The sequence below is a fragment of the Ictidomys tridecemlineatus genome, chromosome 5 (assembly GCF_052094955.1).
Source record: "Ictidomys tridecemlineatus isolate mIctTri1 chromosome 5, mIctTri1.hap1, whole genome shotgun sequence".
In the NCBI taxonomy this organism is placed as follows: Eukaryota; Metazoa; Chordata; class Mammalia; order Rodentia; family Sciuridae; genus Ictidomys; species Ictidomys tridecemlineatus.
In genome coordinates this window covers 112,143,664-112,287,842 of record NC_135481.1, presented here as the reverse complement: position 1 = coordinate 112,287,842, position 144,179 = coordinate 112,143,664, and the positions used below count along the sequence as shown (strand labels likewise).

The 144,179-nt window shown below is 42.5% G+C and overlaps 2 protein-coding genes and 1 pseudogene across 6 annotated transcripts in view; 2 read left to right on the top strand and 1 right to left on the bottom strand.

The window, feature by feature from the left end:
* The window catches only part of Trip11 (thyroid hormone receptor interactor 11), a 68,738-nt gene extending 19,674 nt beyond the window's left edge, over window positions 1-49,064 (top strand). For 2 of the 3 annotated variants that reach the window (XM_040275279.2, XM_013364688.4), the window contains exons 10-21: window positions 2,633-2,845; window positions 3,424-6,375; window positions 9,342-9,482; window positions 10,010-10,191; window positions 13,348-13,511; window positions 14,652-14,755; window positions 18,855-18,954; window positions 34,041-34,122; window positions 40,885-40,999; window positions 41,393-41,509; window positions 42,912-43,056; window positions 45,416-49,064. In XM_040275279.2, coding sequence (XP_040131213.2) covers window positions 2,633-2,845; window positions 3,424-6,375; window positions 9,342-9,482; window positions 10,010-10,191; window positions 13,348-13,511; window positions 14,652-14,755; window positions 18,855-18,954; window positions 34,041-34,122; window positions 40,885-40,999; window positions 41,393-41,509; window positions 42,912-43,056; window positions 45,416-45,636 — 4,536 coding nt within the window. In that variant the 3' untranslated portion in view covers window positions 45,637-49,064. The remainder of the gene's footprint in view (window positions 1-2,632; window positions 2,846-3,423; window positions 6,376-9,341; window positions 9,483-10,009; window positions 10,192-13,347; window positions 13,512-14,651; window positions 14,756-18,854; window positions 18,955-34,040; window positions 34,123-40,884; window positions 41,000-41,392; window positions 41,510-42,911; window positions 43,057-45,415) is intronic. The other variant, XM_040275280.2, reaches the window with a different exon arrangement.
* LOC101964155 (COMM domain-containing protein 8 pseudogene) lies at window positions 35,165-35,865 on the bottom strand (annotated as a pseudogene).
* A 21,000-nt stretch (window positions 49,065-70,064) lies between the features above and the next one.
* Window positions 70,065-143,752, top strand: Fbln5 (fibulin 5). 3 transcript variants are annotated; one of them, XM_078050729.1, is made up of 11 exons: window positions 70,065-70,691; window positions 74,645-74,702; window positions 77,188-77,239; window positions 80,077-80,331; window positions 121,116-121,238; window positions 124,250-124,366; window positions 127,507-127,626; window positions 131,514-131,636; window positions 132,701-132,820; window positions 135,734-135,929; window positions 142,762-143,752. In XM_078050729.1, exons 1-11 carry the CDS (start codon window positions 70,675-70,677, stop codon window positions 142,790-142,792), a joined length of 1,212 nt encoding a protein of 403 aa, XP_077906855.1. In that variant the 5' UTR covers window positions 70,065-70,674; the 3' UTR covers window positions 142,793-143,752. The 3 variants fall into 3 exon arrangements, with proteins under 3 accessions (XP_077906855.1, XP_077906854.1, XP_077906853.1); XM_078050728.1 differs by having other exon boundaries at window positions 70,080-70,691; window positions 132,701-132,827; XM_078050727.1 differs by lacking the exon at window positions 70,065-70,691 and adding an exon at window positions 71,065-71,217 and having other exon boundaries at window positions 132,701-132,827.
* Window positions 143,753-144,179: the final 427 nt, after the last annotated feature.

Sequence of the window (144,179 nt, the reverse complement as noted above, 5' to 3'; positions counted from 1 at the left end):
TGGAAAAGATAGGCCCTGTTTTACTATCAGATGGAGTTCTGACTGCAGCAGCATACATATGTGAGTTGGAAGATCTGGAGTGTATATCGTGAATGGATCCATCATGGGGGACAGGAATTTCATTTTGAAGAGGGATAAAGAGGGACAGTTTCAGTGGTAGAAATGGCATCTTTTTTGTATATGTTGATAGCAAGGATGGAAAAGGATTCTGTAATACAGTATTGGTTATGGAAGAGGTATTTTTTGGGTTTGGACCACTTAGGAAAAATTCCTTATCTATGGCAGGTCCTTACATAAAGGGTCATTTGAAAACTGGTATTAAGTTAAAGACCAGTGTTTCAATTCAATTTAATTCTTAATTTTTAAAAAGTAATACATGTTTACTGATATATATGTTTAGTACTACTGAAAATTTTCAGATAGTACATGTAGAGTAGTAATCTTTTGCGTCTTCCTTCATTGCTTGGCTTCTTTCCCACAAGCAGTTCTTGTTACCAATTTCTAGTACATCTTTTCAAACATACTAAGGCATATTTGATTATACATAGAAATTGCTTTAAAAATACAAATATCTGGGTTGGGATTGTGGCTCAGTGGTAGAGCGCTTGCCTAGCACGTGTGAGGCCCTGGGTTCTATTCTCAGCACAGCATATAGATAAATAAAATAAAGGTCTGTTGACAACTAAAAAAATATTTTAAAAAATACAGATGTCACTTTACTTAACATGCTGTTCTTATAGAAACTAACGTTTTCAGAACCTTCACACATTAGGTATATAGGCAGTATTTCTTTTTTTTTTTTTTGAGAGTGTGTGTGTGTGTGTGTGTGTGTGTGAGAGAGAGAGAGAGAGAGAGAGAGAGAGAGAGAGAGAGAATTTTAATATTTATTTTTTAGTTTTTAGCGGACACAACATCTTTGTATGTATGTGGTGCTGAGGATCGAACCCGGGCCGCAGGCATGCCAGACGAGCGCGCTACCGCTTGAGCCACATCCCCAGCCCGGCAGTATTTCTTAAATACTTAGTTGTTTGCACTGTTCTATACTTTATGGGATCTTTGCCACCACCCTTTCTAACCACTAAATGCCAATAATATCTCCCAATCTTTTTTTTTATTATCATACTATATATATTCTGTTTCTACTCTGATTGTATTCTGCTCTTTAATTGACCTATGTATACTTTGTAGTTTGAAGACTTCTCTACACATATTTGGGGACCTGCAACCTTTTATGAAACTTTTGGATTCTGTAGCTAGTCTTCATAGCTTTTTTCCATTCTTTTGATGTTTATAGTAGTCCATTGTAACTCTTCCTTATGTCTGTCATGGGTCTGCTTACTGGTTAAGAATGCTATAAGTATGTGGGCCCTTAAGATCCAACTGAAAAAAAAAAATGTTTGTGGTTTTCCTAAATGAAGAGGCAACTTTAGAAGACTTAGGGAGGATACTTTTCTATTTTTCTATTCTTTCAGAATAAATTTTTGAATTGGAAGGAAATGAGAGTTGTTATGCAGATGTTCTTTTGTAGCTTTTCTTGCATGCACGCTCTCTCTCTCTTTCTCTGTCTCTCTCTCTCTTTAATACCCAGGAGTGTGTAACCACATTCCAGACTTTTTTATTTTTTATTTCAAGATGAGATCAAGCTAAGTTGCTTAGGGCCTTGCTAAGTTGCTGAGGCTGGCTTGAACTTTCAATCCCCCAGTCTCCCGACTGGGATTACAGATATGCACCATTGTACACAGCTCTAGGTCTCTTTAATAAGGTATTATTAGGCTTTTTATTTGGAGGAATTTGAGATTTTTATTTACTTTAGATTCCTTAGAAATTTAATCTTTAAAAATCTATATAATTGAAGGAAGGCTTTACACTGATACATATTCACAAACATCATAATCACATTATCAAAATAAGGTTGAAGCAAAGAGAACTGTCCCTCCTCTGGGATTTTGGAGAAAACATTAAGTATCTAGTAATAGACTATAAAATGTATGTAGAGATCCATGTATAGGAATGTCAGCTTTGAGAGAAGGAAACCTAGTCCATGCTTTGTTAGAAGGTAAAGGAAGAAAGGCAGGTGTTTTCTTGAGTCAAGAAAAGTTTCCCTGTTCTGACAGAAGCAAGGAATGAGATGAATTCTAGGGGGAAAGAAGAAAACTTTTCAGAAAGGGAGAACTTTAGAGTGAATGAGTATTAATTTGTTATTTTCATTTAGTCTGTGACTAAATGACTGAGTGTTAAGAAGTGAAAGTAGAGAGAGCCAGGAGACTTGAGGAGTTTTGTTAAGTCTGTGTATGGTGGGGAAGGGGTTAAGGGAAGCAGCTGTGGGAGTGGATAGGAAAGGCTTTCTACTGGGAAAGGACTTGTGTGAAGGAGTTAGAGCTAGAAGGTAAACATAAAGTTATCATATCTTGTTAGGGTTATAGAATTTTGCTTGAAGCTAGAAGTAAAATTGCATATGAATAAAGACTGGCTTATTGAGTTTTATTTATCATTATTGAGGTATTGTTTAGTGTTTATAATGCATAGCATTTAAAATAGGTCTCCAAATTCCATTCGTTTGTGTATATAATATTTTGATGTCTTTCCTTCAATTGACCATGTGTTGCCACCTCCCACCCTTTTATTATTTAAGGAGGAACTTCAGATATCACTGTCAAAATTGAGCTGTGAATATGAAGTAATTAAAAATACAGCTTCAACAGACATGAATTTGAATGTACAATTACATGACTTAAAACTTAACTTGAAGGCAAAGGAGGAAGAACTGAATCAGAGTATCAATGAAAAGAAAATGCTGATAGCTGAGTTAGAAGAATTGGACAATCAAAACCAGGAAGCTACAAAGGTAACGCTACATGATAGATAGTAAGGGCTGAGGAAGCACATTCCACTCAGTAGACTGAACACTGGGTGAACATGCAAAAAATAATAGGCATAATTTAATTTTATAATTTGAGTAATGTTTTAGTTTATTGATATTCTAGTCATAGAGACTACGACAGTTTTTCTGTAGAGTGCCACTTAATAAGATAATTTTGGCTTTGCAAACCATGTCATCTCAGTTGCCCACTACTCAGCTCTGCAATTGTGATGTATAAACAAATGAGCATGGCATGTGAATTTTATATACAAAACAGGCCTGTGGTCTGTAGTTTGTTGACTCTGTTATTTAATTTGAAAATATACAACTTATATCATTTACCTTCTTTTGTTTTAAATTCTTATCCCTAAAGTGATAAAATGGACCTACTCTAAGATATTGTAAATTTTGTAGGGGATATTGGGATAGAAAGAAAGTTGTTTTTAAGAAAGATTAAAAATGACTAAGAATTTTCTTTATTAAATGTACAAAATTTTGCAAGAATTTCATGAGGCACTAAAATGAGAAAATGTTGTAAAGTTACCATACAACTTTTCTTTCAGCACATGATTTTGATAAAAGATGAGCTATCAAAACAACAAAATGAAGGAGACCTTGTAATCAAGAAATTGAAACAAGATCTAGATGATGAAAAAAATAGAGTTCATCAACTTGAGGATGATAAAATGAACATATCCAAAGAGTTGGAAGTGCAGAACGAAAAGTTAACTCGGAGTGAACAGAGCCTCAGTGATTTGAACTTAACCAAACAGAAGCTTGAAGATAAAGTAGAAGATTTAGTAGATCAGCTAAAAAAATCACAAAAAAATAGTTTAAACATCCAGCAAGAAAACCTTGAGCTTAAGGAACACATTAGACAAATTGAAGACGAGCTGTCTAAGTTCAGAATTTCTCTGAATGAAGACTCTAATTTTAAGGATGACTTGCTTAAAGAACGGGAAGCTGAAGTTAGCAACTTAAGGCATAATCTTTCAGAAGTAGAACAGCTCAATGAAAATTTAAAGAAAGTTGCTTTTGATCTCAAAACGGAAAATGAAAAGTTGATCTTAGCATGTGAAGATATAAGACATAAGTTGGAAGAATCTATTGCTGGTAACAATCAAATTTCTCAAGAAAAAGACACTATTATGGAGACTCTAAAAAGAGACAAAGAACAGATAGAAGCCCAATTGCACCAGGCAGAAAAAAGACTGTTGGAAGAAGAAAACAATTACAGGCAGACTATTCAGGAACTCTCAAATGCACGTAATTTGAATACCTCTGCCTTACAGCTGGAACATGAACGTGTAGTTCAACTCAATCAAGAGAAGGACTTTGAAATAGCAGGACTCAAAAAGAATATTGAGCAAATGACTGCTGATCAAAAAGAAACTAAGGAAATTTTGGCATCTCATTTAGAAGAACAGAAGCAATTGATACAACTTATAAATGAGAAAGAAGTTTTTATTGAAAAACTTAAAGAAAAAAGTTCAGAACTACAAAAGGATTTAGATGAGTGTTCTCAGGCCTTAAGAGAAAATGAAACTTTAAGGCAAACCATAGAAGAAAAGGACAGAATTCTTGGATCCATGAAAGAAGAGAACAATCATTTGCAAGAAGAATTGGAAAGACTTAGGGAACAGCAGAATCGAGCTGTACCTGTGGCTGAGCCTAAAACCCTTGATGGTATCACAGAACTAGAATCGGAGGTATCTCAACTGAATGTAATAAAAAATCATCTGGAAGATGAAATTAAACACCATCAAAAGATAATTGAAGATCAAAACAAGAGTAAAATGCAACTACTTCAGTCTATACAGGAGCAGAAGAAGGAAATGGATGAAATCAGACACCAATATGAGCAGATGAATGCTGCACATACCCAGTTATTTTTAGAAAAGGATGAGGAAATTAAGAATTTGCAGAAAACTATTGAACAAATAAAAGCCCAGTTGCCTGGAGAAAGATGCGATACTCAAACAGAGAATTCTGATATTTTTCAAGAAACAAAAGTTAAAAGCCTTAATTTAGAAAATGAAAGTGAAAAACATGACCTATCGAAATCTGAAACTGAAAAGTTAGTGAAAGGAATCAAAGAACGAGAACTTGAGATTAAACTTCTAAATGAAAAGAATATATCTTTAACTAAACAGATTGATCAGCTGTCCAAAGATGAAGTTGGTAAACTCACTCAAATTATCCAGCAGAAAGATGTGGAGATACAAGCTCTTCAGGCTAAAATTTCTTCAGTTTCATGCTCCCAGGATGTTGTTTACCTTCAGCAGCAACTGCAGACCTTCACTATGGAAAGAGAACAAGTATTTGCTGTTTTGAATGAGAAGACAAAAGAAAATAGTCAGTTGAAAACAGAAAATCACAAAATGATGGATATAGTAGCTGCCAAAGAAGCAGCCCTCATCCAACTTCAAGAAGAAAATAAAAAATTGTCCACCAAATTTGAAAGTAGCGGTCAAGATATGTTTAGAGAAACTCTGCAGAATTTATCTCGTATCATTAGAGAAAAAGACATTGAAATAGATGCATTAAGTCAGAAATGTCAGACTTTATTGGAAGTTTTACAAACTTCGGGCACTGATAATGAAGTTGGAGGTGTTAATAGTAATCAGTTTGAGGAGCTCCTACAGGAACGCAATACATTAAAACAGCAAGTTAAAAAAATGGAAGAATGGAAACAACAGGTAATGACAACAGTCCAAAATATGCATCATGAGTCAGCCCAACTTCAAGAGGAACTTCTACAACTTCAAGCCCAAGTTTTGGTTGACAGTGATAATAGTTCTAAATTAGAAGTAGACTACACTGGTCTCATCCAAAGTTATGAGCTGAATGAAACCAAACTCAAAAATTTTGGGCAGGAATTAGCCCAAGTTCAACATTGCATAGGGCAGCTTTGTAATACCAAAGACCTTCTTTTAGGAAAACTTGATATTATTTCACCCCAGCTCTTGTCTGCTTCATCACTTACCTCCCAATCAGCAGAGGTAGAAGAACTGAGAAAATCACTGCAAGAAAAAGACGCCACAATCAAGACACTAAAGGAAAACAACCACAGGTTGTCTGATTCAATTGCTGCTTCTTCAGGGATTGAAAAGAAAGAACATGAACAAACAGATTCAGAAATTAAACAGCTAAAAGAAAAGCAAGACATTTTGCAAAATTTACTTAAAGAAAAAGACCTCTTAATCAAAGCCAAAAGTGATCAGTTACTTTCTTCAAATGAAGATTTTACTAACAAAGTGAATGAAAACGAATTATTGAGGCAAGCCGTAACAAACCTAAAGGAGAGAATGTTAATTTTAGAAATGGACATTTCTAAACTAAAAGGGGAAAATGAAAAAATAATAGAAACATCCAAAGAAAAGGAAACGGAGTATCAAGCATTACAAGAGACAAACTTGAAGTTCTCTGTGATGCTGCGAGAAAAAGAGTTTGAATGTCAGTCAATGAAGGAGAAAGCTCTTGCCTTTGAGCAATTGTTACAAGAAAAAGAACAGGTATGTTCTGGATGGAGCATTATAGGAGGAGGAGGTTGAGGGTGAAGTAGACTTTTTAAAGTACTGGTTACTCTATCAATGCAGTCTTCAGTACTATAAATATGTTTGTTTAGAAATATGTATTTCAAGATACTGTGTGATTTATCTAAATAAACTTTCCTTAGGTATCTGGAAGTTTCTTCTTCCAATTACTAATTTTTAATAGATTAATTTTACAGCCTTCAAAATAAAAAAAGGATGTAATAACAATATCTTTCTTTAGAAAATATTGTATCAGAGGGAATCACTTTAATTAAATTTTAGATATGTTTCAGTAATTGCCAGTAATAGCTAACTTTTTAGATTCTTAAATGAAAGGGAAGCTCTATGAATATAAACCGTCTACATCTTTGACTGTGATCTGCAATAAGAAATACTTTTACGCTGTGACACAGTAGATACATGTGTGTTTGTGTGTGCGTATGTGTGAAACTGAAAAAAGTGTAAGGAACCAGAAATCACCCTTACTACATATGATACTCTGTTAAAAAAAAAATGCTGGATGATCCATAAATTGACTTTAGTGAATCGAATTTGTCACAAACCTGGAATTTGAAAAGTATTAGGCATAAGTGGTACTTTAAACATAGTAGGCTCTCTAAGTACTCTAATCCCAGCTCTGGTTTGTTTGTTCAGCTGTAAAATGGAGGATAATAGTAGTTAAAATACAAAGTGTTGGTAGCTTTTGTTATATTCAAAGTTCTACATTCTCATCTGATAAGCATGTTTTTTTATTTTAAATATTTACTTTTTTAGTTGTAGTTGGACACAATGCCTTTATTTTATTTATTTATTTTTATGTGGTGCTGAGGATTGAACCCAGGCCCTCGCACGTGCTAGATGAGTGCTCTATCGCTGAGCCACAACCCTATTCCCTGATAAGCATATTTTTCATGGTCATTTTAAGAATTATTGGCGATCTGTTGCATTTAACTCTGAGAACTGCTATGTAAATCTTGGTAGTGGTGCCTTTTTAGTGTGATTTTTATAAACTTATGGTAGTAGAAATTTGGAAAAGAGATAATAGAACAGTAGAATATTCAGCAGATGCTGCATTAACATTTGTATACTGCCCAGGCATAAGATGCAAACTCATTTAACTTCTTTTGCCAGTTAAATTCTCAGACTCTTGGATTATCTGATTAAGTAGCTACACCATTGTCAGTGTTTAGGTGTTTGGTCTTTCAGAGATAGCTTTTTAGTTTAGATGACACCTATCTATAATTGGTGTAAAAGACTTTCTTAGAGAGTAGAGCTTCCCATTGTTCACTGATATTGGGTGTACGTTTGGATGGTTTTGAGAGAGTCTATCAGAAGAGTGCAAAACAGTGAAATTTTCTGTTGTACTATTTTTATTTTTCCTTTTGCAGTTTTAGCATTTGATACCATTTAGTTGACATTTACATATCTAAGTGTGCAGATTTTTTTAAGGCTCTCTTGTCTTTTAGGAAGCTTCCCTAAGTTAAGTAGTTCTTAAATATTATATTGAAGAAATTACCATGAACTAAACAATTTCTTCAATCTTCTGAATATATTTTGAGGGCATCTTTAGATTACACAGGTTAAACATCCCTAATCTGAAATCAACAGATACTCAGTCTGTTTAGAGGAAAAGGTATGTTTCTCCACAGGAGATCTTCAAGCCTATTTAATTTTGTAAGCATTTCTTCTTTCTTTGTAATATGAAGAACAAACTTAACTGAAAAACTATTTGGAAAAGATTAGCCTCCCTATCCAGGGATGGGTATTGGTTTTATGATTCATTTTCAGTGATTTTATCCTGCCATTTTTATGTTCTTTTTCTTTTTAAAATTTCCTTGTTTGTTAAGAGAGAATGGGGTCACACTGTGTTGCCCTAGCTGGGCCTACAATCCTGGGCTCACCTGATTTTTCTGCCTCAGCTTCCAAAGTAGTGGGACTCTAGGGGCATGGTGCATGCCACTATTCCTGGCTTATATATTCTCAAAGAAATGAAAAGTTTACATGGACACTTAAAATAATACTGTATACTCATTTGATATGCGTATCTAAAACATTAAAGGATTAACTGTAAATGGCCTTGACATTTTTGTGTGCTTTTTAGAATTCCAACTATTGGCTAAAATTCATGGCCCTACTTTTGCAGTGAAGGGTTATCTTTTATCTGCTGCCATTAATATGTTGTACTTGTCCGGAATGCATTCAAAAATAAATTTTCATTTACTGTCTAGCAAGATTTCATTTGATAGTTGCTTTTGTTAAATTGTTGCCAAAAATATTCTTTTAAAATAGGCTGCACATAATATGAAAGACTTACCTTTCTCTCTTTTGCCAGACACTTGACATCATTATTTCTCTTTAACAATCATGGATGCCTGATGAATGAATGCACGTGCACGCGTACACACACACACACACAGGAAGAATCACATTTCTTTTGTGATTTGGAGGCTTCTGGACATTGTAAAATGTAAATAGTATAAATTTGGAGAGATTTTTTTTTTTTTTTTTGCCTTGTGGGTTCCTTTTAAAATATGTCTAGTGAACTTTTTCAGTTAGACTAATTATAGATTTACAGAAGAGTTGCAAAGATAATGAAGAGTGTTCTCATATATTAATACTCAGTTTCCCTTATTATTAACGTCTTACATCTCTGGTACATTTATCTCAGTTAATGAAACAGTGTTGAGGCATTATTATTAACTAAAGTTCATATATTTGAATTCTTTAATTTTAACCAAATGTCCTTTTCCTGTTTGAGGATGCCATCTGGGATTCCACATTATATTTAGAGGTCCTATATCCTTAGGCTCCTCTAGATACAGTTTCTCAGACTTCCTTGTTTTATTGACTTTGACCTAGTTAACTATACTTTCAAATTATTTAATGAAGAAATGTCTTTTTAAAAGTGTATTTTGTTCAAAGCTAAAGTTATTTTTTTCTAAAAGGGAAAAGCTGGGGAGTTAAATCAGCTTTTAAATGCAGTTGAATCAATGCAGGAGAAGACAATTATGTTTCAGCAAGAACGAGACCAAGTCATCGTAGCCTTAAAGCAGAAACAGATGGAAAACAGTACCCTACAGCACGAGGTATACTTTCATTTTAAAGGGACAGTGAATCAAACAATAAATTTAATAATTATTAAGATAACTGGAAGGACTACTAAGTAAAATGAACTTATCTCTTTGTTGATTTTTTTTTCTTAGACTCCTCTGATTTGCTATAGTAGGATTTTGATCTCCTAGAGTACTTTATATTTCAGTTTTCAAAAGTGAAAACCAAGGCATATCTTGGATATAAGAAAAATTTCTTATAAAGTAATGAAATAAAGTGAGATTTACTGAAAAAGTATTCTGTCACAAAGAGGCCATTGCTTTTGTATAATTCCATCTTCCATTATAGCCACAGCAAATGAGATCTTACTAAAGCTTTGGAATGAATATGCAACGTGATACCAGGTGAAATTTTCCTAGCATAAATACATCTTATTCTATAAGATGTTAGTATACAGATAATAAACTTAAGTAATGGGAAGAGATTGATAGCAAAGTGGTTTGTGAGGGGGTGGGGAGGAAGGATTATATAGAAGAAAAGTAAAGAAATGTCCTCTACCTAGGTTCAACACTTACGTGACAAAGAACTACGCTTAAACCAGGAGCTAGAAAGGCTACGCAGCCATCTTTTAGAATCAGAAGATTCTTACACCCGGGAAATTTTGGCTGCAGAAAACAAAGAGATTCAACTGAGAAAGAAAGTCACACTATTGGAAGAAAAGCTAGTTTCATCTTCTAACGCAAGGTAATTTTTTCATTTGTTTGCATTAATTTCAACTAACTGAACGTTGCTTGAGTGTCAGACTCAGTACTTTTCATGTTAGCTCATTTTCATGAAATTCATTATCTCCATTGTACAGATGAAGAAACTAAAGGTAAAGAGATTTAAAAATCTTCCCAATATCAGGCACAATGTGTATGTGTGTGTGTGTGTGTGTGAGATTTCCTAGATTTTTTACTTGTCATTATAGGAGAATATTGTGAAATTCTGACTGATGTAATTAGCTCTGAAGCTCCCAGAAAACTAATTTTTTTCATCAAATGATCTAAGCTTGAACCTAGGGATGGGTATTAGAAGGAAAGAGAATAAAGAAAGAACCAAAGTGAAGGTCTAGTTCACCATGAAGGATGAACTTTTGGTTTATTATTACTTTTGAGTGACCAGGTCTTTGCTTATATATTTAAAAATTTTATTTCTATCAATAGTTTTGTTAAATTCTTTATTATAAAATCATTGATAGTTTTGTTAAATTCTTTATTATAAAATCATTGTGTTTTTCACATTAGAAAAATCATATAAACCAAAAGAACAGAGCACCATTCACCCAAGATAATCTTTTTGTTGTTGTTGTTGTTGTTGTTTGGTACCTTTTGTTTGTTTGTTTGTATTTATATTTGTGTGTATATAATATATTTTTTAAAAAGCAAAAATGAGATCATTAGTGCTGTTATTTGTAACCTTTTTCTGTCACCTAATATGAGCATCAGAATACAGTAAGCCATGTATTTCTGTACTAATATTTTATGGCTGCATATAGTATATGGATTTGTTATAATTTCTTTAACCCAATCATTTATTATTGAACATTTATAGTGTTTCAGCCTTTCAAAATCATGGAGAGTGCTGTCATGATATCTCAAGACTTTTTTTTTATGGTGAGGACAGATTATTTCCTGTGTAAAATTTGAGAATTTTCAAATCAAGGGGCATTTAAAAATTTTTGAGATTGAATCATCAAATTATCTGCTAGAAAAATTATGTCTATATTTATTTCCATTAGTGATATTTGCATCTTTTATTTTCCTTTTGCTATGTATGACATAGATGAAGATACAAGGAGGTAGTAGATGTTATCTCTTTGAAAAGAGTTTAAAAGTCAGTAGAGACAAATTTCTAGTGAGTTCCTCCGTCTGCTTTGAAAAGTATATTATTATATCCTTTGACTCACAAGGAAATTTTGTTTAATATAGGGATTAAATCAGTGATCATTGGTACATGCATTACTTTGGCAGAAATGCCCAAACATCCTTAGGCTGTGGCATACTTATAATCCATCTTTGCAGTTTTTAGGCCCTTGTTTTCCTTAATTAAAATAGTTTCTAGTCTGTGTCTCTGTCTTTTACTCTTCCTAATAACTTCCAGGATAAACTTCCCTAAGATGAGCTTTGAACTCCCTTTTTTTGAAACAAATGTCTCGACTTCTGTGATTGATCCCAGGTTACTTTCCACCTTAGCCTTCTTTTATACTGTCATCCACATCCAGCCAAACTATTATTCAGCTCCTCAGAGTATGATTTCCTTTCTTTCTACTTTTCCTTTTCATAGTAATCCTTCTACCTGAAGTGTGGTCCTATCCCTACCAGTTTTTCTGTGAGTCCCACCTATTCTCCAAATTCTGTTTTCTTCATGAAGGGTGCCTTATTTAGTACCCCTCACCTTTTTATCAAAAAATAGTTCATGTTGTGAACTTGCATAATACTTGAGTCTTTGGTAGGGCAGATATATTTTACTTGAGGGTACAGGTAGTTCTTTACCTATGTTACACTTTCTCCCATGCTATACAGTGTAAGTTCATTGAGGTGAAGTGATGAGCTATTCATAATGTACCCTTCCCACCGTATATGTTATATGCATAGTTTAGAGATATTCAGCAATATTTGTTTTATGAAAAACTCATATCTTTAAACCAATTTATGGTGTTTTGAGCCCTTAATAGTAATACTTGGTATTTATTAACTTTTTTGAGGGCAGTCATAGCACATCTTATCATTACAATCAATAGTTTGATTTGGGAAATGGAGTTCAGGTGGTCTTATCAATTTACAGTTCTTTCCACAAGAGGGTGCTATTTGGTAAAGTGTCTCCAAAGTGAATTGTTTAATGCTTTTCAGTATGAATTTAACTGGAGGTTAAATACTCATGAAGACCATAGCAGTATTTTTGATATAATCATAATACAATAAAGAAGTACACCAATGACATAAGCCTGCATGCAAAGGTGTTATATAAATAGATCTCTTAGGAATCTCTGTGTTATTATTTGGAACAGGGGTAGGGTTTATTGTATTATATTTAATAAAGGCATTAAAAAAGATGATAATGAAATATAACTAATCATAGCAGTTCATCAGTGGGGACAGCCTTTAGAAAGTTATACATACATCATGATTGCAAGTGATAAAAACAAGGGAACATCATAGAACGGACATCCATTTCTCCTTAGCTTGGACAAAATGCCTTAGGCTGACACAGTGACTTTGAAAGGCCCCTTACAGTTCAGCATTTTATGATAAATTATATGTTAGTTTTAGTTTGGAAATGTGAAAGTTGCAGGCTCTTTATAAGTTTTTCTTTCGTCAGCATTTCTTTTTAGTCTAATTGTCAGTCTTTAAGAGGCCTGCTGTTTGGTGAAAATCACCTTCACAGGAAGGATAATTGAATTAACAGAAACAACAAAGATCAGAAAAATTCTCCCAGTTCTTGAACTTGAATTTAATGCGGTAAAATGTAAGGAGACTCAAATTTCTAAAGACAGAAAGTAGATGGTGGATGCCAGGGGAAGGGGGGGAGTTGTTATGTAATAGGAATGGAGTTTCAGTTTGGGAAGTAGAAAAGCTCTAGAGATGGATGAATGGTGTGATGATTGTACAACAATGTGACTATACTTAGTGACTCTGAACCATATACTTGAAAAGATGGTTAAATGGTGAATTTTAAGTTATATTTTGTCACAATTTTAAAAATGTAGGAAAGATATTTCATCTTGTTTAAGTATCTAAAAAATTACTTTGAAAGCTACCTTGTATGTAACGCAGTAAGATTTATGTTGGGAAAATGTTTCTTCTTGCTGAAGTGTCTAAATAGGTAGAAGCAGTTTGACTTTGATTCTTTTGTTTGAAGTCATCAAGCCAGTGTGCAGATAGAGTCGCTGCAGGAGCAGTTGAGTATGGTCTCTAAGCAGAGGGATGAGAACGCACTGCAGTTTTCGCTCTCCCAGGAACAAGTAAAACAGTATGCCCTGTCATTAACTAACCTGCAAATGGTTCTAGAGCATTTCCAACAAGGTAAGTTGTGTGGTTGATCTTGCAGTGAAGAGAAATTGTAGTTGTTAGTAATTTTGCCTTATGTTAATACTTCTTTAGGTTAGACATGGGGAAATCTTTGAAAATTTTCTTGCTTGTTAAGGGGGAAAGACATCAAAAAACCATCAAAAAGTTAATTTAGACTTCTTTTACAATTAAAACTAAAGAACATGAACTGTATTTAGTAATTATTGAAAGTTTTGTTTAGTATGTTATTACTAGTTAAAATCAAAGTTGGAATTATAAGGGTAACATGAAGAAGGATGATCCAATGATAAAGGGGAACAAAAAGAAGAACATAGAAACAAGGCGGTTAGGTTTTTGAGATGTTGATTGGAGGTTAAATCCTCTTCAGAGTGTTAATTACCAGTAATTACTGTCCTTTGAAGTATTTATTTATTAACTCCTTACTCTGGTCATCTGGACTTTGAGATAATTACATTTTCTGGTCCAAGTAAATTTTTTTTTTTTTTTTTGAGTCATACCAACAGTGATCAAAGCTTTTTTACCCTGAGAACCAAATATGCTTTACATGCTTTCCCACACTTGACCTTCCATCCTTAGATTTATCCAGTTGACATATTCACTTATGTAGCCACCTATATGTTTATTCATACATTCAGTAGGTACTGACTGAATTAATTGCTAAGTAACTGACTGGGAGCAGGCAGGAGGATTAGGGGATATAAGGATACTGAAGTAACCAACAAGAGTTTATAGTTTTTTATCTACACAAAACTTTAAATTTGTACCTCTGTATTGTTTCAGAGTTACTCACATGGTTGAAATTTTATACTTTAAATTGTAAGAGTTCTCAGGTCTACTTTACAATATAATGTGATTGAGTATACAGCATATAGACTAGTGTGGCACTGAGGCTGTAGAGAAGGCTTTGCCGAAAAGGAAGTATTAGATGGAGTTATGAAAGGAGAGAAGAATATCCAAGATCAGGCTTTAGGCAGAGGGAAATACTAATTTATTTAGTTCCACTTGATCATTAAGATATATAAATTTCTTGTTGAGGTGTTTGAACTGTTGTCAAATTATTAAAGTACAGGTGGTTTAAAATTCCAGTTTTATCACGATTGCAAAATATTAATATAACTTCTTTTTCTCTTTTAGAAGAAAAAGCTATGTATTCTGCCGAATTAGAAAAAGCAAAACAGTCTATAGCTGAATGGAAGGAAAAGGCAGAAAAATTAGAAGGAGAAGTATTGTCATTACAGGTAGACCAAAAGAGTTTTCTCTTGTAAATCTTATTATTCATGGTATCATTTCTTGTAGATTCTTGTCTTGGAAATTCTCTTCTCTTCCATTCATAAAGTAAATGTTATTTGAGCGGCTGCTGTGTATCCAGCACAGTTTGGGGTCATAACAGTGAATAAAGTAGTCAGGATTTCCAGAGAATATAGATGAAGGCACATTTAATTTTTTAGCACATATAGGTATTTTAGCTATTTCTAAAGAAAATTTAATCTGCATTTTTAACTTTATAATTTTCTCTTTTAAGCAAAATAATATTGGGTACTACATTTCACATGGATTCAAATAACATATATTACCCCATTAGATCTCTTTCTTTTGTAAGTATCAGCCTTTAAAAAGATTTTTCTCTTTATTATTATGCCATATTTCATATACACAAAATTATATATAAGGCATATATATATATAACCTTTATACATAAACTGTTGTTATAATTTACTTACCCATTTTACTGACAAAAGGACATTTTCTGTACAAACTGTGTGGTTACGTACTTCCTTGTTGTTTATATCTCCTGGCACTCACACACATGAATTTCTTTCAGGTATACATTTTGGTTGAAATTGCTAAGTCATAGATGTTTATGGCGAATTGCAGATGGCAGATTTTGTTCTTTTGTGTTTATATACTCCTACCAGGAATGCACAGGAGTTCTTGTTCTGCATTCTTGTCAGCACTTCACATTATTGGGCTTTTTAGGTTTTTATCAAACTGGTGATTGGGAATTTGAGTCTGTTTTGTACTGCTATTATAAAATACCACATACTGGATAGTTTGCAGTGAAAAGAAATTTTATGGGCTAATGGTTCTGGGGGCTGAGAAGTCCAAGACTAGTGTCTGATGAGGTCCTTCTTGCTGTGTCCAACCCCTGGCAGAAGGGCAAAGAGAGGGCCAGAGAGAAAGCAAGAGGGGGCTGAATTTGTCCTTTATAAAGAGCCCAGGCCTGAAATAATGACATTAGGGTGGTGTGCCCATGACCTAACACCTCCCAATAGACCTGCCTCCCAATACTATCATACTGGGCCTCAGATTCTAACATGAACTTAGGGAGCCACATTCAAACCATATCAGAAGGACTCTCTTATAGTTTTTTTTTTTTTAATATTTATTTATTTATTAGTTAGTGGCGGACACAACATCTTTGTTTGTATGTGGTGCTGGAGGATCGAACCCGGGCCGCATGCATGCCAGGCGAGTGTGCTACCGCTTGAGCCACATCCCCAGCCCCCTCTTATAGTTTTTGTATGCATCTCCTTGACTACTAATGAGGTCACACATCATTTAGTGTAGCTGTTGACCATTTGTGCTTTCTTGTAGGTTCATGGATAGGTTTTACAGGCTACATTTTCTCCAGTACTTTTAGTTATATCCAGTGGTTCTGAAGTATCCCATCTGTCCAACTGCTTGCATGGAAGTCCAGGTCCCTTTTTTAAACTAGTGTTATGTGTATGTGTGTGTGTGTGTGTGTGTGTGTGTGTGTGTGTGTTTGTTTTAATTTTAAAATGTAATAAACATTTAAAAAAGAACAAAATAAACCAGAAGAAATGATGAGGGAATTAATGAAGATAGAATCTGAAACTACTGAAATAAAAACCCAGTGGTAGAAAGAATAACAGCATAAATTCTGATGTTTGAAAATACTTGAGTGTAGTTTTAAGCTTTTATAATTTCATGAATGTAAACACAAGGTTTAAAAATGTCATTTGAAAGTTTATTAAATTTCCTTTATATTAAATGAGTTTAGTTTCTTGGAATATTATTATTATTATTTTTTTTTTGGCAGTACTGGGGATTGAACTCAAGGCCTTGCTGGACAGGTGTTCTACTACTAAACTATATCCTCAGCCCTGAATAAAACATTTTGATCTAAAATTTAGTTTCAGTTGCTCTGTGTATCAGAGTTCAACCCTTAGTAGCAGAACTAGTGGGGTGTATGTGTGTACATGTATGTGCATATATAAGTTTATATGTGTATTATATAGGATTTACACATGATTTATTATAAGGAGTTGACTACATAATTGTAGAGGCTGGCTAAGCAAGTCTGAACATTGCCGTGATGATGGTCAAGATGGGAAGACCACATCAAAGGCAAGCAGAAGTCGTAGGCACAGGCCATAGATGCTGTCCACAGGCAGTCAGGAAGGTCATAAGCAGGACAGATCTCCATGAGCACAAAAGAAGCTGCTGTCCACAGAAGGAGTTTTTTGGTCTTTTTTGGGGAAGCCTAAATCCATGCTTTTTAAGAACTTCAGTCAGGCTCACCCAGAATTCTCCGGGATAATGTGCTTTCCTTAAATTCAACTGATTAAGGGATTTGAGTGCATTTACAAAATACCTCTCCAGCAACATCTAGATTATATTTGATTGAATAGCTAGAGACTGTAGCTGATCCAAGATAATACAGCAAGAAAGCTATCACTCAGATTGAAAACTTGGCTTGAAATTTAGATGGGTAAATTCTCCAGAATAGCCAAGAAAATTATGAAAAAGAATAACAATGAGGAGAGACTTGCCGATTAGATATCAAAATAGAGCCACAAACCATTACAATGTTGACTAGATTAGTGGAACCAAAGAATTCAGAGAAAGAGCCCAGGATGTACTTGAAAATTAAAACTAACCCCTGAGAAAAGGGGATTGAAAGTTTATTTAAATTATCTAAATAATAACATTGGAAACTATCCATAAGGAAGAAAATAAAATCAGACTTCATCTTAACATCAGATACAAAAATAAATTCCAGTTTATATTAAAGCAAGAAGTCTCAACTGGAAGTGGTGTTAGATATCTGGGAATATATATAGATTGATTTAGGGGCACTCCATCACTGAGCCACATCCCTAGCCCTATTTTGTATTTTATTTAGAGTCAGGGTCTCACAGCGTTGCTTGGTGCCTGGCTGTTGCTGAAACTGGTTTTGTACTTGCTGTCCTCCTGCTTCAGCCTCCCGAGCTACTGGGATTACAGGTGTGTACCATGGGGATATTTTTAATTGTTACAGTGACTAAATGGTTCTTCTGACATTCAGTGAGCTAGGAATTATCAAAAATATTCCACTGGAAAAAAATTATTCCACTGTATTAATGATTTAAATATTAAAAAAAAAAATAGCTAGGCATGGGGCACATCCCTGTAATCTCAGCAGCTCAGGAGGCTGAGGCAGAGAATCACAAGTTCTAAGGCCAGTCTCAGCAATTTAGTGAGACCCTAAGCAACTTTGCAAGACCCTGTCTCAAAATAAAAAGGGCTGGGGCTATGGCTCAGTGATTAAGGTACCCCTAGATTAAATCCCTGGTTAATTCCCCCCGCCCCCCAAAAAATTATCTTGCAGTAGAATCTAGAATACTACACGTATAATCTAGGGACAAGGAGGATTCCAATAGTCTAAATTTCAGCTGTGAAAGCAAAGTAGTAGGACATGTTTGACTATATACATTATAAAAATATTTAAATGACAAATGGTAATATAGTCGATAGACAAGTGGCAAATCTTGTAAATTTGTGTAGTACAGATGACAGAGGGTTCATATCTATAAAGTACTCTTACAAGTTAACAAAGAAAACAGCACAGCAGGCGCACACAGGCAAAGAGGTTTTTCATAAAAGAGCAAATTCAACTGTCCTGTAAACAGGATAGAAATATTCAAATGCAATAGTAATTAAGTAAATGATTTAAAGTAATGAAATCATAATGAAACAATCATTTTATGTGTGTTATACTTGCAAAAATTTTAAAAAGTGAGAACATTTGTTGTTGTGTTTCTTGACTTTGTATCTTTGTAATTTTATTTTTCCTATTGTTAACTTATTTTACTTCTGTCACCATGTGGTCTTTTTTGTAGCATCTTCTTTTTTATTTAGTTTCTTTCATAAAGGCAGTATTGTATGTGAAAGACTGCAGGTTCTGTCTTTGATACTTACTAGTTGCATCAACTTGCCCGAGGTCATAGAGGTGCAGCTTCATCAGCCAGGGTGTAAAGGATTGATTCTATCCCAGACTGATAGTTTGTAGAACCATTTTTGGATACTGCTTTTTAATAAACTTTCCTCCCTCAGGAACGTTTGGATGAAGCAAATGCTATGTTGGATTCTGCTTCCAGACTTACGGAACAGTTAGATCTAAAGGAAGAACAGATTGAAGAACTTAAAAAACAAAGTAGGTTTTTTTTTTTTCTTTTCCTTTGTTCTTCCCAACAGTACTTGTGTTGAATCAAATGTAGTCTTCCACTATGCATTTGCACAGTTGAATGAGACCAATAGTTTATTTGATGTGTGAATTCCATCTCCATCTCCTATGACTGTTTTGCTTCTATTTGAGTCTGATCCTAAAGAATTGCTTCTATTTGAGTCTGATCCTAAAGAAACCAGATTTATTAAGAAGGATCTGGATGTCCAGTTAACTCTCCTGAATGTTGAAACAATGCTGTTTTGTGGGTTGTCATCCTTTTGTCATCCAAGGGGTTGATTTGACTGATTCAACTTTTTAAAAAATTATTAATATATTTTTTAGTTGTAGATGGACACACAATATCTTTATTTTTTTGTGGTGCTGAGGATCGAACCTAGTGCCTCACACATGCAAGGCAAGCACTTTATCACTGAGCTACAGCCCCAGCCCCCTAATTCAATTTTTTATGGTTATGACTTCTCCCTGATAGGTTCATGTGCATCCAACTGAAGGCATCTTAGGAATCCAGATACTAAGGGGGCAAGCAGTTGGAAAGGACAGTATTCTCAAGTCAAAGAGTAACTTTTTATGAATTGAATGTCTGGATATAATTAGATTTTTATGACAGTAGTTGGACTTAACACACAGGCAGACACTTACCATGTTTTTTTCCTTCCTCCCTTTTCCCTCCCTCCCTTCCTCCTTCCTTCCTTTTTTTTCCCATGCTTGTTAAGGTATCATAAGTCCTATCTGTTCCCTAAGGTGAGCTCTGTGTTTAGGATAATCAGTTGGGGCTCAGGTTATCAAGTGGCTCATAATGCTTTGTTGATTCTAACAGCTGACAATGATGACATGTCCTCATTTAATCTCTGATTTTGAGGTAACCAGGAAGTTGAGGCTATTCTAAGACTATGTGTAGTGGGTAATGATTCAAGGTGATAGGAGAGGTCATGGTGGAGCCTAGAAATCCCTAATCCTTGGGTGTCTTTGTTGGCATAGTGGTAACAAGGCATGCAATGAAGGAATTAAGAAAAACATATACCATCTGACTCAAAAGAGAAATAGAGAAGATAATGTTAAGTGGAGTTAGCCAATCTCAACCAAATGCTGAATGTTTTCTCTGATATAGAGAGGCCAATTCATAGTGGGGTAGGGAGGGGGGAGCATGGGGGGGAATAGACGAACTCTAGATAGGGAAGAGGGGTGGGAGGGGAAGGGGCATGGGGTTAGAAATTATGGTGGAATGAGATGTTCATTATTACCCAACGTACATCTATGAAGACACAAATTGGTGTGAATAAACTTTGTGTACAATCAGAGATATGAAAAATTGTACTCTGTATGTGTCATAAGAAATCTAATGCATTCCGCTGTCATATAGAAAAAGATTAATTAGAATAAAAAAAATAGAAACAGGCAAAATAGAAGGAGGTAGAAAAGCAGAGGTACAGTCAAAACAGAAGAGTGACTTGGACATTAAGGAGGCAAGCAGGCAAAAACCATTGAAATATGGATACCAAAGGAGAACCTAAGTAAGTTGGCCTAAATCCAGCAGAAGAAAGGAAATATGGGATTTTTATAAATAAAAACACCCAGTAAGTTATGAGGTAATTTTCCTCAGAATAACTTGATTTGAGGCAGATTACCACCAACTAAAAGCCCTCTACTTTGTAAGAATTGACTAGCTTAGAAACCAAGTCTAGTGGATATGCCTGGAAATAAGCAGCAAGGAAACCAAACGTTCTAAAGCTCTATTGCAGGCATTTGACAGCAGAGCCTGTGTTAGCCAATCCTTTCTTATTATATTTGCCATTTATAACAATTCTAAAGTAAGTGGGTATTAGTTCCATTTTATAAGGTAAAGAAACTGAGATTTGAACTCTGATCTCTTTACTCATGCCCAAAGTTATTGATCTTTATACATTATTACATTCTTGTCAGGAAAATGGTTGTATATAGTCTGACTTTATCTTTTGTTCTGGATACCTTCACCTTCCTGGAAGATATGGTAGTATCATCTATTTTGTTCCCTCACAGTTGAAATGACTGCTTTACTAAGAGATATGTTATTTTTTGGGAAAAATTCACTTAGATGGAAGGCCATTTACAGTTTAGCATCATTTGGAACACATATGGCAGTCCAGAAGGGGGACACTGATCATGTAATGGATTAGCTAAGGAATTCATCTCTGGGGCTGGGGATGTGGCTCAAGCGGTAGCGCACTCCCCTGGCATGCGTGCGGCCCGGGTTCATTCCTCAGCACCACATACAAACAAAGATGTTGTGTCCGCCGAAAAACTAAAAAAATAAATATTAAAAAAAAAATTCATCTCTTAGGGCTAGGCTCAAACTCATGGAGTTAAAAAGGTGAGTTCTGAACCAACTCATTATCTGTGCCATGCTCCCATGTTATCTAAGGCCATGCCTTCTTCCCTTTTAGACAGCCACCTGAGTAATTTGCAAAAGATTATAAGATTTTTTTAAAAATCTGTGATTTGTTGTAGTTGGTAAGGATGCCAGAGTCCTTGCAGTATTTAGTACTTGTTCGATTCCCATTTAAACTCCCAGTGGTAGAATCTTTTCAGATTTTCTTGATCATGTCTGATTGGACTTAGGTGGACTAGTTTCCTATTCATGTAAAAAAATTACAATTCACTGGTGCTGTGGCCTACACCTACAATCCCAGCTACTAGGAGGCTGAGGCAGAAGGATTGCAAATTTGAGGCAAGGCTTGGCAATTTAGCAAGACCCTCTCTCAAAATCAGCTAAGAAATTTAGACAGGGCCAGGGATGTAGCTTAATGATAGAGTAATTTGCAGTAGATTATTAAAAAAACCCTTGGGTTTTATCCCCAGTATTTCAAAAAGATTACAATTTTTACTCATCATCACAGTATAAGAACTTTGGACTTAATTTGTGGAATCAGTATTAGCCACAAGGGAAAAAAAAAAAAAAAAAACTGTGCCATGAGGCTTGTACACATAGTATTTGAAAAGCAGGCAAGGGGCCAGAGTCACACAGACAAGAAGGGAAGTAAAGCTGCAGTGGGTTCTGTCTTTTAAGTTTTTTCCTCTCTTCCCCTAGCAATGGGGATTGAACTCTGGCATGCTAGGCAAGTGGCTCAACTGCTGAGCTATATCCCTAGCCCTTTAAATTATTCTTGCCTTTTATAGCCTCCTGTAAGTCTGTTTTCTTATATTACCTAAGTGTTTAATACCACTTTTATATCTCTAAACACACAAATGTGATTTTCTCAAAACTGTACTATTGATCTGATAATATAAATAAACCTTTGATTGGCTTACTTATTTCAAAAAGCATTATTGTATACTTCTTGCATAAATCATTAAGTACTTTAAATGTTGATTGATGTTGTAATACTGTACTTTATTTTTAACACTAAACTTGGCCAGACAGCAGAAATTTTTGCCAGGAGAAACAATTTTGAAAAAGACAGATTGGGTTTTGTTGCAATGAAGTACATAGAGATTTCAATGTAGAGGCAAAGTATTGTTTTACTTCTAAGCATTTGTACACTAATGATTAGTGGATAGGCAGTTTCAACATTTAAACAATATTAGGAAACTTGTTTTAAAAAGTGGTATTTTATTCACAATGGTTGATTTTTATCACTGCTATCAGAGATGAGATGTTTTAGTCTAGTCAAACAAAAGAGAATGGTTGCATATGACACCAGTATCAAAACACCAATAATCATGCTCATGATTTCAGCCCTTCTTAGAGTGCATAATTATTATGCCCTGAACATTCAGCTGGGATCATGAGTTGAGGGTATTTATAGGCCTTGTATGAAAAATGTAAGGGTAGATGCTTTATTGGGCATTAGCTACTTAATGAGAACCAATCACTTGACTTTGCGTTAGGTGCTGTGTAGCATATTAGAGAGATCCCTTTTTATAAGGAACAAAGGAAACTATATATAGCACAGATACACCATGAGTTAAGACAGTGGCACACAATAGTGATCATATGAAAGTGTGCATTTAGTTTCTCTAGAACCTATTAAGGGTCAGGCAGCATAATGTGGAGGAAAGGAACTTGAGGGAGAGCCTTACACCACTAGTAGGTGGTTCTTCTTTTTTTTTTTAAATTTGTTTTAATTAGTTATACATGACAGTACAATGACCTTGACATACCATACATTTGAATCAGATGGGATATAATTTCTCATTTTTCTGAGTGTACAGGTTGCAGAATCACATTGGTCATGCAGTCACATATATACACACAGTAATAATAATGTCTGTTTTATTCTACTATCCTTCCTATCTCCCCAACCCCTCTCCTCCCCTCCCCTCACTTCTCTGTAGGTTCTTATTCTTACAAAGAATAAGAACTATTTAAAACTGTGAGAACTGTTGAAAACTGACTTACATATTCCCCGCTATACCTCTCGAGTAACAATAAAAGGAAACCCTAAGGTCCTATGAGTACTATATTTTAATACATAGTGTTGACTGGTAGAAGGGTTACTATTATTCTTTATTTTTGGAATTATTTCACCTGAAGGCATGCTTTTTCATTTGTAATTTGAAAAAGTTTCAGAAGACTTATTTCACATACCACATTATATTTGTTTTTTCAAACTCAGATAGGACTGTGTCTTTATTGAGTATATTTAGATCCAGAATTTTCATAAAATTGTTATTGATGAGATATACACATCAGTGTAAACCTAGACTGTAGCTGAACCATTAAAAGATGTGTTATCTCGCTGTCATCCTTTTTTCACTTCTACCATCATCCTTGAGATAAATTCCTGCTTAAATGAAAATGATTGGATAAATAATTAGCAAATGATAGGTCTTGTTTCAGTAACTTTTACTTAAAAGAGTGGTGAATTTTATGATATGCAAAGAAAAACAAATTTTCATATGCAGTACAAATTTAGTTCTAAGTTGGGAAAATGTTTTTGGTCTATCTGCCAGTTTATACCTCTATTTTAAAAGGTTCCAAACTACTGTGTCCTGCCCCCCCCACACTTTAAAAGAAAGCTTAGAAACTTCTTTTTTTAAAAAAAGTCTTCTTCAGAGTTGAGAATGGAAAATTTCCTTAGAATATTTTTTAACAAGAAAATCTGAAAGAATGTATAAAATGAGTTCCAGTAAAACTTACTATAATATGAAGCTTAAAACCATTTTAAAACTACAAATATAAAAGAAGCTTAAAATGTTTTTCATGGAACTACCTTTGTGGAACTTTATGATAGAGTTTTTGTTTTAAATAAAGACATTCCGTTTTCTAGGACATGATTTATACAAGAAAACATATAATGACTTGTTGACCATAGGCCAAATACATTCCCAGACGCTTTGTTACCCAAACCTTTGAGGGATTTCTTTATAGATGTTTTTGGCAGAAGTGGTGATTTTAGAGGAAACATATAAGAAGTACCAGATGCAGTGTTCTGAATTGCCATAAATGGTTAAAAAGTTATTTGTGATGATATAAACATATGGGTATACTAGAAAATGCTAAATTTGAATTAAGAAAAATATATATATATATATATAATTTAGGGAAATAATTAAACTCTTTTCAACTTAATATTTCCTCTTTTTTTTTTTTTTAATCAGAGTTTGAACCCATGGATATTTAACCACTGAGCCATATCCCTAGCTTTTTTATTTATTTTGAGACCAGTCTCACTAAGTTGCTTAGGTCCTCACTAAATTACTGAGGCTGGCTTTAAACTCGGAATCCTCCTGCTTCAGCCTCCAGAGCCACTGTAATTACAGGTGTGCACCACCTTGTCTGACCTTAATGGTTACTTTTTTTTGGTGGGGGGTGCTGTTTACTGGGGATTAAACCCAAGGACAGTTAACCACTGAGCCACATTCCCAGCCTTTTTTATTTTTTGAGACAATGTCTCACTAAGTTGTTTAAGGCCTTGCTAAGTAGCTGAGGCTGGCTTTGAACTTGTGATCCTCTTGCTTCTGCCTCCTGAGTTGCTAGGATTACAGGCATATGCCACTGCATCCAGCCTTAATGAGTACATTTTTAAGTATGTTTGCCTAGTTTTAGTATCTTAAATGAACTATGTTTTAGAAATTTTAGTATTTCAAAAACAATTAGTATAAAGAAAAAAGTAAATTATGTACTAGTGAGAATGTTTTGAGTTAACATTTTTTATGCTTTCTCTTTCTATAGATATGAATAATTCAGAATATGAATAATTTATTATTTTCTTTTTCCCAGATATTCTCCCTTTTTAGAGAAAATCATTCTTTTTTAAAAATATTTTTTGTTTTAGGTGGATGGACACAATATCTTTATTTTATTTATTTATTTTTATGTGGTGCTGAGGATTGAAATCAGTGCCTCAAATGTGCAAGGCAAGCGGTTTTCCACTGAGCTACAACCCCAGCCCCAGAAAAATCATTCTGTATTTATCAAATATTCATTTTTTTATCTTCTGTATACCAAACACTGCAGTAGGCATTGGAGTTAACAAAGACAGGGACAAAGGTCTACTTCAAGAGATTGACAGGCAGAAAAGGGAAGACAACATGTGTCAAGTAGGTGCAACCCTTTCTCTTTAGTTTTTCACGAGAGTGAAAACTAGGTACAATTAAGTAATAAGAAGTTGCTGAAAAGCATTCCAGACAGGAGGAAAAACTCACATGAGTTAGTATAATCCAATAACTGGCCAAAGACATGTTTGCCTAATAATAACCAAGTGCAGTGTACATGTGAATGCACGTGTGTGGGGAGGCAGGATGTAGTTTGATGTGGGGGCTGGGAAGGTGGAGTTATTATTAGAAATGGGTTGTGGCATGGAGAAATGAAACTCTTAAGCATGGATCACAAACACAAGTTGTCAACTGGGCCAGAATGATAATATGAGAGCAAAGGAAGAGGATAGAGACTGATGAGTTGAAGTTTTTCTTATGGGGACAGCAGATTTTTAGCTCTGCACAAGCATATGGTCCCATTGTTGATAAATCTCTAATCTTTCAAGAGATATTGGAAATCTGGATGTTCATTTGAAATATCCCCATTTGTTAATGTGACAACTAATTTGCATTTTCATAAAAACCCTGTGTGGGCTGACCAGAACACTTCTTTGAGCTGGATATAGTCCATCCAGCTGATTTGAAATAGGGAAATACTACAGTAATATTGCTTTTCTCTGACAAAATTGCAGTCCTTTCTTTTGGGATTTGGCTAGTCTGTGTAACCTTTTTAAATCAAATACTACGTAACTTGACTCATTCACTCTTAAACAGCTTTTCAGTTTCAGTATGGAAAACATAGTACAAATTATGCTCTACTAGGGTGAGCACTTGCCTAGCATGTATGAGGCATTGGGTTCCATTCTCAGCCCTGCATATGAATAACTGAATAAAATAAAGGTCCATCAACAATTAAAAAATATTTTTAAAAAAATATAGTACAAATTATCTGCATTCATAATAAAGGGTGAGGGAGGAAAATGGAGAGGGAGAACAGATTTGATCATATTAAAAATTTTATGTAAAATCTTTCATCAGGGTACAGTGGTGCATGCCTATTATCCCAATGACCCAGGAGGCTGAGACAGGAGGATTACAAGTTTGAGGCCACAAATTAGTGAGGCCATAAGGAATTTATTAGTGAGATTCTATCTCAAAATAAGAAGGGCTGGGGATGTAGGGTTATCGGTAAAATACCCTGGGTTCAATCCACAGTATCCAAAACAAACCAAAAAAAAAAAAACCACCTCTTTCAAGTATATACACTAATAATAGAGTAATTCCAAATAACCAAATAAATAATTCAACAGACCTTGTTATATTATTTTGTTTTAATCACAGATTATAATCCAGTGGAATTCAAATTAGTGAGGTTATAATGTATTTATAAAATTTCTTCAAGTTCATTTTTAGGAAGTTAACTTTTTACTCTGCAATCAATAATTATGATTATGGGACAAAAAAGAAGTAACCATGTACTCTAGACCTTAAAATTACATGTCTAAGAGGGTTGATAAGAATTGAGTTAAAAGGCAAAGCAGATGCTAATGTATCTCAACTTCAAATTATAAATAGGATATTTGTAAAAAAAAAATATTATTTGGTGTTGAAGTATAGTGGTCTTGTATACATTGAAATTCTATAATAAAAAGACTACCTAATTTTCCTTTGGTTATATTTAATGAATAAGTGAAATTTCTTTATATTAGATTTAATATTTTATTAGGTTTAAATTTATTTTCAAGATTGCCATTGAAAATAGGACACCAGACCAAATTTGTTTACTGACATTTAAATATATAAATGAAATTATCTTTATAATATTTTTTTCTTCCTTCTATTGACTTCTTTGTTGTAGTTCTTAAAGATGAAAAATATGGGGGCTGAGGTTGTGGCTCAGCGGTAGAGCACTCACCTAGTACGTGTGAGGTATTGTGTCCCACTACAACCAAAAATTATTTTTTTTAAATATGAAAACTATGCAAAATGGAGGGAAAAATCACAAAATATTAGCATTAACTAAAATGTAACGTATGTTTGATATTGATTAGGGCTGCTGAAAGATGAACTCCTCATTACTTATTTTAAGAAATCAGGTGAATGAGTACTGATGTTTTATGTAGGACTCTACTGTTTAGAAAATCCACATTTGATTATTCAATTAATTCTCTCAAAATCCTTTGAGATAAACATGTTCATTTTTCAAAAAAGCAACAACATCTGATCCTAATGATAGGACCATGGTTTATATTCAGGTCTTGGACTCAAGTTCTGGGCTTTGTGTATTGTTTTCAGTCAAGTGACTGTTCAGTAGAGCTGACGTGGGTCTTGTCCATAGGATGAGATTAGACATGAGATATCCAAATGGCTTTGTAAGGAGTGTGATTAATTTTAAGATTTTGTCTGAAGACAGTATTATAGTGCACTGTCACTGATCACAAAATGTGAAGTTATGATATGCTGACTTACTGTAATTACACTTTGTGTTTGATTTTAATTTTAAATCAAGTGATGAAGACTGTGGCTCTGACTATAGAGTTTTGAAAACCCCACTGTGGAAGTTTAGTGTGTCCTGTGCTCAGAGTCACACTCTTCCCAGACTAGTCAATCTTTCGTATTGCTTAACTTGAACACACCCCTTCCCCACTCTAACTTCTTTTTTTTTAAACAAAAAATACTTTTACTGAAAAATACAAATCATATTTTTACATTAAATATTATAAATCCATTAATTGTTCATAAATAAAATGGTGTTTATGTCATTATTCTGCATCCCCAAAGGCCTGCTGCATGGCATCCAACGTTATCAATCCACACTCTTAAGTTCCCTAATTCAGCCCAACTTTTTAACTTCTGGACAGTATCTGCCCATTCCATTTTAGACTCATGGCTGTTTATCACATTTCTCTGATAAATATTTTAAAAGGCTAATTTAATATAAACATTAAATTATATAGACATAAACTCAACTATAGGTTAAAATCTTGCTAATTCTACACTAAAACCACCATCCACCCTTGCAGAGACTCTTCATTAACATTTAGCAGTTTGGTATTATTCTTTCAGACTTTTCTTTGAATATACCAATATATAGTTATCTATTGTGTGCTCTTATTTCTCTGTATATTTACACAAACATACACCGATACACAATTGAAAACGTACATATTTATATGCTGTGTGTATATGGGTATAGACTTTAAGTAATATTTTAAATGCTATATTTATTTCTGCTATTTATTTCACAACAACTTATGAATATAGTACACATATAACTATATATAGGTTTATTTCACTTTTTTAAATTGATTTTATTTTTTTAAGTACATGATAGCTAAATTCATTACAATTCTTATTACACATATAGAGCACAGTTTTTCATATCTTTGTATGTTCACACCAATTTATGTCTTTATACATGTACTTTTTTTTGCATTACAATTCTTATTACACATATATACCACAATTTTTCATATCTCTGTATATAAATATGTTGACACCCAATTTTGTGTCTACATACATGTACTTTGGATAATGATGTCCATCACATTCCACCATCCTTGCTAATCCTCTGCCCCCTCCCTTTCCCTCCCACCCCTCTTCCCTATCTAGAATTCATCTATTCCTCCCATGCTCCCCCTTCCTACCCCACTATAAGTCAGCCTCCTTATATCGGAGAAAACAGTTGGCATTAGTTTTTTTGGGATTGGCTAACTTCACTTAGCATCAACGCTACCCATTTACCTGCAAATGCCATGATTTTATTCTCTCTTATTGCTGAGTAATATTCCATTGTGTATATATGCCACATTTTTCTTAATCCATTCATCTACTGAAGGGTATTTAGGTTGGTTCCACAGTTCAGCTATTGTGAATTGTGCTGCTATAAACTTTGATGTGGCTGTGTCCCTGTAGTATGCTGTTTTTAAGTCCTTTGGGTATAGAATGAGGAGAGGGATAGCTGGGTCAAATGGTGGTTGCATTCTCAGATTTCCAAGGAATCTCCATACTGCTTTCCATATTGGCTGCAACATTTACAGTCCCACCAGCAGTGTATGAGTGTGCCTTTTTCCCCGAATCCTTGCCAACACTTTTGGTTGTTTGTCTTCATAATAACTGCCATTCTGACTGGAGTGAGATGGTATCTTAGAGTAGTTTTGATTTGCATCTCTAATTGCTAGAGATGATAGACATTTTTTCATATATTTGTTGATTGATTGAATAACCTCTTCTGAGAAGTGTCTGTTCATGTCTTTGGCCATTTATTGATTTGGGTTTTTTTGGTGTTTAGCTTTTTGAGTTCTTTATATACCCTAGAGATAAGTGCCCTGTCTGATGTGTGAGGGGTAAAGATTTGCTTTTACTCCCAAGAATGTAGTCTCTTTATTCACCTCACAGATTGTTTCTTTTGCTGAAAAGACACTTTTTATTTGGGTCCATCCCATTTATTGATTCTTGGTTTTAATTCTTGCGCTCTAGGAGTCTTATTAAGGAAGTTGGGACCTAATACTACATGATGGAGATTAGGGCCTACTTTTTCTTCTATTAGACGCAGGGTCTCTGGCTGTATTCCTAAGTCCTTGATCCATTTCCCACTCTAACTTCTAAAGAATCCTTTTGGCGTGTGAGGTTATTTCACAGGAATATTGTATTTGGCTTAAAGTCATTTCTAAATGGTGCTATTTGCCTACCCATGTAAATGCAGTTCAAATTGTGGTTTGAGTTAGTCTTCAGTTTTTAAAGAGAAAATTCAGAATCTCTGATGGGAGGAGAGTAAATGTTCCTGGAGAAAAAGAGGTGCCTCTGGAGACCTTGGAAGTGGGTGGTTGCCTTTTTCTAGCCTCTCAGTTAACACATTTCTTTCAACCCTTTTCCCTAAATTCTGACTTTGTTCTTTTTCTGGACACAAATATCAAAATACATTTAAACTATTCCTTGAATTTGAAAAGCCTTTTGCATTCTGTGTCACATTAGCTTAGGAACTAATCACATATTTTAATAATGGTTTAAGAAATTTTATTCTTGAGATTTTGGCCTTAAATTACATTTTGATTTTCTAACTATTTTGCTAAAATTGTGTACATCAGAATCTATTCAGAATCTGATACTTTGTATCAGAATCTGTTCCATGAATTTTACTCTGAAAATGTCTGTCATTCATTTTTGTTTGTTTACTTGAGATGGGTCTCTCCATCTCCTTGTTGTTCAGGCTGGCTTCCAAATCCTGGGTTCAAGGGATCCTCCTGTCTCAGCCTTCTAAGTAACTGGCACTGTGAGCATGCACCACCATACCCAGTTCATTTTTTTTTTCTCTTAAAAAAGAGACAGAATAGTGTAGTTTTATATTCAGGTTATGATCTAATAAACTACATAATTTTTAAGTCTTTAGTGACTACATTAAATCAATAAAAATATACAGATTTAAATAATTTTGATAAATATGACCCAGTATACCCAAATTATTATCATTCTGACAAATAATTGGCATAAAATTATTAGTTATAGAGAAAGTTAGCTAGGAGAAGGGAAATTTCAGAGAAGAACAGGGCAATGAAGTTTGACCTCTGTTTCTCTGCTCCCTCTCTTTACCGGTGGGGAGGAGCAGAGGAGAACAGATGAGAAGACCCTGCCCATCTTCACTCAGGCTCCTTCTGCAGCTTGTGGGTGGGATGGTTAAGTCAGAACAGTAATGAGGTTAACTTACTTATTTGCTCTTCTTCCTCTGAAGAGTCAAAAGTTCTCTTCCCATTCAGAATGTAGTGTTAGAGCCAAGCACAATGGCACACGCCTGTAATCCCAGCACCACAGGAAGGAGAGGCAGGAGGATCACAAATTCAAGCCAGCCTGGGCAACTTAGTGAGAACCTGTCTCAAAATAAAAAGGGCTGGGGAACGCACCTCAGTGGTAAAGTAACTCTGGGCTTAAGCTCCAGTATCAGAAATAACAATGAGAATAATAATAATAAAAAAAAAGTAGTGCAAGAAAAGGCCCCAAAAGCAATCACATGCTCATAGAATTCATACACAGATAAAGGATCTAAAATAAAATGTTGCCCAGATTGGCAATTTATACTTTAATAAGGAGTACTTTCTTCCCTTTCTCCTTTCCCCCTTTTAAATCCAAGTTTAAATTCCTTGGAAAGATAGGAAAGGAGAAGTTTATAGTAGATTTTCCAAACACAAACCTTGCTTTTATAACATGGTCATGGCAACCGCCTCCACTTTGATAAAGTTAGCCTATTTACATGAATGGTATTTTGCAATTTGGAAAAACCACAAACTGTTGCAAACAGTTAAACTGGTATTTTATATTTGTATTTAGTATTGTTAAATGAGAATTTTAGGCTTTGTATAGTACAGAATGAAGGCATAACACAGCCAGACCTAATCTGTAAGGCCAGAGAAAGCTTCTTGAGGAAGTGAGTTGCGAACTGCAATATGAAGGGTAAGCAGGAGTTAATAGGCAATACTGATGGAAAAGAGCTTTCCAGGCAGAAGAAAAAATGTGTAGAAATGAGCCAGGAATATACCATACATTTATGGTCAGTTGATTTTTGAGAGCGTGTTTGGAGGTTCTAGCAGGGGAGCTCAGCTACTCTGTACCCTTGACCAAAGAATGGTCCTCTTCAACTGAACACACAGCTTCAGGAGGGATGCATGGGGAGTAGTGAGGGGGGAAGGGACAACTGCCTAGCCAGCCAGATCAGCCCTGGTGGTCAATGCGGGTGATAGATATTGTGGCCAGATTGCCCTCACATCCAAGGTAAGTTGATTTTTGAAAAGGGTGCCAAAAAGGATAGCGTTTTTTTTTTTTTTTTTTTTTTCACCATGTGGTCTTGGATCAATTGGATATTCCTGAAGAAAACAACGAAGTTAGACCTTGACCTCCTGCTGCCGGGTTTCTGTTCTCGCCACTAAAAGGCTCAGGGGTCACTCCAGGAAAACTGGGCTAACTGGGCTGTCCCTGTGATGGCTCCTCTGACCTTAAGGGTCCGCAGGAAGAGAGAGAGAGAGAGAAAGCACGTGAAGACCCCTTTTATTGAGGAGAAGCTATTCAAATGAGGCAAGGGGCCAGGTTTCAGGGGGCTGAGTCTATCTTCATGATGTCCACTATCAACAGGTTGACTGACACCTGGGTGGGCCACACCCAAGGGCACAGTAAGAGAAGGGGACACACACAAGGCACTTCCATGGAAGATTCTACCCTAAACAGGGCAGGGGTTATATTACAAAGGAACAGGTGAGCATAGCTTCACCCATGGGGCTGTAGCAAGACACACTCATGCATGAGACACCGACCCTGGAACCCAAGAAGGGTAGGGAAAGCTCTGCCACATTTTTGTGGCTGAGCGCCTCAGCACCCAGCTGGGAAGTGTGACTCAGTAAGGTTCTCCCACACCTGCCTCTTTACAAAAATGAATTTGAATATGGATCAAGACCTAAATTTTAAAATCAAACTGTAAAACAAAGTCTTTAAGACAGAAGTAAGTCTTCATGGTCTGGGTAAGGAATACTATCTTAGCACGAGCAACAAAATAAATAAATTGGACTTCATCAAAATTAAAACCTTTGGTGTTCAAAGGATACCATTAACAAAGAGAAGTAACCCATACATGAGGAAAAAAATTTTTGCAAGTCATGTATCTGATAAGGGAACTTATATATAGCTGCTGCTGGGAAAATGCATAAGTCGATAGAGTAGGTTTGTGAAAAGAGGTCAGAGACTAGTGATTGGATGTGTTTCCTGATTTGCAAAGTAGAGCTCTGTTACAAAGTGGTCTCCTCTTCATTTCTTTCAAAATGAAAACATGTAATCTTCCTTTCAATTAGTAAGCATCTCTTTCAGCTCACACTATCCACTTTCGAAGTAACAGGTATAAACTCCATGTTCAACTGCGAATTTCTTAGTCCAGGAATCCTTGGCCCTGTGTTATGATTAGCATGTGCCTCACGTGTGGTAGGCAGGCACTCTACCACTGAGTTACAACCCCAGCCCAGATTTTGCTTACTTTTTAAATAAGGATTTAAAAATAGTCCAAGCATCCTTCTAAATCAGTCATAAACTGTTATAATAGTCTGAATTGTATTTTATGATTTCCTTACCCTTGAATACTTTGCCCTGTTCTATCAACTGTGTCTTGAGCCAAAGACTTAGTTGTGCAGAACTCCTACTCAACTCACCAAAACCAGAATCCAGCCAGGAAAATAGAAAAATGAAAATATGAAATTGATCTGTTTCCTCCTATTAAATAAGAGTTGCTTTGGAAATGTTTCGTGCAAGGAAATAGTGATGAAAATTTCTTTGATATTAAGTTTCTAGAGGATGGAAATCTTTTGTGAGTTTTAAAATTTTTTTTAAGGAATCAGATATTTAATTGGGGGAAACCATATGGAATAATGCATTCCCAGGCTTCTTGCTTATTTCCTAGAGAGCCTGGATTCCTGAACCACAGATGAGATGGAGGTAATTGAATATTCCCAATTAGAATAGGGTGTATTTTCAAAGTTCATAATAAAGACCTTATAAGTATCATTATGTGTCTGCCCAAACTATTTTAATCAGTTAATAGCTATCTTTATTCACATATTTTAAACCAGATGAGCTCCGAAAAGAAATGTTGGACGATGCCCAAAAGAAATTGACGAATTTGGTAAACAGCACAGAAGGAAAAGTGGACAAGTAAGCTTTTGCCTTTTAACGTTTGTATATTTTATAGAGATTGCTTTTATGGTAAAAACAACTTATAAATGTAGATCTTTATAATATGACTAGATTTTAAGAAGTCTTTTCTTTTTCTCATATGATGAGATGAATGAGGTACTTTGTTTTTTGTTTTTTTTGAAACATGACACTTTTTATTTGTTCAGAACACTTATTTTTAAAGTTAGCTGAGGTTAAAAATTTTCTGGTTTCCAGTGTAATTTGTAACATCCAAAGTGATAAGTTCGTTATTAAGAATTTATAACGGGCTGGGGATGTGGCTCAAGCGATAGCGTGTTCACCTGGCATGTGTGCGGCCCGGGTTGGATCCTCAGCACCACATACAAACAAAGATGTTGTGTCCACTGAAAACTAAAAAATAAATATTAAAAATTAAAAAAAAGAGAATTTATAACAAAACGGACCTGTAGATAGTCAGTCTTACCTGATACCCCAATAACAATATATACACTGTACAATGACATCTAATCAGAACACAGTCTCCCAACCAGACATGGAAATGCAGAAATAGCAATGTTATTTTCATTTCTGTGTGTTCCAGATTTTAGATCATAGAATCTAAAAATTCACATAAATTTTGAATTGTTTTTTCACGTCTGATAAAGACTTTTCTCTAAGAAATTTTTTAATCTTATAAAAAATTTTATGATCTTTTCCTTGAAATATGAGAAAGATATGAAATCTCCTGAGTTATAAGTGCAGTTTATACATTCTTTTAAAAAATTATTCTTAAATATCACAAATTAATTATATATCCATAATACATGTCTTTTCTAGTCACATAATTTTTAAACAATATTCAAGTATGTTGTGCTTCTACATGTTTACATTACTTTATAAGCTACTTTTACCTTTCAATAAAATTTTATCTACACAGATTTCTCAAATATTTAATAAATGAGACAAAATAATCATTATGAAAATATAAACTGCAACTACATATTTTTCATCTTTCATTTTGTCTTTTTCTTATCTATCAAGTAATTTCCTGTTCCTTAGGGAGGCTGGTAGACTTTTATCTTTCAAATCTCAGCTCTGCTGCCCTCTCAGCCTGGTGTAGAGTCAATACATCTCAGCGGTCTTGAACACACAGCATTCACTCTGCCATATCAAGTGTTGCAGTGCCATCTGATAGCATTGGTAGCCATTATTTCTTGTTATTTCAACTGCCGAACCACCTTATTAGCTGCTTCCAAGGAATTTATTAGATTCTGCAGCTCTTCTTTACTCATTTCAACCAAATATGGTTTTACTTCACCATTTTCTTTTACATCTAGATGAAGGTTTAAGAGTGGCATTTGTAAAGTAGCAATCTTGTCACTAGAAAGTGCAAGCTTTAACTGCCAATCAAAATCCTGTAACTGTGCAGAAGAAATATCAACTATTTCCTTTAAAAGAACTTGCTTGATTTCATCTTTCCTACTTTTCAAGCATTTCATGATAGCTTCTTGATGAGATGAATTCAAATGATTCAATTGCTGAAGTGTCTCTTCATCGAATAAATTTTTACCAACTAGAGCTTTAAAAATTTTGGTAACATTTTCTAAAACATTCATCCATTCTGTGGTAATCCTGGTAGAGAGGATAAGCTGGACCACAGAAGCCATCAATTATTTTGTGAAGTAGCTGCACGCCCAGCTGGAGGGAGGGGGGGTGCAGCTTCTGCAGCCCCCACAAAGACGTCCCCTCTTCCGGCTCCATCCCTGGGCAAAGAGTAAGGTAGTTTTAATGAGGGTCAATAGAATAACTTGCCTTCTTTTTTTTTTTAAAGTATATTTTCCCCAACACGTTCTTTTTCTTTTTTTTTCTTCTATTTTTTAATTGGTTATTCAAAACATTACAAAGATTGCAGAATCACATCGGTTACACATCCACATTTTTACATAATGCCATAATAGTAAATGTTGTATTCTGCTACCTTTCCTATCCTCTATTATCCCCCCATCTTCTCTCTCTACCCCATCTACTGTAATTCATTTCTCTCTTTATTTTTTTTCCCATTCCCCTCACAACCTCTTATGTGTAATTTTGTATAACAATGAGGGTCTCCTTCCATTTCCATGCAGTTTCCCTTTTCTCTCCCTTTCCCTCCCACCTCATGACTCTATTTAATGTTAATCATTTCCTCCTGCTCTTCCTCCCTGCTCTGTTCTTGGTTGCTCTCATTATATCAAAGAAGACATTTGGCATTTGTTTTTTAGGGATTGGCTAGCTTCACTAAGCATAATCTGCTCTAATGCCATCCATTTCCCTGCAAATTCCATGATTTTTGTCATTTTTTAGTGCTACGTAGTACTCCAGTGTGTATAAATGCCACATTTTTTTTATCCATTCATCTATTGAGGGGCATTGGGGTTGGTTCCACAATCTAGCTATTGTGAATTGTGCTGCTATGAACATTGATGTGGCAGTATCCCTGTAGTATGCTCTTTTAAGGTCTTCAGGGAATAGTCCGAGAAGGGCAATAGCTGGGTCAGATGGTGGTTCCTTTCCCAGCTGTCCCAGGAATTTTCATACTGCTTTCCATATTGGCCGCACCAATTGGCAGTCACACCAGCAATGTACAAGAGTACCCTTTTCCCCACATCCTCGCCAGCACTTGTTGTTGTTTGACTTCATAATGGCTGCCAATCTTACTGGAGTGAGATGGTATCTTAGGGTGGTTTGATTTGCATTTCTCTGACTGCTAGAGATGGTGAACATTTTTTCATGTACTTGTTGATTGATTGTATGTCCTCCTCTGAGAAGTGTCTGTTCATGTCCTTGGCCCATTTGTTGATTGGGTTATTTTTTTTTTTATTTAATTTTTTTGAGTTCTTTGTATACTCTGGATATTAGGGCTCTATCTGAAGTGTGAGGAGTAAACATTTGCTCCCATGATGTAGGCTCTCTGTTTACCTCTCTTATTGTTTCTCTTGCTGAGAAAAAACTTTTTAGATTGAGTATGTCCCATTTGTTGATTCTAGTTATTAACTCTTGTGCTATGGCTGTCCTATTAAGGAATTTGGAGCCTGACCCCACAATATGTAGATCGGAGCCAACCTTTTCTTCTATCAGATGCATAGTCTCTGATTTGATATTAAGGTCCTTGATCCATTTTGAGTTAACTTTTGTGCATGGCGAGAGAAGGGGATTCAGTTTCATTTTGTTGCATATGGATTTCCAGTTTTCCCAGCACCATTTGTTGAAGATGCTATCCTTCCTCCATTGCATGTTTTTAGCCCCTTTATCGAAAATAAGATAGTTGTAATTTTGTGGATTGGACTCTGTGTCCTCTATTCTATACCATTGGTCCACCCGCCTGTTTTGGTACTAGTACCATGCTGTTTTTGTTACTATTGCTCTGTAGTACAGTTTGAAATCTGGTATCGCTACACCTCCTGATTCACACTTCCTACTTAGAATTGCTTTTGCTATTCTGGGTCTTTTATTTTTCCATATGAATTTCATGATTGCTTTATCTATTTCTACAAGAAATGCCGTTGGGATTTTTTTTTTTTTAAAGAGAGAGTGAGAGAGGAGAGAGAGAGAGAGAATTTTTAATATTTATTTTTTAGTTCTTGGTGGACACAACATCTTTGTTGGTATGTGGTGCTGAGGATCGAACCCGGGCCGCACACATGCCAGGCGAGTGCGCTACCTCTTGAGCCACATCCCCAGCCCCGCCGTTGGGATTTTGATTGGCATTGCATTGAACCTATAGAGAACTTTTGGTAATATCGCCATTTTGATGATATTAGTTCTGCCTATCCATGAACAGGGTATATTTTTCCATCTTCTAAGATCTTCTTCTACTTCTCTCTTTAGGGTTCTGTAGTTTTCATTGTATAGATCTTTCACCCCTTTTGTTAGGTTGATTCCTAAGTATTTTATTTTTTTTTGAGGATATTGTGAATGGGGTGTTTTTCCTCATTTCCATTTCAGAAGATTTGTTGCTGATATACAGGAATGCCTTTGATTTATGCATGTTGATTTTATATCCTGCCACTTTGCTGAATTCATTTATTAGCTCTAGTAGTTTCTTTGTAGACCCTTTTGGGTCTTCTAGGTATAAAATCATATCATCCGCAAATAGTGATAATTTAAGTTCTTCTTTTCCTATCTTAATGCCTTTAATTTCTTTTGTCTGTCTAATTGCTCTGGCCAGTATTTTGAGAACTATATTGAATAGAAGTGGTGATAGAGGGCATCCCTGTCTTGTTCCAGATTTTAGAGGGAATGCCTTCAGTTTTTTTTCCATTTAGAATGATACTGGCCTGAGGCTTAGCATATATAGCTTTTACAATGTTGAGGTAAGTTCCTGTTATCCCTAGTTTTTCTAATGTTTTGAACATAAAGGGATGCTGTACTTTGTCGAATGCTTTTTCTGCGTCTATAGAGATGATCATATGGTTCTTATCTTTAAGTCTATTGATGTGGTGAATAACGTTTATTGATTTCCGTATATTGAACCAGCCTTGCATCCCAGGGATGAATCCTACTTGATCATGGTGCACGATCTTTCTGATATGTTTTTGTATACGATTTGCCAGAATGTTATTGAGGATTTTTGCATCTAAATTCATTAGGGATATTGGTCTGTAGTTTTCTTTCTTTGAGGTATCTTTATCTGGTTTGGGAATCAGGGTGATATTGGCCTCATAGAATGAATTTGGAAGTTCTCCCTCTTTTTCTATCTCCTGAAATAGATTGTGGAGTATTGGTATTAGTTCTTCTTTAAAGTTCTTGTAAAACTCTGCTGTATATCCATCCAGTCCTGGACTTTTCTTGGTTGGTAGTCTTTTGATGGCTTCTTCTATTTCCTCACTTGATATTGGTCTGTTTAGGTTGTTTATATCTTCCTGACTCAATCTGGGTAGTTCATATGTCTTAAGGAATTTATCGGTGCCTTCACTATCTTCTATTTTATTAGAGAATAGGGTTTCAAAATAATTTCTAATTATCTTCTGTATTTCTGAATTGTCTGTTGTGATGTTGCCTTTTTCATCCCGTAAGCTAGTAATTTGGGTTCTCTCTCTTCTTCTCTTTGTTAGCGTGGCTAGTGGTCTATCAATCTTATTTATTTTTTCAAAGAACCAACTTTTAGTTTTGTCAATTTTTTCGATTGTTTCTTTTGTTTCGATTTCATTGATTTCAGCTCTAATTTTAATTATTTCTTGCCTTCTACTGTATTTGCTGCTGATTTGTTCTTCTTTTTCTAAGGCTTCGAGGTGTAGTGTGAGGTCATTTATTTGTTGGCTTTTCTTTCTTTTAAGGAATGAACTCCATGAAATGAATTTTCTTCTTAGTACTGCTTTCATAGTGTCCCAGAGATTTCGATAGGTTGTGTCTGAGTTTTCGTTTACCTCTAAGAATTTTTAAATTTCCTCTTTGATGTCTTCTGTAACCCTTTGTTCATTCAGTAGCATATTGTTTAATCTCCATGTGATGTAGGATTTTTCCTTTCTCATTTTATTATTGATTTCCAATTTCATTCCATTATGATCAGATAAAATGCATGGTAATATCTCAACTCCTTTGTAATTGCTAAGATTTGCCCTGTGACATAATATGTGGTCTATTTTTGAGAAGGATCCATGTGCTGCTGAGAAGAAAGTGTATCCGCTTGATGTTGGGTGGTATATTCTGTATATATCAATTAAGTCTAAGTTATTAATTGTATTATTGAGCTCCATGATTTCTTTATTCAACTTTTGTTTTGGAAGATCTGTCCATTGGTGAGAGAGGTGTGTTAAAATCTCCCATGATTATTGTGTTGTGGTCTATTAGACTCTTGAACTTGAAAAGAGTTTGTTTGATGAACGTAGCTGCACCATTGTTTGGGGCATATATATTAATGATCGTCAAGTCTTGTTGGTGTATGGTTCCCTTGAGCAGTATGTAGTGTCCTTGTTTATCCCTTTTGATTAACTTTGGCTTGAAGTCGATTTTATTTGATACAAGTATGGACACCCCTGCTTGCTTCCGGGATCTGTATGAGTGATATGATTTTTCCCAACCTTTCACCTTCAGTCTGTGTGTTTTCCTATCAGATGAGTCTCCTGTAGGCAGCATATTGTTGGATCTTTTTTAATCCATTCTACTAGCCTATGTCTTTTGATTGGTGTCTTTAAATGTCAGTTCCCTTGTATATGATACTGAAATTTTAAAAACTAACAATCCCCAAACTTATGTGTGCTTGGCATGACTTTTTATTGTATTTCTAATCTCTATCAATATTAGAAAACATTTACAAGAACCAGACTTAAAAAGTATGATTTATTGAACATATCTTGCTCAAACATATTAAGTCTAGGTATATATGCAATAATATTTAATATTCTTAATATTATTATTAGCAATGTTTTGATAAATGTGAATGGAGAAATATACTAGATAAACACAAGAACAGTTGTTGCCACTTAACTTGTCTACTTCAGGTGAGCGCCAGTCCAGTCAGGCACTGAGCGTCACTAATGAGGCACCTCCTCGGGTGGTCATTGGGTTAAAGAAAATGGGCGACTCATAAATGATGTTTTAAAAGGCATGCATTTTGGATTGTTAGAAATATTCTGAATTAAACTTGTCAAATTTTTAAAAAAGCTAATTTAATGTATTTTATTGTTCAGTCTTTTGTTATTAAATATAATTATTTAAGTGTAATTAAATGTTTATCTGTCTAGTATTTGGGTACACTCCATGTGGAGATGGCTTGAGCTGTTTCTGCCTTTATTTTCATAGAGTCCTCATGAGAAACCTTTTTATTGGTCATTTCCATACCCCAAAGAGTAAACGTCATGAAGTGTTACAGTTAATGGGAAGCATCCTGGACATTCAAAAGGAGGAAATGGAGCAGGTAACTGGATAGTAAAAGCTATTCTGAATGCATTTATAACTAAAAGAATACCATTGTAGAAAATTGTTTCCTTTTATTATATTTAACTTAAACTAATTTTCTCAGTTATGTGGAAATGGAATAATTTTATCCTACACTGTATTAGTTTATACATTTTCTAACTTATAAGTCAACTTTTTTATTACTGTACTAAAATTTTAAGATCTAACAATCCCCCAAACCTTTATGGGTGCTTGGCATGACATTTTATTGTACTTGTAGCCTCTGTCAGTATTAGGAAATAGTTACTAGGAACCAAACTCAGAAAGCATGATTTGTTGAAATCATGTGAAAGCAATTCATATTTTTCTTTACTTGTATTGATAATATTTTTGTTTTAAAATAATCTTGCAGTTGTTGAATGAAGATTATGGTGGTGTTACAAAGTGGATGACTAGTTGGCTTGGAGGAGGATCGAAAAGTGTCCCCAACACACCTCTGAGACCAAATCAACAATCTGTGCTTAATAGTGTAAGAATCAGATTTATTCTTTGGAATATGAATGGTGAAATGATTGTATATCACACTCATTTGCAAACAATCAGATTTATTCTTTGGGTTGTTTCATACAACTCTTTTATTTTGGCATTGTGGAAACTGAGATCCAGTGAGGTTTGGTTTAAGGATGATAGGCCAGTTTGAACTACTTTATTTTGCATATAGGTTTCATTTTAACTTTCTATTCAGTTCTTTTATTTTTCAAAGTATTAAAGCATTCTTTGTGTATTTTTGTGGTTGGGGGATCAAATCCAGGACCTTGATCATGCTAGGCAAGCGCTCTCGATGAGCCACATCCTCAGCCGTTATTTCTTTGTTTGATTATGCTGCCGCCATGAAATAACAACATTCTTAAATGCCGAATCTTTATTATATTCACATTTGTGTGTTTCAAGATCTTGAGCCAGTGATATTTACTGAGCACCTGTAAATATCATATATTTGTTGTATACCAAACTTGTAAGCTTTGGGGATACATCTGCAAAGCTGATAGACTAGGTATCTGCCCTGAACAAACTAACATTCTGGTAGGAGCAGGCAGTTAACAAAAATGAAAAGATTTAGTGCCTGGTATACAGTAGACTTTAGGTGGATGTTAATTGAATTAAGTAGCACTATAGAATATAGGGCTTTTTCTTTTATTTTTGTAATAAAAGGGACACAAAAGATAGGAAGACCCTGTTTTATTTGGATGACATAGAATTTAATCTAAAAGAAAGATATATCCTACAATATTATTTTAACTTGATCATGTTACTAATCTTTTGCTATTATTCATTGATTGCATTTTTTTTTTTTTTTTTTTGGTGCTGGGAATTGAACACTCAGGGCCTTGTTGCATGCAAGGCAAGCAAACTATCATTGATTGGATCTTAATTTAGGAAATCATGTTTAAGGACTGGGGGTTCTGGTAGAGCACTTGCCCAGCATGCATGAGGCTCTGGGTTCAGTCCCCAGTACTGCTGGAAAAAGGGGACTTATTTTTAATGAATGTTTTCCATTGATAAAATTTTATGTCTTTCCAGGCATTGCTGTTATACATCTATAATCCCAGTGACTTGGGAGACTGAGGCAGGAGAATGGCAAGTTCAAGGCTAGCTTCAGCAAGGCCCTATCTCAAAATTTAAAAAAAATTAAAGGGGGTTAAAGCACACTTGGATTCAATCCCCACTACCACAGGGGAAAAAAAAATAAGAAAAGAAAAAAGACTGACGTCTAAGTGTCATTAATGGCACTTAGTTAGCTAAATCTGACAGTAAGGTGTTTGAAACAGGTGTTGTCACAAAGATTATTTACTGAATTATAAAAAATTCTGTAAAAACAAAATATCTAAAGTGCTGCATTTTCATTTGTAACCAAAAGATTTTTTTCTTAGTCTTTTTCAGAACTTTTTGTTAAATTTCTGGAAACGGAATCTCATCCGTCTGTTCCACCACCAAAACTTTCTGCTCATGCCATGAAATGTCTAGACTCACCAGGAAGGAGAGAGCAAGGTGCAAATGTACCAGGAAGTTTTAAAGGTAAATGCAAATACTTATTTTTTTCTCAAAGTGAAAAATAGAATGTCTAATTGATGATTTTGCTTTTAGTGATATTAACTAAAGTTTTAGTGCTTTTAAAAACATTAATACTGCTTTCAAAATTCCAATAAGGCTTTATATATTGTAGCAGTCTGATATTTAATTGGCTTAGATTAATTTAAATAGTATGAAATATTTTCCCTTTGTATTTCAGAATAATTCTCTCTTTACATAAGCCTCTTTGAATTATTCTTCTGGGAATGATGGTGAACTGGTTAAAACTTTTGCCTGTTAAACTGTTTGCCTTTCTCACTAATGGTGCTTATTACTAATCAGAGTCAGATGTGTAGCTTTTTTTTCCCTTTGAAAATTGAAGTGTCACTTGGCATATGTATAAGATCAGGTCAGAAAACTGACTCATTAAACTATTTTTTATTGGAAGATCTTTCTGAAGTTTTTATATTTTAATATAGATGTGCATTTTAGTGTAGATTAAAGATGTATGTTATTATATACTCTTTAGTTTGTATCACATACCATATACTTAAATTTGGATAAAATTATTTATAGAATTTTAAAAGCTTAATATGAACAAATATCTCTTACTTTTTGAACTTTTTTCTTCTCATTTTTTTTAAACTTTTATAGAAAGATAAATAAAATTTATATAAAATTTTTCCATTGATAAAAGTTATTTTTTGTTTAGGTTTGACTACCAAATTCAGTGAAAAGTCATTACTTTTTCCAAGAGGTATAGACAATACTGAAAACTTTTTTTTTTTTTTTTTGTGGTTACACTAGACTATAGCATTTTTTTTTTTAAAGAGAGAGAGAGAGAGAGAGAGAATTTTTAATATTTATTTTTTAGTTCTTGGCGGACACAACATCTTTGTTGGTATGTGGTGCTGAGGATCGAACCCGGGCTGCACGCATGCCAGGCGAGCGCGCTATCGCTTGAGCCACATCCCCAGCCCCTAGACTATAGCATCTTGAAGGAGATTCTCAATTCCTTATGGCAAGGTCTTCCCCTCCCTCTCTCTACTTTGCTCTTCTTCCCTCTCCCTTCCCCCTTGTCATACCCTTTCTCTTTCTTTTATCACTTTGGAACCAGCTTGCTTGGTGTTGATCCAGGGACACAAGCCAATGATGAACTGATAATAGTATTTGCATGAATTAAAGCAAATTTAAGAAATATGTCAGAGCTTAGTAAATAATATCAGAAGCCTTCCAGTTTAGGAAGTTGTCATTCACAGGAAAATCTAGCTCGGGGATCCAGGAGTACTTGATAACAACTAGATTTAATGAATTTGTCTTAGTACTTTCTTTGTGTTAGGAGGCCTGATGTATTTGAGTTTTCCATTGCTGAAGTGGCAACTACAAGCTGTGAACTTGTTAGTGGTCTTGTGTAAAAGCAGAATTCTAGTCACTAATACATTAGACCATGTGCCAAATACCTATTCCAGTGAAAATGAATTGTGTCAGCCCAACTTGATAGGATATAGTCTAATTGAATATCTAAAAGATGATCAGGTAATATATGCATCCATTATCTTTCCTTCTGGTAAATTAGTATCGATTCTAATTGTTATTATTACAATATGAGCACCAGCATTTTTCATGACCATTGTAATTACTGGGAAATCTTAAATTCTCAAGTCCTTTATTTTTTAGGTGGGTAAGAGTTTGCCTTGCAACATAGGTAACACCATTTAAAAAGCTGTTGTTCTAGTAAGTAAAGCTTATTGATTAAGGATAAAGCAACAGCATTAATATGTTTAATAAAGCATTAGTTATTCATATAAATAATTTTATTTCTTATTCTCCTTCACCATATATATATATTTCATAGATTCTGCTTGTGGGATCCAGAATCCAGTAGCATATGATTATGGAGCCAGATCTGGAGACCTAAAGCACATATGTAGCATTGTGTTTTTTAACCAGAAAATGTTCCAAGTTACCAAATAAACTTTAATCAGATTTTCATAATGCAAATAAATATCAATGTTTATTGATTCTGCAATCTTTTTAATGTTTTGAATAACCAATAAAAAAGGAAAGCCTTAAAAAAAACAAACAAAAAAACAAATAAGTATCAATGTTTATAAATTAATGTCTACTTGTGCTCTCCTTCTGAACAATTAAAGAACAGTCCAAAAACTGTGCTAAACACCAGTGTTACTACCATGGAAGTAGAATTTTAAAGTCTATATGTGGTAAATTGACTCATGTATCTATGTTAATCTCCTTGACAGTATAGGGATAGCTTTCTTTATGCTCTTATTTATATTAGAAGGTTATTTCAATTTAACCTCTTTGTGATGGATAGAGACTAAATAACCCATATCTTATCATTTAGATGCAGCAGAATTCAGAGCTGGTAGAAGAACTGACATGAGTCCATTCTTGGCTCCACGTTCGGCAGCTGTGCCACTTGTTAACCTAGCTGGAGTTGGACCTGGTGGACCTGGGCATCTGCTTTTGAAACCTATTGCAGATTTCATGCCCACCTTTACGCCATTGCCAGTGTCCCCGGACAATAGCGCCAGAGTTGTACTACAGGACCTTCTAAAGCAATAGGTATTTCTCAAGCCAGAGATGATTTAGCACTTTAAAGAAGCCATAAACACTTTGTACTTTTTTTACAGAGTGGCCTTTTGGAAAACAAGGTCATGTATTTGTAGACAAAAAGAGAAAGAAAAAAAGTCAATATATATACTAGGTAATTTGTCTCTTTTTTTCTTTTGTGTGTGTGTGTTTTTTTGCTATAGGACTTAAATTTTTTTTGTTTTCTTTGCTATAGCACTTTTTGTTTATAAAATTTTGTTCCAATGTATCAGGTAATCATCAGCAGTAATCAATTCTTATGTACTTTTGTGAGCAACTGTACAGAGGAGCATTAGTGAACCATTAGCTCCAACCTCTTTTTTTTTATGATTATATTTGTTAAATTTAATTGTATTAAGATAAAAATGATACATTTAAATAATAGGAAAGAAGAAAAATCTGACCCATATGAAATATATATATATATCTCAGATTTAGAGTATATGAAAACAAAATATAATGTTGCAAAAGTTGTGAATTCTTTAGTTTATAGAAGAAAACATTGTAAAACTACTAAAAGAAAATTACAGTGGGGAGGGCCTGAACATGAAGTTTAGTGGGTAAATTCTAAGATTCTTTTAATCCAAATAGTATGACACCTATCCATTTTACTTATTTCCATTTCTATAGAAAAGTCATTTCACATTAATTCAGTTTTCTAGAAGTTAAATATGTCCAGAAGGAAGAGTATTTTTGAGTCAAACCCAAAGTGGAATCACATGAACCATTTCCAATGTAAAAGTTAATTTGTAAGAATGTATCATTAAATATCTGGACTATTTATCTACCTGCTTTTCTGGGCTCTTCAATAATGCTTATAAACACATTTTTTAAAAACATTTGATCAAAAAAAAAAGAAAGAAAATAATATAAATTTTTAAAAGATGAAAACCTTTTTTTAATTTTTGTATATTAAGATAAAAGATAAATCAAAAGTTTCTAGCTTAAGTAGGTGAAATCAGAGAAGAGAAAAAGCAGATTATATAATATACACTTCTGTGACACCTGTAGTTTCTAAAACCATTAAGAACATTTTTATTAAAATTAACTTAAATAAAATTTAATAAATTTTAAATATAAATAATTCAATATATTAATTTAAATTTATATAAATTAATATTGTTTGATTTAAATTTATTTTATTAATTAATATTGTTTGATTTAAACTTATCATTGTTTATTTAATAAAATTAATTTATAGTAAATTATAATTTATATTTTAAAATTTATTAAATTTTATTTAAATTAATGATTTAATAAAGTTAATTTAAATAAATTTAATATAGATCAAATTATGTAATTAATTATATAATTTACTATAAATTTTAATAAAAATTAATTCTAATTAAAATGCTCTTAGTGGTTTTAGAAATTACAGGTGTTGAGAAGTATTTGCTATATAATCTACTTTTTTCTCTTCTCTGATTTTACCTAACTTAAGTTAGAAACTTTTGATTTATATTAATTTAAAAAAATAAAAAAGGGAAGACAAAATACCTAGTAGCTACATATATATACCAGCTTTTTCTTTCTTTTTTCTTTCTTTTAATTTTCTCTGTTTCAGCTTTTTATTTCTTTATTTGATTTTCAAGCTCTTGTTAGGATAGGGATATGTGGTTTATCATTTTTAAACCTCAAGCGATTTACACAAAAGAAAAGAAAGTGGCTTCTTTACATAGTGCAGAAAATGGACCTTTTAGAAGAACTTGTATAAAAAGGCTGAGAAGAAGATTTTCTCTGAAGAGGTCGCCAGTCCCCTACATCTCTGGGTATGTGGTTCATGCATATAGGTTGATGTGACGACCACCACCACCACAGCCATGAGACACACTTGCATCCCCAGGATCAGTGAAATTACTTCCTTGCACCAGCACCAGCTGTTTAGAACTGAAGAATGAATCTTTAATTTTTATAAGCCCATTATACAAAATCCTGACTTGAAGCTTAATTGTTGTATGAGGATGTTCGTATTTATATTTTGAAGTTGTACATTGAAGAGCTTTTTCTTGCAGATTTTGTAAATGTAGCAATGCCTTAGAAATAGAAACATTTGTATAGCAAGAAAAGGTAAAAATAAGACTAGTTAAATATGTAAAGAGGTCTGGCTCCAACTAGAGGGAAATTTGATTGTCAATTCTGCTGTGATTAACTGTATATTTCTTACGTGTCTGGGAGACTGGAAGTTTTGATTATATGTTGATGGTTAAAACTTGTTTTTCTAAAAAAAATTAACAGGTGACACTGCTTCACACAGTGTCACTTCTCTTCTTAACCAACTTATTTATATTGCCATTCTTCCATACATTGTAAAGGAGGTTCCTGTAGCAGTACATACGAGAAATGTTCAACTGCCTACGGAGCTCTGCCCAGTTGGCATCATAGATGCTCCTCTACTAAACCCCACAATAAATTAAAAACATTGTAAATTGAAAATCCACATACCACACCTTGTGCCCACCAGCACCATGCTCTGCAGTGTGCTGCTTGCCCTGATGATTCTTTGGCTGACCGGAGCTGCTGCTCACTGCTGCTGCCCCATCAAGAGGGTGTTGTCCTACATGTTGTTAACCAGGACAAGTGGAATTCCAAATCTAAAGTACGAGTTCTGCTGAATATGCACTACTTTTGAACTACCATAAAGTTGAAAAATCTTTTTTTTAAAATAAAAGCATTTTTAGTTATTATAATTAAAGCATTTATATTGTTCTGTGGCTTATTTAGCCATCTTCCTATAAGGTTGAAAGAGTTATCCCAAAATTACTTTCACATTATATAAGAAATTTAGTATACCAGTGAAATCTTACTGAATTTTAGACAAAAATGACCTAATATGGTACAACATTAGGTAAACTTTTCATGGGAACAGGTATCTAACTAAAGATTTGGAAAGAAATTCAAGAGAAAAATTAAGAATTCCATATCATGAATTTTTGCTTCATTTATGTCAATATATGCAGAATACACTGAATTTGTTTTGAGTAAATTCTAGTAACAACTAATCAATGGTAGTGAATAACAATTGACATTTAAAAGTCATAGCTAAAATATATATTATTTTAAAGTGTATAACTCAGAATAACTTAAAAAGTGATGCCTTGATGAAATACTGTAAAAAGATTGCCTTTGCAAAGTTTGAGAACTGGATTCATATAAAGCAGTTCCCCACAAATGCCCAAATCTAGGATTATAAAATAAATTGGAGTTGCCAAAGTCACATGTTGTATTGGCTTAGTGTGTATTGGCTAAATATTCTTAATTCCATCCTTTAATTCTTATGTGAAAGTTTTATCCTGTTCATCAAATATTATCTTTGTAATAAAGTAATTATTTTAATATCATTTTTGTGATGAAAACCTTTAATATGCATTTCTTTACAAGCAAAAATAAAAATTTATTCTTAATGAGTATTCTTAATGAGTATATTCTTAAGTTCAAATTAGTATTGTTTCGCAGATACAAAATTTCTGGATTACAAAGCTTCCATCTGATAGCAGTAGCGGTGGTGGTTTCTTGTCACAGTGTTGGGTCGGCGGCCTTTCCTTCCCCCTCCTCCTCTTTCATGGCAGCTGTGGGCAGGGACTTTCCACCTGCCTGAGTAGACCGGAAATGGCCAATCAGAGGCTGACCTGGCAGCAGGACCCCAACCACCTTGGGTTCCTGCCAGCTGAAACAGTCGCCCTGACCAACCCCTAAACTCTGCTCGCCAGCCTGCTGTTGGTAGCTGCAGTTTAGATGGCGAGGCCCTCCTACCCCCAGTTTCCCTTATTAGCATTGTTCTTGCCTTTCCCGCCCGTGACTTCCCAGGCCCACACCCATGAACCTCGCCCGGGAGCGCCCGCCCCCCCCCCCCAATAAACCTTTTAGTGGCTCATTCTTGTTCCGTGGTTCCTGACCTCTCGCCCCACTTTCTGCTTTACAAACAGTAGTTTCATTTTTCTAAGGTAATGCACTTTAAGAGTAGCAAGGTAAAATTCATATTTAACCATGTTTTTTCAGTCCAGTAGGAACAACAAAAAACCTCTGATGCTATAATCATGATTCATTGTAGAATAAGAATGGGTTAATAGGAAATACAGAATCTATATCAAATTACTCAGAATAAGTAACATGGATCACAACTTTGAGGTCAAGTGTTCTGCAACTGAATGAGATCCTATCTCAAAAACAAAAAAATGAGGGATGGGAATATAGTTCAGTGGTAGAGCACTTCTGAATTCAATTCCTAGTAAAACACACACACACACACACACACTAAATGGTGAACAATACTGATACAGGAGAGAATTCTGTTTTCTTGCAAGTACTATTTTTTTTTCACATCTAAAAAGTAATAATAGCTCTTTAATATAATCTATATACAGTGTCCATAAGTTCCTGGTTCTTTTTTCAAAATTTTTTAGTAGAATGCATTTTTACATATAGTCTACAAATGAAATTGAACCATATTAAGTTGAGGACTATCTTCAATAGATTCGTATATACCTCTTAAGATACTTTCACTGATGGTCCTATTTGATTCCTGTGTGGAGCACCTGAAATACTAGTTTCTGGGCTTAAAAAAATACATAATCCTTCATTTTGAAGAAATGGAACATTCAAGAAGTCTTTTATTTTGAAAAGGAAATGCAGAGTGGATATTTAAGTGGTATGTCATAATATTTGAAATGTCTTTTTTGACATTTTTACATGTTTCCTTGACCAAAACACCTGGTTCCTACCTCATGCTGTAGTTTAACCTAGTTTGGAAACTGTTGTGGGTGATGGCACATCCAAATGTCACAGAACATGATATTACATGACTGCTGTTTAAGTATGTACCATTGTCTGAAAGCTGTAGTACCTAATGTTTTTGCCGTGACACTGAAACCATAGCTGACTGCTCTGCATACCATGTACGTTGATCTAAACCAGACCTAACTCATTGACTTTTCTGAAACTAAGTTGTGTCAGAGATGAACCATCTGCTTAAGGAAGCTTAGCAACCAGACAGTGGTGAAGCATGTAATTCTAATGTTAGCAAGAGGACACTCCAACGGTATGCTTACAGCAATATTTTAACTACAGTAATTTTGCTGTTTATTTCTTTATAAACAGTAGAATTTGTGGTTGAACTTCATTTTTGCTGCCACAGTTTTCCACAGCATTCCCAAAGGTTTTCAACTACAGTTAGTTGAACATAACTCTAGTAGAAAATGTACCCAGCCATTGAATTTGATTTTAGTTAACACTATATCATATGGTTGGGTTTTTGTTTTTTGAGTTTTAGTTCCTAATGTTTCTTTAAAGAGAAAAATCAAAACTAAACAGAACCCTAGGAAAGAAGGAATGGCTTTCTTCTACCTACTCAATTAGAACATTAAATATCCTCTCAAATAAAGCCTTCAGTTTCTCTTAACCTTTCAATGATCAGTTGCAGAGGGCAGAGAGACTTCAAGATACTTATCCAGTTAATGAGCGTGGGGGGCGGGGGGCGCAAGTAGGCTGTGTCTTCAGAGACCAAGGAAGTGGGTAAGCTATTTAGGAGGTGCTATTAGGCCCCAAACTTGAAAGCATTTGAATTTGATTTTTAAAACTAATGAAGCTTTTCAAATAGCAAAGTATTTAAAACATCTTCCATCAACCAAAATTTATCTTTGACTTTGTAAATATCAAATAAGTTAGTCCTATGGGGGAAAATGATAATTTTAATGTTCAGACAATTTTCCAGCCTTTAAGATTTTGCTTTAAATTTTCTAAGTTGTGTTTGTTTTGATTTAAGGAAAATATCTAAATGGGAGAATTTTCCAACCCAATCTGAAGATGAGTTTGGGTTTTATAGAGCTAAATTTAATACATTTTTTTAATTTCTCGGGAGCACTGCAAAGAAAAAAGAATCCAAATAAAAATGATATATGTAAGTTGGCAATGTCTTCATGCACCAAAAAAAAAAAAAAAAAGCAAACAGCTGCTGACTTTTTCTTTAGAAGGGAGAGGAATGGCTTACACATGTTGTTTATAGTAGCAGTCGAACTACTGAAGCAATGTCCCAGAGCTCACCGGATGTCTGCTGTGGGCATTCTATTTGAGCCTCGGAAATTTTAAATATGAACAATTTAGTATTCTTCAGTTTAGCATGGGAATAGGCCTGAGAGGAGATTTTAGCTGTTTTTTTTCTTTTTCTTTTTTTTCCCCTTAGGTAGTATTAGCATCATTGGCCTCTTGGTCTCTCTCCAAGATAATCAGTATATCTTCATTTTTTTTTAGATGTGGAAACTTGATATCTTTTAACTCTTCATAGGATGATAGTCTGGAAAGGAACATGGGTTTTTAAGTTGACAGTTGGGCAGGAGTCATGATTTGACCCTTCATGTGTGACCTCTTATCCAAATCATTTTGAGTGTGGTTCTTATTTTTCTCATCTTTGAGATAATACCCACCTAGTAAGCCTAGTAAGCCTCAGTGGGTGATAAGGATCAAATGACAAATTTGTTCATAATCTGCCTTAAATGAATTAGTGTTCCACTTGTGGAAGTGTTTGCTCAGGTCCATAGTTCCTCATACAATTGATCGAAGCTGTGGTCATTACTGCCTTAGAGTGGATAAGAATGTCAGGGAAGGGCTGGGTAGTGGCTCAGCAGTAGAGCGCTCGCCTAGCACGAGTGAGGCCTCCGGGGTTCCATCCTCAGCACCACATAAAAACAAAGATATTGTGTCCAACTACAACTAAAAGAAAAAAAAAAAGGAAAAAAGAATGTCAGGGATAGAGGAGTTGCTGAAGCCAAGGGCCATCTTCAAAATAAGGAGAAATCAGAAGCACCAGTCATGCCATTGAGATGACTGGGGAGGTAAATTTTAAGAAGACTTAGATAGATTTAAGGACCAGAATGTGGTGGTTGGCTTTGCTTAGAGCAGAATGGTGGGGGCAAAACTATTGCTGAGTGGGTGATTATCAAGTGGAAGGTGTTAGTAGGCAACGGCTGAGAAAGCAGGGTGCAGAGGGCCTTATTAGTAGGAGTCGGTTTGGTGGGCAGAGTTGCTTTAATCTGAGAGATTTAGGCAAGGGAAATGCTTGTGGAAAGGCCTCACTTGGATGGGGAGGCTGACAGGGTTCCTGAGCCCGGAGACAGAGCATCAGAGCACAGGGGAAGAGATTGGGCTCAGAGAGGATGCACTTCTGTAATCAGATAGGGGCGATGAAAGAGCAGGGAGGTGAAAATAGGTGGATTTGGGAAAAGGGAAATTGTAGGAATTTGCCTCTGAGGTTGGAGGGGACCCACCTTCTGAAAAGGAGGGAGTAGGGTCTGAAGCTTGAGAAATCCACAGTCAAGTGACATGTCCAGATTGCTGAAGAACTGTGAGAGATGTACTTGGGGGGACAGGCCAAGTGCCAGGGGAGACAGATGGGAGAAGGGGGAGTGGTGGCTAAGCACATCTTGAAGGAAGCAAGCTAGCAACTGTCAGATAAAAGTCAAATGGTTCTTGCCCTAAAACCAGTTTTAGTGGAATACAAAATGTTATCAACCTGAACCTTGCCTTCCTGTACTTGGGACTTAGGTCATGTGAATGATTATGTAGCGGAGGGTTTTACAGCGTGTTATTACCAAAATTTAGTACATTCTATAAATCAATAACCCATTATAATTACAAAATATTTGTCCTGGAGAGAAAGAAAAATTTAAAAAATGTTAATAAATGGATTACATAAGGCAAATGTTTGAATCTTAGCTGTGTTTTCTGCCTTGACTTTTACATTGAACCTCTTCCTCTGTATCAGTCCTTTAACCCTTCTGGGGTTAAGAGATTAATAATTTGCACTGTAATGATATTTTAACTGTGATAATCTTCAGCTGTAACATTTTTAGACATGTAATTTTTTTTTCAGTCTAACCTTCTTTGACTTCAGTGAACTATGTTTGGATCTTAAGAAATAAATGTCAGTGATTTGAAAATACTTCACTGTAAACTTGGTATTAAGTTTGTTGAAGCCGTTATCTAGATACCCTAGGACTCTAAGTTCTAAGATACGTTATTCCTTTTTTTTACAAATCCAAGGTATGTTGATGTTGAAGGTATCGTACTATTTTTTTTCCTCTCTCAGTGACAGGTCAGGCTCAAACCCTTTGATCCACGCTCTTAAATGGGTGTGTGTACTTAAATGCCTACACCTCCTTAGGGGCAGAACCGCCCAGCTGGTAAAGGAAGGAGACACAATTTATTTTAAAGAATTAGAAACAAAGCAATAGAATTGTGTTTTAGGTTTCTTCTGCAGTTCCTTCTATTTAGGTGTGAAGAAACCATGGTATCATCTGTGAGTTAATACATTAATCCCTTTACCAAAGGTGTTTTTTTTTGGGGGGGGGGGAGGAACTCAGGGGCACTTGAAAACTGAGCCACACCCAACTCTATTTTATATTTAATTTAGAGACAGTATCTCACTGAATTGCTTAGCATCTTGCCATTGCTGAGGTTGGCTTTGAACTCAAGATCCTCCTGCCTCAGCCTCCCCGGGCCGCTGGGATTACAGGCATGCGCCATAGCACACAGCCACCAAAGGTGTTTTATGGTGCTGTCCTTAAGCAAAAGGGATGATTGTGATAATATTTCAGATTCTAGGATCAAGAAATAATTTTTTATTTTTAAAAATCTGCATGGAATATTTAGTTTTGGAATTATTTAATTGTTTTAAAGTTTTCTGCTTAAAGTACTTTTTAGGCCACATGCAAACTTAACTTCTTGGGGTGGCCTTAGATATATGCATTCATCCTTTATTCTTTGGAATTGTGCTTGGCAAATGGATAGCTCCTGCGTTGGAAAGTATCAGTGATGGTAAAAATGAATTCTTCCCAGAACTGCCACTTCCCAGAGAAATTGAATTCCCCTTTTCTGAGTCTTTTTCTCTTTGGACCTCAGTTTTACTTGCTGAAAAGAAATTTAGCCCTATTGTTATTCTTTCATGTGTGTATGTGTGCACGCACACGTGAGTGTGTAACACTGGAGACATTAAAGAGTAGACAGAGAGTAGGAGGGAACCTGGCACTAGAATAGGTCAACCAGTTTCTCTGCTAAAAGCAGGTACACATCTAACATTGCAGAACAGTCATTTGGGGGCTCTGAAAATTGATCAAAGGCAGACAAGAAATTTATTTATTTTTGAGAAGCTTCGAGAGCTTTGGATAAGAACTGTTGGAGCCCATGGCCTTCCCACCGGGGCTTCCCTCAGCCCCAAGCCTCCAGGCTTCTCTAGCACTAAGCCATTGCCTGAAAACCAGCAGTGTCATTGCTTGACGGGGCAGACCCAGGGGCAGGGGTCACGGCAATGCAAAGCTTATGACTTTGTCAATTCAAAGTGGCCAATTCAGAAGGAAAAATGCAGAGTACAGAGGTGAGCCAGCAGGAATTTGATGTAGAGACCCTGGAGCAGACTCATAGAAAACCCCTGGCCAAGAGGAAACTGTGGAGTGCAGGAGAGACCAGGAGATGCAAGGGAGAGCTGAGGCTGACCTGAGTTGGCCACTGAGCCAGCCGTTCCACCTGCGCAAACTGATGGTGGACAGAGCCTGGAAGTCCAGGGGCTGAACAAGCACAGACCCCATCGACCACTGATCTAGGGTCAATGGGACCCTGGGAAGCCAGACTAACAAAAATAAGGATGTAAAGCTGAGCAGAAACAGCAGCAGATACCCTCTCCTCTGGGGAGAGGAAATGCACCATTTAGATATTAAAATCATACTAAAACTAATAAGGAAAATACTTAAGTCAATAGTTGGTACAATACAATCAAAATTGTCCAGTTTTCAACTGGAAATTATGAGTAATGCAAAGAAGATAACATGGCCTATACTCAGAAAAAAAAAAAAGAAGAAACTGGGCCTAGATGTTGAATTTGGCACACAAAAACTTAAAAGTGGAATTGTCTATACAAACGTTAAAGCGTGTCCAAAGAATACAGAATAAGATCCCAAACACTTGTATACACATTACTCGGCTTTATCAAACTGTAACATTATGCCACATCATCTAAAGACTTTTTTTGTGTGTGTGGTGCTGGGGATTGAACCCAGGGCCTTGTGCACACAAGGCAAGCACTCTCCCAGCTGAGATATATCCCCAGCCCTGTCTAGAAACTTTTAAAAAGCATTTTACTAAAGAAAACTTTGAACATAGACATTAAAGTGGAGTGACCTACTGAATCCACACACCCGTTGCCAGCTTCAACAACTATCAAGTTCATCAACTCTTATTTCATCTTCTACCTCCACCAACTCCTCTCCAGCATCTGCACTAGCACACCTTAAAATCATGCTGAATAATCAGGAGTCAGTCTTGTTACTCTTTGTGGAGAATATAGATGATCAAGTAATGTGCCTCCTCCCATTCCTGAACTCTCCAGGAATGCCATGGCTGAAACTTGACATCGCTTTGGATCCATGGAGAAGCTTACATGGCGTTATGGTCTGGATCTGGAGTGTCCCCCAGAAGCTCATGTGTTGAGTTCAAGGCAGCAATGACCAGAGGTGGGTCTTTTAGGAAGGGATTGAATCGTGAGGGCTTAATCTCATCAGTGGATTAATACATTTGATGGATTAAAATTTGAAAGGATTACTGGATGGAAACTGCAGGCAGGTGGGGCATGAGTGGAGGAAGTAGGTCACTGGTTGATGTGTGCCTTTGTGGACTGACTGAATCTTGTCCCTTGTCCCCTTTCCCCTATTCCCCCCACCTCAACTGTAAACCTTAAACTGTGAGCTAAACTAAATCTTTCCTCCTTTTCTCCAAAATGTTAGGCATTTTGTGTCACACCCATTAAAAGGCCAGAGAGGGTGTGGGGGGTCTTGACCAATCCCGGCCCCTATTCTCTGCTATCTGTGAGTGTGATGTGGGCCTCACGTTTCTGCACTGTGCCTCTTCTTTTGAGGTAAGTTTCCAAATCAAGAAATGTCAACTGCTGCCCAGGAACGTGCAGGATCTTGTGCACCCCTCATGAGCCAAAAGCACAGGCAACAGGAGTGGGGTCCCGCAGTCCGTGTCTCAGGCTCCTGCCACCGCAAGTTCCACTCTCACTTTTGGAACCATGGTGGGTGCCGCTGGTTTATGAAGTGGGCCTGATGCTTCTCCCTCAGATTAAGTGGAGTCCTGATCATGGTCCTGGACTCTGATCCCTCACCTCCCCGGTTGACTAGGTCGTTTCTTACTCTAATTTCATACTCTGAGCCTCTCTACTTCCTGACTTCTGCCCCCAATTTATTTTCCTGGGCATAGAAAGCCGGCCAGATATTATCAATATCCTTACCTTCTGACCTTAGATACTCTTCCTCCCAGCACAGCTGCATTTTTAAGACTATGATCTCTTTGTAGACTCAAAAAAGTCTAATTTGAAATTAATATTAAAATCTTGGCCACCCTTGTGGTGTCATAGTTTCTTATCCGAAGCCAACTTATGATGCAGCTTTAGTTTTGACGTTTGAGAATAGAATATTCCTTAGAGCAATTCCAGGGGGGGGGTCAGTGGGGGTGATATCTATAGATTCGAGTCAATAAAAAATTCACCCAATGCCCATGAAGATTGCCTGATAGAAGAAAAGGAATATGGATCAAAGGAGAGGGGAGAGGGAGAAAAAAAGTGATATGTCATCACACACGAAGAAGTTAAAAAAAATACTTCAAATTCATTTTTAAATTTTGTTAGACAATTTTCACAAACAGAAGAGTAGAAAGAGCTACATAGAACTCCCATAAGCTCCTAAGTGAGGTCTGAACTATGCAGATTTGGCCAATATCACTTCATTTATTCCCCACATTTTTTTTTTTTTAGTATGCCTTTCTAACTCATGACGATACATCAAAAATAATCAGTCCTTAGGAAATCAATCATTCCTTATTATTATCCAACACCCAATACATATTCAAGTTTTCTGATTGTATCAAAGACGTGTCTTTTTGCACACTTGGGTGACTCAAATCAGGATACAAATGGGGCATTTGCTTGTTTTGGTGCCAGCCATTTGCCCTGGTTCTTAGATCTGTTCGTAGTCATGTCCCTCCTTGCTCGGCTGGTGTCCTGCAAGCCATGTTCCTCAGTCTCCCTGGCCGACTGGCTTCCTGTTGAGTTCAGCCAATGGAAAGCACCTGTGAGAGCTTGAAGGCTGGGAGCAGGAAAGCTGGGGTCCATCTTCCTGCGGTCTCCCTGGCTCCTCATTTTAGTGGTATTGACCTCCTCCAGGAGGCCTCCACCATAATCCCAATTCTTACAGGTGGTCCCAGCTCCGAGGTTCTAGTAACATCATCTCCTTTGGTCCCCAAGTCCTAGGAGAGGTAGTGGCTCCCTGATACAGCATAACTCTGGGTTGCCGACATTCCATTTGGCTTTCTAGCTCTTTCTAGCTCTTCCCACACTTTCGAAACAGACTATTATTCTTTTCCCAGATAGATTCTGATTGATACAGGCTTTCTCTCTCTCCTCCCCTCTCCTCTCTGTATTTCTCTCTTTTTTTCTTTTTGTTCTAATTAGTTATACATAATAGCAGATTGCATTTTGATTCATTGCACATAAACGGAGCACAACTTTTCATTTCTCTGGTTGTGCTCGATGTAGAGTTGCACCATATGTGCAGTCATACATGTACCTAGGGTAATAATGTCCATCTCATTCCACCAACATTCCTGCCCCCATGCCTCCTCCTCCCCTCCCTTTGCTCAATCAAAGTTCCTCAACCCCCCACACCCTGCCCCATTATGGATCAGCATCCACTTATCAGAGAGAACATTCAGCCTTTGGTTTTGGGGGACTGGCTTACTTTGCTTGGCATAATAATCTCTAACTCCATTCATTTACTTGCAAGTGCCATAATTTTATTCTCTTCTAATGCTGAGTAATATTGCATTGTGTATTTACCACAGTTTTTTATCCATCTATTGAAGGGCATCTAGTTTGCTTCTACAGTTTAGCTATTGTGAATTCAGCTGCTATAAACATTGACGTGGCTTCGTCCTTGTAGTATGCTGATTTCAAATTCTTTGGGTATAAACTGAGGAGTGGGATAGCTTGGTCAAACGGTGGTTCCATTCCAAGTTTTCTAAGGAATCTCCACTCTGCTTTCAGGATTGGTGGCACCAATTTGCAATCCTATCAGCAACGTATGAGTGCACCTATTTCTTCACACCAAAATAGACATGTAGACCAGTGGTATAGAACAGAAGACACACAGACAAACTCTCTGTATTTCTTTGCGTATTTTTCTCTCTCTTCCCCCCTCCCTCACTCTCCCTCCCTCCCCCTCCCTCCTTTCCATCTTCTCCCTTTTTGGCTCTTCCTCTTTTGTCTTCTAGTTTTTTCCTTCTCTTCTCTGTATTTCTTGCAAACTGGTGGTCAAGTCAGAGCCAGAGCCATGCTGGGCAATAGGAAAGCCCACAGGCTCATATGGCTATTTAAATGTAAAAATTAAATTAGTGAAATTTCAATAAAATTCAAAATTCAGTTCCTAGGTAACGCCACATTTCAAGTGCTCAGTAGCCACACATGGGTAGTCGCTGTGATATTGATAGTAAAGATATATAGACTATTCCCACTAGGGCAGGCCGTTCGTTGGACACGGCTGGTGTCCATGACTCAATTCAGGTTCAATACTTTTATGCAAGAATGGTAGGAGAAAAGCTTGTATTAGCAGAACTTAATGGCTGCTTAAAATATCACTCAGAGCTGCTCAGAATATAGCAATTTCTCAGCAGAATCAACTGGAGTGTTTATTAAAATACAGATTCCTTGGTTAGACCACTGGAACCATAATATCACATAATATCACATCTCTGGATGTATGTGTGTGTGTGTGTGTGTGTGTGTGTGTGTGTGTGTGTGTGTGTGTGTGTTGCTGAGGATTGAACTCATGGTGTTGGGAATGATAGGCAAACACCTTACCAACTGAGCTATGTCTCCAGTCCTCAGGGCTTGAATTTTAATAAGTATCTCACATGATTCTGTTGCACGCTGACATTTGGAACTATGGTCAGCTCTTCCCAGCAGACTTAGGAAGGAAGGGAATACCATGCACAATTGAAATGACTTGAGGTAGCTGATTGTTGGGAAAAATAAACCTATCAACAGAGAAGAGCTGATACATATTAGAACAGACTTCATCTTTTGTTTACTTCTGTTCCGAAATTTGCTAATGCCCGGGGGGGAGTGCAATTCATGATGGTCTGTAAGGGTTTTCATCAGACCACCAAAAAGAGAGGAGCACAGTAATATTTCCAAAGACCAAACACACAGTTTCATGAAATTCTATGATGTGATATATGATAGTTGCCATATATTTTTAATTTTTATTTGACAAAATTAAAAGCAGCATATTGCTTTGGTTCAGTTTTGTTTGGGGAGGGTTGGTTTTACTGGGCTGACAAATTCAAGAATCTAGAAGGCACTTGTTACGGTCTACTTTATGTTAATTATACATAGAAAATGAGACAATCTGAGCATCACACCATTTTACGTTCTATGTTGCATTTTCTCTAAACCTCAATCCATATTAAGCATCTGAAAACAACAGACAAGACCAAAATGATGGCAAATAGAAGAATGCCATTGGATAGTCCTTGAATACAGCTCTGGGGCTCCATGGCAGATTCTTATAGTACAGATCCCGTATTTTATACACAATTATGTTTTTAGATACACATAGCAGGCGACTGTATTTTGACATACTATACATACATGAAATATGACTTATTCTAATTAGGATCCCATTCCTGCAGTTGTACATGATGTGGAATTACACTGGTCATTTATTTAAATATGAGCATAGGAAAGTTATGTCTGATTAATTCTACTGTCTTACCTATTCCCACCCCTTCCTTCCCTTCCTTCCCCTTTGTCTAATCCACTGAACTTCTATTCTCCCACCCCTTGTTGTGTGTTAGCATCCGAATATCAGAGAAAACATTTGATCTTTGGTTTTGGGGGATTGGTTTATTTCACTCAGCATGACAGTCTCTAGGTCCATCCATTTACTGTCAAAAGTCAAAAGAATAAAAGTTATTCTTTTTTATGGTTGAGTAACATTCCATCTTGTACATATGCCACCTTTTATAGGTTGGTTCCATAACTTAGCTGTTGTGAATTGAGCTGCTATGAACATTGATGTGGCTGCATCACTATAGTATGCTAGTTTTAAGTCCTCTGGGCATATGCCCAGGAGTGGGATAGCTGGGTCAAATGTTCCATTCCAAGTTTTCTAAGCAATCTCCATACCACTTTGCAGAGTGGTTGCACCAATTTGCAGTCCCACCAGCAATGTTTGAGTGTACCTTTTCCCCCCTCATCTTTGCCTACGTTTATCGTTACTTTTATTCTTGATAATTGTCATTCTGACTGGAGTGAGATGGAATCTCAGTGTAGTTTTAATTTTCGTTTCTTTAATTGCTAGAGATGTTGAACATTTTTTCATATATTTGTTGATCATCCATATTTCTCCTGTGAAGTGCCTGCCTATTCAGTTCCTTTGCCCATTTATTGATTGTATTTGTGTGTGTGTGTGTGTGTGTGTGTGTGTGTGTGTGAGAGAGAGAGAGAGAGAGAGAGAGAGAGAGAGAGAGAGAGAGAGAGAGAGAGAGAAAGTTTTTTGAGTTCGTTATATATCCTGGAGATTAATCCTCTATCTGAAGTGCAGGTGGCAAAGATTTTCTCCCATTCTGTAGGCTCTCTGTTCATGTTCTTGATATGCTGAGAAGAAGCTTTTTAGTTTTTTAAAGATTTTTAAAAATATATTTTAGCTGTCAATGGACCTTTATTTTACTTATTTATATGTGGTGTTGAGAATTGAACCCAGGGCCTCACACATGCTAGGCAAGGGCTCTACCACTGAGCCACAACCCCAGCCCAAAGGTTTTTAATTTGATACCATCTCATTTATCAATTCTTGATTTTACTTCTGGCACTTTAGGAGTCTTGTTGAAGAATTCAGTTCCTAAACTGACATGATGGAGAGTTGGGCCTACATTTTCTTCTAGTAGCCACAGGGTCTCTGGTCCAATGCTTAAGTCCTTGATCCACTTTGAGTTGAGTTTTTACATACAATTATTTGTTAAAACCACAGTCAGTAGAACAATTCATAAGAAAAGCTCTGGTCTTTTCATGATTTGCTGAATTCCCTGGAAATTGCAGGCTTGTGCAGAAAATCGTGGTGCCCTGAAACAAACTGGTGATATTAAAGTACAATTAAAGGGCTGGGTGTTACTCAGTGAGAATACATGCTTAGCACACGTGAGGCTTCAGGTTCTATCCCGAGCATCAAACAAATAAATAAATAGAAATAAAAACTACAGTTAAAGACCAAAAGTAAGGGCGGGGGTAAAAATCCTGGATCAAAAATTAAGAAACCTAGGCTCTAATTCTGGTTCTGCCTCTAATTGAATGATCCTCTGTCTCTCTGGGACATAGTTTTCACGTGGGTTTCAGGACCCAGTCTTTTCCCCCAGGTAATATCTTTTTATTTATTTATTTTTTTAACATTTTCAAGACTAGTGAGGCACCCCTTTGTGTGCCCTCTTGGCTGTGTGCATACTCATTAGCACCAATTTTTCTTTCTTTCTTTTTTTTTTTTTTGGTACTGCGGATGAAACTCAGGGGCCCATTACCACTGAACTACATCCCTAATCATTTTTTCTTTTTTTTACTTTGAGACAAGAGTCTCACTAAATTGCTGGCCTTAAACTTGTGATCCTCCTGCCTCAGCCTCCACAGTCACTGGGATTACAGGCATGTGCCATCACACCCAGCTCCACCAGAATTACTGACTAATCAATGTCTTGTGGTTAAAAAGAGAGAAAAGGACCTAGCCTTTACTGAAGAACTAGTGTGCATGGGCACCTGCTAGGTACTATCTAAGCACTATCTCTTTTTGAATAGCTTGTCTATTTTTGTTTCATTTAATAGCTGAAAATTGAAGCTCAATGAGATTAGAGAATTTTCTTACAGTCTCACAGGTAGTAAATACGAGGGAGAATCAAACCCAGGTTGACCTGACTTCAAAAGCCCATATGCTCATGGGTAGCTGTACTTAGCACCTGAAATACTTGAATGAATGAAAGAGTGAATGGATGCCTATGTATGAGAATTCATGAAGCTTTGTGTGGAACATTCAAAAGCTCAGATAAGGGTAGAGATATGACACGTTCCTGGATGGAGACTTCAACGTGAATGAAATGATAATCTTCTCCAAAAGACTAAAAAATTAATAAGATTCCAATTTCTAACAGTGTTAGTTTGGAACTTGGTGAAATAATTCTAAACTTCATTTTGAAGAATATATAGACAAGTCAATATATCCTTTAAAAAGAGTAAGTAACAGGGAATATGTATGTACCCTACCAGATGTCAACATATTAATTTAAAATAAAAGTAGATAAAACTGGACCTGGCACAGGCAGGTTGACAGAGTAATGAGGAAGAGATCTAAGTATATCCACAGTGCATATAAAATTTACCTTTCAATTCAGAGAGAAATGGGCATTGTTTCTTAGTGATAGTATTTCAAATGATTAACTATGGAGAAAAATTAAGTAGATGCGCTCCATATGTCCTATACCAACATACATTCCAGAGGAGCTGACATTTAAAGGTAAAAAGAAACTATTTTGTTGAAGATCATCCAGCTTATTCATGGGACTTCTCCGTGGGACTAAGACCACCTCCTGAGATATAGCCCATGAGTTTTTTATCCTACCGTTTATCTTGTCACCAACTCACTAGGCTTTTGGGGAGATCAGATGTTCCCTGCATACCATTTATTGGAAATATCCTGGGGGAAAAGGGATTTTGTGGGTCTATTTTTAAACGTCACTTCTGCTTACCATGAACGTGGAAGGCCATTTGTGCTCTTTAATCATTGATGGGAAGAAACCATGAAGGTGGGATTAAGACATCTAAATAAGTAAAAAATGTAAGGTGTATGTATTTCCCAAAATGCCACGAATAAGATTAAAAGGCAAAATACAAACCGAGGAAGACATTGCAACATAAATGACAATAAAGGTAATATCTCCACTATAGACATACTTATGGGCAAAGAAGAGAGAGAGACAACTAGTGTCCCCTAGAATTTCTGACGTCCAAACTCTGTTTGCACAGTAAGGGAACACCAGATTTTGAGGTAAGAAGGCACTTGACCTCTCAGAACACAAAATAGATCTCCCAGCATCCCTTGCTGCTGGGTGTGGCCATCAAACTCTTCTGTCCGACTTCCTGAAGGTGGGCAGGCAGTTTGAGGCATTTTGAACCACTGTGGAGAAGGTCAATACTGCAAATACCCTCAAGGGACAGTGCTGACCCCACTAGCCCCAGACCACCTAGACTGCGAACCACAATGTGAGACCACGGATCACTTTATCCCAATCAACTATAACAATTGAGCTATTTCTAGTTTGAAAAAAAAAAAAAAATTCAAACACCCAAACCAGCATTTGATGCTTGCAGGACATGTGACAACTATTAAGAACCTCACACAAAAACCAGCATTGAAGTGGAAGGATTCTGACCTTTTTATTGGCTCACAGGGAGTGAACTAATTACCTTGGCTTGGTGTCCAAGTGTGGAGAGGAAGTGAATTGGAGATCATTTTCCACAAGGAGTTAAACACTCGGGTCTCCAGAGCAAGGGGCAAGTCAAGGAAGGTGAGAGGGATTTATGCAGGAGTTATCTATGTGGCGGTGACAGCTGAAACTAAGGGACCAGTGACTATTCTCAGGACAGGAGAGTAGAGAGGCTGCATGGAACTCTTTGCTTAGGAAGAAGGAGAAACAAAAGAGATGGAAGAAAATGCAGTCCGATTTATAGAGGGGGAGGGGCTGCCAGGCCAACTTCAAGTTGACCTCAGCATCAAATGCTCCAGAGGCTCAGGAACACACAGGGATGGAGAAGAGGGCATGGGCTTGGCTGTGAGGAGATCACTGGGACTCTCAGGGGGCATCAGTTTGGGTAAATCATGAGGAGCTAGCTGGACTGTGGAAGTGGGACTAGGTGAGGAGGTGACGGAGACACTGAGACACTGAGACACTGACACTTCATTGAGAAGTCTGACCAGGGAGAGGAGTGACAGAGCCTCTGGGGGAGGGCGACATGTGTGAAGCGGAGCCACTGCCCCCACAGAACTTGGGTGTTGACTGCCATTTTGATTTTCTGATTAAGGGCCACTTTTGAATAATTATAATAAAAAATTGAAAGTTATTTAAGAAAAAGAGAAGGCAATGACAGAAGGGCCCATGGAGTTCTGGAATGTTCCTGGGGAGTTAGGGATAAGGGAGGGAAAGAACCATGTAAATAGTTAAGTCAAAGAAAGCAAAACCGGATAAATTGGGAGGAGTAAGGGTCCAAAACCAAGTAGGCCTGGTTGGGGCTGGACTCTGGACGATTTATTACCTGTGCAGCCTAAACTCTCGGGCCTGCTTCTTCATGGGCAGAGGGGAGGATTTCCTATTTCACAGAGCTTTTGTGGGAATCTGGAGTCTAGCCCCATAATAGACATTTAATCCTTTTCCAGGTTTCAAATTTGCTCCTAGAAAAACATTGTGATGTAATTCTTTTTGGACGGTGAAAAAAATTAACGACTTAATAAAGTATATAACTAAATGCCTAATTTTACAAGGCCCCAACCCAGCTTCCCATGTCAAACCTTTTTGAAAAAAAAAAATCACCCTGCCCTGGCATGGTGAGGAAATTGGGCTTCATTGGTACGTGGATGATACCCCTGTTACATTTATGCAAGTATTTACATTTTGTGACATCCATTCATCCATTTGATTCTGTTGGAGGGAGGCAGGGCAGATATTGGGATCCCTATTTGCAACCTCCCCCCCCAAAAAAAAAACCCCACAGAAAAGGAAGTGGTGATCTCCAGGAGCCAGCAAAGTTCATTCAGCAGGTCCACCAAAGGACCCTCCTTTTCTTTCCAAAAAGAGGCCTGCTAGATCACGAGATGTGATGGGTAGCATGTGTTTTGATGCTTGCAGGACATGGGACAAAGTCTCTCACAAAGTGCTTTTGCACAAGGGAAACCATTCAGGGACAGGGAGCTTGTTAGGTAAAAGAGGGTGGGGCCTGTGGCTGCAGAGAGGAGGATTAGGACCCGTTTGGGCAGGTCACACGGTTCAACTCATGGCAGCCCTTGTAACAATCTAGCAGTGGGACTGCCTGTTTTGTGAGAGAGGTTGGTGGCACCCAGACCTGGACAATCAGCAGTGGCCCAAACCGTTAAGGAAAGAGAAGAGCTCAGTGCCAACCTGGATGAACCGCTCCACTCCTGCACCTGTCTTGGTAACAGTGTTGTGCATAACTCAGAAAGCCCAAGTCACATTTGGCAGATCTGTGGCGGTCAAAGCTGGAAGTGACACGTGACACATTAGATGATAGAACTCATGATGAAAGAGGGCTTGAACAATGGATAAAACTCCAGTAAGGATACACGTAAAACTTTGTTCTTGGCCCAACAGGATGGAGGAGGTGGTGCTAGCAGCCTGTGTACTCCACATGGCTCCCTGGGAACCACGAGGCCAATGCACCTGCCAAAGGGGTCACAGGACACTGCAGGACCTGGAGAATAGAATACAGTAGCCCTCACTTATCCATAGGTATACGTCCTAAGACCCCACGGATGCCTGGATCCACAGGCAGTACCGAACCCTGTAGATACAATGCTCTTTCCTATACCTACCCATGATAGGGTTTAATCTATGCATTAGACACATTAAGACATTAACAACAATAAATAATAAATAGAACGTTTATAACAATATACCATAATAAAATTGACATTGTCACTATTCTTGTGCTTTGGAACCATTTGAAGTAAAATAAAGCTACTTTCCCACAAGGACTCGTAATACTATGACAGTGACTCTGACAACCAAGGTGGCTCTGTGACCAAGGGGCAGGTGGTGTATACATGTGGCTAGGTGTGCTGGTGTTATGGTTTGGATCTGGAACATTCTCTAAAGGGTCATGTGTTGAAGGCTCTTTTTGAAAAGAAAAAGAGAGAGAGTCCTTTGGCAGGACCTGCTGAGTGACCCTTGCTGGCTCCTGGAGATCACCACTTCCTTTTCCAGGTGTTTTTAAAATGTTTTGGTTGCAAAGTAGGGATCCCAATGAAGCAATGTTCAGGGGTGGGGCTTTTGGGAACTGATCAGACCACAAGGGCTATAACCTAATCCATCGATGGCTTCGTAGCTGAATGGACTATTGAGGGGGAAACTGTAGGAGTTGAAAGGAGGGGGTCCTTGGGGACTGTGTCTTGTCCCCTGAATTTCTCTTTCTCTCTCCTTTCCGTCTACCAGGAGGTAAGAGCTCTGTGGCCCCATTCCCTCTGCCCTGGTATTCTGTCTCACCAGGCCCAGAAACAGTGGAGTTAACTGAATGTGAACTGAAACCCTGAGCCCAAACAACCATTCTTCCTTTAGGTCATTTTCTCAGGTATTTTGTCAAGTGGTGAAAAACTGAGTAACCCAGCAGGACAAAGGGATGTTTCACATCTTGAGCAGATGGAGTGGGACAGGGCAGGATTTCATCATACTCTTCAGAACAGCATGCAATTTAAAACTTCTGAATCATTTTTTTGAATTTTCCACTTAATATTTTTGTACTATGGTTGACTGCAGCCAACTTTTAATGGATAAGGGGGGATTCTTGTAATAGCATGAACTGCGTTCATGAATGGGAAGCTTGTTAGGCAGAAGAGAGCTTGGCCTATGGCTGCAGAGGGGAGAATTAGGACCGATGGAAGGAAACCAGGGAACCCAACTTGTGTTCAACTCATGACAGCACTAACAATTTGAGCTGTTCAATAGTGAGACTGATTTTTTTTTTTTTTTTTTGGCTTTAGAAATGGCTAAGTTACTATTTAGCAAAGATACTTTGGAGGAGGTTGTGTAGGGGTGGAAGTTTGGACACAGGAACCATCATGAGGATAACTAACTTTTATTTCTTTCCCACAACCATCCTGCGAGTTAGAGACATTATCTCCATTTTGCAGATGAGGAAACCACAAAGTGGAGGGGTGAACTGACCTGTCTAAAGTGCCCAACTGGTAAGTGATAAATGCAAGACTCAGGTCAACGTCTTTTATGACAGCCCTCATTCTCTCTCTACTTAATAAAGTATATAATTAAATGCCTAATTTTACAAGGCCCCAACCCAGCTTCCCATATCAAAACTTTTTGGAAAAAAAAATCACTTGATTGTCTCCCTGCCCTGTTATGGTGAGGAAATTGGGTTTATTGGTACATGGATGATATCCCTTTACATTTATGCATTTATTCTAGCCCTACAATTTTAACATGGAAATCATCTCTGGTCCAAGAAAGGTCCCTAGACATTTTTGATTTGAGGGTCTTCCATTTGCACATGTAGAAAACAGGTATATGGATTTCCTCCATTTCCCGAACCTACAGGAAAGTTGGTAGTGTCTGTGGGGTACCAAGTGATTTAAAATTCTCTGCTTCCACAAATAATTCTACATAAACACAATATCTGTGTAAAATAAGTTAATCTCATATTTTGACTAGGAAATGTATGTACATGTACAAAATTCAAATTATACCAAAAGATGATCAATGAAGATAATTTGCCTCTCACATCTCTTCTCCTGCTCTCCACCCAATTTCCTTCCTAGGACACTGCTGTAGATTGAATGTTTATATTTCCCCCAGAATGAACCTGTTGAAATCCTAACTCCCAATATGATGGTGTCAGCAGGTGGGGCCTTTGGGAGGTACTTACATTATGAAGGTGCAGCTCTCATGAGTGGGATCAAAGACCCCTCCTCCCTCCGGTTTCCCTCTTTTTACTATGTGAAGGCACAGAGAAGGCCATCTGCAACCCGGAAGAAGGCCCTCACCAGAGCCAGACCATGCTGGCACGCTGATCTTGGACTTCAGCTTCCACAACTGTGAGACATACGTTTGTCGTTTAGACACCTAGTCTTTGGTAATAATTATAGTATCTTGAGATGACTGAGAGAAACCATGCAACAGTTTCTCATGCACCTTTCAGGTGATAGCTGGAGATATCTTTTCTGTACACCTACAAGCAAGAACTTGCATATATATAAATTTTTATTTTGAAAATGGTGGCTTGCTTTACATACAGTTCTATAACTCCCTTTTCCCGTATATCATGGTTTTATTTACTTTTTTGCATATATGGTAGACTTGTACTTTTACATTAATGTATTAGATTGATCTATGTGGAGTTACTAATATCCTGCAGTTTTGACCCACAAAATATATTGGAAATTCTTTAATATTAGCACATAAGAAGGCTCTTCCGTCTTTTTTTTTTAATATAAATAAGTCAACACACATAGGACTTCACAAATTCCAAGTCTACACACCCTCTATAAGCAGCACCGACACTGATAATTAGAATATTAGGAAGGCTCCTTTTGTCGTCACCCCCGTCCCCTACAACCTGACTTCAAGTCTTACATTAATGGAATCCGACAGTATGTAGTCTTATGTGTCTAGCTTTTTTAAAAAAAATGATTGCACTTTATATTCATTATCTATTTTTTGAAATTCCTTATATTACTCTATTGGTGTCTTACTAATGAGCCCGAGAGGTTTATTACCTTTTGCTATTATAAACAGTGGGAGAGATGAACAATAAATCTTAAGTAATATTAGAAATTTCAAACAGAGTAAATAGACCCTCAGCTTCCACAACTATCAATATTCTGCTGTTCTTGTTCAGTATTCCCACATACAATGTCCTTTGAGAGGGCGAAACTAAATACGCAGACTTGGAAGGCCCAGTGGTATTAAGGAATATCTGTGTGACCGCGAGGAAGTTACCAAACCTCCATGATCCCCACTTCTAATAAAGCAGAGGAGATTCCTGCGGCGCAGAGGTGGGATGGATGGAGAGGAGCTGTGTGCTTGCTGAATTGTAGTTAGGGTTTTGAGGAGTCCAGGAGAAAGAGGAGATGAGTAAAAAGGGCTTGGACCACCACCAGTCCACTTGTGTCTTTCCTAGAGTGTTCTTGGTTCAATTTCATTTAATGAAAAGGTTCCAAATTTCGAAAAAAAAAAAAGAAAGAAAAAAATAGTTTGACACCTCCACTACAGGACTTGGGTGTTGTTCGTCATCCCGCTTTCCCCCACTCCTCTTTTGCAAAACACCTTTCCACTTGTCAGAGTCACTTTCAAGCCAAGGGACACTTTTTAATTAAAGCCAGAAAATGCCAGAAGGAATCCAGGGACGAGGACCCGGGAAAAAAACGGTGTCCTGGTTACGGTGGGAGCCTGAAGTGAGCATCCGCGGGATTCCAGCCTCCTCCTCTTCCCCACCCCCTGCCACCCTTCGCCCCAAACCTCGGCTTCATAGATTCTGGTTTCCCCATCAATTCTACGTTTCTCGTCCCTGCAATTGCCAGTGTCGTGAGCGCAAGTCACTCTTGTCCCAGCGCGATCGCGTCCCTGAGGGTCCTGGTGCCACGCCGCCCAGCCGGGCGCGCCACCCCCTCCCGCGCGCGCCCCGCCCCGGGTGGGAAGCCGAGGCCTCCGCGGCCCACGCCCCTGCACTTGCCCGCCCTTCGCCTCCAGCCGAGGTGCTCGCAGCCGAGCGCGGCCGGGACCGGGCTCTCCTCCCAGCGCCGAGCCCTTGGCCCTGGCAGACGCCCCAAGATTGTTGTGAGGAGTCTAGCCAGTTGGTGAGCGCTGTAATCTGAACCAGCTGTGTCCAGACTGAGGCCCCATTTGCATTGTTTAACATACTTAGAAAATGAAGTGTTCATTTTTAACATTCCTCCTCCAATTGGTTTAATGCTGAATTACTGAAGAGGGCTAAGCGAAACCAGGTGCCTGCTCCGAGGGCTCTCCAGTGGCTCGGAGCACCCAGGCTGTCCCCCTGCCCTCTCCATCACTCGCTGGGCCCCTCTGGAATAAAATCCCCGCGAGTCCCCCCGGCCCAGCGCAGCCGCCGCGCAGAACTCCTCCGAGGGTCCCGCCTGGGAGCTTTCTCTCCCGCTTCGCCTCTTCTCCCCGCGCATCTTGGACATGCCAGGATTTAAAAGGTGAGGTTCTCGGCGCCGGGCTTTCTTTCTCCAGGGTCTGGAAACCTTACTGAAAACCTGATGGGTGGAAAATGGCTGTGGCGGAGATTCAGGCTGTGTCAGGGTATTGGAAAAGGCATTAGCCAGTGATGCAATGATATTGTTAATTATAAAAAGCTGCGCCTCTGTAATTTCCATCTTGAAGCCTTCGTTTGGGAGTGGGGACTTTCTCACAGTTTCAGAAGTCAGCCTCAGAGAGAGAGGTCTGCAAAAAGCTCAGTGCTTAATTTCTTCGTTCTTTTCTGTAAGGGCGGCAAATTGGTGCGCAGTTTTTTGTTTTTTAATATCCTATATATCTTTTAAACTTGGGAGAGCGATTCCTAGTTCCCTTAGCCATTGTTTTGCTGCCTCGGCTGTTGGACAAGCAAAATCGACTGGCTGAACATCGTGGGCTGAATTTGCTCTATGTCTGTGTGGGATCCACAAAGGGCATGGGACCCAGAAGTTTTGAACCAATGAAAAGTGGGGACAGCAGACAGAGATACATGTAAGCAAATGTTTTGTTATTCTTTGCGGAAATTGCAATTCCAGTCAAGTAAATCCTTAAGTCTTGCAGAACTTTATCTACATGACATCTGCACAGTGTTTCTCTGGCCAACTCTTGAAAACTTAGCTGTTTTGCATAAATTAACCTTGTATGTGTGTGTTAGTGTGTGTGTTTGCATGCTGAAAACGGAGCTGTGATAATGTCATCCTGGCTTGGGACCAGCAGTTCAATGACAGGCAGTCCTGACATTCCCTTGGTCTCACAGCTTTCCTCATATTTTAGGATGGGGCACAAAATGGGTGGACCCACCTGATTTTTGAAAGTTCCTGGGACCAGTTTGGGCATTTATTCTTTTTCTCTTTCCAGCATTAACTATGGTTAGTTCATTTTTTTTTTTGGCGTTTTCCTAGGGTTTTTTTCATGACAAGGTGCAGCTATTTGTGACGCTGTGGGAGCAGCAGTGCTTGGGTACTGTTTCATTTTGGAAACCCTCTTCATTAGCCTGGAGCTTATTTGGCCCCCAGGACCCAGCTGTGGCTCTTTGGTGTTGGACCTTCCCAGTGCTGCCTCCAGCCAAAGGGAATGGAGAGCAGGAGTAGGGGAGAGGCGGGGTTAGCACGCCTTTTCCACTAGCTCTTGAAGTTCACTGCATGCAGTCAGCCTGTTCTGTCTCCAACATAAACGAGACAGGATTTTATAACCACCCGAAAGGAAACTTCATGTGAAGAAACAGGAAAACATTGAAATTCATAATATACAGACTGGAAAATAAATTTGTTATTGTTCTTTCATTCCTTCCAGATATAAATCTGGCTATTGCAAATATCAAAAAGCCCTAGGATTTGGCTCTGTACTTTATAAGGTCAGAACTGTCTCCAGTGTTCTAGAACCTGGCTGACACAGGCTCTTAGGTGAAATAAAAATTTGTGGCTGCTCAGGATCTTTATTCTTTGGATTGGGGACAAGATGAAGGAAGTGGGCTTGCATTTAGTACCATATTGGGACTCTGTTCTTTCTGGATGTCACCTTAACTCTGGCCGTCTGAGCACCCAGAGTTGCTGCTTCACATGAACCATATGTCGAGGATGTGGGTGAGCTTTGTAATCTATCCAGCACTCGTTCTGTTAAGGGAGGGATTACATAGTGGTGATGTACTTGGGCAGTAACAGATCACCAAATCCAGCCAGGTCCCAGGTCCACTGTCCTAGAAGATGGCTTCGAGATCAGTCCCTTAGGGAAGTCTTCCCTGACCTTCCCGCCCCTCTCCCAGCCTGGCTTCATGGCACCCAGTGCATATTTCTGTCAGTGCTCTTACCAGTGGATTCCTGTAGATCCCCAATCAGCTCACCTGGGGAGCAACCAGGTCACAGTTTTGTAGCTCCTCTGCCTAGTGTGCTTGCTGCAGGCAGTAGTTGCTCAGACAAATCGCTATTCGAACAGAATAATGATAGTCCTTAATAAAGCTGTGCATTTGCATGGATTCTATATTCCATGTAACCATTTGAAGTAGCCCGTTCAGTAGTGTTCTGAGCATTCACTGTACCGTGCAGCCAGACTCCAGAACTCTTTTCATTTTGCAGGCTGAGACTCTACCCATTAGCAATAATTTCCTCTTTCCACTTCTCCTGGCCCCTGGCAACTACCATCCATCTACCTACTTTTCTCTATGCATTTGGCAACTCTAGGTACCTCATGTAAGTGGAATTGTATAGTATTTGTCTTTTTTTTCTTAATGAGTGGCATATTTTGCTTAATGTCCTCAAGGTTTGCCTATGTTGTATTGCGTTTCAGAATTTCCTTCCCTTTTAAGTCTGAATAATATTCCCTTGTGTGTGCATGAATGTTCACATGTGTACACATGTATGTACACATACATATACCTATCTACATTTTGCTTAGCCATTCATCTGCCATGGACATTTGAATTGTGCCCACTTTTTGGCTATTGTGAGTAATGCTGCTGTGAGCATCCGTGTGCAAGTGTCTGTTGAATCCTTGCTTTTAGTTCTTTTGCGTGTGTACCCAGGAGTAGAGTTGCTGCATAATGTGGTAGTTTTTGTTTAATTTGGGGTGGAACTATCACACTCTTTTCCACAGTGGCTGCACCATTTCTCCAACACTGCACAGGGTTTCAATTTCCCTGTATTCTTGCTCTTACTTGTTATTTTTAGTTGTTTTCTTTTTTTCCTAATAACCATCTTAATGGGTGTGAAGTGATACAGACAGGTTTTGGGGGGGTTTTGTTGGTTGTTTGTTTGTACTAGGGATTGAACCCAGGGATACTTAACCATTGAGCAACATTCCCAACCCTTTTTATTTTTTAATTTGAGACAGGGACTTGCTAAGTTGCTTAGGACCTTGCTAAATTGCTGAGGTTGCCTTTGAACTTGTGATTCTCCTGCTTCAGCCTCCTGAATCCCTGGGATTACAGGCATGTGCCACTGCACCCAGCTCAGACTTTTAAGCCACATTGGTGATCACAGTTTTATCAGAAAAAAGCTTGTGGCCTAGAGATGTAGCTCAGTAGTAGAGCACTTACCTAGCCTGTACAAGGCCCTGGGTTCAAGCCCCAGCACTGTAAAAAGAAAAAAGAAAGAAGGAAAGAAAAAAGCAAAGCTTGGGAGTGATGAAGGGTCAGACTGCAGGTAGGCACTGAGGTTTTGTGGCTTGTGGGTGACAGCATTGACTTGACCCATGGTTTCTGAGCTCTTCCCCTTTGTCCCCCAGTCCTTCTTCCACGGGGGCCTGCTGGTGTGGCAGTTCCTGCAGCTCACACTGTGGGGCCGGCACTGGGGGACTGGATCATCAAGCCATTTGTTGACCAGGGGGACTCTCATGTGTGTGGACCAAGGGCTCAAAGCTGTGATTAGGTGACTTCTGTGACCCCTTTCTTTAGTGGAACTCAAAGTACCTTGCGTTCCCACTTTGCTCTCCTTCCGTTGTGGTCTGTGGGCATCATGGCTTATGACGGCTTATTGACTACGTAGCTAGTTCAGAATGAGACGTTCAAAACTCAACTGGTCAATGCACTGTGAATCTCACAGTAACTATTTTTTTTTTAAACTTACTTTTTTTTTTTTTTTTGGAAGCAGCAAAACTCTTTATTAAGAAAGTGTGATCTAGGGACAGTAGGAAAGCGCTTGCCTACCATGTACAAGACCCTGGGTTCCATCTCCAGCACCTCACACACAATAACCGTGTGACCAACTTATTATCCTGAGACACGAAGCAAGTGGAGGAGGCCAACTTCTATTTGGGGCGGTCAGGGTATCTGGAAGCCTCCTTGGCCTCTCCAGAGGGTGTCCCTTCTCCCCCATATGAGCACTTGGAGAAGTCACCATCATAACATCAGGGGAGTGGGAGACCCACAGTCCCTTTGGACCCACTTATATCTTGGGATTTACATGCAGTTTCTCTCCTTCCATAGGATACTCACTGTTACCATCCTCCTGGCTCTCTGTCTTCCATGTCCTGGGAATGCACAGGTAAGATTTTTTTTTTAAAGTTTTCCAGAAATGTATTAAAAAAATCTAGGGTGAGGGAGTCCTAGGGTGAGGGAGTCCTAGGGTGAGGGAGTCCTAGGGTGAGGGAGTCCTAGGGTGAGGGAGTCCAGTCATGCATTTTAGAATCCTGGACGAAGGTGGTGGGAGAGAGTTCTCACTGACCTAACTGGAGCTCTTCACTGTATTGAGATTGTAGCTGGGACCCAGAGAAGCTGCCATTGGCCCCAGGAATTAGTTTCTAAGAGGCAGGGCTGGGATTAGAGCTCAGAATCCTGACTCCCCCGTCTAAGAATTGGATCACCTCAATTATGTCCCTCAGAGAGCCTCCTTATCTTCCATGTCAAAACCTGCAATGGGCCTAGTGCTTCAGGAGGATTGTGCCCTGGGGGTCCCACCTGTAGCCTGAGGGTCCGCATGTGCCTCCATTTTTGCATCCTCCTGGGGGAGGCTAGAGGAGGAGTGGAGGTTAAGCACAGTGTTATCCCCATGCGCAGTGTTAGGTGATTCAGCCCCAAACCTGGGAGAGCACCCTTATGCTGGACCCCTGGGAGGAATGAGGAGCGGGCAGGTGAGGGTAGGTCAGGGTGAGGGGCCGGGAGAAGTCATGGGAGGGAGAGACCCAGGTGTGTCAGCCCTTGAGCAATGTGAGCAGATCCCTTTTAAAAACTCAGAGTTACCCTTGTGTCTCTGGCTCAGGAAAGCAATGAGAGAAGCCCCCATCTGGAAGCAGTGCAGAGGGGCTGCGGGCAGGGAGGACAATATTTTTCCCTTTCATATTCATATTTGAAGCAGGGCTAGGTGTGTAGCTCAGTGGTAAAGTGTTTGCCTCAAATGCACCACAAACAAAAAGAGAAGTTTTTTTGCACCAACAAAAAAGAAGAATTTGAATTGGGTTCACTGGGGATGAGGAGAGTCTTGGGGAAAAGTACAAAGAATTTTAAATCTCGAAGGGACCTTGGAGTCTTCTAATGCAGCCTCGTGGGGCATAGACAGAGACACGTAGGCCCAGAGAGGACAGTAATCAGAGGACTCTATTTACTATGGCTTAGGAACTTTTCATACATTAAAATATTTACTCTTTACAAACGCTTGGAAGTAAGTAGAATCATTCTCATTTTCCAGATGCGGAAAGTGGGGCACAGAAAATTTGTGCAGCGAGTTGGGTCTAGAGTGAGGATTTGAAGCTGCGTAGAACAGCAGAGTTGAGCCCCGCAGCACTGAGCTGAGAGCAGGCTGGAACCCCGGCTCCCGAGCTCCCTAGCACAGCCTCCTGGCTCCTCTGTTCTACTTCCTTTGACCTGAGGCCTTGGGATACCTAACTCTCCAGGAGCATAGGCCAAACCCGTCACCCACAAGTCAACTACAGCTCAGGGAAGCCTGACCCCTGAAACTGGAGGGCAGGCCTGGGGTGGGAGCTCCCACAGTCAAACTCTTGCCCCCTTGGTTTATCCCTGTAAAATATCAGGCTTTGGGGGTTTCCTGCAGGACCCTCTGACTCTCTGCCCCAATCCTTTTTTGTTTGTTTGTTTTCCAAGTGCATAAAGTTGTAGCTTAAGTTGTATATCAAACCCATGACCCTCGGGGATTGTAGAGCTATATTTCTTTCTAGTAGCATTGATGTGTGTAATTCCTTTGCTGAGACTGAAATGGAGGAATTCTCCAAACCCTACTTTTCTTAGAAAACGGATCACATTTGCCATGTCGCATTTATTATCTATCTGTCCAGGACTGAGAATTAGGAAGAGGATTTCACAGGTGACAAAGAATTTATGTTGGACTCTGGGAAGTAGAGGTTAAACAGCACCTAAAAAAAGAGTTGTTGCCCTTAAAAAACAATTTGAGTCCTGTCCAGGAAGGGGGTGAAGGCAGGGCATGCTGTCTCACACATATCAGATGTGAGCTTTATTGCTCTTCATAGCTAGAGCATCGAAAAGCCCAGGGTTATGAAGAGATGGTGCAGGGAGTTTAAAAATAAGGCTAAGTATAGGGTGGTCACACCTGTAATCCCAGCGACTCTGGAGGCTGAGGCAGGTTTGCTAAATCGAGGCCAGCCTCAGCAGCTTAGTGAGACCCTGTCTCAGAATAAAATATAAAAAGAACTGGGGGTGGAGCTTGTGGCCAAGTGCTCCCAAGTTCAATCTCTGGTCCAAAAAAAAAAAGCAATGTTAAAATATAAAATGATTATAAGTGGTTATGATGCAGGTGTTGGTGTCGTGAATGTCTTTCTTCTTAGATCTATTTCCCAAACACTCTGCAATGCATATTTTTCATAGTTAAAAAAAAAAAAAGTGAGGAGCTGGGGTTGTGGCTCGGTGGTAGAGCACTTGCCTAGCATGTGTGAGGCCCTGGGTTCGATTCTCAGCACCGCAGATAAACAAATAAATAAATAAATAAATAAAAGTTCATCAATAACTAAAAAAAAAAAAAAAGAAATGAAATGACTTTGTCCGTTTCTTCCTTCCTGCAGCAGCAGTGCACCAACGGCTTTGACCTGGATCGCCAGACAGGACAGTGTTTAGGTAGGTGTCACTGCAGACCCCTCACCTGGGTGGGAACCTTTGGTAACAGATCAATTGCAGGCCCGTTTTCTTTCTCAGATGTTGTTGGCAATTGTCAAACCTTTGTTTGCCTTGCCATGGAAGAACATGGTGGCAGGAAATGATGGAGGTCAGCGACGCCCTTTTATTAGTTGCTTTCTTGGTGTCGAGCCCCGGTGGAGCACTGTGAGAGCTCAAAGAACTGGGCTCTGTCCTCCGAGAACTTTTCTATCCATTTTGGTTTCCCAGGGCAGCGGTAATGAGGGACCACCACGGTGGCTGCTAAGATTGCAAAAATTTATGATCTCAGCGTTCCACCTGGGAAAAGCCCAACATTGATCTACCGGGCTACAAAGTACCACCAGGGCTCAAGGGGTTCCCTATTTCCTTACTCATGAGGTTGTTGGCAGGATTCACTTTCTTGTGGCTGTAGGACGGAGGTATTGCTTCCTGGCTGGCTGTTAGCTGAGGGCCTTTGTGGCTTCTAGAAGCTGCCCTGACTCCTTGGCTTGTGGCTCCCTCCTCCATCCTCAAAAGTCAGCACGTGGCATCCACTGCCTCTCATTCTGCTGCCTTTTCTGTTGTAGCATCTCTCTGACCAGTTCTTCTACTTTCAAGAACTCATGTGATTCCACTGAGTCCCCCATAATCCAGGATAAGCTCCCCATTGGCAGGTTAGCTGATTAGTAATCTTAATTCCGTCTGCTACTTTAATTCCCGTTTGCCACATAACCTAGCACATTCCCAGGTTCCAAGGTTTAGGACGAGGCCCTTCCAGGGGATGCTTCTTTAGCAGACCGTCTAGTGTCTAGACCGTCTAGACAGACTGAGAACATTGAGATAGGTTAGTGGAATAAAATAGTGAGATAGGTTATGGAGACAAAAGCAACAGACCATGCAAAAAGAGAGGGTGACTGTGTGTGGCTCACAAAGAGTGGTGGAGTCCCATTGGAAATGGGTATTGATGGGTGAATAGGATCTGCGAGATGGCATTCCAGGGGGAAGGAGCAGCTTAAGACAGGGCCTGGGGGGGAAGGACATTCCCAGTGTAGAACAGCGTGCTGTGAATGGAGAACAGGCTGCATGAGAAGAATAAGGCAGCCCCTGTCCTGCCTTTCCCCTACCTACCGTGTGCAGAGTTTGGCTTATATTTAACTTGGCCAAATCGTGTGTCTTCCCTGAGCTCACGTTGGCTAACCAGTGCACAGCTTGAAAGAGGTTGAGGATGGAGGAATAAAACCTGCCCTGGGAAATCTAGGCTTATACTTGGATTTAAAGAGCCACACTTGGATTTAACGGTGTTCCAAGGGACAAAGAGGGAGCAGCAGCCCTCTTTTAGGGCCCACCTGTTTTAACTGTTGCATGCTGAGCCTCAGCATTCCCCCTTCCTGAGGTGAGAGTTGGCACAGGATTCTCAGGTGGGATGGTGGGGCAAGCTGTCAGAGTCTAGCCTCTGGTCCCATGTGGAGCAGATTCCAAAGCTGGTGACAGGGCCCAGCCTGTGGAAGCAGAGTCCAGGTATTCCCTGTCCTCTCCATAGTAAGGCTGATTTAAGAAAACCCTCTCTCCCTTTCTAGGAATGGCAAGCTGAGCACCAGCCTGGCTGGGAGTGGGCCCTGTTTACTGCACAATGGGAGCTGACTTCAACATAAGGCTGGGCTTGGGTGCAGTGACTCATGCCTGTAATCCCAGCAACTTGGGAGGCTGGGGCAGGAGGGTCGCAAGTTCAAAGCCAGCCTTAGCAACTTAGTGAGGCCCTAACAACTTAGAAAACCCTGTCTCTAAATAAAAAATAAAAAGGGCTGGGAATGTGGCTCAGTGGTTAAGCACCTCTGGGTTCAATCCCTGGGACAAATAGATAGATACATAGATAGTTAAATAAATAAATAAATAAATAAAACCAAGACTGAGCTTTCTTGGCCTGTCACAAGCTCTCAGCCAAGACTTGTCTTTCTTTTTATTTTTGTTACTAATGTGCTGAGTCTGGCCTTGAGCTTAGGATCCTCCATCCTCAGCCTCCGGAGTTCCTGGGATTATAGGTGTGCGCCACTACACCTGGAGTCAAACCTGGTCTTTCTTCATGCAAACCTCTTTCTCTCCTGCTTGTCTGTTATGTGGAATAGAAGTGGGGACAATTCACTGGCTTATCCCCATGATTTCAGAGTGTAATGTGTGCTGACGAGATTACCTAACATGTTTTTACATCCACAGATAAACACTATTCTAATGGTTATATTTTTATTTTTACTGTTACCTTCTTCATTTTTAAAAATATTTTTTAGATGTTTGTGGACTTTACTTTTATTCATTTTTTATTTGTGGTGCTAAGAATTGAACCCAGTGCCTCACATGCTAGGCAAGCTCTCTACCACTGAGCTACAACCCCAGTCCTTTACTGTTACCTTCTGTTTGTGTTAATTGAGAGAGTTTTTTTTTTTTAAATTTCTGTAAGCATGTAGAATTTTAAAAAGAAATTTGAGTTTCAAATGGGGGTTCATTTAAAGGAAAGTCTGAAGGCAGTGCTAGTATAGGTTTTTGTGGATATGGTTGAAATCATGATCTGATTCAATCCAGCCAGCAATTGGGAGCATGTGCCTGCAAAGAGAGCTGGGGAGATACGTTTGGGTTTTTTTGCATCAAGCTTGGTACAAAGCTGTGCTTAAATATGCACTGTGAGGTCTGAGGATGCAGCTCAGAGGTAGAGCGTCTGCTTATCATGTATGAGGCCCTGAATTCAATCCCCAGCAATGCAAAACTAAAACAAAAATTCCACTGTGGAGGGGGGTTACTAATGCTTGGCCTTTCTGTGGCCTTTGCAGATATTGATGAATGCCGGACCATCCCCGAGGCCTGCCGAGGCGACATGATGTGTGTCAACCAGAATGGCGGGTATTTATGCATCCCCCGAACAAACCCGGTGTACCGAGGGCCCTACTCGAATCCCTATTCGACCCCCTACTCGGGTCCCTACCCAGCGGCTGCCCCACCGGTATCAGCTTCAAACTACCCCACGATTTCGAGGCCTCCCGTGTGCCGCTTTGGATACCAGATGGACGAAGGCAACCAGTGTGTGGGTGAGTGGTCGCGTCTCTCCATTCTCTCCGTTACGCCTTCCTGAAGGCACCGTCTGCCTGCAGTGAGTCCATCCCGGGGGCATTGGCCGCCATGCAAAGTTCTCGTACAACAGTGGCCTGTTCCACAGACTCGGCTTATTCCAGCAGCCTGTGTCTCTGGGTCCTGTCCCTGGGGAGCTCAGCCTGGCTGGCTTCACAGTTTTCCAGACAGCCAGTTTCTTTTTTCTTTTTCCTCCCTGCCTTTCTCCCTTCCTTCCTATTTCCTATATATTTTAAGGTCAAGCTCATATTTTCTCAACTAAATAACAAATATATTTGTTCAACCTTAGTAAGTGAATCCCAGAGAGTTCTAGAAAGGGCCAGAACTCTGATGGACTCCTACAGTAGAAGTCCTGAGGGATAACACACCACCTGTTCTGGGAAGAAAGTGGGTTCCTTGGGTGGCACAAAGGTTCCTGTGGCCTGAGGAAGCCTCACTAATGGGAACTCTGGGAGGAAGTGGACGCGTATGCCAGGAGCCCCAGGGGAGTTGGCCAGGGTGTGACCAGTGCCCCACAGAGTCTCAGGTGTATTGGTCAGTGCGGCCTTGGAGGAGTTATCTGGAATGTTCCCTGGTCCCCTTGGCTGTGGTCAGTCTAAAATCTTGTAACTTCCTCGGGCTTTGGGAGGTGGACTGTAGTGAAGGCTCCAACTTGTTGGATCATGCGCTCATCTGTCACCTCTTTTTGACCCTGGACCCCTGTTATAGGCACATTTATCAATGACAGACATACTTGTTATACCTTATGGTTTGAGAACTAAAAAGCACATGCAAGACATAGAACACATGAAAGAATGTGATAAAAATAAATGTGAGTTGAACTTCTAATAGTTCCTCCCTATGCCCTCAAACTGTGGGAAATCATTAGTCTCCTTCATGAGATCTGTGTTGGTTTCAGGGCTCTGGAGGGTTGGGCTGAGCCCAATCATTAGACTGTGTTGATGAATTTATAATGTCCTCAGTGCGCCCATGTGAATGACGGTGCTTGGCCATTTGAATACAGGTAAGTATTGTGCAAACAAGCACCCTTCAGAGCTCCAAGGGAAAATTAAATTTACCTGAACCCAAACTTCTGCATTTTTACTGGTCTCCAAGGGCATGGTATGTGAGAGAGAGGGCAGAGGTGCAGGTGGAGGGGAGAGGGAGGTGAGCTTGACCTTGAGGAGTCGAGTGTGTGAAGGGCAGGAGTGTGGGGACATGGTCAGCTGGCACTCTTCAGCCTTGGTGGAGAAGGTGGCTCCCTACTTACTTCCAACATGCAACAGAGCAAGAGACCATCCTAACCGGAAGGGACTTTTCAACAACCTTTAATTCCAGTCTCTCCGTTTTATGGGAAGACGAACATGGACTCCAGCAAGTTAGAACGTGAGTCCAGCTGCTCTGACCACCAGTCTGCAGCTTCCTGACTAGATGATAGGACCTTTCCCATCGGTGGAAAAGAAATGGTCCCAAAGACAAGCAGAGAGAGACAGTGGGGGAGGGGATGCTGCTCTTCCAGAAGGACGTCACTGGGGCCACATCTGCAGAGTCACCAGCCCCTGCATGTGTGCAGGTGGAGGAGAGGAAGCGGGGCGGACACTTTCTGGACCCTCCAGCTTTGGGGGTAGTCGTGGGGCAGGCAGTTCTGGTTTATGTGTTGGGCCATCCCACCAACCCGCTTTCTGTTCTGGGGCTCTCAGGAATGTCCGCCTGCCTCCCACACACCTCCTCCCAGGGTTCCAAGGCCCCGGACAATGAGCACGTGGCTGGGCCACCTATTCATCTCCTGGTCCCTGTGACGTCATACCATTGGTGGCTCGGAACCTGTCACACGGGAGATGCAGAGCCTTCATAATGGCCCTTTTGTAAGAAGAATACAATCTAGGAACCCTAGTGAGGACTGGCACCAGGCCCATCCATTTCCAGAAAGTTCAGCATTATGTATTCATAAGTCCCGAGTTCTTTCTGACTTCCCTGCACTCCACCCCACGGTTTCCTGGTTTACAGAGGGCTTTCAAACCAGCCCACTGAGGTCCCTCTGAGCATTGTAAGAGGTGGCGTCAGGGGGCCAAGAGCCGGAGAAGGGTGGGAAGGAAAGTTCTCTCTATCAGCTCTTCCTTCCAGGACTGGATGGGAGAGAGGAGGCCTGGGAACAGGCTGGAAGATGATGAAAGGAGATTGTGGGGGAAAGACAACGAGGGTTGTCCAGAATTGTCACTGTCCAGAGAGAGAAACTGTGGAAGAAGCAATGGACCAGCAACTGGGAAGTTGGGAGAACCAGGAAACATTTCTGGAGCCTTGTTTGCTCTTGGAGAGGAGGGTATCTCCAGAGGAATCTTCTCTTTATCTTGACAAAAATAATAAATAGCAACAGCAATAGCAGCCCCAGTAAGACGCTGACACATACATGCACAGTCTTCGTGTCCAGGATCCTCAGAACCAATGCACTGTGTCCTCAGAACCACCGAGGACTCTCTCACACACCATGCCCTTGGAGACTAGGAAATCAAAGCGCACAGAAGTTAAGAAACCTACATAAGGTCACCCAGTGAGTAAGGGGCTGAGCCTGGATCTGAACCTGGTCAGGCTCTGGGTGAGAAAACGGAGGCTCAGTGGAGTAAAATCTCATTCAAGGGCACTCACAGAGCCAGTACTGAAGCCAGAATTAACAGCAAGATTTTTGCTTTTTTTTTTTTTCATGAAAATTTTTGTTCTGTTAAGACTGGACAAAAGTAGTGAGAATCTAATGAACATTTACCTATTTACCACCCAAGTTCAGTGGTGATCCACATAAGCACAATTTCCTTTCTTCTTTACCTTCCACTTAGTGCTTCAATTTAAAGCAGATACCAGACACCGTATCATTCCATCCTTAACTATTCCAGAATTATCTCTACAGGATAAAAGATTCTTTACAAAAATATCTTAAAGACTCCCTCAAAACCCACAATACCATTACCACTCCTAGGCAAGCTGGCAGTCACCCCTTTTCATCCTTAAACATCGGGGTGGTGGGCAGATTTCCCTGGTTGTCTCACTGATGTCTTTATCCTTTTGACTTGATCAAATCAGACCCCAAATCCACCGGGGTCCTTGTTGCTAAGTCTCTGGATATTGTCCCCTCTGCCTGCTCCCCTGCCACGTCCTTGTTGAGGACACCAGTTGTTGTCTGGAGTATCTCCTACAGTGGGGTTTGGCTAAGGGTGCTCTTGAGATGGTCTGTAAATGATCTAATCTATTTCTGCACCCCTTATTTTTCTGTAAGCTGGTAACAGGCCGAGAAACTCCATCCAACCCAGTTGAGTGTTTGGTGAACATTTCTAGGCAGGGTTCTTGGTCTCTTGCCTTTACCATTCCTGGGTTTCTTCTCATAAAGTATGAGAGAGTCTGCAGTGAGGAAGCAGAAGGACATCCTCTCCCTCTGGCTCACTTTTGCTAAATTTCAAACCCACTTTAAAAAAACAGGGCTCACTCTACTGCCCTGTGTCCACAGTAGAGTGAGCCCTATTCCCACAAGTCCTGCAGGTTAGGCAGAGCCCTGGGTCCCCATGTCTCAAGGTTTGCTTCTTTTTTTTTGCAGGGGGGATGGGTACCCGGAATTAAACTCAGGGGCCCTCGACCACTGAGCCCCATCCCCAGCCCTATTTTGTATTTTATTTGGAGAAGGGTCTCACTGAGTTGCTTAGCACCTCACTGTTGCTGAGGCTGGCTTTGAACTCACGATCCTTCTGCCTCAGCCTCTGGAGCCGCTGGGATTACAGGCATGTGCCACCGCCCCCAGCTAGAAGTTTCCTTCTTGATTTTGTTGTTTTGGGTTTCACTTTGGAGATAACTAGACCCTGATCCTTCTAGAGCAAAGTTTGACCTCAGGTTCGAGTCCCCACGCCCCCAGACACAAAAGTGGGTCACTTGTGACATGTTTGCAAACAGGAAACAGTGACCCAAGAATCCCAATCCATAAGCCAAGAACATTTTGTATCATTAAGGAAAATGGTATCTTGGCTTGAGGGTGCTCAACGCTACAAGAGCGATGGGATTCAAGGCTGGTTGGAATGTCTCCCTCGCATTTTCAACCCTTAGGAGATCTGGTGACCAGATTCTCCCACTGGGAAGCCAGACAGGCATGACTAACTGGCAAGAAGGAAAGGGCCGCAGGAGGGAAGTGTCACCAACCAGGACGCAGATAAAGGCAAAAGCCAAAACACACAGAGTCCTGGGCTGGCTGCATAGCCATCTGGGAGCAGGACAGCGAGGGCTCAGCGCGTTCATGTGGAAGGTCCGAGAGTTGGAAGTTGTTTCTGAGCCTGGGATGCCTCAGATTTGAATCTGCACTCAGAATCCTTCCTCTTCTAATACGCCCCCCCCCCCCCAGACCCAGTCCTGAGTGGCTGCCTCTCGTCCCTGCCTGCTTATCCCCTCTGGGGCTCAGCTGTCATCTCTCTGGGTGGACATTCCAAGTCCTGGCTCTGCTAACCAGCTTGGCTCAGGGGCAGACCTCGGCACTCCCCCAGGAAGGCCCATGAGCTGCTTTGCAGCTAAGGAAGCAAGCAGCCTTTTTGCTAGAGCCGGGCCTCAGCAGGGACTGAAGAGATTCCTTTGGCCATTTGCAAAATTTCAAGCAGTATCTTTATTTTCCCATTTGGTCTGAAAATGTGTTGTCGTTGTTGTTGATCAGGGCGTCCAAGCAGGCTGGGGGTAACACACACAGATCCTTTGGAAGATGGTTGGAGTCAGTCTGAGGCTTTCTCTAGGGTTATTTTTCCTGACAGACAGCCAATATTTAGTCAATGGATATTTATACAACACCTCGATGGTGGCAGGCCCTGGCCTAGGCACAAAGAGGGATGCCGTAGTGCTCTCTTAAGAGCTGTGGTCAAGGAAGGCCGTATGGTACAATCTAAGGTGGCACTAAATTCCTAAGATGGCACCAGAGGAGGAAGAGACGGGAAGGCTCCTGGGGTGGAGGGGCCTGGAACTTGGAAGTCAGGTCTTGAGTCTGACCTTGGTTTGGTTGCTTCCTCCCTATTAAGACCTGGGGCTGTGTTTCTTTATCTGTGAAATGGGTATAACATTGCCTCACAGGTAATGCAAGAAAACGCTTTGCCCAGTGTCTGCAGGGAATCACCCAGGAAATGCTAACTGGAAGGATTCTCGGAGGAGGCCGCTGTGATCTTGAGATGACAACATGGAAAGATTCATAGGGTCTGACAATGTCCTGGTGGCCAAATGTTTTAAAACCTTTAAAATGACCTAAAACGGAGCTGAGAACATACCCACCTTTGCAGCACCCCCACTCCTGGCCCCCCAAGCCTTGAGGAGAATTCGCTCAGAATCTGCTTCCAAGATGCCAGTAAAGCGTGGGTTTATTTAAGTTGGGAAACAAATCCATGGGAAGTTGGTCCAATGTGGCATTTGTTCTGAGTGGATAAGACAAAGCCAAGAGCCCGTAGAAACCTCAGGCCCCGTGGGGTAGGGCTGTGGTTAGACGAAGAAGGGAAGAACAGGCCTCCACTTTTCTTCTTTCCATATTCTCTGTCCTGGCTTCCAGCTTGAGCTGTAACTTGAAACCCAAGCATCAGGCTCACCCCTGAGGAGAGAGCACGGAGCCCCAGGGTTGGTTTTTTAAGCTGTTGAGGTCTCTGCAACCCAGCAGGCCCCAGAGGAAACGGGACCCCGGCCTGAGACAGGGGCTCAATTGTCCTTGGGCTGGGCCTGGCAGGCTTGGGTGGCCAACCTTCTTGCTTCAGGGTTTCCTGTCGTGGGCTGGGATGTGAGCAGTGGCTCACCCTCTCTTAACCTCCGTTTTTTCATCTGTAAACAGGGCTAACACTGCTGACCTCCATGCGATCATGGTGAGGGCTTCACAGATTAGTTATTCGCCTTATTGTTTCCCTTCTTTCCCTCATCCCATTAGGACGTCTCCTACTCCTGTTATTCTGCCTCTTTCGAAGCCCTAGTCCTGTTCTTCTGGTGTCTATTCTTTCCCCCAGGAAGTGGCTTAAACAGGGCCTGTCTTGCAGGGGTCGAGGGTTGGAGTCTTGCATACTTGGGCAGCAGCAGTTGAAATCAGTCTGTGTTTCCAAGGAGCACTCAGCAGAGAAAGGACTCCAGGAAGTTGACCAAGAGGAAATGCAGATTCCCACTGGAGGGGTCTGGGGTCCCAGGCTCTGCGTTTCTCACAGCTCCCAACCGACAGGATGCTCTTGGTCCAGGGATCACACTTAGAGTTCAAGACCTTAGTCTGTCCATATATCATCAGGTAGGACTGCGTTTAACGAGAGGTAGAAACGTTGTTTTTAAATGTAATTCCTGTATTGCTTGAATTTGTTGGAAGAATGTATTACTTTTGTTTAAAAAACAAAAACCCAAAAGGAATTATTTTAAACCTAAGCAGAGGCAGCATGCTGAAGTGGTAAAGGGAACAGATAAAACAGGTGTAGAAACTGCCCTTTGATTCTAGGTTTGCTGTTTACTAGCTGTGTGTCATTATGAAAGTCACTTGGTCTCTCTGGCCTAAGTAGTCTTATCTATAAAAAGAAGTGATAGTATTATATGAGGGTTCTTAATCTGGGTTCTGTAGATATAATTCAGGGGGTTTATTTTCATATTTTCCCCATTAACTTTGAACTGAAATTTCGCATCACTGTTCATTATATTGGCAACTGCCCTAGGACTCTCAGTAGGAACCGTGATAGTATCAACAGAGAGCCAGATAATTTACCTATCACACTGTATGAATTATTTTGAAATATCATTCATGCTTATCACTACCTCGAAATTATAGAAAATGGTTAGGTCTGCTGCCTAATCTTGTGATTGAATTTACTGAAGAAATGTATGTATGTCTATATGTGTGCACATATATATATATATATATATATATATATATATATATATATATACACATATATATATATATATAGAGAGAGAGAGAGAAATATAATCACACATGTATACTATATCACACATTTGCTTTCTAAGATATTTTGATAGCTGTCTCTCCCTAGAGTAGGTTTCCTTTGTAACCTATGAATTTTACTTCACACTCTTGAGAACATCATTCTGAGTGTGTGTGGGCGTCTGTCCATGGGCTTCATCTATCTGCAAGGCACGTTCATGGCACACACACAAAATTTCCTGGACCAGGTGATTTTTCAAGTTCCCCTTCAGCACCAGAATGTTCTACTACACTAAATCTTCCCAGTCTTTAGGGGACATCATTTTTGTGTGCAGACAGTCTGGATTTTCTGGTAACTCCTCCTCACCTGGATTGCTCAGGCCGAGTGGCTCAGCCCATCTGCTCCATGACGTCTTCAGCTGGGTCCACGCCAACTCTCCCTTCACGAGACAGGCCCTCCCGCCCCAGCTGCAGCTGACTGCACTCACTAACACTGGCCCGTGGTGAGGCCGCTGCACTGACTGGTCTCGGTGCTGGGTGGAGTCCACTGGGGAAGTGCCTTTGTGGCGTGGGCCACTGCCCGGTGCCCAGCATGGGAACTTTCTCAATGAACTGCAGGTTTCTCCTGGCTCCCATCTTGTGTGCCTCTTCTAATTATATTCCACTCTGGAATTAGTGAGTTGCTTGTGAAAAGCAGGGGGTGTCGTGAGAGGAGGGGTGGAAGGTGGGTCTTTAGACCGCAGGACCTTTCAGTTCTGCCTCTGATGATTCTGGAAAAGTGGACGCATTACCAGGTCTGCAGAGAGTGCCTGTTGGAGTCAAGAGGGCCCTCTCCTTCCAGGGTGTGAATAGCCTCAGACACCAGAGCGGTGCCCAGTAGCCTATTTAGCCACGTGTTATTTAAATTAGTGGGAAGTGCATGGTATGATGCTTCTTAAAGAGGATCAATGCTTCTTTTTTATTTTTAATTTTTTAGGGATGAGGGTCTTGCTATATGTTGTCTAGGATGGTCCTGAATTCCTGGGCTCAAGTGATCCTCCTACCTCCGACTCCCAAGTAGCTGAGACCTATAGGGGTGCCACCATGTCTGGCTTCAGGCAGCGGACCTAACGTTTTCTACGATTTTGAGGTAGTGATAAGCATGAAGGATATTTCAAAATAATTCATACAATGTGGTATGTAAATGATCTGGCTCTCTTGTTGATACTATCACGGTTCCTACTGAGAGTCCTAGGGCAGTTGCCAACATAATGAACAGTGATGCGAAATTTCAGTTCGATAAGGGTCAGGACGTGCTGAAGCAGAGGCTGGGATTGGGGCTTCTCTTTTGCTGCTGAGGTTCATTGCAGATTTCTTTTCAAATACACACACACACACACACACACACACACATATATCTCAATCTCTCTCTCACACACATATATTTAAGTTGCAGATGGACACAATATCTTTATTCATTTATTTTTATGTGATGCTGAGTATTGAACCTAGTGCCTTATATGTGTGAGTCAGGTGCTCCGCCACCGAGCTATACCACCCCAGCCCCCCAAACATCATTTTGCCATTCGCGGAGTGAATACACCACTGGCGAGCTCTAGAGTCAAATCACTCAAATATGTTCTGAACATGAATTTGTAGCTTCTGTACCGATGCTCCACGGCTCTGCTCCTGCTTGTGTGAATGGTGCCCTCAGGGTACCTGTGACCCCGCTGGCACCCCAGCCATGATGCTAGAAACAGTAAATTAGGAGCTATCTGTGCTTCGAGGAATGAAATAAAGAGGTAAAAATACCATGTGAACTCAAGGCATTTGCTTTCTGGAGAACATGCATGAGTCAGTGGATCTGATGTTGCTGAGGACAGCTTCATGTCACTGTCATTGGATAGACTCAAGTTAGAATAGAGGCTCAAGTGAGTCTCTGTTTTCCAAAGGAGCTGGAGTGAGCAGCCGATTTTGGAGGGAGCAGAGAGAGAAGCATGAGCTGGTGGAGGGAGCGAGGGCATTAGGCTCCCATGTTGTTTGCAGCTGTGTGGCTCAGGGCGTTAAACCTTTGGAGTGCTCCATCAACAAGACTGGCTCCTGATTCTCGGCTTGTGGGGTTGTTTTGAGGCTGAGCACAGGGTATATTCCACGTGGTCCAGGCTGAACTCCCTAACAGTGGCGCCATCTCTCCTACTAGTGCCCTCCTGGAACCTGCAGGCTCTTTAATCCTAAGAGCAGTGACTGTTTGCTTCACATCTTGGGAGTGTCTGCCCGGTCAAGGTTGTGAGGTCAGACATGTGGCAGGTGCCTGATGGCTGCTTAAACAGCGGGGAGTGTGGGGAAGGGAGAGTTGAGGGGAAGGACCGGGAGCAGAACTCCCCTTTGGTTTGGGATCACATGTGGTGCAGTCCAGCTGCGGGGATACAGGGACAGCTTCTGAGAAACTCATCCTTAGTTGGTTTTGCAATGTGTCACCATCTTAGCATGTCCTTTCATGAACTGAGATGGCGTTGGCATCACTAGGCGGTACCCCCTCACGGGACCACCTGTGTGCGCTACCTGTGGTAAAGCAGGCATGTTGTAGTGTCTTTGCTCAGATCCCACAGAGGCAGCTTTAGAGCCTTCTCTGGGGCCCTTTTAGCCTCTGGTAACTTGGGCACCTTCCTTCTCCTCTCCCTTGGGCTGCCAGTCGTTCTGAATACCGGGGCCACACCAGCCAGTGTCGTGGCCCATCAGACTGACTGGGGAGTGTTGGTGGACTGGGCCAGGCCCTCGTCATTCAGCCTCCTCCCAGCAACCAGCCTTGAACTTGTGGGCAGGAAGTGGCTTTCTCAGCGGCCCCAGGGGTGTGCACCAAGGTGAGGTCAGACAGGTGCCCACGTGCTCTTATCTGGAGAGGCAGACGAGGGGAGTCGGGGAAGTGTGTAGGGGGTGCCAAGCAGGGTAATTTCTGGAACACAGACACTGCATCAGCGTCCGCTGTCGGTCCACAGGTCTGGCAGAGTGAGCTCTCAGTAAGTGACTGTCCATGGTTAAATAATGAATGAAGGAGGATAGAGGCACCATCGAACTCAGCTGGATGAGAGGGGATCTTTACCCCTTTCCTCACTCAGTTTCTCACCCCTCACTTAAAGTACACCCCCTGCTGACCTCTCACTGTGCTGGATGCTGAGAGGGACCACAATGACACGGATGGTCAGCGACTCTCTCCCACACCTGGCATGGCACTGGGCACCGCTGACACGCCGTGAGTGTTGAATGCAGTTGTACGCAGAGCCTAGCTAAGGGGCTGATGGGAAGGAAGCTTTGGGCCAGGTAAACTTGCAGAGAGACCCACCTCTACTGTCCTCTCCTAAGGGCAGTCTGTGGGGACGAGTGCACTTTACGCCCCTAAGCCAGGGCCCTGTTCCTTGTCAGGGGTGATACTGGCTCCCAGGGGTCCACCACCAGCCAGGGCCAGTTCCTCACACAATTCCAGAAAGCACCATTCATTATTTCACATGCCATTGACACCCTGGGAGCCCCACGGCCACCCTGGGGCTCATGTTTGTCTTGGAAGCAGAGGTGCATGCCTGGGGAAGGGTCTCAGGGCCACCTCCTTGGGGGCTGGCAGAGAGAGGACATTCACAGGATTCCTTCCCTCCAGAGAGCCTCAGACAAGATGTCAAGGACTGACCTCTCATTTCCCTCCAGCTTTTCAGAACTGGGCCAGAGGGGAGATGGGGACAGCCAAAGCTGGCCCCTGCCCCAGGCAGCCAGCATCCGTGGCCTTTGGAGACGGCGGGCGGGTTGGGGCTGGAGAGGCGGTCCTGCTGGGGCTCTGCAGTGCTGTCTGACTCTCCTTCAAGCTGAAACATTTGCAGAAATCCAGCCAGAGCTGATTTATGAGCTCCACATATTTCACAGGTCTTTACACGTCCCCCAGGAGTCAATGAGGTCAGACAGAACAGACTTCGCATCCGGAATCGGCATGAAATTGGCATCTTCCACAGTTCCCATGGGAAGGGGGGCGGTGGTCATAATTTGAGGAAGATTGTATGAAACATTGCAAACACACACACACACACACACACACACACAGCCCAGCCCCTGCGCCCCTGCTTCATTCCTGTTGGGGACAAAGGCGAGTCATCTGTTTTCTGCATCTGAGATAAATGAGAGGTGTCTGTCCTGCTGGGATGCTGTAACCAGGATGAAGCGTGAGGGGGCGGGACTGCCTGGATGACTGATGGACTCAGGGAGAATTTAGAAGTGACCACAGCATCCCACCTTCTCCTCTGGCACACACGCTGCAGCTGTGGTCAGTGGACGTTTTCAACGGTCGAACCTCTCTCTGCCCAGAGGGAACGTCCTGTCCTGCTCACCATGGCGTTTCTCATGCCTGAGAAGTATTTGCTGAATGAGTGGAGAAGCCACACACGGTGAATTGTATGTGAAGAATGCAAATGAGAAAGAGAAATCGACTGTACGACGGGAACCGTTGTCCTGAATTGACTACCACACATGGAACGCGTTCATTCATTCGTCGTTTGTGCCTTGGGGTCCATGCTGGGCCCACAGAGATCAATCAGGCACCGCCAGTACCCTGAGGAGTTCATGGTCTCTTGGCAGGAGCTGGGTGGGTTGGTAGGAATTGCGGGGCCCAGTGACATCAGGCCAGCAAAACTAGACTCTTGGCCACCGGCGAGCCCTGGCTCGAGTGGTGGCAGAAGCCTCCCAGCAGGACAGGTGTTACACAGCTGTGCCGCCATTTGACTAAGCAGATATCCACGGAGCCCTTCTCTGTGTCGGACCCTGCCAAGTGCTAAGTATGAACAAGACTCAGCCCTGCCCTGGAGACTCTGGCTGTGTGCGTTTGGAGGGGGTGGAGGGGCTGTGCATGTAACTAATCAGAATCTTTCCAGGATTCGGAGCGTGAGGTGTGATGGGTGAGAGCAGCCAGCACCTGTCCACGGGGTGCTCAGAGGAGCGTGGGTTCCTTTGGGAGTGGCCGTGCTGGTCTTCAGTGACTCTTCGGAGGACTGAGTAGGATTTTCACATCAGAAGTGAGAGAAGGACATTCTGGAGGTTTGGAGGCTCAGCCAGTGGGGGTCCCACAGCCCTCTAGCCAGCTTGTGGGATAGGGGTGCTCTAGTCCCTTGTCCCTTCTTTCTGGGAGCCTGTCTTCCTGTCCCAGGGCGAGGGGCTGGACCTCAGTCTCTAAGGCCTCCTCCCTCCCTGACCACTCAGGATGGGCAGGTGCTGTGAGCCAGTGAAGGTCACTACTGCAGACAGCCAGCCCTTAGAGACAGGGTCTTTACACTGGAGGCCTGATTCTGCATTTGGTCGTGGCTCTAGAGCTAACCACACAGCTGCCTCCCAACGATAGCACCTCCATGTTCTCAGGGCCCAGTCGAAGACCTCCCTTAAGCCCAAGCAGAGGTGTGCACTTTGCTGAGGCTCTGAGAAGGGGGCCCCAGTGGGTGGATGAACTGGGCTCCGACTTTGTCAATGGCAGATGACTTGGTTCTTTATGAACCCCATCCTTGCCTGGGCTGGGTTTACAGGCAGCAGAGTAAAACACAAAGTCTTCAGGAAGCCAGGAGCCCTCTTAGATTGACCTGTAGAGTAGGGTCCAGGAGTCAGACCTCCTAGGCAGATTCTCTTACTGGGATTATCTTGGTCCTATTTGGCTTCAGAGAGCAGGCAGAGGCCAGGGAGCAGGTGGCACCAGCCTAAGGTCTATTGTCTCCTCACTGTGGGAGGCTGGGTACAGTGGCTGCATCCCCAGTCGATGGCCGTAATTGTAATAATTCCCACTTGACCCTGGTGTCTTGCTTTTTCAAATGCTGTTTGGTCCATTATTCTCAGAACAGCCCTGTGAGAGCAGGCTCAATAGTGTTCTCCTTCCCATTTTAGGGAATTCAAAGGCTTCAGGACTGTCCCAACATCCCAGGATTGTCTATGGTTTGGGATGACTTTCAGACCCACTCATCGTGTAGGATGCTCCAGTCTTCCTAGACTGCGTTGGCATCCTTTCTCTCTCTCAAAGGCTCTTCCCCACCTCAGGGCCTTTGCACTTGCTATCCCCTCTTTTGGGAACTGTCCTCTGGCTCTTCACATTGCTGGCTCGTTCTCCTCTTCCAGGCTTCAGCTCAGTTCTGATGCCAACACCTTAAGGAGCCCTCCCCTCACTACCCTGTCTAAAACAATGCCACTCCCAATTACAAGTTTGTCACTGTGTATCACAAGCAGGGACATGTGTGCAATCATCTGGGACCTCACACACAGATTACTGGGCCCCACTGCTGGGTTTCTGACTCAGTAGGTCTTGGGTTGGGCTTAAGGTAATGCTGACGCTTCTGGAGTCCACACTGGGAGACCCCTGGCTAATAGCTGTCTTGTGTGTCTTTGTCTGTTTTCTGCCTGCTCCGTTTCTTAGCTGTCTCCTTCATGAAGGGGAAAGATGTTACCTGGCTTCCTGCTATTTCTCTAGTGCCTGGCCCACCACTGGTGCTTGATGGACATTTGTAAACTGACTGAAGACTCAGTCAGGACCCCTTGCTTAATACAGTTGTCCTTGGTATCCATTATCCACGGGGGCTGTTCCTAGGATGCCCTCGGCTACCAAAATCTGTGGATGCTCAAACCCCTTCTGTAAAGAGGTACAGTATTTGCATGTAACCTACGCACATCCCCCGGGTCCTTTAGATCCTCTCCAGATGATTTAGAATACCTAATACAATGGAGACGCTTGTACACAGGTGTTATTGCCTTGTTTGGGAACTGTCTGGCCTCGGTCCCCCCTGCCCTGCCTGGAGGAGAGTTGATCTGTGGTTGGCTGAATCTGCTGAGTCTGCAGATCCGTGTACAGAGGACCTAGTTCCTATCCCGCGCCTGAGAAAGGAGGAGGCTGAGCATGAGCCGGGCCTCTGGGAGCTCCTTGGTCTGATCTCTTGTCTCTGTTCCATTTTCTCTTTTGCTTTTCCACTCCTGAGCCTTTGCTCCGGTCATTTTTTTGTGAATAGACAGTTTCCATAAAATCCCAGGTGACACGTTGGACTTGGGTCCAAGGAGGGTTGTCAGAGTTCCAGCCACACCCCAGGACATCTGGCCGACTGGGGGTCCCAGGTGGTGGTGTGCTTAAACCTTGAAGGGCAGCCCACCCAGCAGCAGGTGGGGAAGAGCTCCCCGTGGCTCTTCTCCCTGGGACAAAGAGCAGGTGATTAAAGGACAGCTGGCCTGGGTCAGAGCGCAGGCTGTGGCCGTGGGTCGAGGCTGCCCTCTGTGAGGAGAAGATGGGCACCAAGAGAAGCCTTGTCCCTGGGCTCGTCCGCCCCGGGTTCTAAGAAGCCAACTGTGCGCCTGGCCCCGCAGCTTAGACCCCAGGGAACGTTCTGGGTGAGTGAATTAAAATTCTCTGACTGCCTTGTGCAGCACCATGTCATGATCCCTCCCTAGGTGGCCCTTGGGAGCCCTCGGTGTCGGAGGCCTCCTACTCTGACTTCAGAAGAACAAAGTTGGGACTTTTTCAGACTATGATTAGGTTTTTTTAATTTTTCGTTTTTAGTATTTATTTTTTAGTTGTAGTTGGACAACATACCTTTATTTTACTTATTTATTTTTATATGGTGCTGAGGTCCAAATCCAGGGCCTCGCCCGGGCTACCACTGAGCCACTACCCCAGCCCCTATGACTGAGTCTTCACCATAAAACTTCATCTTCTCTGGCAAAAGGGGGTTGAAGACGAGATCGGAGGTCATGGTAGATCCCTCGAAGCTGTCCCTGTGGGCAGGGGAGTGCCAAGGCTGGGCTTGGGCCAACCTGACCCTGCCTCATGCAAGGAGCTTCAGAAGGTGGAGTGGCCAGTTCCTGCAGAGACCACCGTGTGGCTGCCATGACCAAGTATCAGGGGGCAACTAATTCTGCCCGAGAGATTCAAGGGGGCCTCACAGAGGAAGGATATTTATAGTTTAAATGAGAAATCTGGAGACCAGAGATGCCATGCGATATGATTTGCTCAAGATGGACCCAGCAGGCCATTTGTAGAATGAGAATAAAGACCAACGGCTGCATTTAGGCCCCAAGCCAGTGCTGTGTGGTGGAAAGAGATGGGATTCAGAGCCCAATGGCCTTGGGCACCAAGTGAGTTCAGATGCTCACTGTGGCCCAGCAGTGGGGAGAATAGTGCCCCACACGGAGTCTCAGATCTACAACATTGGGATTCCTGACGGGGTGCTTCCATCTTACCTTTTATAATCTAGGTGGCTTTGTTGGGATGAGGCATAAAACAACGCTTTAGAGTGGGGCCCCTGGCCTAGGTTTCCCAGAAATTCTTTCCTGATGTGCTGCGTGGACAGGCCGAGCTTCATCCTCGGTGTGAACCATCTGCTCCGTGTTTTCCACATTCAAGCTCAAAATGTAGTGGTCAGATTGAATAGAGGTGGCTGCCACCATTATCTCCTTCCACAGGTGCAAAAGTCAGGCAGGAGTCTCGGGGACTTTCGCAGGCAAGAAGCCACGCATGGGTTAATAAGATAGAGCGTCCTCAAGACAGCAGGAGACGGTGCGTCCCGGCTTGGCTCTCGTGAGGAGGGAAGGCTCGCCAGGTCACATTCCAGGGCAGCCTCCTGACCATGAAGAAGAGGATGTGGGGTTCCAAGATCAAGCCCTGAGAGCCACACGCATGCTAATAGGGTCTTGTCAACAAGAACCCTGGGGGCAGCAAGGGACCAGGCTGTCCCTTCCCTCTGGAAGCCTGGAGAGTGCCTCCTGTGGGGGAGGCGCTCGGGCCTGGGAGGCCCGTGGAATGTGTTTGTTTGCTGGAGTGACCATGACCAAGTACCAGAGACTGGGTGGCTTAACCACACACGTCCATCGCCTCGTCTTCTGGAGGCCAGAAGCCCAGGATGCAGGCGCCGCCCGCAGGGCTGGTTCCATCTGAGGGCAGCAAGGGAAGGAGCCATGCTGGGCCGCTCCTCGTGGCTTCTGGCTGACCGTCTTCTCCTTGAGTTTTCACTTCACCTTCTCCCTGTGCATGTGTGTGTCCAAATGTCCTCTACGGAGAAGGGCACCTGCCCTAAGGGCCTCCTTTTAGCTTAATACCTCTTTGAAGACTCTCTCCAAATGCAGTCGCGTTCCGAGGTACTCGGGGTTAGGGCTTCAACTTGTGAATTTTGAGGGGCCAGAAATCACCCAGTACCGCAGGGCACAGCCTTCCTCCTCCAGAGGGGACCCGTCTGAGGTCCGAGGCCACCAAGAATGCCATTCTTTGTCCTTATCCTCAATGACTCAACCCACATGCAGCTTCTCCTACGAGGCCTTCCTAGGGCCTCACTGTTCCTGTCCCAAACCCATTGCCACCTCCTGCCTCCCTGAGTTCCCCAGATGGTTTGCTTGAGCCACTTTGGGGGCATTTGTCACCATCTACCTCAGGCAGAAATGCGTCTGCACCCTCCTGACTAAAGCCTGGTGTCCTGGTCGTCTCTGCGTCTCCCTCCGTCCCTCACCCCCCGTCTTGGGTCTGGAGTGGTTCTGTCATGTCTGTTGGCTTGCGGGCGGGGCCCAGCCAAGGAAGTTGAGTCATGAGTGTTCCGTCCGCGGGACGATGAGGCTGTTGGAGAACGGCAATGGCAGCCGGCCTTTGTTTAGCTTCTTTTCTCTCCTGGACCCAGCTGAGCTACTGAATTTATGAAGAGAAGAAACTCTTTCCACCCTTCCACTCTCATTTGACCACAGCGGGTCAACAGAAAAAAAATCTGCAGACTGGGTGCTCAGCATTCTTAAACCCCCAGAGTTCAAAGAGAAGGACTCTTTTGGCCAGTTTGGAAGAAACTCTTCAATCATTTCCTAAATAATGGCCTTCTTTTGGCCGGGCTCTGGGCTACTCCTCCCTCCACCCCCGACCCGCTGACCTTTTGCCCCCTTGTTTCTTGGCCGGGTGTCTGGGTCTGCTGCAGTGAGCAAAAGCAGTCTCAGCAGAGCTCAGTGTCCTTCCCACGAATCCAGAGCCACACGCCCCAGAAGGCCTGGCTCTACAGAACGGCTGGGTTTTGGCAGGCTGATTTTGAAAAAATGCTCATGACTTAAAAGGACTTTGTTCCAGAATGGTGTATGGAGGTTGAAGCAGGCGCTGTTGGAGGAAGCAGGTCACCCATCTTGTGAAGAGGAGACTCATCTGAGGATATGCTCAGAGGCATTCTCCCCTCCCCTGCCACCCTTATTCTGGTCCCCAGTCTTGCCCACTGGTGCATGGTGGTAACAGGGTGGCTGATGTTGGTACCTTTGGGTCTTGGGATGATTGGCAGGAGCTTCTAATGCATGAGTTCTTGGGCCAGTTGCCTCAGTGCTCCACTGTGCCTCAGTGTTCCAGGTGTGCCTCCACGTGACAAAGATTAGGAAGGATAGCTTCAGACTATTGTGTTCTGCAGAGATTTCTAGGAATGCAGAGCAGCTTTCTCAATATTTACCTTTATGTGAAACACATTCACTAACCACCCTTGGTGCTTTGGCTTTTGATGAAGTGAATAAATGTGGGCACTAGAACTCTGGGTTCAACAAAGCTGTAGAGAAATTCGATTAAACTTAATGTATTGGTGACCAGGACTTTTTGGTTGCAAGTGACAGAAACCTATTTCGAAGTGGCTTAAGTAGAACAACGAAGACCCCATAATGTGTTTTTCATACTGAAAAGTTCAGGAGCAGAACTAGCTTCACACGTGGCTGGGTCCAAGGGCTCAAGTAGTGTCATTCAGCCTAAGTTTCTTTCTCTTTCCATTTCCTGTCTCCAATACATAGGCTTCTTCATTCTCAAGAGCAGCCATCTCAGTGGAAGCCCATAGAAGCTCTGGGCTCATGTGTTGCCAGACAGAAGCCCAGAGATACTGTTCAATCCCTAGAGCACCAGCCAAAGGATGTGGTCAGGCTATGGTGGCCAGCATGGGTCACTTGCCCATTCCTATCAACAATATGTTAGTCACACAGGGCAGGGACCAGGGACAGAAATAGTCCCCAAGGCCATGCCCCTAATAACCTACTTCCTTTAGCCATACCTCACCTGCTACAATTTCCACCTAGTCGTCCATTCACATTATTAATCCATCCACTGGATTAATCCACTGATGAGGTCAGAGTCCTCCTAATCCAATCTATTCTCCTCTAAACATCGTTGCATTGCCAAACACAGCTTTTGGGGAGGGGACATTCCAGGTCTAAACAATAACAATCAGTAACCTTTGAGGCTTTGAGTTAGCAAGACTGTGACACAAGTCACCCCCTGGAGCCAGCAGTGGGTCTTAAAGCTTCCTGAAACACATGGACGGAGAGTGCAGAGAGGTGGTTCCTTGAAGGGAGATTGGGGTGCTCTTACCAGGTGAGGGAAGTGTGGAGGCCGGAGGGGCAGAGGTGTAACTGGGATCTGGATTCTACATAGAGACCAAAGAAACAAAAGGCCCAATGTTTGCCCTCAGTCACCCGGAACAGAAGATGAAGGATGCACTCACCAGCCCATCAGCCATACACATCCCCTTCTGTGACTTTGGGGGATGATCCCAGTAAGGAAGGAAGGGACCTGAAGCTGACATCCATGCTACTCACCTGTCCTCAGGTAGGCAGGTGCCTACACTGCCCATCAAAGCCAACTAACTCTCCTGTTCACTAAAAATCATCAGGGAGATGATACTGTGAATCCTCTTCCTAGAAATATCAGGCTGTTACCATCCTTTGAATCAAGGGAAATGCCTAGTGCCTGGCTTGAATTCTTTTCTGCTTCTGCCTTTCCCACCCTGCTCTTGCAGGGGGAAGCGGGAGGCTGGTGGAACATCACCAGCATTATTATCATCGTCACCCCACATCAAAGCACATACGTGTCGCTGATCTCATTTCATTTTAATATGGTGACCCCTGTTCATGGGCTCTCATTGCCTCAACTCCTTGTTCATCTCCTGGCCTCTAGTCATACTACATCTTGGATATGGCCTTGTTTCTTGGGTTTTTTTGTTTTGTTTTTAATCTTTAAAATGGGGATTAGGAGTACCTGGTAGAATTTTCTGTGATGATTAGGAGAATATATACAAAGCATGTGACATTAGATGTCACTAAATAAGCAAGACACAAAGCTATATATAGCCATTCATTCCTTGAGACAAGTTTTATCAGGATAACTCCTGCTCTCGAGGGGGAAAAGTCCCATTGGTCACTTACAAAGAGCAGAAAAGCTTTCTAAGGTGTTTGAACTGGAATGATGGCCCAAGGGTGTACCCTGCCCCAGGACTGAGAAAGAAATTCTTAAGGAATCGAGTAATGCTTTTCTGAAAATGGACCAGAATCATGCTAGGTGCTCAGTATTGGAATCTTTAGAGAGAGACTGGAATCTTTCCTGCATAGGTTTACAGAAAGAAACAATCACAGAAAGACCTCAGGGCCAGGGACAAGGTAAGTGGTTCTGACCTCAGCTCTGTCCCTCACTGGTTGTATGACCTCGGTACGTCCTAAGCTCCTTGGAGCTCCCTTCTCTCTTCTGTGTAGTGGGGATAACAATTCCTGCCCTGCTGCCTCACAGGGCCATTGACGATGTAGTGGAGTCTTCAGTTTCTATAAAATCTGCAGAACTGAATGTTTCCAGGGTTTTTTTTTTTCTTTTAATTTAATTGACCTCTTAAATGTTTACCAGCATATCTTGCTTCTGTTGTCTCTCTCAGTCAAGTGTGACCTGAACTGTAGAAAGGACAGGCACAGTATTTGATACATATGCAAATTGTATGTAACTCACAGGTCAGCTGGGAGCCTGTTAACCACGCATTGCAGCGGAGCCAGCACTAAGCCAAAGAACCTGCCCTGGTACACCTACTGTGCGCTTCTCTGCCACTGCTCCTTTCTTCTCCTTCCAAGGTCTTCTGAGAATTGCTAATTTCATTCAGCATCATATTTCCAAGATTCCCATCTATATTGTTGAGTGTGGCTGTAGTTTGTTTTTTGTTTTGTGTACTTTTCCACTGTGAGACCATACCATACCACAGTTTATGATTCACTCCTTTGTTAGAAGACTTGGGGTTGTTTTAGTGTTTTACTATGGCTAAGGATGATGCCATGGATGTTCTTCTGGGCACCATACAGCTGGGCTGTATTGCATGGTAATTTTAACTTTACAAAACAATGCTTTACTGTTTAAAAAAAAAACAACCAGTTTACACACGGATCAGCAGTGTACAAGGGTTTATTCTGATCCACAGTCTTGCCAACGGTTGGTATTGACAGCATTCTTTTTTTAATAAAATTTTTTAGTTGTAGTTGGACAAATACCTTTTTGTTTTATTTATTTATTTTTGTGTGGTGCTGAGGATTGAACCCAGGGCCTCACAGGTGCTAAGCAAGTGCTCTACCGCTGAGCCCCAGCCCCAGCCCTTGATAGCATTCTCGATCAGTGCCAGTCGGATTGGTCGTTGTCAAACGTACCACCTACCCCACCCAGTTCTTCATTGCATTTCCCAGGTTGCAAATGAAGTTAATCACCTTTAATAAAGTTATTGGTAATTTGTATTTTCTATTTTGTGAAATTATCTGATATCTTTTGCCCACTTTTGAGGTTTCTTTCTTTTACATACTTGTGATTTGAATGAGTTCTTTATTCATTTAGATTCAATGCCTTTCTCATTGTGAAGCTGCCAATATCTTCTCTCAATTTGTGCCTTAACTTTTTAATGTCTTTATGGCATTTCAAAAAAAATATTTTTTAGTTATAGATGGATGCAATATCTTTATTTTGTTTATTCATTTTTATATGGTGCTGAGGATCGAACCCAGTGCCTCCCATGTGCGAGGCAAGCACTCTGCCACTGAGCCACAACCCCAGCCCCTTTATGGCATTTTTAAACAGAGAACATTCCTAATTTGAAGCAGAGTTTATTAATCTTCTTGTAGTGTTTTGTGTTATCTTGTTTGAAAAATCCTTTCCTATCCTTTGATCATGAATATATTTTCTTTTATTGTCTTTTCAAGTGCTAAGACTTTGCCTTTTAATACAAAACCTTGAAACCATTTGTGTATGTGATGAGATGACAGGTTCAGTTTCACTTTTCTCCATGTGGGTAATTTGTTTCCCCAGCACCTTTTGCTGAATAGCTACTCTTTTCCCCATTGCTCTGCAGTGCCCCCTATCTTCCTGTCAAGTGTTTACAGCTGTGTTCTGAGTTTCTCTATTCTCTTCCCAGTATTATAATAGCTTTAGAATTAGTCTTTATTATCTGATAGACAGGTCTTACTTTCTTCAAGAATATCTTGACTAATCTCAGGCTAAGGACCTTAAAAAATCTGTTGATATTTTGGTTGTAATTGCATTGAACTTTTAGATAAATTTGGATAGAACTGACAACTTCATCATTGGCTCTGTGTATCCTTGAACTTCAATCTCTTCCCTTTTTAAGACCTTGTTTAATATCTTTCAATAAGATTTTACCATTTTCTCCAAACAATTCTTACATATCTTTGTCTAGATTCATTCTTAAGATCTAGATTTTTTTGCTTTATTAATAGTATTGTTAGAATGTCAGTGTTCTTTTTATTGCTAATGTATAGAAATGCAATTTATGTTTGCATATTGATCTTATATCCAGGTGGCTTGTGGAATTCTCTTATTGTTTCCAATACTTTGTATCTCTTTATTTTTTCTCATTTTGGTTAAGTGCCTCTGGGTTCAATCCCCACTACAAGTGCTTTTTTTTTTTTTTGCAAAAATTAAGATAATTATATGCATTAAAAACTATACAAGGAATTACATTGGTAGATTTTCTTATTAAACTACCCTTATATTTATTTCTAGAATAACAAACTTGGTTACGATGTAGCATATTTTGTGTAAAACATACTGACTGATTTATTTGGCTAATATTTTATTTAGGACTTTTGTCATCACTGTCTCTAAAATTAAATGGCCTTTCACATGCCATTTTTGAATTATGGATTTCAATATCATCTCAGCCTCATAGAGTGAGATCTTCATTGCTTTCTATTCTCTGGAAGGCTAGATCTGTTCATGCAAAGTTAAATAGGATTTACCTTTAAGAAAATTGAAGGCTGGTAGTTTGTATATATGAGTGGAAAGATTTTTAGCTATGAATATAAATTCCTTACAGTTATGGGACTATTTGGACTTTTTTATTTCTTCTTAAGTCAGCTTCACAACGTGGTGTTTTTCTAATAATTTGTCTATTTAAGTTTTTAGATTTATTTGAATGTTTTTTTATAACATTCTTAGTATTACCTTTTCAACCTCTGTGGTCTGTTGTTCATTGCTATTTTCACATCTAATGTTTTAAAACTCTTCTTAAAAAGTAAATATGGCTGGGGCTGGGGCTGTGGTTCAGTGGTAAAGCGCTTGCCTGGCACGTGCGGGGCACTGGTTTGATCCTCAGCACCACATAAAAATAAAATATAACTATTTTGTCTTTACTGATCCCCTCTCTTTTTTTTCTTTTTTTTTTAATGGTTTCTTTTTATTTATTTATTTATTTCTTACATACATGATCTTTCTTTTTTCTTTTGCTTTTTTTTCCATTAATTTCTGCTCTTATTCTTATTTTCTTCTTTCTAAGGGTCGCATTTCTTTGCTCCTTTCCTAATTTCTCAGGCTGGATGCTTGACTCTTTGAGCCTTTCATTATTCCTCTTTAGTATTTAAGAATCTATGTATTTCCCTGTGTGTCCCACAGGCTTGGGTATACAGCTCTGTGTCACCTAACAACAGGCTGTGTTCTGAGAAATGTGAAATGTGGTGACATACACTGACACAGAGCTAGATGGTCTAACCTACTGCACACCTGGGTCTTGTGGGATAGCCTTGCTCCAGGCTGAAAACCTATGCAGCTTGCTACTGTACTGAATACTGTGGGCAATGGTAATACAGTGGTAGGTATTTATGCATCTGAACATAAAAAGGTGTAGTAAAAATACAAAGTGATAGGAGTCTTTCAGCTCTTCATAATCAAATGGGACCACTGTTGTATATGTTTTGCTTTGTTATTGACTAAAATATCATTTCAGTACAGGACTGTGTAGTATTTTCATTGCTATTAAGTTCTAAAATTTTTCTAAATTCCATTGCAGTTACTTCTCATGGTTCATGATTTATTTAGTGGTGAGTCCTTAAAGTTTACGCATTTATGGGGATTTCATGTATCTTTTTGCATTGATTCTAACTTAATTGCATTGTCATCAGGGAATGCAGTCTGTGTGCTACAGATTCTGTGCAATATGTTTGGAATATGATTTGTGCCAAGAAAGTAGAAGTTGTTTGGTAAATATTTGCTAATATAATGAAGGACAGATGAATCAATGTCTGCTCACCAGACATTAGAGGAATTATCTTCGTGCTCAAGTTGCCCAATCCTGCCAACTAGACTATATTCCAAAATGATCTTGACAGTGAGTGCCAGAAAAATAATGGCCTGCAAAACTGTCTTCTATGCTGCTTACCCCTTGCGTCTTGTCCTGGGAAGCAGACACTGTGGGGGTGAGGGAGAGGTTCCTGGAAAAACTGGTGAAGTCCTCAGACCCACCCCCTAAACGGGAAAGGTCTAGGTAATGGAGTCCCAGAGAAAGGCAGTTTTGCTCTGATGGAAATGATCTGCACATATATTTAGGGTGTATCTCTTTGAATTCACAAAACTCAGGCATGGTACTTCCATTTAAAAAATAAGAAGACTTACTGATTGTTTGGGTTATAAACAGGTCAAAGCTGATCAAATTCCATATTTCAATTATGTGCATTTTATTGTACTTCAATAAAGCTATGGAAAAAAATAAAATGAAAAATGGGAAGACTGACAAACTAGTTAGCAGTGGGGCTAATGGAGTTGTGTTTTTTTTAACCTTTGTTTTCTTAACCTTTGTTTTATTTACTTATCTAATATGTGGTAGTACTGAGGCTCGAATCCAGTGCCTCATACATGCTAGGCAAGCGCTCTACCACTGAGCCACAACCCCAGCCCCTCTTGATATATACTTTTAAGGAGCACAGTTTTTGTTCCATACACTAACTATTTCCGCCTCATTTTTATAATTTATAATAACTAAGAATTAAAACCTTAGACTTGCCGAAGAGCTTCTAGGTAGTTTACAAAAACTGCAGACTGAATTCTGCTTGTAAAGGGTACTGGAAGACAAAAAATGAAAAATGCAAATCTGTTCTGTAATCAGTCAGACATATTGGTTAAATGAATGGATACGTGAACAGCCTTGTGTTAGTGAGTACATTTTCTGTTTCGAAGCAACAACTACTTTGGCATCTTAAGCAGAGAAGGGTGAGCCGTTAGCTCCTCTGTCTTCTTCTAAGCCCAGAAGTGCATTCTGAAGATGCCTATTGAAGGAGATCAACAGGGAAATTTTAGAGCCTTCTTGTGTAACTCAGTGGTGAAGCCCTTGGCTGGCTGGCAGGAGGCCCTGGGGTGGATCTCCATCACTGCAGAAAGCCAAATCTTATTTCAGAGCAAATTTCAGAAATAGGACAATGTTTATATATTATAACAACATGTATATGGGGTACCACCTTCCTATATTATAACAATGTCCATATATTCTAATAATGTGTACAGCTTACAACAGTGTTCAGGATAGAAAATATTTGTGGAAACCATGTTTGGCGAAGCAGTGTTTATAACAGATGGATGACAGGAGGCAGATCGGGAAGTAGAAGATGACGTCATTGTGTTCCCAAATACTTTCAAAGTGGCATCAGGTGAGGAACTGTCCTCCACTCAGGTCACCCCCTCCTGAAGTTTCCCCTGCGTGTAAGAGTCAGGCCTACAGGGTGGACGTCCTCCCTTTGGACGCTGAGGCACATCCTGGCTGTCCAGTCACAGGAGCACCTTTTCCTCTTGCATCCTCCAGAGGGCCTCCTTATCCTGCCTGGGTGAGAGGGGCAGGAGGGCAGGGCATTCACCTGAACCACGGAGGGAGGGTTCAGATTCCTCCACCTTCCCAGATGCGAGGATCCTGAGACCCCATTTTTCAGAGGAGACAGTGTGGGGAAGACTTGCCTGCGGTCACCATGGAGCCACGCTGGGTGGGGACCTGGTTTTCAATCCTTTCTTCTCTTCTTTTGGGAGATGGGTGCCCTCCTCTCCCTCCCCTTTCCTCCTCTTTCTCCTGCTCCTTGGGATGAAGCCCTTCAGCCAGCCTTGTCTGGGGACCAGTTCCATGTCTGGTGCTGTGCTAAGGACCTTGCTTACTTGTGATCCTCCCCAAAACCCCTTTGAGTTAATTAATTCCACTTACGGATGAGGAAAATAGCTCTTTTAGGAGCTAACTAACAAATAAAAAAAACCTGCTTAAAATCACATATCTTTTTTTGAAAAATTTTTTTTGTAGTTGTAGATGGACAGAATGCCTTTATTTTCTTTGTTTATTTTTATGTATTGCAGAGAATCGAACCCAGTGCCTCATGCATGCTAGGCAAGTGCTCTGCCACTGAGCTACAGCCCCAGCCCCTAAAAATCACATATCTTAAAAAAAAAAATGGGGCAGCAGGATTTGAATCAGGTCTGCCCCAAAGGCCATGCACACTCCTCCCTGTGCTGACCTTGAACAAGGGCCTTGGGCTGCCCCACCTTGTAGTCCAGACTCTTCATCCTGCTTCCCTCCCCTCCCTTCCCTACCTGCGCCTTTCTCCCTCCGTCCCCTTTCTCCCTGAGTGCCTGCTCCTGTTCACTGGGCTCTCAGGGCCTTTGTGGGGCAGAGCCTGCAGAAGAGGTGTGGGCAGTCTGGGTGTAGCATTGAGCTCCCGGGACCCAGAGTGACTGCCCTACTCTTTCTCATGGGGTTTTGCTTTAGATCATAGGTCGATTTTCTCATTGAATAAGAACAGTTTGTAAAATATGGAATGGATCTCAATGAAGAAAGAGACTGTAAAATGCAGATATTGACTTTTTTGTTGTTGTGGAAACCATAACATAAAATTTCCTATCTCGACCCCCTTTCAGAATGCAGTTCGGTCGTGTTAAGTTCCTTGATGTTGTTCTGAAAGTGATCTCAGAACTTTTTCATTTTACAAATGTAAAATTCTACCTCCATTAAATGACAACGCTCCTTTTCTCCCTAGCCCGGCCCCGGGTAGTGCTCTGTCTCTCAGGATTTGATGGCGCTGGGGACCTCAGAATCATATGGCGTTTGACTTTTGTGACTGGCTCATTTCACTTAGCCTAATGTCACAGAGGTTCCCCATGTTGTCACATGTGGTTCCAGGTAGTAACTTCTGTTAGTCCTTCCAGCCTGCTTAGGGCAGGGGTGTTAGCTCACTTCAGTCCCATGGTTTACTGTGGTAGAAGTGGGTGACCGTGAGCTGCAGAGCTGGGTTCCATTCCCAGATCTACCAATAACCAACTGTGTTAACCTGAGCACACTACTTAATTCACCCGGGTAAGCCCTTGACACACTCAGCTGGTCATAGTTAGGGTCATGGTCGTGGCCTGCTAGCTGCATGCCATCATTGACAGTACGGGTCAGGTACCATACCAGGCACGCAGAAGGACTGTGGTCTTTGTCCTGAGGAACTCACATTCTGCAAGGGAGGGAAATTTGATGCGTGTCCTCAGTGTGCTTTTCAGAAGCCTGAGACAGGTGCTGACCCAAGCCCCTGTGTTCAGGGGCTCCTCCCAATCTCCTTACCCTCCTGCTTCCGTAGCAGACAGCCACACAGAGGGAGGAAGAAAAGCCTTCCTTTTCCTAAGGCAAAGACCTCTTCTTCATCATCACAAAGGATGGTGGTCTAAGAGTAGCCTTGTTTTAATTTTCTAATTTAAATCCCATCTGAGATGAAATATCTGTGCCTTTTCAAGAGACAGCAAAACTACTGAGTATCGCCCACATCTGGGTCTTACCCCGTGCTCTTGATTTTGGCTGGACACCCGGCCAGGTCTGCCTGCCAGTGGAAGGGCTTAAGTAGGTGATACTCAGAGCACTTAGTCAGGGCCAGATGTGACTTGGCTGGAAAAGGGCAGATTTGTATTTGATAGACACAGGCTTCCAAGCCTCCTTGGGGAGCAGATGGTGGAAGGTCTGATTGTGTTTGCACAAAGAGCTTTTGTCTTCTTCCTCGCCCTCAAAAGTAGAGAGAGAAGATAGCACCCATGAGGTCAGTAGACTGGGATTCAAATCCTGACTTACCACTTGTGAGCTGGGTGTCTGTGGTCAAGACGCACACGTGGGGCTTCGGTTTTCCTACCTGTGACATGGAAATAATGGCATTCCTTGAAGTTGTTTGAAGGTTGAATGAAATCACAGTGTTTTGCATGTGATCTGTGCTCAGTAAACACACGCAGAATACAGATCTGAATGTTGGTTCAGTGACAAGTTATTTTTTTGTTTAATTTTAACTCTGGTAAAATAGGCATGACATAAAGTTGCCCTCTTAACCATTTAAAAAAAAATCTGTGTTGAGCTTTTATTTTAATAGGGGGAGCAAAGGAAGATGCAGGAAATTGCATTACAACTTATCAAGAGATGTAATAAAACCCCAAATTTATGGATCCCTATCTTAACCATCCTTAAGTGTACATTGGGCAGTATTCAGCGGCTCTGGTGTACTGATTCTTCAACACTCTCTCAAAGTATATTCACTAAACAACACCTCCTCCCTTTCTCTCTCTCCCCTCCAGAAGCCCCCTTCCTGTTTCCTATTTCGATGAGTTTAGCTTTTTTAAATATCTCATGTAAGTGGAATCATACAGTGTTTTTCTCTTATAGCTTATTTATCTTAGGATTCATTCATGATATAGCATGTATCACAACTTTCTTCCTTTCTAAGACTGAATTATCATTCCATGTATATGTAGACCACATTTTGTTTATCCACTTATTCCTTAGTGGAGATGTGGGTGGCTCCCAATGCTTTGTGGATATTCTGTTATGAACATGGGTGTGCAAATCTCTCTTTAAGACCTTGATGTAAATTATTTTGTATATATGTCTGTAAGCATCATTGCTGGATCAATCATGTGGTAATTCTGTAGAGCAGTGCTCCCTTATTTGAGGTTTTGCTTTCCATGGTCTCAGTTAATGGTTAACAATGCTCTGAAAATATTGAATGGAAAATTCCAGAAGTAAAAATTACACACTGTTCTAAGTCACTTGATGAAAACTTGCCCTGCTCCATCTCTGCTAGAAAATGAATCATCTTTTGTTCAGTGTATCCCCACTCTATATGCTACCTTCACGTTACTCAGCTAGTAGTTGTGGTGGTTATCAAACTAAAGGTCACAAGTATTGCAGTGCTTGTGTTCAAGTAACCATTATTGTACTTAATAATATCCTCAAAGTGTGAGGGTAGTGATGCTGACAGTTGGGATTTAACAAAGAGAAGCCATGAAGTGCTTCCTTTAAGTGGAAAGTTCAAAGAACAATAATATATTTTGAGAGAGAGAGACACACACCACATCACATAATCCTTATTAATAGTATATTGTTTTAATTGTTCTATGTGATTATTCATCATTGTTGTTAATCTCTCACTATGCCTAATTTATAAATTAAAATTTATCATTGATACATAAAGGAAAAAACATAGTCTATATGGGATTTGGTGCTGTTCATGGTTTGAGGCATCCACCAGCCTCCTGATTCACAGATAGGGGGACTGCTGCATTTACTTTATGGGAAACTGTCATACTATTTTCCATAGTGGCACAATTTTGTATTCCCACCAAAAGTGCACAAGGGTTCTGATTTCTCCACATCCTCCCCAGCAAGTGTTAATTAATTGATTCATTGGGTTTTTTAAAATATTTTTTTTAGTCATAGATGGACACAATACCTTTATTTATTTATTTTTATGTGGTGCTGAGGATTGAACCCAGTGCCTCACACGTGATTGGCAAGCGCTCTACCACTGAGCCCCAGATGGATTGATTTTTTTTTTTACAGCAACCCTCCTAGTGGCCATGAAGTGAGTGACTGGTTTTTAAATAGTATTCTGTACCAGGCACTGAGCCTGGAGCAGGGGGCTACAAAGATAATTAAAACATGCTTCCTACCCTCAAGCTGCTCACAGTCCCCGGTGAGACTAGCCCCGGGTTTCTTCGAGCCTGGACATTGGCTCCAGCAGCATTTGTGATGCCTTAAAAACACCGATCCCTGGGACTCTCCTAGACCTCCTGAGTCAGGCACTTTATTATTATTTTTTCTTTAGAAAACAAACCTTCAAGAATATTCTTAGCATACCACTGGGCTAGATCAGTTGTTCTCAGGTGGGCTGCACATTAAAATCCATGCCTGAGCTCCTCCCAAGGATTCTGGTTTAATGAGATGGGGGCAGGGAGGGGGGCTTCTGAGCTATATTCTATAGCTACCCCGGTGATTTTTTTTGTTTTGATGAGTTCTCTTCAATCAGAACGATTTGACATCCATATATTTTAAAAAAACAAAACACCACAGCAAGGTGAGTCCCCCCAGATTTATCCCTTGACATTAAAGGATCGGATCAGGAGTCTACTTATAATTGCTGGTTGGTTTTTAATAAATGCTTTTTTTGATAAGCATTAGTAGGGAGAAGTAGAGGAAATTCTGATAATAAAACAGCACCCTAGGAACAGCTGGCCCAGTGTGCTTTCCCGAACCACACGTCTGTCTTCTGTCTCTGCCTCTGACGCTGCCGCCACACCACACCTGTCATGCCCACCTCCACTCTGGTCAGGCTTCCACCTCTTGCTTTCTGCCCATCACCAGGTCGTCAGTGAGCCCCTCGAATTCAGATCCAGGGGCACACTGTCATTCCCATCCTCATCCTCCACGCTTCTCAGCAGCATGTGGCACAGCCGAGCTGAACAGAGTCAACGCCATGTTCCTGAAAGACCTTCTCGAGGCTTCCAGGATCCCTCCCTCCCTCCCTTGGTTTGAGGACTTCCTGGATGTCAGCCTGGATGGGTCAGGACCCAAACTCTAGCCTGAGCCCAGCCTGCTCTAGACCCTCACATGGGCGACCCAGAGCCCTGCACAGAGACAGGTCAGTCACCATGTGCTGAGGTAGGAGGTGCTGCAGGTGACTGAGTTCTGCAGGTGGGAAGCAGTTAGAAATTCCCTGGTCCGATGCTTCTGCGCCTTGCCTGTGCATGGAATCACCTGGGAAGCAGAACTGGGAAGGAAGAGGATTCTGGGCGAGTCTCAGTGAGTAAAGCGATTCCTACAACGTAATCAGCACCAGTTCCCACATGCAGGAGAGAACGGCTGTGTTTCTGTCTCTTCCTCTCTCCTCCTGTCCCTTCCTGCCCTCCTACCTCCTCAGCCTGGTACACGATGCCTTTACCAGTGCTCCCACCCAGCCCCCGAGTCTCACCCGCTCACCCAGGCATCCCTCATGAAATGGCTCAGCTCAAACTGCTCTTAGCTCCAAGTATGCTGTGCTCCTCGGGCATCTGTGTCCTTGTGCTGGCTGTCCCCCTCTTCTTCTTTGGCTCACTCCTGCTCATTTGTATTAGGGCACACAGCAGCTCTAATAAAGGGACCTTCAATAGATTATTTAGGTAAGAAAGAATTTGATTTCTCTTTTATGCTACAGACCAGAGGCAAGTGGTTCAGGGCTGGTTGGGTGTCTCAATGCGTAGCTTTCATCTCTGGATCCAATGTAGCTGCTCCAGCTCTTACATCTGTATCCCAATCAGAGGGAGGAGAGGAGGGCCAAGCAGATGACACATCCATACCCAAATGTTGTGTGCATTACTTTTACTTATTTCCCATTGGCCATAATTTAGTCACATAGCCACACTTCACTGTAAGGGAAGTTAAAAATTCAGGCCTTGGTTGGGAGAATGGATATTGGAGGATGATGGCAATCTCTGCCACATGATCCTTCCAGCTTCACCCAAATGTCATCGACTCCAGGAAGCCTGCTCCTCCTAGGGATGCTCCACTCATCGCCCCACGTGCCACCATCCTGCCTGAGGATCAGCTGACCCTTGTGTGTTCTCAAACAGATGTGGCCCATGTGCTGTTCATGACACCGTTGGCCCATGGAAAATGTGTGTGGCACAGACGAGTCCTGAACAGATGTGCTGTTGGCCTCGGGCCTCGGGCACTGGGCCCTTGGTGCAGGAAGGAGAGCTGAAGTGCTCTGACTGGTCAACCAGGTGGTTGGCCTCCCGTGTAGTGCCTTCCCTGCTAGGGACTCTGGGAGCCTGCTGCTGACCCCAGAGAGCTGGGTGGAAGGGGCAGCCCCTGTTCCACCTGCCGGGCAAACACGCAATCCTGGAAAGTGTTTACTTGGTTCAAATATTTATTTTAGGTTCAAGTGATATAAGCAACTCGGTTTACCAAGTCCAAAGGGTGGTGGGAAGCAGGGTGTGGTTGGTTCAGCCCTGGGCCGTGTGGGTGTGGCTCTCAATTCTAGAGTCTCGGGACATGTAGCTGCCCGTGTGCCCTCCACAGGTGTCGCCTCTCAAGTCATGGCCTGGACAGCTATGCTCAGATACAGTAGAGAGGAAGTACAGGGGGCCTTGCATCCTCCCACGGTGGAGGAGACCAGCAGGGTGGGTTGGTTGCTGGGCGGGACACGAGTTCTCTTAATCACCTGCCGTCCCATTTCTTGAAACGCATTATGTTGCAGGAGCCATCTGTCGCTTTTCCACCCTTGACTTCGGGGACCATAGGTTTCCAGGATGGGTGTGCTTGAGAGTCATTTCCTACATTGTCTGTCCAGCATCCGGACCTGCCCTCACTCTCTGTTGCTTGTTTGGTGGCCTGTGCAGTGTCCTCACGCCCTCTTCTGTGTGCTGTGTCTGTCCAGCTCCTGGAGCACGGGGGATGCACGTTAGCAGTAAGGAGGAGGCTATGCAGAAGGTCAGGGTGTGCCAGTCTGTGAGGGAACCGGCCACAGCAGGGTCTTCTGAGGCAGCATGGGAAGAGGACACCTGCAGTTCCCACTATCTGACCAGTCCCTCGGGGAGAATTTGTACACCTGGGTGTTCTCACAGCCAGCACCAGGCTTCGGGGTTTGGCCCAGATGGAAGGGTAGATTGGAGTCCCCAGTTGTGCCCTGTGAGGTCCTATGAGTGCCTAATTTTAGCCTGGGAGTTGTCCTTTTCCTTCCCTGATGTTCCTTTCATGTGATTGCTGAGGATAAAGTTCTTTCTTGTCAAGAGGAGGCTATACACTCCATCAGGGCTCCATGTCACCAAGAATGCTTGACCCCCTCCCCTATTTATATTCCCACTGTGATGGGATTCAGAGGTGGCGCCTTTGAGAGTTGTGATGTTTGGATGAGGTCATGGGTGTGGAGCCTCTGTGACGAGATTGGTGCCCCCCAAAGAGGGCAAAGAGCCCTGAGCTCCCTCTCCACCATGTGAGGGGTCCTCCCCAGACATTGGACCTGCTGGCAGCCTGATCTTGGACTTCTAGACTCCAGAACTGTGAGAAATAAGTGCCCATGTAGTGACCTTCTGTGTCGTATTTTTGTTAAAGCAGCTTAGACAGACTGAGACCCACCTGTATGTCAAAACCTCAGGAGGTCGGGGACACGGTCAAGGCAGCCCTGGGCCATGGCTAGCATAGGAACAGGCCACCAGCACCACAGGCCCAGGCTCTGCTGGAACTGGACTGTCCACAAATGTCCACCAGGCAGCCTTCTCCCATGAGAATGAGATGTGAGCCATGGCACAGGTGGGTGTCTGTACTGGTCACTTCTGATGTCTGGTGGCTTAATGAACTTTCCCTATCACCTTCAGAAAGTCTGAGAGTGGAGTGTCTGTGTTTCCACTAGAACACACTTCAGTACTCATCTCAGTACTCACTCCAGTACTCAGACCAGTACTCACACAGATGGCAGGCTCTTTGAGATGCTCAGGACACAGTGTCACTTCAGTACTCCCTCAGGTGGCAGGCTCTGTGAGAGTTGAGGACACAGTAGGATAAGCTCCATTTTCTGTTTTCAAGAACAAAAGATTCAGCAGATCACAGTGGCACATGCCAATGATCCCAGAGACTCCGGAGGCTGAGGCAGGAGGATTGCAAGTTCAAAGCCAGCCTCAGTAATTAGCAAGATCCTGTCTCAAAAAGGGGGGACTGGGGGGATGGCTCAGAGGTTAAGTGCCCCTGGCTTCAATCCCTGAGACCAGAAAGAAGAAGGAGAAGGAGAAGAAGAAGTAGTAGTCACAGTTTAGACAGAGCCACACCCAAACGATTCTGTAGTGTAATTTGACCAGACACGGAGGTGCTTTGTGCGTGGTGGAGTAGAGGGTCAGGCTGGCTGGGCCTTGGTGCCCAAGTGTGAAGCAAATGCCCTGTGTGTCCTAAGGAGGCTTTGAGTAGCAGGGCTGCGGGGCCCTTTCCGTGTTCTGGATGGTTCTGAAGGTTGTGTTTCATGCACTTTCAGCAGGGAGAGACTACAGGCCGCAGAGAAATGATGGAGTTATCATCACAGACATTTGGAGAAAGACAGGGAGGCCCCAGAGTCTTTGGAACAGTAGATGAAAAGAAAGAAGAGGATTTTTTGCAAAATTTTCAGAAGGAGGGTTCCCGGGCCTGGGCCATTGTGGAGAGCAGGAAGTAAGGGGGCCTGAGGTCTGTAACTCTGGGTACTGGAAAATGGTGGCACCAGTAACTGAGACAGAGTGTTGGGAGCAGGGAGCTGGCGGGGGATCGGGCAGGAGGGGACAAGGAGCAGCCAGGCTATCATTCTGAGAAAGCGTTTGTGCATGGGCAGTGCTGGGCATGGAACCCAGAGTGTAATGCCAGCACTGTGCCACGGAGCCACACCCTGGCCCAACACTGAGGGTGACAGCAGACACAGGGGTCAGGATGTGGGTGGGGCATAGGCTCCAGGGAATGAGAGCAGAGCCTGTGGTTAGACGTACAGGTGACGGGATTCCAGAGCGTCCATACCTATGGACCGTGTTCACAGTGTGGGGTGAACAAGGGTGCTCTAGCCTGGGGGAGAGACTTTGTCCCTCCTCCTCATTGGAATCTTATACTTTTGGTCTCCACTTTAGGGACAGAGTTTCTAAGAACTTAGTTAAGAGCCAGGGAATTGAGTTACTGGTGGAAATCTGAAGTAAAGGGAAGGAGGACCTTGGGGAGGCTCACGATGCCCTAGGTCAAGGCATTGCACAGTCGGCACCCGACCACGGCAGGCGGGACTGCATGGGGGCATGCTCTTCAGGTTAGGCTGCACCAGGCTCTGTCCTCTGACGCCCAAGCTCTTATATATAATGATGTATTATTGGTATCTAACCTCTGCACGTCGTCTCATATACTTTAAACCATTTCTAGATGACCTATAAAACCTTATGCAATGTAAATGCCATGTAACTAGTTGTCATGCTGCATTGTTTAGGGAATGATCACCAGGAGGAAAGCCTGTGTATGCTGAGGAAGATCTGCTGGCGGTAGAATCCGTGGATGTGGAGCCCGTGGATATGGAGGGCTGACTGTACTACTGTAGCCAGCAGGCTTTAATCTTACAGAGGGAAGAATCAGTTAGGAATTGCTGCTTAATGTTTTTAAACACTTAAATTCCCTCCTGGACTCTCTGGAATATCTTCTGAAACTCTAAGCAAGTTACATGGATACAGAGCCAAACATCACGCAGAAGAGTCCAGCACATTTCATGAAGTGTGGTCCCTAAGTCAGCAGCCTGGGCCCCAGGAACTACCTGGGTGGGGGGTGTGTTGGGCATGCAGAATCCACTGAATGAGAACCTGTATTTTAACAAAATTCCAATTGAACGATATGCACTTTAAAGTTGGTCTAGTGGTGGGTTCAGAGATGGTTTTGCATGGGATTCATTTAGGTAACTTTAAAATAATACAGCCCGCCAAGCCTCAACCCCAGGCATTCTGATACAGTCAAATGATTCTGTTTGGTTGCTAGGTTTGGAAACCACTGGCTCACACAGACTCAAAAATGTTCTCTGTTGATGGACATACAGCAAGGGTTTTAGAAAATGGAAATCTACTTGGAGTTCCATGTCTGTTTGCTTTATAGTAACAATAATGGCCCAAGTGTTGGCAACCCTCAAAACAAGAACAACAAAAACGTCTGGTTGGCCAGTCCCCAGCCTTGTCCCCTTGCTCTCAGGATGTCTTGATGCATGATCTTCAAGAAGATACATGTGCTTCTCCTCCCCCGGTGCAGTGGCCTTTCACGCATTGGCAAGAGTTGAATAGCCTGGGCTTGGCCAAGTCACTGCCCGGTTTGAAAGCAGCTACAGTCGTGGATGTTTACTAAGCACTTTGTGGATGAAAAGAATTACCAAGAACCAAACAATGTGATTCTCATTATTTGTCGTTTGTCTCTGTAGAAGATCATAGCTAACTGGGGTCTTTCAGAATTTCCCTCTAAGCTCTCACGTTACAGATAGATAATCCATGGAGAGGTTGGATCCTGGATTCCAGCTGGTTTTATCCAAAAGGGAAAGACCTTTGTTTGTTTGTTTGGAATAAGGACCACATATTTGTTGCCTAATTAAAGGCACAAAATGAGCAAGCTTGGTATTCCACGCTTAATATCGAGCCCCATGAACAAACCCGATTGCTAATGATCACCCAAGATCTCAAGACACATGGAGTACAGATGTCCTAGGAATTCAACAAGCGAGCTCTCCAACCCTGGGATCTTCATTAAGCAGGTGTTTGGGAAGGAGACCCTGTGTCGATCCCCGCCTTGGCTGAGCCTGCCTGGCTGAAAAATGGCACCAACCCAGCCCAGCAGCCGGGCCGCACCTGGCTTCACTTGGAGGCAAGGAATGTGCCATTGTTAGTTTCTTCTTTCTTATCAAGCCCCATTAGCTGGAGCAAGGCAGGAACAAAACCAGGCCAGGAAAACATGTTGTTTCACTGGGTAAAAATTTACTACCAAGGAAATTATTTTTGCCATGTCCAAAAAAGGAAGAGTAGAGCCTTGGAGAGGTGTCACTTTCCTAGGGCTCTTGGACAGCTTCTCCTGTGTCACCAAGTGAGAATGTTCCCCCTTGGCTCGTGACTGTTCTCACACAAGAACAGAGACATTCAGCTGAGGTTACAGACCCGGGCTCCCGAAGTCAGCGCTTGCTCGTTTATGTAGTCGGCGCACGCAAGCGCAGAACCAGGGATTGTGTAGAGGTTGAACACAGGGCTGTGGATGTAGGTAAGGCACAAATACTTTATGTCTTTGGCTACAGATAATTCTAGAATCACAGGTGGGCCTCTAGGTGCCAGAGCTCACAGGTGGAAAGTGAGATCCCACTTTCAAAGCATGGACCCCCGTCTTTGTCTTTTTTCCCCTCTTGTCCTGATCCCCCACCATGTGCCTAGGATTGACGGGGAGAAGCCTCTGGCTTCAGCTGTGACAGAACCACAGAACCAATAGTGCCATAGAGCCCACAGGGCCCTGGTGCTGTGGTCTTGGTGTCTTTGGTAAATTCTAGAACAGAACCTGCAGGAGGCAGAAGCCAAGCTTCCCCTATCTCCCACAGCCGCTGGGAACAGCCACTCACCAGGGAAGAAACTAATATTTCCTAGGCACCCACAAGGGGCCCAGCATCGGGGGTGACCCTTGCACATGGCAATTTACAAGCTCTCACGGCAGCTGGGGAGGCAGGCTGAATTAGTCTTCTTTGGCAGAACACTTAAGGATTCGAGAGGTTAAGGAATCTGTCCTACATCCGTTAGGGAACCGGGATTCACACCCAGTGCCATCTGCTCCCAAAGTTCTTAATTTTTTTTCCTGCTATAGCCTTTTCTAGGGACGTCTCATCCTTCCGGCTCATTTTCCTCCTAAACTGTAGTACTAGGAGGTGGCCTAGAAACTGTTCTCACTAATGACACAGGGAACCATTTGTGTTTAGTAGAGTTTTTAAAGAACATTTTATTTCAGTTAGGATTGGTTATGAAAGCAATCCGAGTATTCTCTCTTTAACACTCAGGAATAAATGCGGCAATGTAATTGCATGTGTCTATGATATGTACCTTCAAATGTAACAAACAGCTGGCATGCATGTCCATGTCACTGATATTCCAACATATTATCACCTATTAGTGGCAGTACATTAAGTCTACTGTGCCTGCCGGTGGAGATTTTTAGGTAATAACTGAGAGTTAACACTAGATCATACTTGAAGTCAATTTATATGGGGCGGAAATGTGGGTGCATGGAAAGCAGCCCACTTTCAAGGAGAAGGCATAAAATGGCAATAATATAGCAGAGTTCTCATTGGAGAGCTTCTGATTCTGGTGGGGGCTTGCCAGTCAGCCCTTCAGCTGCAGACCTGCTCCAGGGGCTCAAACTTGCAATGGCTGGTGGACTGTGGTCCCTTCTTGTGCTGTCTCTTGAGTACAATGAAGGCTGCCTGATTTTTCTGTATGTTTTGTTGTCCCCAGAATTGTTGGACAGGTGCTCTGTGACGTCTCAAGGCCAGTTCTTTCATCTGGTGCCTCTGTGACATTTAGACTAGACTTGAAGGAAAGGCAGTCCTTCATTCCTTGGGCACACCTGTCCAGAGGACAGCGCCCCCTTTCCACCTCCTCGGCACACCTGCCCACATGAAGTTTGCTATGTTGCTGGGGACGTGAGGCCTAGCTAGTGGGATGAGATTATAAATGACCGTCCCTCAATGTGGCCCTCTGTCCTGGGCCGAGGAACCCACCTCTGCCTGGGGCCTCACGGGAAGTCCTCACGGGAGATGATATGTGGACTGGTCTCCATGATTTTCAAGAGCAGTTGTTTGGGATTGAAAAGGCCACTCTGGGGACATCTGAGGGAAGAAGTGATGGTGCAGATAGAGCTTTGTGAGTCCTCAGAGCTGACTTCCTCCTGGACCACACGAGGCTTTTTTTGCATTCTGGAAAATTCAGTGGACACTTCCCTCCAGTTGCAAGGATGCTGGTCACCTGGGCAGCAGATAGACATTGCCCCACCTAGGGAGAAACAACCCATGGGTGCTGTGACAAAATCTCCCAAGTGTCCAGACAGCTGTTGGGGCCCAGAAGGACACTCCGTGAAGTCCCAGCAGGAGGGATTGTGCTTGGTGCCAGCTCTCCCAGATGGCCTGGAGGTTTGGAGGACACACATGCAGCCCCTGTAGAGTGTCAAGAATGAATGAGCGAATGAATGGATAAATGACTGACTGCACCCAGCTTTCCTTTCTCTCGGGGGTGGGGGGACTCTTGCTGTTCCACAGGAAAGGAAATAACAGACGCGGTTTGCGCGTGAGGATAATGATGCTTGCTCAGGTTGCCATAACTTGTACTTTTCCACTGATGCAGAAAAGGAGTCCCTGCCAAAGAATGTCCTTGGAGTGGGTCGATGTATTTTCCTTCTGTTATTTAAGTCAAATGTATTTAATGTAAGCAATTCAGCTGGAATGCGCGAGGCGTCCTTCGGTCCTGTGTGGACACCCACAGTGTGTGAACATGGCCAGTTTGAGCTCCATCAGGTGTGTGAGCTGACAGTGGTTTGGGTCGGGGGTGGTTGCTTTTAAAGTGCACGTTGGCAGCCCGGGGGCTGGGAAGGAGCTGTCAGGGGCTTCAGTGATCTCGATGGTTCATGTGTTCGTTCATCCGACAGGTAACGGAATGCTTCCCATGGACCTGGTGTTAGGCTCAGTGTGCTTTAAGGATATGAGTTCAGAAAGTTCCAGGGACTTACTGAGTTCCCCCAAATATATTGACAATTCAGTATAAATTAATCATGACAATTAAAATTTTAACTTTTTACATGCACATTGAGAGAACTGAGGTGTAATGGAGTATCTGTAGTTCAGGAAAGAGGGAGAGTGTTTGAAAAAGTGAACCTCGGAGATTTTGTTTCTAGGCCTGAATACTTTGTGTGTGTGTGTGTGCATACATGTGTGTGTGCGTGCATGTGTGTGTGTGTGTGTACACACACGGGCCCTTCTGAGCCCAGTCTGGTCCACTTACATGTGCTTGGTTTGGGTGGCATGTTGTGAACGCTCTAAGTTACATAAACACAGAGACTTGGGAACTTGCTGGCTCCTCTGCTCTCCAACAGCTCCTCACCCACTTCGGTCTCCCTCACCCTTCATTCCTCTCAAAGCAGGAAAAAGAGCAGAAATTCCTCAGGCAGTGTTGTTCTCAGGGTACAATCGCCATCCATCACTCCCCACTGGGAAAATGTAAACATGCACCAGCCGATAGCAGCATTATTTATTGTCATAAGCTTCGATATACATTGGAAGCAGGAGCGGCCCATGGCCAAGTATTATTCACCGGGTCCCCTGGGGAGGCTTGGCTCGGTGGGCAGAGCAGGGCTGGAAGGGATGTAAAGGGCTGGGACAGGAGTTCCCACAGCCGAGCACTCCCTGGGGCTTGGCCTCAAGTTTGCACGTAGTCAGCACCTCAGGGTGGCACGGGCTGTGTTTAGAGGGAAGAAGGCTGGCTCCACATGGACCCAGACACCAGTCCCTTTCGGGTGGAGTGGGGATTGGTTGGTGCCATTCATGTTGACTTGTTGCATGCAGGTGATGGACGGGGCATCACTCGACTCTAAGAGACCATTGCCTGCTTGTTCAGATGTCTATGTGGTTGTGACCGGTGCAGAGTGTGCAAAGCACTATGCACCACAGGGCTCTGGCTCAGGGAGCTCACACTAGGTCACAGTAATGGCTGGGGTTCAAGTCTGCAACCTGAAGTGTCAGCATGCAGATGATTTGTGAGATGGCGTGGGGAAAAGGCAGCCACAGTTTGGCCCTCTCTGCTCTGCGTGCTCTGCCAGCCTCCTTCTGAACCTGTGTGGTCCCTCTGTCATCCCACTTGGAGTCAGACAGGCAGAGAGGCCTGAGCTCAGCCCTTGGCTGGGAGCTTATTAACTCTCTCAGCTCAGTTTTCTCATCTGTACAATGGGATCATGAGTCCACCTCAAAGGTACTGTGGAAAAAAATACAGTAACAAACAAGGTGTTGGGCACAGCACATGGTCAGTTGCAGCCTTTAATGTTCCCTCCAGTGGCACATTTGGAGGAGGGGGAAGAAGGTATAGATGAGCAGACCCTGCTGCAGTAATGAGGGGTGACAGGGAGGTGCAGGCAGGCTGACAATGTGGAAAAGTGGTGGAACTGGGCTGGGCAGATCCAGGCCCACGGTGGACCTGCCTGGAGTGAGCCAACACATGAATGTTTGGTGAAGTCTCCTCTTCAGGTCAAAGTGAGCACGTGCATCCTGAGGTCCCATCTTAGGATCCAGGTTGCAGAGCAGGGGGAAAGAGGGGGAGAGGAGGATGTTTTAGTTTAAACCAGCAGTTCTGAGCTCGGACAGTGCTCAGAATCTGTGCCAGACACCTTGGGAGAGATGGACTTGAATACAGCTAGATCCCTGTGCTGAAGCCCTCATTTAAGGAGCAGGGGCTGAACTGGGCACAAGCACCTTCACTCTGAAGCTTTCTCTCTGGGGGAAGCCTGCAGGGCTCTGTGAAGCTTGGGGAAGGGGCAGGAGTCTAGCTGAAAGGCTTTCCTGGATGAATATGATTGAGGAACTGGACTAGCAGATTCTGTTGGTGGAAAACATTGACTTAACTTCTGATCTGTTCACAGTGGTGGCTCTCAGAGTCCTGCAAACAGTAGGTACACAGCAGACCCTGCTCCACATGAATGAATAAGCCTAATTCCAAGTGCCTTTCTAAACCAAGCACTGTTGGGGTCAAGGTGGCGTCCTTCAGACAGTGATGGCATAGGGTGGCAGAAGAGGGCCTGAGGTTATGTGCTCTCTTCCTAGCCACTTGCTCATCATTTGCTGTGGACTTCTTGTGATCAGAGATTAGCTCTGCCCGCTTTAATCAGAGACCAGCGTCTCCTAAAGGTGGCTATTCAGGGAGATGCTTGGATGCAACCCTGCAGCATTATCTCCTGCCTTTTGTCCTCAAGCAACAAGCACCTGGCACCTCTGGAGGCACCAGGGATCATAGGAAGGTCTAGGTGACATGTCTGGAATGCTTCTGTGTTACAGATGTGGACGAGTGTGCAACAGATTCCCACCAGTGCAACCCGACGCAGATCTGCATCAACACGGAGGGAGGGTACACCTGCTCTTGCACGGATGGCTACTGGCTGCTGGAAGGCCAGTGCTTAGGTAATGGCTCACTGGGGCAGGTGGGGAAGCCGGGAGTTGCTGGCCACCAAGGATCCTGTGAGATGTGGCCTAGTGGGTGTGCTAAGGGGCATAATGGTTTCTTTGAGTGGGAGGCAGAAGGCTTTTGAGTTGATATCATCAGCCTCCTTTTATCCTGGTTCTGCTTTGTTTTGTTTGCGGTACTGGGAATTGAACCCAGGGCCTTACACATGCCAGACCGGTGCTCCACCACTGAGCCATCCCCAGCCCTCACTGCCCTTTGAAGTCAGTTGTCACCATCACCCTCACGTCATTATTATAGTTCTTTTCTGTGTTTTGTTTTGTTCAAAGCATGGTCCCTTCTCTCTTGCCCATGCTGGTCTTAAACTCCTGGGCTCCAGTGATCCTCTCACCTTAGCCTCTGAGTAGCTGGGACTACAGGTGTGAGCCACCAGGCCCAGCTTCTTATTGTAGATCTTGATACATGTTAAGGGCTCAAGTTGGATTTGACGAACCCCTGCTTCCTGCCTTCAGGAAGTTTGTGTCTAAATCAGGAAGTGATAGAAGTGAGTTATTCTGCCCTAGTTAGAAATAATACCCAGCCAAGGGAATACTTTTCCTGAGTTACCCAGATGCTCCAAGTCGCAGATGATCTGCAGATTCTGATGGGACATCACCTCCCCACACCCGTCACTGCCACCCCTGCCATGCCCACCCCACCCGCTGTGGTGTCTTTTTACTCTGAAGGAGTTACTCATCACAGATGGAGAATTTTGTCCCTCGCCCCATTGGCATCTGCTATGTGATCCTTCTGTTTATTTTTATTGGAGGGCTATTTTACTTTCCTCCCTGCTAGATCTGTACCGAGCCAAGTGAAGGAGTCCACAGCCATCTCTAGCTGTCACTTCCATTTCTTCTTCTAGGGTGTGATTTCTATGTTGCATTTTCCTGGAAAGGTCCCGCCAGTTTAAATTCTCTAAGACATCATTCTCTTGCCTGAAAGTCAGCCCTGGAGGGGCTGAGAAACACATCCAAACAACATCATGGAAGCAAACAGAAAAAAAAGGAAAGGGAAGTACTGCCTTCCAAGTCTCTCTTGATGGAGGCTGCGGTCGGGTCGGCTCTCACGACCTGTCTGACGCATCCAGGAGGCCTGATAAGCCAGCCGGGACCTGGCGTGGTTCTCTCTCCAGGCATGCACCAGAGAGCTGGTACACGTGGACATTCATCAATGTGACAGTCCCCATGCATCTGAACCAACCTCTGCGCCAGTGGAAAATTTGATGCTACTGATCTGAACATAAGTAGATCAGTGAGAGGGAGTTATTTGTACAGGAACTTAATATGTAGAATCTCGGAGCTGGAAGGGATGTGAGTTATTATGTCATCCAACTTTTATAGAGTTGGAGACAGACTCAAAGAGGAGGAACATTTTGGACAAAGTTAAAGTGAGTTGGGTTTAATATCTAAGTCTCCTGCTTCTCAGGCCCCCATTTTTGTTGTTGTTGTTGTTTTCACCACAAGGTGTGTTGGGACAACCCAACCTACCGGCCTGTAATAGAGACCTTAGGGCCAGACACTCCTCTGGTCTGAAAGATGGCGGCAACTGGCACATTCCCGTCCCTGGGAGAGGTGTTCTCTTCCACAGAGCGGAAGGTTGGGAGGGATACTCCCACCTGGCGCAGCCCACTCACTCTTGACATCCGATGTGAAGACTTTCCTGGCGGTTTTGCAGGGCTCATGCTTTCCCTTGGCCAAACTTCTCTTTCAAAATTCAAGTTCCACAGGTGCCTGCCACCCCTTTCTGTGCACCTTTGGCTTGGCTTCAGTAGGGTCTCTGTTACCTCCCTGAGCCTTGGTGATAGGCCCAACTGCCCTGGGAAGAGGTGAGGATCTGCAGCCATACAAACCCAGGGGCTTTCCAAGTAAGAGCTGCAGGGTGCTCGGGGTGCAGTGGGGGGGCCAGGTGAGAAGTGGCTGGGACTCAGAGATAAAGCAAAACCACAAGCAGAGTGCAAGCTCTGATGAAGGCTGAAAAATTGGTAAGCATTGAGATGAGCTGGTAGTAGGTGATAGGAACTGGGCACAGGGTCTGAGGTTCTGAGCAGACTTCCAGAGCCCGGGGTGGACATTGATTTCAAAGGAATTGGGGTAGCTTAGAGGGAATATGTTTAGTTTAGGGGGACGTGGGGATGACAAAAGGACCAGTCACCACTACAGTCAGATCAGTTGGTCCCAGACGGAGTCTGTTTAGGTGAGGACATGCCTCCTCCTGAAGGTTGGTGATTCCATCCAAGACACCCTGTCCTACGGCCATTGTCCCATCAACCTGGGATATTGCAAAGTGCTTTCCCAGTGACACCAGGCTCCTCGTGGGTTGGTGCATGTTACAGTGGTCACAGTGCCCAGCTCTGCTGAAAGGATTAATTTACCTCAGTGCTGCTGATCTCCCTGGGAAGGTCAGCCATAGCTTGGAAGAGGTGTGTTTGTTCAGTTGTTCAGGAGGAGACAGCAGAGTGCACTCCAGCATCTTGGTGTTACTGGATTCGTAAGGTCTCGCTCTAGGAGTACCCAGCTTGTTCTGGTCTGCACTGGCTCCTCCTGCTCCTGAGGGCGGACATGGTGACTGTTAATGGAGCTGTCTATTGGAGCAATGCTGTGGATTCTTCTTACATGTTAGGCTAACTTGTCCCGACAGTAGAACAGTGATATGGAATCGTAGAGTTGAATCTGAATGTTGTATAAATCTTAGTTTAAGATTTGGATAAACCCCAACAGTATTCTTGCTCAGCATCCCACTCAGAGCAGAAATTTTCTTCTGCCACTTTCAGGGTAGGTTCAGGTATTCGTGGGACTGATGATTGGGGAGATGGGACATGGTAGGAAGATGGAGACTTGTAATCCAGTTGGGACTGTCTTAGCCTCAGGTCCCCTTACTTCCTTTCCCTCTCCAGGAGAGCTGGCAATGCGCCGTGCTGGGGATGGCCTCTGTGAGAAGAACCTGTCTTACCTCCTTGTGTTTCTGTTTCTAGACATTGATGAATGTCGCTATGGTTACTGCCAGCAGCTCTGTGCAAATGTTCCTGGATCCTATTCCTGTACATGCAACCCTGGTTTTACCCTCAATGAGGATGGAAGGTCTTGCCAAGGTATGTGACGTGCATGACAACTTGGACACAGCATGAAACACTAGAAGCAGTCTTCTTCAGAGCCTGACAGTTGGTGTCTGCGAAACACTGTTGTTAAAGTGTATTCCCATTCCTTGTCACCCACCCCCTCCCTGCTGCTTACAGAAACCCGAGACCTGAACAGAGATTATGTGAAAAGGTTCACAAAGCTCTGAATATTATGGAGGGAAAAACCATAGTCATCCAGCAACTAGGAGCTCCTGTGGTCATGGATTTGCTTCTCTTTCTGAGTCTGATAGCCAAAAGTGGCCTTGCTGGCTTTCTCACCTAATCTGAAAATTTCTCACATGTCCTAGAGCCTATGTTCAATTCCTGAGACCCAAAGAGGGGTGTTCAGGGACCTGACCTCCCATGAATCACAAAATAGAGCCACACGCATGCTGCAGGGCCTCCACAGGCATTGTCTAGGCCTCTCCCTGAGTCTTAGGAGGGCCTGTTACTTTGCAAAGAGTCTCAGGGCAGGACGAGTGTGTGTGTGTGTGTGTGTGTGTGTGTGTGTGTGTGCTCTCTCTACTCCTCGGCATTCCCCAAATCAGAATGAAACAAAGGCACTTTCTGGTTCTCACACGATCAGTTCAAATACTGATAAGTAAGAAAAGCAAACTTTGCGTCTATTGTGGTTTCCACTGGGAAGGCCTCCTCCACTCAGGAAGCAAATGGAGGACTTGAGACTCAAGGAATTAGTGCAAGTTCTACCCTGGCCCCCAGCTGCCTGCCCCAGCCCCCAACCAGGCCTCCAGGCCCTGGCAGCAGCGTGGTCCAGGGCGGAGGCAGACCCAGAGATGCAGAATGAGGTCTTTGTCTGGAACTGGCCACCAGGCTTCCCAGGGCCATTTCCTTGTCACACCATTCCAGGGAGCGCTGGCTGGCAGGCTCTTGGCCAGCTCGTGGAGGATATTATGTCTCCATTACTTTAATCATATCTAAATCACTGGGTAAACAGGAAGGCATAAGAGTTCAAGGGTTTGGACTTGGGCGCTTTGTAGAGCTCTCCTCCAAAGCTGGTTCTGCTCATTGTTCCCCAGTCTCCACTGCATTCCTCTCAAGGGAGGGGTCACTGTCCTCTGACAGCAGAAGTGGCTGAGGTTGGGAAGTTGGTGGAGCAGGGGCCCTTCCTGCTCCCCAGAGCCCAGAGAGGATGCCTGGCACCCTTGCTGCTACAGTAAGCGGCTTAGGGCAGATTCTGGCTTCTTGGCGCCAAGGCTGGGCCTGGAGGTGCCAGTCCAGGCTTTTGCTCAGAGGCTGCCGTGATGCACCAAGTCCAGGACCTCCTGAGGAGCAGCCGAGCAGAGGAGAGTCCAAAGTCACATGGCTTCTTCAGCCCTCTCAGAGACAGGTCTGTGACAAAGAGCAGTGAACGCCCCTGGCCGAGCCAAATCCAGCATGGTGATAGAGCAGCGGGCACAGCTCTCAGGCCTGGACACAGGCACCGGGCCAGGGTGTTACATCAGCGGGGCCTTGGGCAGCACGGGATGTGAGGGACACTGCTGAGCTCTGGCAGTCCCAGCACCTCGTGCGTTCATGAGCACTTTGTCCCCCTCAAAGCATTCGTCTCACTGAGCCCCAACAGTAGCATGACTGAGGTCGCAGGAAGGTGTAGGTGACTCTGCTTCACAGATGAGGAAGTCAAGGCTCTGAAAAATGAAGGCACTTGGCCAAAGTCAGGCAGCCAGGTGGTGGCAGAGTTGAGAGCAAAACCCAGGGCCCAGCCTTGCTGTCCAGCAGGACGGAGTGGGGTGCCCTCTGCTCTCATGGGATTCAGAAGGGCAACTGGAAAGGCTGTCAGGGAACAGCAGTTAGGGCCCCGGGGGTGGAATCCTTTTGGTCTTGCTCAGAAGCAGCTGCTGGCCATAGGTGGAGGATTGAGCTCATTCATCTCCATGTGGCCAGCGTCTGGCCAGTAGCTGAGGACGCCAGCCCTAATACACACCAGCACTGGCCTGTCTGACTTGCACCCAGTGGCTTAGCAGCATGGACATTTTCCTGCCTGGTCCTGCCCCACCCTGGGTGAAGAAGAAACTCCAGCCCCCCAAGGGGACCAGGGGAGACAGGTATCTCCTGGACCCTCCTACACGGCTGCTTATTTATTTATTTTTCCTTTGAGCAAAGCCCCTCAAACTTCACCACAAAGCCCTTACCTCCAAAAACACTTGAGTCTCTCTTCAGAGTTTTTAAGAGGTTTAACTGGACTTTTGAAGTGGCTTGGACATCTCTCGGCTGGAAACTCGGCCAGTGGCAGATGCAACATGGGAGATGGGGTGCTGCAGTCCTCCAGCCAGCACCAGGGCAGGAAGGGACCCCTCCCTCCACCTCCACTACCCAGAGGGGCCATATAGGATGAATCTCTTATGCTGTGGGAAGACCCCTGACTCATATTCCAGTTCCAACTGGGCCCATGTTAGTATGTGGACTGGGGCACATTTCTCAATCTTCAAAAAGATTTGAAACAACTTTATTGGTGTGTAATTGATATATAATTAACTGCACTATGGAGAGTGACTTCATTAATTTTGACATGAAACCATCACCAAACCCAAGATGATGAATCCCCCATCAGTCCGGGTGCCCTTTACTTAACCTGCTTAACCTGTAAAAAGGGGCAGTGGTCCTGAAGCAGAGTCGTAAGGACTGAGTGTGAGTCTCATCTAATCAGTGATTATTTATGCATAATAAATACATTAGAACCATCATGATTTTTGTTCACCTGAAGCTTCAGCACCAACGAAGGTGAGATATGAGCTCATTGGTGATGGAATGTGGCAGGCGGGGGAAAGAGCACGCGTTGCTTGCAAATTCTGCAGGTGAGCCTTGGAGAGGGGGCCAACTGGCAGGTACGAGTACGCATATATAACACGTGTACTCATTTCCCCCGTTCCTGCCATGTGACTCTAGAAGGGACATGTGGCTCGAGTCCCTAGTCCTTGAGTGAACCCTCTGGAGTCTGCAGGTGTGATCTAATGGGTCCCTGATAGAGATCCTTGGTGCCAGTGGATCTGGTGCCCTGGCAGTAGGAGATTTTGTTGCTGGTGCATTTTTCCCGTTTGGTTGGTGTGTGTGTTCTATTGTGCAAATGGTCAGTGATGTCCTTTGGCTTTCTGCAGACGTGAACGAGTGTGCAACTGAGAACCCCTGTGTGCAAACCTGCGTCAACACCTATGGCTCTTTCATCTGCCGCTGTGACCCAGGATACGAGCTTGAGGAAGATGGTGTTCACTGCAGCGGTAACGGGCCCAGCATTGAGACTTCTACTGTTCTGGGGGCCAGTGGGGAGGGTGGAGGGGAAGGGCTTCCTTCACAGTTGTTTCCTCTCATTTCCTGGACACATGTCCAGTCAGGGACATTTCCACAGCCACACAAAACAGAGATGAGTCACTTCCTAAGAGGTGGGGGGAGAGCCTCACCTTCTTTGTCATCTGACTCCTAACACAGCTGCCATCTGGGCATGAGGGGGTTTGATGAGAGAGAGGAGCCCTGCCATCTGCCTGTTGGTCTGAGGGTCAACTGAGCTCACTCGGTATTGACCTAAGTCCTGGGGCCAGCACAGAGAGTATTTACAGAGGATGGTGACCCAGGAATGGAGGGGACATTGAATACATAAGATCATATATGTAAGTGTACCTGCTTTGTGAACTTCTGGAGGCTCTACATGTAATCAGTGTCCAGCTCTGGGCGTAGCACATAATGATCATGTGATAATTAGTTCTTGAACCCTGAACGAAAGCTTGAGTGTTGAATGAACGAAACCTAAGCAATCTGTGGTGAGAATGTAGGTGTGGTAGCTTAGTTGATCTTTTATGAATTCCTTCCAAGCCTGAGGAGCTATGCTTCTTTGGTCATCCTAATTTGTTGACTCTATTATAATTTTCTTATTAGCCTCCCCTTTTTCTCCCAGAAAGTTAAATTTTAATGTCCCAGATAGTTAGAAAACTATTACTAGATTAACCCCTTGAAAATAGGGACTATATCTTACTAGTATTTACTCTTTAGCATCTCACACAGAACCATGCACAGCTTCTGTCTGTCTGTCTCTCTGTCTCTCTCATGGTCTCTCTGTCCTGCCTTCTTTTTACATGTTGAATTAAAGTAAACTCTATTTCATCCCCTTTCGGCATCATCAACAGTTGTGAATTAACAAAAGTCCAACTTAATAAGGCTTCACTGTACTTTTCAGAATAAGTGGGCCATACACTGGGGCGTGAAAATCCTTTTGTCCTGTGGTTCCTGATCCTGGGTTTTGCTGTAACAGGAACTGACCCGGGCTGTGAATGAGGCTTGTTTGATAGCTTCAGTTAGGGCTGGAGTGTCCTAGGGACAGAGCCTCCAGAAACAAATGAGCACCTCTCTCCAGGGCCAGGAAAATCAGAGCCACACTCAAGCAGTTACAGAGAGCTTTAAACTGATGAAATATCAGCCCCAGAAACAGAAATAAAATACTCTCAGCCATGAAAGGCCACTCTCTTCCTAGATTTCAATCCCCCCTGGCACTTTTTGGGAAATCCAAGCCAAGGAACTAAGAGGTGTGGAAAATTTAGCAGTACGAGATGGGATTATTTGTTTCTCCAGAATTCCTCGCAAATCCACAGATATTTTGTGACCATCTGCAGAGGCAGTGTGGTAGAGTGAGTCTGGAGCCAGATGGAGCTGAGTCCAAGTTCTGCCTCTGTTATTTACTACTCTCCTTAGCCGAGGCACTTCCTGAGCCTCAGTTTCCACCTTTGTTAAAAAAAAAAAATCCACCAAGCACTCAACAGAGTAGTCATAGGTTTAGGAAAATTGGTGCACTGAAGTGTCTTTACCTGTTAATTAATCTTCCCTAAGTAAATGTCAGAGACTTGTGACTCCTCAAGGAGTTCAAATCCTTGCTGGTTTGGCAAGAATTTTCAGTTGACTCACTTTACCCAAAACGGCCAATCCCTCTTCCACATTCACGACGATGGACGCCTTCTTTCCCATAAGCATTAGTGTAATTCCTGGCTGTTGCGAATTTCTGCTTTTATGTGCATCTCCGTGTTCCTGGTCTCTGTTACCCTCGCTGTGCTGGCATAGTTGCTGTGGCCTCTCCACGCAGCACCAGCCCCTTCCTATTCTTGTCCCTTTGTCCCCCTGCCCCCGAGATTTTCTAAGTCATGCGAATCCTGGAAACCACGGTGGGGTTTCATGTGGAGGAGTGAAAATGGCCTAATGTGTGCTCCCTGCCAGAAACTCGGCTGTATTTCATCTTGTCAGTGGAGGGTGGAGCCACAGCTCCTCTTGAGGTCTGGGAATTGCAAACAGAGATAACTGAGTGGAATTGGTCACAGCCCCTCCCCACCCAACGGGAAGCAAGGGTGGGTGTTACCCTCCCTATCTGCACAAAGCGGAGCTCACCCGGCTTGGGGAATTACCCCAACCTCAGGGCTCCCCAGATTCACTATCTGGAAGTCCTGAACACAACTGCTCAGTAGGACATGACAACATCGTGTTTACCAGTTTAGGATCTGGAAGCTGGCTGTGTTGGAATTCCAGCCTTCCTATTCACTTATTATCTGTGAGCTTGGTCAAGTTACCCAACCTCTGCAAGCCTCATTTTTTTTTCCTTCTGAAAAACACAGGCAGTAATAATACCTCCTTTACAAGGTCAAGGTGGGGACTTAAAGGCTTGGGAGATTAAGGACAGTGAATCTCAGGAATTGACAGGGTTCACTACTACAGCTGCTAGAGGTTTGAATGGGACTTTCGAACCTCACAGAAGTGCATTAGGATGCTCTGGGATAATGGGCTGGGAACAGATCCGGGGCTGCCTTTGTAGGGCTCCTGGGGGTGGGGGCTGGTGGAAGCAGATGTTACCAGAGCTTGGAACCCACTTTAAGTTTTCAAGTCAGCATCCCAGAGCTACTGGCTCAATACCCTTCACAGAAGACCTCTGAGAGAGATGGGAGAGAGCTTTCTTCTCAGATGTGAGAGGCGGTAGGCAGAATTCTCCAACGGTGGAGCAGAGGGGTGGCCTCATTTGTGCCAACACCCCATCATCTGGGTGATCCAGAGCCACCAGTGATCTGTGAGTTAGAGAGTAATCCGAGGACATGTCACATGGGGAAACTAGTGAAAGCAAGTTTTCGGGAAACAACAAATGCAAGAAAAACATGTTTTCTTTGGCGTGCTTGTTGAATGAGGCGCAAATGGGCGTCCAGCTGCCAAACTCTGTGTGTGATGAAGAGTTGGCTTCTCTGGAGGGCCTGCTTCTGCATGGGCTGTCGGACCAGTGGTGATGTCACGAGGACAGCGTCCCTCCCCAAATCCCTCCTCTGCAGCCCAGGGTAGCCCAGTCCAGGCTGGTCCCAGGCTGGCTGGAGACTGCTGTGTCCCTGTTCCAGGGAGCATCTGAGGCAGACAACCACAGAGTGGTTGCCCACCTTAAGCCCCCCTAGGGTTTTCTCTTTCAAGGAAGTTTTTTTTTGTCTGTTGTTATTTGTTTTGAGATTGGGTCTTGCTATGCTGCCCAGGATGACCTTGCACTTCTGGGCCTAAGGGCTCCCCAGTACCTAGGACTATAAGTGCCCATTCCTGAACCCAGCTTGATACAGTGAGGTTTTAATGTCACTCTCACCCCCTGGTTTTCTAGCCATGTCCCTCTTAATTGTGATTTTAGCAACAATATTGTTCCTCCACTTGGAGGGGGAGAGGGGAACTGGCACTGCTAAAATTTCCTCTCTAGTCTCATGAATGTTTTTGAGGTCTTGGGGAAACCCCAGCAGGCAAGCAAATTGTAGCCCCTTGAGCAGGTTAGAAATGAAGGTTCCTATGGATACACCTGCAGGGCAAAAGTGACTCAGAAAATAGTGGATGGTGCAGCTGAGCCAGACCAGAACCTGTTGGAAACTTGATGGAGATAGATTCCAACTCTGTGTCGAAAGGGATTTCCTAGCAATTGGAGCTGTCCAGTATCAATGGGCCTCCTCGGTAGGTAGTGAGCTCCCCAGCACCAGAAGTGTTCAAGAAGTGAACTGACCACTCCATAGCAGTAAAGCCATTGTGTCCACGGGTAGAGTGGGTGAGTTGGAGTAGGTGACCATAAGCTCCCATCCCTAGTCTGCCATAATAAACAGCAGGTGTAACTTGTCACCCCCAGATATGGACGAGTGCAGCTTTTCTGAGTTCCTCTGCCAGCATGAGTGTGTGAACCAGCCTGGCACATACTTCTGCTCCTGCCCTCCAGGCTACATCCTGCTGGATGACAACCGAAGCTGCCAGGGTAAGACTATCCAGGGGGCCTGGCTGGGGCTGACTCCGGGGGTCATCTGGACACCTTCACCCGGGATTCCTCTGTGGCTTCAGGAAGGTGGCAGGAGTGAGGGTGTGAGTGGGTGTTGGTGGATCCCGGGGTGGAACTCTGGGTGGGATCCTGGCCTGGTGCCTCCTCCTCTCCCTGCCCTGTGACACATCCTTTGGCTAGGATGCGGGCCCCACTCACGCTTCTGTAATGAATTCTGCAGATCTAGATTGCAACCTCTACGGCCTGGTTTCTGCCTTGCCCTGTAGCTCTCTCTGCAGCCCTTCTAAAGAATGCTCCAGACCCAACCGGGACTTCTCATGACCTGCCCCTGCCCAGGGACCAGGGCTCAGGCTTTCTCATGTGGTCTGGAGGGTGGCTTGCTCAACTTCCTCTACTGACTTCCTAGAGAATGGATCCTCAGATGCCTGATGCCCCTGACTTCTAGGACCCTCGAAGGGTCCGGATCCCAAGCCACTGAAGGGCTGGGTCTTCTCCACACGGGCAGCGTGGCTTATTTCCAGTCCTATACTACCTATGGGCGGGGGGGTCCATGCAGGAGCAACTGGCCCATTATTAACTTCCTTGAGCCTCCTTTGCCCAGTACTAAGCCAGAACTCCCCATAGGGATGTTGGGAAATAAAAATATCATGTGAGCTACAAAGGTGAGTCAACTGTGAAACTACATTTTCTAGTAGCCACATTAAAGGCATCAGAAGAAACACATAAAATTATTTTATTACGCTATTTTGTGTAGTGGATTCAGAACCTAATCATTTTGACATGGATTCAGTATGAAAATTACTGATGTTTTGTGTCCTTTCTTATACTCAATCATAGAAATCTGGCGTGTGTATCTTGCAGCACTTGTCAGTTTGGGCTAGCCACACGTCAAGTGCCCAGTGTGTAGCCACATGGGCTAAGGCTGCCATATTGGGTAGTGGAACTCCACAGTAAGGCCAGGTGGCCCTGCCTCTCCCCTGTGACCCGGGGCCAACATCTAGTAGTGCTGCCCTGCTTTAGCTTCTCATCTCCCTGCATTCCAGACATCAACGAATGTGAGCACCGAAACCACACGTGCACCCTGCTGCAGACTTGCTACAATTTACAAGGGGGCTTCAAATGCATCGACCCCATCCGCTGTGAGGAAAATTATCTGCAGATCAGTGATAAGTAAGTCACAGCATCCCCTGAGGAAGTGGAAAACTGGTCCAGGAGGATCTGGTCCAGGAGGGTCTGGTCCAGGGGGCTGGCACTGTCCTGTGAGGAAGACTACACTGTCCAGGGCATCACAAGACCTGGGCCACTGCCTGCCCTATGCACTTGTGTGTTCGTGTGTCTGCACATGTGTGTGCACACACAACACTGTTCTTTACCAGTCCCCGACTCGTGCCAGAGCTATGTGAAGATTCCCTAGAAAGCTAACAGACAGGCGCGGTTCATGACTTCCTTTTCCCTTTCATGACTGTTCTGGAAACACAGGACTCTCAGGGCTTCTCACATGCAGCTTGAAGAAGCCTCCCCTGGGGATCTTGTCAGGTGCAGGTTCAGATGCGGTGGGTTTGGGGTGGGGCCCATGATTCTGCCTTTCAGAGAAGTTTCCAGGAAAAACAAAGGCTTCCTGCTCCTGGGACTTGCTCTATGAGTAGTGAGGTGCAGGAAAGTTTTCTGGAGAGTTCTTTGCTTGTCTACTTAAGTTTCTGATGTCATGATGGTCAGCACATTACTAAGTCACCAGATGGTAAACATTAGTGTCGAGGGGACAACTAAAGAAAGATAGCTTCAACAAGATGAACACACCCGACCGGGTGTCCCTGCCCGGATATCCTGTGAATTCCATTTCCTTTTCTTTTAGGAGGGATCCTCAGCCTATGCCCCCCGCCACACACACACACACACACACACACACACACACATGTACTTATACATCTTTTGCTCTTTGCTCTTCCCATTAGCTACAGTTTCTACCCCTGAGCAACTCCAATCCCTTACCCTGGAGATCAAGGGTTGGATTAGTCACACCATCCTACCCTCTGTCTCCAGAAATGTGGCATCTAGGACAGGAACTCGCGGCTTACATGGGCGCTTCCCCTGGAATAAAAAGTGGGCAGAGGAGAGGACAAAGCCAGCACAGGCAGGTCCTTCAGAGGTGTCTTTGCTTGTTCCCTAGAGCCCTGCTTCTAAGTAACCCTCTAGAACAGAGCTTTCCGACTGCTGGGTCAAGAGCCCTTGGTAGTTGATCAGAGCTTCCGACAGCTCTTGCCCACTTCTTTTCCTGGTTTCGCTGGTTTGACTGTGGCCAGGGACAGGTACAGGCAGCACAAGCTGGTGTTGTCCGTGAAGTTTCAGCCACGATGCTGAAAACACTGGATGACTACCTCCCTTCGCCCAGCCTGCCAGCTTCTTTCCTGCCCAGGTGTCCTGTGCCAGGTACACTAGGACCTGTGCTCACCGTGTAGCCCACACCCAGCACGTCCAGCCTCGCTGCCTGGGTGCCCACAGGCCCCGCCATGTGGAAGGCATCCCTCCTGTCTCCGCGTGGCCAGATCCACACCTTCAGATGGCTGCTCAGAGGCCCCTCTCCCAGATGTTTGTGATCCTCCTCAGCTGGGAGCCATCATTCCCTCCTCCAAATCGCTTGTAGGAAACAATTCTTTTCTACATGACACGGGACATTTTAATGTGGCCCTTTTGGCACCGGGGACATTTTGATTTGGCAATTTTGATGCAGCTTTTAAAAAAATGATACTTTAAAAACTCTTTGTACCTACTTGCTCGTTAACCCTTGGTGGGCTCTTCTCGTGTGCTAGGTGCTGTGGGTTTTGGGAGCTTGGAGTCCGAGGAGAGAGATGTTAAATGAATTGTCACATAAGTAGGTTTGGGTGGGTTTTGGCAACAACAACAACAACCAAAAGGAAACTTGCAGAAAGAAAGTAGGTTGGATCTGGTCCAGACCTGGGAATCCACAGGCCCTGTGAGGAAATGTCCTCTGGGCCGAGCCGGGAGGGTGAGTCCACATTAGCTAAACAGAGTGGAAGAGCAGAGGGAACAGCATGTGCTAGGGCTGCAGGGCAAGAGCCACCTCTGTGCCTACTGGGATGGGAAAGGTCCAAGGTCCAGTGAGTCCAGTAGACAGTGGCCCTAGAGGAGATCAGAAAAATGGCAGAAGCTGGACCCTATGGGATCATAGAGGCTAAATGGGAGTTTAGTGGCAATGGGTGGCCACAGAGAAAGACCTAATCTGATTTATGATTGACAAAGGCCATCACAGAGGCACAGGTGAGTCAAGTAGAGCACTTGCCTAGCACATGTGAGGCACTGGGTTCATTCCTCAGCACCGCATTAAAAATAAATTAAATAAAGGTATTGTGTCCATTAACAACTAAAAAATTTAAAAAAACGAATGAGGTGAGAGATGGAAGAGGGGAGCTAGGGGATTAATCAAGGGGTGTCTATGCACCTTTGTTAATAAAAGTCACTAATTTTATATTAGGACATATTACTACTAGTGTTTTAAATTAGTCCCTTTGTATTCGAGATATTTATGTTTATGATTTGTTTCTTTTATTAGAAGGTAAACTACCTGAGGTCAAAGTCTTATTTATCGTTGGATTTCCAATGTCTAATATCATGTACTGAAAATAGTTAAGTTCTGAGGTCTTGTTTATTGAGTGACAAGATCCAATCGTATTCCACATGGACTGGTCCTAGTGCAGTGGAATGCGAAAGGACCCTTGAGACCTGTCAATCCAACGTCATCTGCAGCTTTAAAATGTATTAATGAGCATCTTGGCTGGGAAGTAAAGGACTCCGTGACCATCAGATGGTTCTGAGAACCAGAGAGCTAATTTATATCCCATAATAGTCAAACTATCCGATGGCCAGAGCTGCTATTCTCAAGGAACCAGAGCACAGCTACATGCTGGAGCAGCCTTAGACTAGAGCCAGGGGTAGAGACATTATCCAGTGACGCCATTTAGTGGTGAAAACACGGTGGCTCCATTTTCAGTGTCCTCAGTAGATACAGCCAGCACCTGGAAAGGATTCATCCAGTTCTCACACGTTTCTCTTCCCTGCAGCCGCTGTATGTGTCCTGCTGAGAATCCTGGCTGCAGAGACCAGCCCTTTACCATCTTGTTCCGAGACATGGATGTGGTGTCAGGACGCTCCGTTCCTGCTGACATCTTCCAGATGCAAGCAACGACCCGCTACCCTGGGGCCTATTACATTTTCCAGATCAAGTCTGGGAATGAAGGTCGAGAGTTCTATATGCGGGTAAGAGGGAGTGGTGAGCGGCAGTCGCCATCTTTAGCAATGGCCTTGTGTTGTCTAGCCTAGCGGTGTATTTCGTGGGAACAGGTAAGAGTGCGGCTAGAAGGGACAGTGTGAAGAGGGTAGTGGAACTCAGGAGTACAAGCTCCTGTTTCTACTACTTTCTACCTGGCCTTGAGAAAGATGAACTCTTCCATGAGCCCTACAGTTCTTGTCCGTGAACCAAGAAGTTGACCAAGATGCAATCTTAGTCTCTTTTCTCCTAAAATTCTGCAAGAGAGACATTCATACCTCCATTTCTCCACCCACCCATTTGACAAATATTTCTTAAGTACCTTCTATGTACTTCTAGAGACTGAGGACATCAGTCTAAAATTTATTTTTTTTATAAATTGCATCTGTGCAACACCATACCATTTATATTGTTGAGCTTTGTCTCCCATAACCCCTGCAATGATTGTGCTTCTTTAGAGACCATTAGTTAAATGTTTGCATTTTTTCGGGGTGAATTTGGGTACTTGTCCAAAATGCAGATTCTAGAGCTTCCCCTCCAAAGGACCTGTTTCAGAAGATAGTAAGAGATACCCCAGGTATTTGTTTCCAGTGGCTGCTGTAACAAATTGCCACAACCTGGTGTTTTAAGACAATGGAAATTTATGGTCTCATAGTTTTGGAAGCCAATGTCTGAAATCCATTTTACTGAGCTGAAATCGAGGAGTTGGCAGGACTGTGCTCCCTCTGGAAGCACCAGAGGAGAACTCATGCCTTCCTCTTCTGCACTTAGCAAATCTCTATCTGCTGCCCTCTTATAGGAACACTTATGATTGGATTTAGGGCCCATCCAGATAATCCAGGATAATCTCCCTGTGTTCTGATCCTTAATAACATCTGCAAACTCTCTTTTTCCTTGTAAGAAAACATTTATCATTTCCAAGAATCAAGACCTGACTATCTGGAGGCCATGATTCAGCCCACCACACCCAGGAGTATTTCCAGCACATTCTAACTATATATTGTCCTCCAGGGTCACTGGGGAGAGTTCCACACAAAAGGCCCTTGGAAGTCCACCCATTTGCACCAGAGACCAACCCAGGGGCCTATAAAAGAATCACATCTCTGCCCTCGAAGCCTCCTCTCCCCACCCCTGGCAGTATCTTTCCATCTTTACTTCTGGAAGTTCAGCGGGAGTGGAAAGAACAGATTAGAAAAGGCCTCAAGGATGGAGGATCCTCACAAAAGTACCTTTAGTAAGACCTAGACTGAGCCAGGTCTTGTGTGAGTAGGTGACCCATGGAGCTGGGATAGACCTGGCTCTGTAGACCAAAATAGCAGTCAGGGGCTCTCAAGAAGTTGGAATGGGTGAGGGTAAGGAGCTTCCAGAAGATGAAGAAGGTGGCACTGAGTGTATGTCTGCCCTTTCCCCAAGCCCATAAGCACTTGTGGAAACACCGTGGAGCCTCTGGACTGGCCGCTGTCTTGGGGTGAGCCCAGCCTTTCCCATCAGCCTCTTTCATCTGGACAGACACAGCAGGTCCCAATCATAGGATGAAAAGATGCCCCCATTAGAGATTTAAAATACCCTCACTGGTACCTCCTGCGTAAGGTTGCCCCAACCCTGAGCAGGGCAGGAGATGTGCAGAGGAGGCCTTGTCTAGGCAAGATGGCACTCACCCAGACGCCATCCACTAGAATCCCCCTGGACCCAAACAGTCCCTGCGGTGACTGACTTGAGATGGGTGCCGGTGATGAGGGAAAGAGACTGTCCTATAGCTGAGGTGGACAGAGGGAAGTCCCCTTCCTGGAAACTTCCTCCAGTGTCCAGAGTGTCACAGCAGCAGGGGAACCCTGGAAGCTCAGAGCTTGGATCTGGGCATGGCTTGTGGCTCTGTGAGAATGCTGAGAAGGGCCCTTTCCGCTTTAGTATTTTCTTATTCAGGAGACATGTGAGGATGGGCTGGTGATATAGCTCAGTTGGTAGAGTGCTTGCCTTGCATGCGCAAAGCCCTGGGTTCAATCCCCAGCACCACAAAAAAAAAAAAAAAAAAAAAAAAAAGACGTGAGGAGACAAGGAGGGGACAAAGGGACATGGGCCTGTCACATCCTATGGATGGGAGAGGTGGCTCCTGGCCTGAAAGTTCCCAAGAAGAGAAAAGAGGCATAGGGTGGGACCCTGGGAAGTCATGGGGCATGGGAGCAGGAAGAGAGAAATTGGCCAGGTAAGGCTGGCCTTCCAAGGGTCCAGGCTGTCCCGAGCTGCAGGACCCTCCCAGGAGGCCACTCAAGCATTTACTGTGGACTCCGAGGCCAGGCTGACCCACTGTGCTCTGTGTGCTCCCATTTACCCCAACCATGGTTACCTAACCTGTCTGGGTCTCCATTTCCTCATCTGGAGAGAGGAGATCGTAACGATATTTACCTTAGGATTAGATGAGATCACCCACTTTGTGCAGTGCCTGGAACGCAGGATGACTTTCATCACATAAGTGGCAGGGGTAAAAAGGCCAGAACTTCCTCCTCCTCCTCCTCCCCGCTGCCTCAAGCCTGAGCACGCCTGGGTGAGTCCCAGCTCGATCCTCCAGGATTCACAGACTCAGTCACTGCAGGATTGTCCCTTCTCTCTTGTCAAAGGTCACGGCTGGTTTAGGTGGAAATTCCGGCCTCCCACCTCCTGTCTGGTGTACAGTTTCTCCCTGCCACTGGCTCAGAGCAGGGGCAAGTGTGGTTGGTCTCTGTACAGTCTTCCTCTTTTCCTCCCAGCAAGGACATCGTGGATTCTGGTTCCTCCAGGGTTAGGGGGCGGGCTGCTGGGAAAAGAGGCAAGGTCAGGAGGGTCAGGGTCTTCTTGATTATTGTCATTGCATCCAGACACCCAAATGCTCTTGCTTTCACAGGATGGATGGCCTTGTGAGTTTTTTGGAGGTTTGCCTAAGGATGTCACAATGACCAGTTCATGAAGTGGGCACCAGGGCCTCTGGTTGACCACTTGCCACCCCAAGCCTCTCAGCTCCCTTCTCTGGCACTGTGTCCCACACAGATTTTCCTTGGTAGAGGTGATGGAGTGTCAGTGTACCCTGGTGGGCAACATTTATTATTCATGGCCTTTATGTTTCTCTCTAGAATGTGGTATATTTTAATCTGCTCTTCTAGCTTTGAGCTCTCAGCAGATTGAGATAACAAGAAAAAGTCTATAGCAACAATAGAAAACAACCAACAAATATTAGATACTATTGTGTAGATGCTGTGGTTACCAGCACTACTACTGTTGCGCCTGTCATTAGGAGGTTGGGAGCTCCTGGGCTCTGGACAGATTGGGCATGCTACCTAGGGTACGGGGGGCATCACGTGGCAGGTTGGGCTGGTTGGCCATTCAGGCCCTGTTACCCTGAGATTCATTCTAAGTGCTCGAGAGGAACATCAAGTCACCCAGCAGGCAAACCACAAAGCCCCCCACCTGCTTGCACACACACATCCACTTGCACACACGTGTGCACACAAGTATACACATGCACATGCACATGCATATCCCACACACCCTTTTCAGAAGCCCTGTTGGCACTCTGTCTTACACTGAGCTCTGGGCAGAGGATTGATAATTGGCTTTCACCAGGTGACTTGGGGACATGATTAGGGCCAGGAGAAGGAGCATAATCATGGGATTCAGACTGCGCCAAGAGTGTTTACATCATGACACACCTGGATCAGGTGGCAGGGCCAAAGGAAGCTGACTTGCTGCCCAACTGCCTGCCACGTGTTGGACAACGCCATTCTGCAAGTTGATTCTAAGCACACCTGACTGTGTGCAGGGCAGCCAGGAAGACAGATGTCAGGTGGGCTGTCCGCAGCTTACCCCCATCCCAGACACCTCCACCAGCGTCCGCTTGTTCACATGCATGTGTCTATCACTGTCATTTACTTGGCACCACTATGCAGAATTTAGTTAGAAACAAACAGAATGTGAGGCACACAGAATGCAAAGGGGTGATTCGCAAATCAAGTAAGTGCCATGGGCTGCTGAGGAAGAGCAGGGGCACTGAGACCTTATCGTAGAGCTTAGCCATCAGGAGCCTGGCTTTGGAATCGAGATACTCTAGTACCATGCACTATTTTTGTGACCTTATGCAGTGTCCTTAACTTAATTACTTATTACATACTCACAGGGAATGAGTAAGAAATGTGCCAAAGCTTGTAGCAAATGCCTGGCATCATGTCAGCATCATTTTGAACCATTGACCTCCAAGGCCACCAATGATCTGGGAGGGTCTTGAGGAAGTCCTGTTTCATTAATGGCCACACTCTGCCCTAAGGTGACCATCCTCAGCTCTCTAGCAGGTGCTTGCTTATGGGCAGGCCTTTCCCAGGATGCTATAGCTGTGACCCAGGCAGAGATTGGGCTCACTGACCTGCCTCTAAGGTTCTTTCCAAGTGGGAGAGTCTAGGATTCTTTCCCTCTCTGGAGACATTTTTACCCGGAAAGCCCAAAGGATCAACTTGCAAGTTTCCATGTCCTTTATCTGCCTTTCCGGACCTTTGTCTCTGCCAATCACCCTCCAGAGGGCTGCCCAGGGTCCTCAGCCCTTGGCCTTTGTTCATGCAAACAGTGAAAGCTGGCGAGATGTTTGTGTATATAAATGCCTTGGGCATTTCCCTGTGTGGCTGTACCCCCTAGTCCTAACTAGCCCAGGGCGCTGAGGTGTTGCAAGGACGGACAAGGAAGTCCAAGGGATCTTCTTCTCAAGAGGCTGCTAATTACGTGAACGCTGAAGGGAACACAGTACGTCAATGCCAAGAGGAAATTGCATGGTCTCACAGCTGCTGTCTCCCAGCGGACAGGGAGGTCCCAGGACCTGGCCTGCACCTGTCAGCCAGCCCTGCCCTTGTTATTACCTGCAGCAGCCCTTGAGGGATGTTCAGAACTTTATGGGGAGCCCTCCCTTTACAGAGACAGAAAAAAAAATGCCTGGTGTGGCTTTACACAAGCCAAGTTGATTGATTTACAGATCCTGCTGCTTTCGTTTTCTGGGCTCAGGACTGGATTCTGCAGCTCCTAGGAAGTGACTGTCCAGTCTGTCCCTGTTTTCTCTCACGCTATTTCCTCTACAGATGCCCTACATCTGTTCAGTACTCTGACCTGAGCATCTCTCATTTAGGGCAGTGCTGGGGGGAAGAAGTAAAACGCACAGTCTCTTCTGATAAGGGGGAAATGGCTGAGGTTTAGGTCAACAGCAAAACCTCAGCTCTGCTCCCAACTAGCTGGATGACCCTAGGCAATTACTGAAATTCACTGGACCCCAGTTTGCTTGTTTTCAAATTAGGGAAGTAATGAGACACACCTTTAGAACAGACCTTAGACAAGGGCAGCCAACGTCCCAGCTAGATCCCATGCTTTAGGTCAGCACTTTAAAAATTGTTAATGTCCACACAAATCATTGGGGATTATGTTAAGCTACTGATTCTGGCTCAGTAAATCTTAGGTGGAACCTGAGATTCTGCAGTTCTAACACCCCTACCACTACCACCACCACCACCACCACCACCACCACCACACACACCGGTGAAACCAGTATAGCTGGTGCAGGGGCACACTTGGAATAGCAAGGCCTTTTAGGGATTTGATGAGGATAAAATAAACCCATGTATATAAAAGTAACTGGAAGAGTGCCTCAGACTTGGTAGGTACTCAACTGAGGTCAGTCTTCTCACCCTCCTTCCTTGAAAGTTCTAGAAAAAAAAATTCCATGGAGGAGAAAAATTCACATGAAATTATTAGAATCTCAATAATAGGCTCATGAAACTTCATGGTATCTAGATATGAGCTCTTCACAAATTTCACTTTTCCCATGCATTACCTAAAAGTATGCTGAGGTGTTAGTTTTAAAAAAGTATCTTAGGTGCTTTTGATCCCATTTGTTTGGAAATTATTGACCTGGTCTGTGCCCTCATTTTAGAAATGAGTCCCAGAGAGGTGAAGTGACGTCCCTAAGTCTTGCAGAAAGTTCAGTCAATGATTTGTTCATTCACTCAAGTGATAGCTCATGCCTTGGTATCTACAAGGAGACCAAAATCCACTGATGTTCATCCTCCCGTATACTGTATTTTTAAAAAATATTTATCCTTTAGTTGTAGTTGGACACAATACCTTTATTGTATTTATTTATTATTATGTGGTGCTGAGGATCAAACCCAGGGCCTCACATGTGCTAGGTGAGTGCTCTATCGCTGAGCCTCAGCCCCATCCTCCCATATACTTTAAATCACACGTAGATGACTTATAATGTAGGATAGAATGCAAATGCCATGTAAGTAATCTCTATACTGTATTGTTTAGGGGAAAATGAGAAGGAAAAATATCTATACATGTTCAATACAGATGCAGAGAATTTTTTCTGAATACTCTTGGTCTGTGGTTGATTGAATCCAAGGATGCAAACCCACAGATACAGAAGACTAACTGTGTTTTCTGAACACCTGCTGTGTTCAAGGCACATGTTGAGCTCTGAGGGGGTTCTCAGTGTCTAGCGGGCTTTAGATATCAGACATGGACCAAGGAGCTAGCGTGCACAAATACACTCAGTAACAAATGTCTCCATCCTATGCAGCTGGGGGACCTGATTTAGACTGGGGAATCAGGAAAACTCCTCTTAGGAAGTCACCTTTCAGTGAGATCTGAAGAGCCAGGTGGAGAATGGGCAAAGCTGGGGATAGGCATGGCACTGAGGTCGTCAGGTTGTTGACGTGGGCAAGGGGGAAGCACCCTGCTTCAGGCTGCAGAGCCACTAGCTGGCCTTCTGCTTATATCATACCTTCTCTAACTAGTGTCCCCTGGGTCTGTCTACAGCAAACGGGCCCCATCAGTGCCACCCTGGTGATGACACGCCCCATCAAAGGGCCCCGAGACATCCAGCTGGACTTGGAGATGATCACTGTCAACACCGTCATCAACTTCAGAGGCAGCTCTGTGATCCGACTGCGGATTTATGTGTCACAGTACCCCTTCTGAGCCCAGGGCTGCAGCCTCTGACACTGCCTCTCACCAGCACCAAGGGACAGGGGAAGAGAGGAAACAGGAGAAAGAACGAGAGCGAGCAAACGTTGCACCTTTCCTGCTGAACGTTTCCCAGAGGAGTTGGCTCCCCGAGTCTTATTGCAGACCTGTCACTCAGAAGGACATCCCACCCCTCTTCCTATGATGCAGTTATTGAAACACATTCTCATTGGCCCCCTGATGTGAGGTCATTGGTGATTCCTCAAGGCCTTCCGTTGATTTCCATCTTTTTCAAAGAAACTAGATTAGGTTGGGGTCTGAGTCTATGTTCGAAGACTGTGAACAGCTTCTCTTCCCTCTTCGGTTCCTTCCTTCTTTCTCTTGCTGCATTGCTGCTTTGCCAAGGCCCTGAGAGAGCTTGTGGGGGACGCTGGGTATAGCTAGTTTGCTTTTTGCATGTCCTAAGAAGGCTATGGAAACAAACCACAGCAGGATCTAAGGGCTTTTAAAGAGTCTATTTCAAAACCACGTCTGGTATTTTCAGCCATAAAAGAAGTTTTAGTTGTCCTTAAATTTGTATAACTGTTTAATTCTTTCTTGTTCATTTTGAGTATTTTTTTTTTTTTAATAAGAGGTAGAATTCCTACAAAAGACCTCAGACACATACTATGTTCTGTCTTCCCAATCCCGGCCTCCTGTCCACATCAGCCAATGTTGTTTTTATTTTTCTGTTTTGTTTGTTTTGTTTTGTTTTTAAGGACCCCTTAATCATGCTTTCTTTAGAATTTTGACCTAACTGGGTTAGAAGACAGAAGTCTCCAAAATGATTAAATATTTGAAGAGATCTAGTGTTTGGCTCATTTGATACTAAGGATCATTCAGCACTTGGGGTGGGTTCTAGTTCTGTTTGCACCTATTTATTGTGTGCTGGGAGAGGGCTGGACCATCATCCATGACTGGGGCAAGTCGACAGAAGGAGCCAGTGAAATTCGGGTTGTAGAGAAACTAGGAGCAAGCATCAACCCGAGTCCTGTTTGATGCAATTGAAAAACCACTGACGGTTGCTGTTATGTGGACTATTTGGGGTACCCTCCCAAGACAGTAATGTACTCAAGTCACTTTAAACTAGTGGCCCCCAACCATGCTACAAAGAAGGATAATGGTGGAACTTTGAAGAAAAACCCAATTCCCTGTGACTCACCCCAGAGAATTTGATGTTGCTGGTCTTAGGTAAGGCACAGGCATCTGAAGTTTTTTAAACTCTAATGAAT

Excerpts from the sequence above, each read along its gene's own strand:
- Fbln5 (XM_078050727.1), top strand. The coding sequence starts at position 71,162 with ATGGGACCCAGAAGTTTTGAACCAATGAAAAGTGGGGACAGCAGACAG. Across the intron at positions 131,637-132,700 it reads TGACAACCGAAGCTGCCAGG|ACATCAACGAATGTGAGCAC; the intron begins GTAAGACTATCC and ends CCTGCATTCCAG. Across the intron at positions 132,828-135,733 it reads TATCTGCAGATCAGTGATAA|CCGCTGTATGTGTCCTGCTG; the intron begins GTAAGTCACAGC and ends TCTTCCCTGCAG.